The sequence below is a fragment of the Natator depressus genome, chromosome 21, assembly GCF_965152275.1.
Source record: "Natator depressus isolate rNatDep1 chromosome 21, rNatDep2.hap1, whole genome shotgun sequence".
Classification (NCBI taxonomy): Eukaryota; Metazoa; Chordata; order Testudines; family Cheloniidae; genus Natator; species Natator depressus.
This window is the reverse complement of record NC_134254.1, coordinates 11927837-12068588: the sequence shown is the minus strand read 5'-3', so window position 1 is coordinate 12068588 and position 140752 is coordinate 11927837. Positions and strand designations below refer to the sequence as shown.

The 140752-nt window shown below is 51.3% G+C and overlaps 4 protein-coding genes and 2 long non-coding RNA genes across 8 annotated transcripts; 3 read left to right on the top strand and 3 right to left on the bottom strand.

The window, feature by feature from the left end:
• Positions 1-12464: 12464 nt before the first annotated feature.
• On the top strand, positions 12465-18291 carry PIM1 (Pim-1 proto-oncogene, serine/threonine kinase). Its single transcript, XM_074935863.1, has 6 exons — positions 12465-12627; positions 13016-13122; positions 13356-13406; positions 13559-13925; positions 15982-16158; positions 16885-18291. Exons 1-6 carry the CDS (start codon positions 12549-12551, stop codon positions 17040-17042), a joined length of 939 nt encoding a protein of 312 aa, XP_074791964.1. The 5' UTR covers positions 12465-12548; the 3' UTR covers positions 17043-18291.
• A 3338-nt stretch (positions 18292-21629) lies between these two features.
• On the bottom strand, positions 21630-22208 carry TMEM217 (transmembrane protein 217). The gene has a single exon (XM_074936300.1). It carries the CDS (start codon positions 22206-22208, stop codon positions 21630-21632), a length of 579 nt encoding a protein of 192 aa, XP_074792401.1.
• A 14211-nt stretch (positions 22209-36419) lies between these two features.
• On the top strand, positions 36420-72672 carry TBC1D22B (TBC1 domain family member 22B). Of its 3 annotated transcripts, none has more exons than XM_074936410.1 (13): positions 36420-36498; positions 42348-42404; positions 43519-43823; positions 46307-46486; positions 46843-46913; positions 48801-48929; positions 49465-49530; positions 51551-51665; positions 64790-64896; positions 66397-66472; positions 68978-69105; positions 69418-69513; positions 70648-72672. In XM_074936410.1, the coding sequence occupies exons 1-13, from the start codon at positions 36443-36445 to the stop codon at positions 70774-70776; spliced, it is 1515 nt and encodes a 504-aa protein (XP_074792511.1). In that variant the 5' UTR covers positions 36420-36442; the 3' UTR covers positions 70777-72672. The 3 variants fall into 3 exon arrangements, with proteins under 3 accessions (XP_074792511.1, XP_074792512.1, XP_074792513.1); XM_074936412.1 differs by lacking the exon at positions 36420-36498 and adding an exon at positions 37183-37274; XM_074936411.1 differs by lacking the exon at positions 42348-42404 and having other exon boundaries at positions 36468-36498.
• LOC141975774 (uncharacterized) lies at positions 64168-78179 on the bottom strand. The gene is made up of 3 exons (XR_012636006.1): positions 77949-78179; positions 73543-73650; positions 64168-71803 (listed from the first exon to the last, which is right to left on the bottom strand). It is a non-coding gene; the product is annotated as an uncharacterized LOC141975774 (long non-coding RNA).
• A 3894-nt stretch (positions 78180-82073) lies between these two features.
• Positions 82074-115963, bottom strand: LOC141975629 (uncharacterized). The gene is made up of 4 exons (XR_012635960.1): positions 115913-115963; positions 109161-109398; positions 96128-96205; positions 82074-84578 (listed from the first exon to the last, which is right to left on the bottom strand). It is a non-coding gene; the product is annotated as an uncharacterized LOC141975629 (long non-coding RNA).
• Positions 115964-117358: 1395 nt separating this feature from the next.
• LOC141975628 (chemokine-like protein TAFA-5) lies at positions 117359-138541 on the top strand. Its single transcript, XM_074936160.1, has 4 exons — positions 117359-117623; positions 127435-127587; positions 129553-129680; positions 136259-138541. Exons 1-4 carry the CDS (start codon positions 117527-117529, stop codon positions 136265-136267), a joined length of 387 nt encoding a protein of 128 aa, XP_074792261.1. The 5' UTR covers positions 117359-117526; the 3' UTR covers positions 136268-138541.
• The last annotated feature ends 2211 nt before the right edge of the window (positions 138542-140752 follow it).

Sequence of the window (140752 nt, the reverse complement as noted above, 5' to 3'; positions counted from 1 at the left end):
CATCTAGCGCAGGGTGTTTTGGGAAGGGTTTGCAATGCCTCTTGGGGGCAAACGAGTTGCGCAGGAGTGCCTGGGAACATGGTTTCAATGTCCCATGATGCAGTTTTCTCCATCCTATAATTTTATGTGCATCCCATAATATTTTGCACCTCTCATCAAAGGCCCTGCAAACCCACACATCCGCCATCTCTGTGAGAAGCCTGGATCCTAGAATCATAGAATCATAGACTTTAAGGTCAGAAGGGACCATTATGATTGTCTTGTCTGACCTCCTGTACAACGCAGGCCACAGAATGTCACCCACCAACTCCTGTAACAAACCCCTAACTTATGTCTGAGCAACTGAAGTCCTCAAATCGTGGTTTAAAGACTTCAAGGTACAGAGAATCCTTCAGCAAATGACCTGTGCCTCACGCTGCAGAGGAAAGCAAAAAACCCTCAAGGCCTCTGACAATGTGCCCTGGGGGAAAATTTCTTCCTGACCCCAAATATAGTGATCAGCTAAACCCTGAGCATATGGGCAAGACTCACCAGCCAGACACCCAGGAAAGAATTCTCTGTAGTAACTCAGATCCCACCCCATCTAACATCCCATCACAGGCCATTGGGCATATCTACCGCTAGGAGTTGAAGATCAATTAATTGCCAAAATTAGGCTATCCCATCATATCATCTCCACCATAAAATTATCAAGCTTTGTCTTGAGGCCAGAGAAGTCTTCTGCCCCCACTGCTTCCCTTGGAAGGCTGTTCCAGAACTTCACTCCTGTGATGGTTAGAAACCTTCATGTAATTTCAAGTCTAAACTTTCTGATGGCCAGTTTATATCCATTAGTTCTTGTGTCCACATTGGTACTGAGCTTAAATAATTCCTCTCCCTCCATGGTATTTATCCCTCTGATATATTTATAGAGTGCAATCATATCTCCCCTCAACCTTCTTTTAGTTAGGCTAAACAAGCCAAGCTCATTGAGTCTCCTTTCATAAGACAGGTTTTCCATTTCTCGGATCATCCTAGTAGCCCTTCTCTGTAACTGTTCCAGTTTGAATTCATCCTTCTTAAACATGGTAGACCAGAACTGCACACAATATTCCAGATGAGGTCTCACCAGTGTCTTGTATAATGGTACTAACACCTCCTTATCTGTACTGGAAATACCTCGCCTGATGCATCCCAAGACCGCATTAGCTTTTTTCACGGCCATATCACATTGGCGGCTAATAGTCATCCTGTAATCAGCCAATACTCCGAGGTCCTTCTCCTCCTCTGTTACTTCCAAGTAATGCGTCCCCAGTTTATAACAGAAATTCTTGTTATTAATCCCTAAATGCATGACCCTGCACTTTTCACTATTAAATTTCATCCTATTACTATTACGCCAGTTTACAATGTCATCCAGATCTTCCTGTATGATATCCCGGTCCTTCTCTGTATTGGCAGAGATATCCCAGCTTTGTGTCATCCGCACACTTTATTAGCACATTCCCACTTTTTGTGCCAAGGTTGTTTGGCTCGCTCTGCTCCACCCGCCCACCCAGCGCTCCTGCCAGAGAGAGGGGTCAGGGCGCAGGAGCTTGCCCCGCTCCGCCCACCTGGCATTCCAGCCAGGGAGCAGGGTCAGGGAGTGGGAGCTTGCCTTGTTCCACCCACCTGGCATTCTAGCTGGGGAGCAGGGTTGGGGTGCGGGGGCTTATCCCACTCTGCCCACCCGGCATTCCAGCTGGGGAGCAGGCAAGCTCCCAACCCGCCTCCCTGGTAGGAGCACCGGACAGCTGGAGTGGGGCAAGCCCCCACGCCCCAATCCCACTATGCCCTGCCTCAACCAAGCTTCACAATCATCATTGGGGAGTACAGTATTAAATAGTTTGTTTCAAATTATTTAAAACTTATACTGTATATGTATATAATGTCTTTTGTCTGGGGGAAAAAATTTCCCTGGAACCTAACCCTCATATTTACATTAATTCTTATGGGGAAATTGGATTCACTTAACATTGTTTCGCTTAAAGTAGCATTTTTCAGGAACATAACTACAATGTTAAGCAAGCAGTTACTGTACAGGGGAAAGAACCTTGGAATGGGAAAGAAAAGTCATTCTCATTTCAAACACACGTATCCAACCATGTCCCCCACAGGTCAGTGTATGTGCGGCTGTGATTGTGCTCTCTTCTGGGGTGGAGTGGTAGGGGTAGTACAGCAGCCCTGGAAGCCAGGTGGAATCTGGGTGTGTGTTGGGGGGAGGTCCCGAAATGCAGTTTTCTATGGGCTGCAAAGGGAGACCTGTTGAAACTTGAAGGTCAACAAGAGTCTCCAACATGCTAGCATCTTCCACTGCACGTCTCTCTCCTTTTCCTGTGCTTTTCTCCTCTGTGCTCCATCCCTGTCCATTCTGTCCGCGAGGGTGATCCTCTAAGCCCTGTGGTCAGTATCGGAAGCACCAGATTGCAGATCTCTTGCATCATGCCATCTTGTGTCCTCTTTCTTCTCCTCCTTATCTGGCTGGGGCGCCCTGCTGGTGTGAATGGAGAGATCCTCAAGGCCACATTTCCGGCTGCAAAAGATACAATGCATAGAGGTACTATTGTGAGTGTATTCACAAGATAAATGGGAACTTGATATACTGAACTCACTCCCCTTGATCCACACAAGTTACTAGTGCTACGTTCTCTCTTCTCCCTGGGATTCATAGCGCGCAGCAGCAGTCCCAGCTAGGGTGAGTACAGCCTGGCAGGGAGGGGGCACGTTGGGACAATAAGTGAGGCGGGGGCAGCTCACAGGCATGAGTATATGTGGCAAGGACAACTGAACTGAATACTGGCACTGTTTTCCACAGACAATGGTGATATTAGCTGATATCTCACTCCTGAGGGTAACCGAGGTTGAAAGGGGACAGCTCTTACGGGGTCCATATGCTTCTGGCCTGTGTGCTGCAATGGTACCTGCTGAAGTCATTGCAGACTGGCATGGGAAAGTGTCCTCTCACGGTAGAAAGAAGAAGTAAGGCAGGCCTCCCCAGAAACCTTCAGCAGAGGATTGCAGACTACCTTCAGGAAAGTTTCCTCAAGATCTCGATGGAGGAGTCATGGGACATCCCGATGCCCCCTCTGCGTGACTGTACAGGGGAATGAGAAGCAGATAGCAAGTCTACCACTCTTGGTTACTTTGCTACCTCTTATAGCCTGATCAGGCCACTAAATGAACAGATGTGTCCCTGCAATATCAAAGCAAACGGCATATTTACCAGAGGTTCCTTCCCCTGCATCTGTACTGTAGGGACTGGCTCAACTGCTCTGGAGTCAAAAACAGGTCCTGGCTCACTGCACCACTGGATCCTCCAGTCACCTGTCCCCTATACTCCTCCTCCTCCTCTTCCTCGTCCAATACCTGCTCCTCACTGTTCACTCTAGGGGCTTGTGACTCCAGCTCCCCCAGCGTATCCAAGGGCCCTATGGGGGTGAGGGTGGGGTCTCCACCGGATGGTAGGCAGCGCTTTGTAAAAGCAGCGTGTCTGCAGCTCCACGCTATAGCGACCGTTAGCCTTCCTTGCCTACTGGTACGCCTGTTGCAGCTCCTTGGCTTTCACGCGGCACTGCTGTGGGTCCCTCTTGTAGCCTGTTTCCCCCAGGCCCCGAGTGATCTGCTCGTAGATATCAACGTTTCTACGGCTGCTCATACAGCCTCTTCTCTCCACAGGCCCAGGAGATCCACCACCTCCTGTGTAGGCCAGGTGGGAGCACGTCTGCAGCGTGGAGCCTGCGTGGTCAGCTGGGCACTTGCTAGGTGAGCGCTCCATGCCGAGCAAACAGGAAATGGAATTTCAAAAATTCACAGTGTTTTAAAAGGGGAGGGGCATGTACCTGCATACCTGGCCGCTGGGCAGCAGAGTTCAAAACGGTGACCAGAGCGGTCACGGTGCGGCATTGTGGGACACCTCCCGGAGGCCACTAAAGCCAACGTAAGTAACGCAGTGTCTCCACTGACACTGCGTCGCCCTAACTACAGCGACCTAAGCGGTACGCCTCTCACGGAGGTGCAGTTATTAAATCAGCGTTGTCGTACTGGGCAACTTACATCGGTGGGAACAACACTGCAGCGTCGACCTAACTGTAGCGTAGACCCGCCCTCAGTAATGAACCCAGCGATATTCCTTCTGCTGTCCAGAATGTTGCATGGCACGCAAGCCCCTGTCTGACAGCCAATTCCAGATATTTGTGTGCAGTGAATTGAAACTATAAAGCCCAGCTCTGCTACTAACCATTTTCACCTATTTGCTAATTGTAATGACAAAATCTGGAGCCTGGAGGATCTAAAGAGTGGGGTGGGGGAGAGGAAACAAAAATATAAACTGAGAAAGGGACACTGCAGCGCCAAAAGCCCAGCACAACAATCAAGGGATAAAGCGGCAATTAGACCTGATTATCATGCAAGGCAGCCATGGTTCGACTGGAATGCAGCTGAAGAGACTGCAAGCTGGAGGGATTGTTTGCAGGGCTGGGGACTGATCCTTTGATGTCTGCGTGGTGCTTGGCTCAGCCAGTCACCAGACTGTGCACTGTGCAATCCTGTGCCGACAAACCACGCTGCAGACAGAATGGGGCGCGAGCTGACTGCGAGATTCTGGGGAAGCCTGCCGACACGCCCAGCTCTCCTGCTCCCGGCTTTTTGCTTGCTTGCTTTTTTTTTTTCCCCAGACTGTCTAAGATTTACTCTCCCAGTCTGCTCTGCGAGAAATGTGAGCGCCTCTCAGACAGCAGGACCAAATTCAGCCCTGGTGTCACTGCGCGCAAACGCTGCCTTCTTCACTAGAGCGACAGCCGCTTTCTCTAGGGCTGAATTTGGCCTGGAGATGGAGAGAGAGCGAGGAAGAACCAGACAGACACAAGCGGACCACCCTTGATTTAGGGGATTCCCGTTGGCTAGCGCAGTGATTCGAAGCCCAGGGAAGCCTCCCCTATCTGCTGCCATAGCGGGGCCTGCTTGAAATGGGCAGTAAATTGCCCTGGTTGAAGGCCTGGGTGTCCCCGAGAGGCACTAAACTGCACGAACAGATGCTGATGGTGTCGAGAGGCTGACATCCTCTGCAGCTTTTATCCTGACTGCAGATTGCCGGGGGGAGAGGTGGGGCACTTTGGAATCAACCAGAACACTAGGTTACCCTACCAGCCAAGCACACACCAGGTAGTGAGCTGGAGTGTTTGGCTGGTTGTTTATTTATTTATTCATTTATTTATTTCACATCTGACACATCCTAATTGCCTCAAGCAGGGAAGCCTGGACTGGAATCAGGGCCAGGTTAAATGCAAACATGCAAACCTTGGTTTCAGCGGAATGAGGCTTTTCACACACCATTTAGTCCATTTTGGGGGATGGATCTACTCCCTCATGGAACACCCTGAAGAGAGGAAGATAGGCCTGAGCCACCAGCAACAAACGGACACGTAGTAATTGCATGCACCCCCATGCTATCTCGGTCCGGCATGGCTAGCTTAGGCCATTGGTGATGGGAGATGGAGCTTTTCGCCTCTAGATCACCAGTTTAAATCCAGCACAAGTCAGTAGGGATAGAAAGTTGTCACCACGTGACAGCTGTTCAGTGGACCATGGGAAATAAGTTGGTGTGGGACTCAGTCCACTTCCAAAGTCTTGTCTATACTGGGGAGGTTCCCCCAGGTTCAGTCATTGGGGGACCGTTAGGGTAGCTGCAATGGGACAATCCCTTAGCGTAGACAGGCAAAGCTTCTGTGAGACATCATTTACACCAGTGCATGGGCCAGACCCTCTATGGTGTAAATTGCCTTGGTTCTACTGACATCAGTCGAAGTAGACTGATTTAGACCAGCTGAGGATTTGGCCCTAGGAGTCCATGTTACAAGAAACCCTGCTACATTTGGCCCTGATTAGCAGCTTCAACAGAGAAGCTTGCTTGTACATCCTCCTCCACCTTTCTTTAGAGGAAGTCCCTGCAGGTGAGAATCAAGGCACGTTGGCAGGGAAGCTTGCCTGGTTGCTCCGTCCACTCTGTTTGTAAACAGAGAACCTCCATTTCTAGGGCAGTCCGTTTGGGACCTTTCATCATCACTGTAAGGAATTCAGTAATTGGTTAGGGGCAAACTGTGAGCGCTTGCTCCCATGAGTAGTCCCATTGCCTGGCACAAGACTACTTGTTGGCGTGAGCAGTAAGAGACACAGGGCTCTGGGAGGTTTTTTTTTGCAGCCTTGCATCACTCAAGAAAAGACTGAACAGATTTTCCTCAAACTTTCCAGCAACAAATATTTCACCTTTGGCCAGAGACCAAGCCTAGAAAATTTCAGCTGCACAAGAGGATGTTTCAGAAAGTTCTGAGTAAGCCGAAAACAGAAAATTGAAACTCTTTTGCAGCCTTGAATGCTTGGCGAACAGTATAAGGTGGGAAGGCAAAGTGTTTTGTGGATTCATCCTTAATGAATGAAACGTGCGTTTATCACGCTGCTCACTTTTAGCTCGATCCCATCTGAGTATGTGCCACATCTTGTATTTATATCTTCCCAGAATAGCGGGGTGTCTCCTTTGCCGTGATGCCTACAAAAAACTCCACAATGGTTAGCACTCTGAGCTCACTGTCTGCCACGCTGACCAAGAATACCTCATTGTTTCCTTGGGCTCCCCTGTCTGTCTCTATCAGTCGTCACTTGTCTTCTAGGCTTTGGGGGCAGGGATGGTCTTTTTGTTCTGGGTTTGTGCAGCACCTAGCGCAGTAGGGTTCTGGTTCCTGACTGGCACTATAAAAACACAAATAATTATAAGAATCTGCGCTGCAGCTACAGGTGTGGCCCTTTTGTTATGCCTATAATTGCTTGTTGGTCCACTTGTAGAAATGATGTGAACATTTGTTTCCTTTTTGTATATGGTAACATACTTCTCTTGAAAGCAGAGATACCCCGTGCTAGAAAGATATTTAATCTCAACTCTTAGAGTTGCTCCTGCCACGTACCATCTGTCTCTTAGGACAACGACAGGGTCTGAGACTGAAACTCTGTTTTCAACTATCAGAGCCTGTGTACTTTTTGAAAATCAGTTGGGGAGTTTTGTTTTGACTCAGCAAGGAGCCTCAGCAGCTGTGTATTTTTTTAAATAATAAAAGAAAACAAGGCTCACCAGAATTTCCAGTAAAACCCATTAGATTTAAGCAATTCATTCCACAAGTATGTGTGGGTGCTGGGAGCTCCCTGGTCTTCTCAGGAAAAAGAGCCCAGATGGGCTTCATCTGTAATAATTTAGCTCCCAGTGGCTGAAGCTCTTTGCTCTAAATGCTAATAGAGTGAGTAATCAGAGCCCTACATCCAGTAAATTATTTATCTTATCTCTGGAACTCAGCAAAGCATCTCAGCCAGCGACTTCTGTGGAAAGAGGCTGTTGGTCAAGAACTCCCAGCTGGAATCTCCACTTTTACTAGAAAAGGGAAAAGTCTGTGTGTGGATCAGGAAGCAATGACGTAATTACAATAATACCCAAAGCCAATCAAAGCTGACTTCTTCAAGGCGGCAAAAGGGGTCTGGCTTGTGTTGATGATGCCAGCATTGACAGGCACTATGGGTGGGATCCATGAAGGGACTTGTGCGTTGCAACACCGAGCATCATGGGGCCTAGAAAATCCAGGAATGCTACAATCCACATAGCCGAGTTCAGTGTCTAGATTCCCTGTACAATGAATGGGGAGAGAGAGGTGGCTTAGAATGCAATGCACAAAAGCCAGCACACTAGGCTGGGACTTGCCTAAGGAAAATGGCCACAAAACGTGGTGCCCACCTTCTAATTTTTAGCACAGTGGTTACAGCATCCACCTGGGATGTGGAGCAATCCAGGTTCTATTCTCCCCTCTCTGCTAAAGGATTTGAACAGGAGTCTCCCACCTAATCACTGAGCTATGGCATATTCTGGTGGGGTGGCTCTCTGAGTCTCTCCTGTCGAAGGTGTTCCTCTGTGGCTAAATAATAAACGAGTAATTGGAGCAGGGGAACTGGACCCAGGGTCTCCCATGTGGGTGCCCGAACCGCTGGCTTACAGAGTTTTTTCTCTTGCTCTTCCCCACCTCCCCCAGTGACTATTTTAGCATTTACCTGGGGAACTTTTATCCTGAAAAACTTAGGTACCAAGAGAGTTTAGGCACCTAGGGTTCAGAGGGAGTTTTGTGAATCTCAGTGGAGCCAATACTGAGACTTAGGCTCCTAAATCTGGGGTTTAGGCACCTAAATCCTTTCATGAATCCCATCCTATTACCAAATAGTCCTTCAGTGCTGCAAGACAAGTACTTTTGGATTTAGACCAGTAAGAGAGCCATTGTATTCCCACAGAACAGGAGCAGCACCTGACAAAACTGCTCCCACTGTATTTCACCCCTCGCCAACAAAACCAGGGGCTCATCTTTTAACTTCACTGCCATAGTCTGTCTATGGTACTTGTATGGCCCCCCCACATTGCTGCAGTGGCTGAGCGCCTTCTAATCATGTAAGTATTTATCTTCACAACAGCCTGGTGAGGTAGGGAAATGCAACGATTCCTACTTTACGGATGGGGAAGCGAGGCCCAGCTCCTCAAAGGTATATAGGCACCTAACTCCCATTGAGAATCTAGGTGTATGTGACTTGCTTAAGGTCACAGAGGATGTCTACTGGAAAGCAGCAACTTGACCTAAGTGCAAGGCTAGTGCCCTAACTATTGACCCATCCTTCCTCTCTGTACCGGGAGGCTCTATCCGTACCAGACTCTGTCCTGCAGCTACTGCACTGTTTGACACTCTCCCCTTGGAAAGCTTTGAAGAAAACACTGATGTTGCTGGCTTCTTCGTCACATGGTATCACTCCTCCTACCTCTCTGTGTCCCTGGTGGTTGCTCTGCTGACAGTAGATTATTCCTCTGTGCAGAAGCTCAAAGCTCTGTTCTCATTTCTATCTACCACCTACCATTGTTTCAATCTATTCTTTTTATGGGGCTACCATCCCTGTCTCTAACACCTTTCAATTTTACAGTGACTCCTCTATCAAGATCCTCTCCATCCTGATTGCCTTCAGCTGGAAATGGGGAAATTCTAAACGGTGGTTCTTCAGAACAAATGTAACTTGAACACCTTGCATTTATATAGTGTTTTTGAGCTCTGTATACAGTGCCCAAACTATGATCGATAGGGCAGCTGTAGCATTTTGGAATTTCTTGAGTATTTTATGTAAAAACTTCAACCACAAGGTTGTATCATCATTGTTTTTGTTAAAAAAAAAAAAAAGAGAGAGAGAGAGAGACAATGGTAAGAGGATACTGAAGAAGAAGAGGATATCAAGTTAAATGCACTGTGTGAAATGGCTATGGTTTCAAATCAGCCAAACAGAATTCCCCACATGAAATTCACCACGTGACTGAGAAAAATGAGACATTTCAACCAAAAGGAAATTCTGTTATGAAGTCCTGCCCTTTGAGAGATGCTCAAACCTAACTTACACCTGGCTGCTTACTATCCCTACTAGGGCCATTCTAATGCTAAGAATAGCTGGAACAGAGGGTGCTTTCATAGATTCACCAGCAATCTCAAAGTAGGAGGTTTATATCATTATCCCTGATTTACAGCTGGGAAACTGAGGCACAGAGAGGGGATATGATTTGCCCAAAGTCACTCAACAGGCAAGTGGGAGAGTCAAGAATTGAACCTTGGTCTCTTGAAGCTAGCTCAATACTTTGTTAGGCAACACTGAGCCCCCATCCTTTAAGCCACCGCTGTTTTAGCTATACTTTTTTCCCCTATCCACATCTCTGGTACTAGGGATCAAGGGGAAAGGGCAGGCAGGCACAGAGCCACTAGACTGGCCCATCCCATCCAAAGATTCTCTCTGCAAAAGAGAAATTCCCAGATAGGTGGTTAAGATGGCTTCCTAGCTGTTTCAGAGCAAGACAGAGCTAGGGTTGCCAGGCCTCCAGGATTGTCCTGGAGTCTCCAAAAATTAAAGATTATGTCATGTGATGAAACCTTCAGGAATTCGTCTAACCACAACTGGCGACCCTATACAGAGGAGCCAGAATTGTGGGTCAAAATCTGGACCATAATGCTTTGGGTGCTACTACTCTGAAATAGTTATATTGTATAAGAACGGCCCTACTGGGTCAGACCAAAGGTCCACCTAGCCCAGTATCCTGTCTTCCAACAGTGGCCAGTGCCAGGTGCCCCAGAGGGAGTGAACAGAACAGGGAATCATCAAGTGATCCATCCCCTGTCGCTCATTTCCAGCTTCTGGCAAGCAGAGGCTAGGGACACCATTCCTGCCCATCCTGACTAATAGCCATAGATGGACCTGTCCTCCATGAATTTTATCGAGTTCTTTTTTGAACCCTGTTATGGTCTTGGCCTTCACAACATCCTCTGGCAAGGAGTTCCACAGGTTGACTGTGCATTGTGTGAAGAAATACTTCCTTTTATTTGTTTTAAACCTGCTGCCTATTAATTTAATTTGGTGACCCCTAGTTCTCGTGTTATGAGAAGTAGTAAACAACACTTCTTTACCTACTTTCTCTACACCAGCCATGATTTTATAGACCTCTATCATATCTCCCCTTAGCCGTCTCTTTATAAGTTTAGAAGAATAGAAGAACTGAAAGTGTGGACAATAACTTAATGAAAAGAGCCTGCATCTCCACTGACTTGCTTTTGCCATCATTTACACCCATACACAATGAGCATATAGTGGATGAATAGAGAATTCTGGTTTAATAGTGTTTTTACACCCACTGTGCACAGTTGTCAGTAACTACACAAAGCGTAAGGCAAGAAAACATGTTTAACGTCCTATTTATTTTCTACCATTTTTGCTTTGTTCACCTTTTTGCACTTATCTTGCACATGATGGAATTTAGTCAGTTTCACTTGTGTTTATAGTCAGTTTCACTTTCAGGTTGCTGCAACCTTTGGCTTGCAAGCATTGCTGGGAAGTGTTTGTTTGTTTGTTTTAAATATAGCTACTCCTGCCAGAATTTGTTTAAAATACAAATATTGTGAAGAGATTTCTGTTGGCTTTAGGTTTTATAACAGCTTGTTTATCCAAAATAAAAATGATGGGGCCAAATTTGAATTGACCGTATTTAAAGGTTGTATTTGTATTTCTCTAGCTCAATGTACACATAACAGCACACAACACAGCTCTCCTTCAGAGCTAGCTGAGAGGGACAATTTAAGTGAAGGAGTGACATTTTTTAAAAAGCACATTTATTGGAACATGCTGCAAAAATCTTTACTTGCAAGAGCGTGAGATGTTATACACTGCCTTAAAGCAGTCAAAGAGACTGGGTGCCGTGTTGTTTACCGTGTATGGGTCCTATTTTTACATATACGCAAGATAAAGGGCACGAGTCTGAGCTCATTTGCGCCAGTGTAAATCAAGAGAGTAACTCCACTGAAATCGATGGAACCGTGCCAGCGTCAAACTGGTGTGAGGGCAGAATCAGACCCCACCGAGTTAGCTGACCATCTACATCAGGTGAGATCTGAAAATGCCAGCGTTTTTCTGGTCAAGGTGGACATTAAAGAGCCCATGGCCCAGCTGGCAGGAATAGGGGCGTTACCAGAAATCTCCTCCTTTCTCTTTCCTGCCAATGCGCCACCCTCCACCCCAGAGGTGACTGCATGGGTGTGGTTGGATTATGATGTATTTTATGGGTGGGTCATGGGGGCCCCCATTGTGCTAGGCGCTGTACAGGAACCTACTGGAGGTCCCTGCCCTGAAGAGCTTACAAGCCAAACAGAGAGACAGATGGAGGGTGGGAAGGTGCCCCCCCGCCCTCTTGCTTGTAACCACACTGATCCCAGGGAGCCCAGCGGGGGCGGGAGGAGCAAAGGGGGGGTTAGTTTATTTTGGCTTGTATTTTCTGCTGGATTTTAGGGGGGGGTATTCACAGCCCTCCCCCCCCTTTCCCACCCTCTGCCCCTCTCATTTGCCCCTCCCAAACTTTCCACCTGCCCCTGCCCCATCCACCTGCTATCTTCCCTCACTTTTCCTCAGGCTTCCCCTCCCTCTTCCCCCCCTCAGGCCGCCCCCCCCCAGTCTATCCCCCCGCCCCGCTCCTTTATTCTCCCCTTCCCCCGACCCCTCCCCCCTCTTGGCGCCTTTTCCTTCCCGCCACGTCTTTAGTCTCCTCGTCCTATTCTGACGGGGGGGGAGGGGAGGACGGGCCCCGCGGCTGATTGGCTGCAAGCGGCTTTGTGGGCGGGGCGGTCCCCGCACCGAAGCCCCGCCCCCAGGTTGTCCCCGGCCCCGCCCCTGCCCCGGCTCCCTCCCTCCCCTTACTACTGGCGGCTGGAGCGAGGGGAGCCGGCGCCACACGGGAGCCCGGCACCGAGCGCAGCAGCCTCGTCGGCTCTGCTCCCAGTCGCGCCCCCCCCTTCCCCCTCCGGCCTCCGCCCCTCCCGCGCCAGCCCAGACCCCACCCCCTTGGTTCCGACCCGGCGGGGCTGCGAGCCGAGCCACTGGCGCCCGGTTCGGTTCGGGCGGTGCCGGTCCCGGTCCCGGTCCCGGAGCAAGGGGACGGGGCGGGGATGCTGCTCTCCAAGATCAACTCGCTGGCCCACCTGTGCTCCGGGTCCGGCGGGGAGCACCCGGCCAAGCTACAGCCAGGTGAGGCCCGGTTCGGCTCGCCTCGGCTCGGGTCGGATCCGCGGCCGGGGCTGGCTCTGGAGTGGGGCGCCCCAGAGCGGTCCGGGTTCGGTGCGGGAGGAGCCCGGTCCTGCGGGGCATTGGGGAGGCTCACAGAGGAGTCTGATCCGGTTCGGGCCGCAAGGGGGTCTGATCCGGTTCGGGGGGTCTGGTCCGGGTTGGCGGGGTTCGGTCTGAGGCGGCATGGGGGGGTCTGATCCAGTTTGGTCTGGGGAGGGATGATGAGTCTGGTCCAGTTCGGGGTCGTTCCGAGGAGGGATGTGGGTCCGGTCCGGTCTGGAGGGCTGGCCCGGTCTTTTGAGGACAACAGCTGGGTCTGATCCTGGTGTCTGTCTCTCTCTGCCTGCAGGGAAGGACAAGGAGCCCCTGGAGAAGCTGTACCAGGTGGGCCCACTGCTGGGCAGTGGTGGCTTTGGGTCTGTCTACTCGGGCACCCGCCTGTCGGACGGCGCCCCGGTGAGTAGAGCCTGGACCACTCCCCACCCCTGCAGCCAGCTCCCCATACGTGCTGCTCTACAGAGCTCCACCTTTGGTGAGAGACCTGTCCCTGACCCACTTGCATCTCCTTTGCTTTGCCCTGGCATAACCACCATCTTGCATCCCCTTCGCCGGTCCCTTGTTTGCCTCCCCTCTTTCTGGGGTTGCCTGACCTGACTCTGATTGTCTCTGGGGTTCTGTTTGTGTTCTAGGTGGCCATCAAGCACGTGGCCCGGGACCGGATTTCTGACTGGGGAGAGCTGGTAAGTGCCTGGGGCAGGAATAGCTGCTGTGGCTCTGCATTGCATGGTCATGGCTCTGTAGTGAAGGTTGCAGCCGGTGTCATAGGTAGCTCTTGACTTTGTGGGTCGATTTGCCTGCCTCTGATGGAGCTCTCCTTTCTCTCTCTGTGCAGCCTGGCGGGACCAGAGTGCCCATGGAGATCCTGCTCCTGAAGAAAGTGGGCTCAGGCTTCCGGGGGGTCATTCGGCTCTTGGACTGGTTTGAGAGACCGGACAGCTTCATCTTGGTTTTGGAGCGGCCGGATCCCGTGCAGGACCTGTTTGACTTCATCACGGAAAGGGGTGCTCTCCCTGAAGAGCTTGCCCGCAGCTTTTTCCGCCAGGTTCTGGAGGCGGTTCGGCACTGTCATAGCTGTGGGGTATTGCACCGGGATATCAAGGACGAGAACATCCTGATTGATCTGAACAGCGGGGAACTGAAACTGATAGATTTTGGGTCTGGGGCATTACTCAAGGACACAGTGTACACTGATTTTGATGGTGAGTGTCTATTTCCATCCCCTTCTATTTTATCTGCGTAGGGAGGGAAGCCAGGGAAATTCCTCTTTGAAATGGGTTGTTCCCTGCCTGTAAATGTTCAGTAACTTCCCAGCCAAGGAATGTTTTGTTCCCTCCTCCCCCTGCCATTGTCACTTGCTAAATATACTGTTGTATGATCTGCAGCTTTGATACCTTTGGGGTTTTCCTCCCTGCCTTGTATCCAAAAAGCATTTCACAAATGTGTTTGCCCTTTTGTTGGGTGTTAATCGCAGGCACTGGTGGTAGCTGCCCATGTCATGCAGGGGGTGGCGGGGGGCACATGGCAGAAACCGGGTGTGAACTCACAAGAATCAATCTCTGGAGTCCCCGTGAGCAATGAGAGGAGAAAGTTGGGCTTTGGTTCCAGTGGTTTGGTTCTCTCTAAGTCCATCACATCTGTAGCATTTCAGCAGGGATCTGGCTGGTATTCCACCCTCCGGGGGGTGGTGCAAACAAGATCTGCCTCATTTCATAGATGGGGAAAGATTGAGTTAAACCTGTCTGCAGCCATGGCTGCTCAGATGCTGGATTCTAACCTAATCTAGCAGGTAGAATGCAGGGGAGGGGATGTTCCCCCCTAAGGATAAAGAGAAGGGCTCTTGTACAGTTTCTTTCTGTGAGGATGGATGGACATCAATTTGGGGAGGGGATCAAGAAGAGAAGCTGCTGTCTCCGCCATCTCGCTAAATTATTCATTTCATTGGAAAGTTGTGTTTTGTCATGGGATGAATGTTGTGAAATAGGATCTGCAGGAGATCTGCTTACAGCAGGCTCCCTTTCCTCTGCTGCCCAAAGGCACCTGAGTCAGATCTTTGGGGAGGGGGGAGCTATAAACCCAGGGAGGAGTATTTGACCTTGGAGCAGGGGTGCAGGGATCTGCATGGGGGACAAATAAACAGAGCTGCCTTGAGCTGCTGGTGGTAGGCTTTTTTTCTGACCCACTTGAAAGGCATATTCAGGGTAGGGCCGTTGACTTTCAAAAAAAAATCACTGTTTGTTGTTGAGGGTTTGTTTTGCTTCTGCCTTGCCGGATGGCTTGGGCTATGCTGCATTTTTTGTTTTTAGTTTAACGGTTGATGACAAGGGATGGGTTTGCCCCTCCCAGCCACCTTCTCTTCTGCAGAATTTCCCAAGCTAGTGGTGCCCCCTGGTGGGGCATCGGGTCTCTTTTTACAACCCAAAGTTTGTAAACAACAGTCACGTGGCCAGGAACCAGACTAGGAGCTCTGACCTCAGTCTCCTCTTCCTGCCAGAAGGGAAGAGATCAAATACAACAAAGGCAAAGGGCGTAAGCATCTGCAGAGGCCAAAAGCAGGGTGGAATCTGAGTTCCAAGCATAATTATCACATGCACAATTGTACTAACTAAAACCACTCCCTTGATGTTGTACAACAAACCTTTGTCCACAGCTTTGGAGTAGGCTGGCTTTATACCTGACTGACTCAACAGTAATCAATGCCAAAAAAGGAATAAACTCTTCAAGGTATCTGCCCTTCTTTGGGTTCCGCAAGGAAACCCATTTATGAAGAAAGGACTATAAGGTTGTCTGGGCTCCTTGTAGTGCAGTAGACAAGGCCTCAGCCCCGCCCCAAATGCTCCGTCTACACTGGGTCACCATGGACTGAAGCATCTGCAAGCTGCCTCTCTCTTTACCTCAGTGAGAAATGGTTACATCGACAGCGAGAAAGTCAGGACAACAGTGGCCTTAAGAAACCTGTTCTTTATTGTGGCTTGTATTGCAGCTGGAAAACATGTTTATTTCTGCTTCATTTGTAGTCTGTGCTCTAGTGCAACTCTGCAATTGCTAAAACTGCTGGGGGCTTAAATCCCACTCAGACTGGGCTGATAGTTAAACAATATTAAGATACTGCAACCTAAATTTGGGGCTGAAGTACCTGACTTGGTCTCTTAAAACCACCCTGATAACACCTGAAAAAAGAATTAATAACTGGTTGCTCTGCTTAGGGTACAAGATGAAATATTTCTGCTAACCATGATCCTCTAATCTTCTCTACAGGAACCAGAGTGTACAGCCCCCCGGAATGGATCCGCTGTCACCGATATCATGGCAGGTCAGCAGCAGTCTGGTCTCTGGGGGTCCTGCTGTATGACATGGTCTGCGGGGATATCCCCTTTGAACATGATGAGGAGATTATTAAGGGCCAGGTCTACTTCAGACAGAGGGTCTCTCCAGGTGAGCACTCTCCTTTGTTGTGTTAGAGTTGGGCAAACAACTGCTTAGCCTGACAAAGTGATAATATGATGCCACAGAGGTGCATTACCATCACTTCATGCAACCAGTGAGACGTGCAAGGCATGGTTCTGTGATCTAGTGGTCCCTTCTTGTCTTAAACTCAATGAGATGTTTAATGCTAGTGAATCCCAGCAAAGTGCAGGGGACCGCGCTGTCTTCTCTGCCTTAGACAGCTGCTTCAGAGCTCGCTGTTGTAGTTCACTTCAGCACTTGACTCTCCTGCCGCTTGCTGGGGTCTTTAATGTGGCTACTGCAGCTGGCTGCTGAAGCAGTCTTACAGAAAGTGGAAATGACAAAAGATATTGAACCAAGTAGCTCTCCGGTTTAATCATCTCACTGGGGAAGGGAAAGCTGATTTTTGCTATTAGCCTGGGTGTGAATGGCAGGGGAAGACGGGCTGTTCACGGCCTTTCGTTGCCAATTTGCTCCCTTGTGTATTTTCGGAGTCTCCTTCCAAAGATGGGAACTGGTTCACCCACGTACGGGGGCTGGGGGGGCGTAACTCGGAAACCACACCTAGCCACAGCCATGGTAATCTGTCCTGTGAAGCAAGAAAGGCAGATCCCAAAGCAGACTTGCAGATGGCAAAATAGGGAGGCTTGTTGTAGGCTTCACAGACATTACTCAGCAGCAGATTCTCACTGACTGCTTGTTTTCTCTCCGCAGAGTGCCAGCACCTCATTAAATGGTGTCTGGCCTTGAGGCCCTCCGAGAGGCCATCCTTTGAAGACCTTCTAAATCATTCTTGGATGCAAGACGTCCTCTTGCCACAGAAAACGGCAGAGATCCACCTGCACAGTCTAATTCAGGAGTCTGGCAAATAGCAGCTCCTCTCATCCATTGGGTGTAAAAGAGAAAACTCTCACCAGTGACTGTCTGCCTGTTACATGGGAACATTCATATCTCATTCCAGAGCTCAGCTAACTGGAGAATCTTCTGAGAGGCTGGAGGTTACCATCCATCCCAGGTGGACTGGTCTTGAACTCGTTAGGTCCTGCCTTACTTGATGTCTTGCCAGTAGACTTTTTTGATGTCTTATGGGCACATCCATGAGTGTCCCTGACCTGCTGAGTCCTGGAATATGAACTGAGCAAGGACCAGAGAATTAGCAAGAAAGTTTCGCTTGGGGAAACTGGCTGTGGAGAGGGAGGGAAGGTACTGATTTGAATACCTGTCTTATTCACTGTGTCACCGTGTTCTGAGTGCCTTCAGATGCGATCTGGGCTGTGCTGGGGGAAATACTTGAATCTTCCTACACCTCTGCTTCTCCAAGATTCACCTGGGTTTATTTTATATTCCCCTCCTTAAGGAACAGGTCAGAAGCAGCCATGGGTGAAACCAATGCACCCTGGCTAGTTGTTTCTGAGGTATGCTGTCTAGCAGGAACTCTTCTTCCTCAGCTCTTTGCTTTGAGTCTCAAAAGCTGGGGCGTCCTCACAGATGCACAAACAATGCAACCCAATAGAGCTGTAAATGTGTACAGAATTATACAGGAGCAAAGCTTGGTGTACAGAGGACTGTAGTTTATAATAGTAATGTTTTTACTTTTTTTTTGTTTTTAACTTATTTTCAGGGGGTTGGGTTATTTTTTGTTTGTTTGTTTTTAAGGAAAATGTCCGAACCTGTAGGATAACTTATTTATTTATTTATGATTCATGTGGGTTCAGAGCCCATGCCTGGCTTCCATAGCTGCTGATCTGGTTTCCAGTTGGGGTCCCCCCGCCCGACTGCACTCCCTTCTTAGAATGCTCTGTTAACATCTCACCACTGTGTGGAATGGCTGACTGCTTCCCAGCTGTCTGTAAATAGTTCCGGCTGCCGGTGTTCCTCTTCCACGCGTGTGTTCAATTGTTTTAAAGGCATTTCCACGGGTATTTGTCTGGGCTGGGGGACGTCATGTGCGCATGTGTATATAGCACTGGTTTTGCCGAGCTGTCGGGGAAGGTACCCTGGACTCCAACACTGTCAAGCCTGTATATGTCATCAGTGTGTAGTCTGCTGCTTTTGTTAATAGTTAATATTGTACAGGGGAATTCAGAAATCCTATTTTTTTTATACATGCGGTTTTAAATAAAAATGAATCACTTGACTTAACCTGAGACCTCTTCTCTTTCGGGTGGAGTAAAACTGCCAGTTTCACAGCGCAGCGAAGCGGTGCTGTCGAAACTCGGGACCCTTCATAACGTGATCCGAACGCCGAGAGCACCACCAAAGCGCGGGGCTCTCGGAGCAGGAGATGAGTAAGCTACAGCTAGAGATAGCAGCCCAAACCACAAAGTTTGAATTCACATGTCCTCAAAGCTGTGCCACTCAGATGCAGTGTTTTGGTTCAGCCCGTTAAAGGCGTCAGCTATTAGTGTTGGATCTGAACTGGTGCACTCTCCATGCCAAATGTCCTGGTTCTGGCCATCTCTGGCAGCCTTCTTCACTGAACTGTGAGATCAGAGGTGTATGGCTGAGGCATAAAGTATGTACATACCGTTTCCATTCATGCCTAGTCGTGTGTGAACAAAGCAGGTAAATGTCAGTGCTGCATTGATGATGCAGTATGTTACCCATGCACGTGGCACACTGGATGCTGACCATCCATGTCCGGGCACATGGGGTTTCAGTAACCGATCCTGTGTGGCAGGCTCTGGAGGCATCTGATTCGTTACATACTATCACCATCTTCAGCCAGGCTGGGGCTGGCCCAGAGCCACGGGGGCTGTTGACGTCCAGGCTAGGAGAACGCGGTCGTTTTCACACTCTTCAGCACAAATAAGCTGGGCTTCCCCTTGTTAAACTACAGCGACCACATGGTGCAGGCGACAGCCTCTTGGTGTGAACAGTAACTTGTGCAGCACTGAGTTAGCGGCAACCTTTAAAACTCTGCTTTACCCTGGTGGAGGCAGGAGCTATTCTTTACTTGTTACGTTTCAGGGTGTCTGCGGGTTGAATGGAACAGTGTGCTCCACCTGGCTGTAATATTCATGGTGTTGTCTAAAACCTATGCTGTTGGTTCAAGTGTGGGGCTGTGTAACGTTAAGAGATGGAGCAGTGACTGCAAGCATTGTTTGCACAGTGCCCTTCTTTTTAAAACCCTGTTGGTTGTAGCCTCCTGGGGAAATATTTGACCCTCTCGGCACTGCTAATCTCCAGCAAGGTGCCTGCCACCAAGTGAGCACTGGAGTTGCCTAGAGACTTCTAGGTATGGGGCTGGACTACTAGCATGAGCAGCAGGATATAGGAGTTGTACTCCTGCACCGCAACTTCCTTGCTGTGTGCCCCGGGCCAAGTCATTTTCTGCTCTATGCCTCAGTTTCCCCATCTGTAAAGAGCCCTCTGTACAGCCCTTGCAGGTCCCTTTGAGGAAAAGCATTAGTGAGTTAATTTTTTTTTTTTTTTTTGTAGGTAGGCTGAACAAGAAAGCTCAGCTCCACATCTTCAAAGGCTGGGGGCTACTGAGCTCTGTGGTTTTCGTTTAACTGCAGGCTCTTGTGCTAGACCAAAACAAACTTTATAGCTCCTTATTTTGAGAAAGTCCATCTCACACGTTTAGGGCAGCAAATGAGTCTCTTGCAGCGAGTGAAATTTAGCCGGGCGCAGTTACAGTATCACAGCAAACTGCTCCCCACTGAGTGGAGGCTCTCCCTCCTTCCCGTAAACACACTGCTCAACTGCTATTCCACTTCTTAGAAACCTCACCACAGAAAGGCCAAGTCAGATCAGAGTGTCAAGCCCTGCAGGGACCGATGCAATGATAGTCACTATGCTTCCTGCTGCAGCTTATGTCTATTGCCCGGCCAGGCCAGCTCAGTAGGAGGGAAATGCTGTCAGGGAGACATGACATCCAAATGGCGCAGAGTACCAAGGAGCACATAGAGCCTAATTAGGCCCTTCGTCTAGTAGGCATAACTCTCACTGAGGCTGGGAGTTAAATCCATCTAAGATCCTGGTTCAGGAAAACATTTAAATGTGTGCTGAAGCCCTGGGAAGTCAATGGCACCTAACTGGGTATGTTTACACTGCAGCTGGGAACACCCTAGAAAATAGCAGAGTGGACATCTTGGTACCTGTGGAGGCTAGCGTTAGCCACACGATCTCAGACCCCGCGGGTAGAATGGGCTTGAGCTCAGGGGGCTAGCTGGAGCCTCTGACAGCGCCAGGCAAAAAATTCCAAAGTTCTGCCCCAGCATGCACTGGCTTGGCTTTTCTGGAAGCTGCTCTCTTCTTCAGTTGTTCCAAAATCTTGGCAGCTAGGTGGGGGATGTCCCCAACACAGTGTTGATAGCCCTGATGGGCAACAGAGCTGCAACAAAACCTATTGGCACTACTCTCCGCTTTGGCAGGTCCGGAGGTTCCTGTGCTTTATGAGAGAGGTTATTCCGCAAAGCAAGGTGCACCTGCAGTCTGGGCTTGCACCTGTGCTCGCTAACCTCACTCTGCCTGGCTATTGTCCACAATGTGCAACTGCACTGCTAAGCTCCAGTTCCTACACTGTCCCCCAGAAGGTGCTGCTCAAAAGCCAGTGCTTCCTGGGACGTGACGTAAATAGTTTTGTGGCAGCCTACGTCCTATATAGGGGAGCTGCGTAGTTATGTCAGCAGCGTGGTGCTGTATTTGTTTACTCTTACCTGGCAACCATGCAACGATTTGGTTAGGATGGATGCCAAAGATCTGTGCTGCCAATCCTGCTGGAGGCCCCTAATGGCAGAAAGTCCACGGTCGGGAGGGCGTAGCAGGAAAAAGCAGCCACAGCCTCTTCCATCAGATAGGGAGTCAGCCCAGATGAGTGTATAGGCCAAAAAGTCAGCAGTGCGTGGTCTGCTTGAATGCATCCTCTCAGCAGCATCTGCCACAGGGCTCTTACAATACCCTGATCATAGCTTACAGCTGTCCCAAGTGCCTAAATCCCTTTATAAAATGAGAGCTAGGCTCCTAAATCAGTTAGGTCTTGCAACGCTGAGCCCCGCAATGCCTAAATACCTTTCAAAAGCTGGCCTTATGTCAGGCTTTTCATCCCTCGAGCTTCAAGTGCCTTCCCTATATACTATACGTCAAGATCTTTCTCTCCCTTTTACAGATGAGAAAACTGAGGTAGAGGGAGATGACATGACTTGCTCAAGGTCATTTGGTGAGTCGGTCTCAGAGCTGTGGAAAGACCCAGTTCTGCCGACTCCCAGTTCCCATATCCTGTGGCTCCCTGTTGCAAAATAAAAGCCTGGGAAGAACCTAAAACACGAATATAAACAATGGGCTTTGGGGGGTTTATTCAGGACTTGAACGCACAGCCTGGGAAATGCAGCAACAGCAAGAGAAACACTGAATTACACAACAGAGGAAGGAGATTATACAGGTAATAGTCTCTCATCTCCACCAGTAGGAAATATGTGAAAATGGAGCCCAACGCAGTGCTCCGAAACCTCCCCTCACATGCCTTTCCGAGCAGTGGAGCTCAACCTAAACTTGGGCGGTTCTGACACGTTCTTAGAGATCCGCCTCAGCCTGAGCGACAGCCTTCCTTTCCCTTTGCTGTCAATAATCAGCAGGGCATATGTGACAATGAAGGAGAGCCAGAAGCAATCCATGGGGATCCTGGTGGCCAGCCCAAACCACTCCAGGGGGCTGAGGGAAAACCAGGCTTCTTTGGAGACCTGGTAAGCCAGGGCCACGACGAAGCAGTTAGCCAGGTCGTAGAAGGTGATCCATGCGACATAGGCGAACAACCCCCTGTAGTGCCGCTTGTGGACTGAGTAGATGAGGAAGACACACACCGGGTAGGTCATGATGGCCAGCGTGATGGCCGTATAGTAGCAATACGGTAGCATCTTCCCCAGCTTGGTCATGTTAAAGGGCTTGATTTGCGCCATGTCAGTCATTGCTCGTTCAAAGTGGCCAAACTCAAAGATCAGGTACATGTTGGTCACTAGGATCATGTAGACAGCAGCGACAGTGGCCCCGGCCTTGGGGGTCATGCCACAGAACCCCCCCGGGCACAAGATGATCATGTTTTCTCCACAGGCAACTTCGCTGGCCAAGGAAACCGAAGGAGCGTCGCAGAGTAGAAAGGCAAGCGAGGAAAGACGTCGGCAGGGCTTGTGTTAGGTATGGAGCCAGTGAGCCCACGGCTGTGCTGGAAAGGAAAAGGATCAGGCTGAAACATCGTGTGGTGGGAGATCGTCGTTTGGACTCCCAAGGAGAATTGGTTAGCGTGTGCGCGCGCACACACACACACACTGTAACCCCATCTCACACACACACACACACACTGTAACTTCATCTCTCTCTCTCTCTCTCTCTCTCTCTCTCTCTCACACACACACACACACACACACACACTGTAACCCCATCTCACACACACACCCTCTGTAACTCTATCTCTCTCACACACACTCTGTAACTCCATCTCTCTCACACACACACACACACACACACACACTGTAACCCCATCTCACACACACACACTCTGTAACTCCCTCTCTCTCTCTCTCACACACACACACTGTAACCCCATCTCTCACACTGACACACACACACTCTGTAACTCCATCGCACACACACGCACACACGCACACTGTAACCCCATCTCTCACACACAGACACACAACTCTGTAACCCCATCTCTCTCTCTCTCACACACACACACTGTAACCCCATCTCTCTCTCTCTCACACACACACACACTGTAACCCCATCTCTCTCTCTCACACTGTAACCGCATCTCACATGCACACACACACACACACACACACTGTAACCCCATCTCACTCACACACACACACACACACTCTGTAGCCCCATCTCACCAAGATTCCTGCTAAACCAAAACTTGGTTATGTCCCCCATGATCCTATGTGCTCTTGACCGCGTTCCACATCCCCCAACCCTCAAGTGCAGAGAAGGGTTCCCAGCCCCCTTAATCAACGACAAGCCATGCTCCTGAGCTCCTGCATTGAGAGACCTGCCTGCTTTAAAGGGGGCCCACTCTAGTCCCCTTTTAGAAACAGTGAAGGGGACAGGTGGTTGATTGCTCGAGTTCCTGTGGAACTGATTTTAATGCTGGTGAGATTAAATTTAATTGTGTTTACCGAATAATTAATGATGTTAGGTGCCTAAGCCCTTGCATAGGCCTCCTTATTATTTTAATCTCAATAACATAGAGTCTAGCAGTCTCCCAGCTGTTGGCGGCCTGGTGGATAGAGCACTTAGGAGATTTGGGTTTTACCACCTCTACCACTGGCCTGCTGGGTGATCTTGGGCAAGTCACGTCCCTCTCTGTGCCTCAGTTTCCCCACCTGTAAAATGGGGATAATGCTACTGTGCCCTCCCTTGTCAAGCGCTTTGAGAATGATGGATGAAAAGTGCTAGATTAGAGTGAGGTCTTTATTATTATTTCATTAAAATCACCAAATATATGTTGAATCAATTATTTGCTGCAATGTAACTACTTAGCTCTAGATTGCAGGCCCCTTGAGCCAGCTCTATACTGACACAGACATTTTTTTTTTTTAAAAAAGGATTGCAAAATAAAATAAAATAAATTAAAAGAAAAGGCGCAAAGCCAAGCCTGCAGGCTGACTCCTCAGCGGGGCTGAGCGCCCACAGCTCTCCTGGAAATCCACAGACCATGTTTTCCAGATTCACAAGAGCCCAGCAGGACCTGCTCTCTGGGCCAGGTTGACCAAATTAGCTCAGTGCTCAGAAGCTCCCATTGTGGTGCTCTGGCCAGATTTCTAGGCTATGACTGCCAGCAATTCCCACTGAACTCAAAGGGCCAAAGCCTGGAGCTTTAATCAAGCAAACTCCCATCAGTGTCAATGGAAGTTTGTTTGAATGGGGGCATCCGGAAGTAGGCCTTTATATTTCGTCTCCATCCTTCATTCCCACCAACAGGAGGCATTTCCAGCCCCTCAAAGGTTAGACTCAGTGAGCAGGTCAGGGCTAACGTACCTCCTTCTAAGAGAGAAAAGGGAGGAGACCTGGTGGATGGATCGGCTGTGATATCTTTGCACCGGCTGGAAATGATGCCTCGCCACAGTGCCACGGACCTTAGCCGTTAATGGCTGAGAGACCATGTGCTCTTCCCATTGGGACCCTGCTCTGCTAAAGGAATAACTCCTCCAACTACTCAGCTCACCAGGAACCTATAAAGCAAAGGGAACACAGGAATTGCCAGATGGGATCAGAACCAAGGTCCATCTAGTCCAGGATCCTTTCTCCAACAGTGGCCAGTGCCAGATGCTTCAGAGGAAGATGCAAACAAACAAACAAAAACCAGAAGGTAGCAGTGGGCTAATCTAACAGTTAGAAACTAACTATGGCCAAACAGAAGGCACCTGGCCCAGATATTGGCAGAAACCAAATTATCCACCTGCCTAGAGCCAGAAGAAGGTAAGCTGCTTCCCCCTGCTGGAGACCAGCACCTAGGACAGGGGCCTGGGGGAGGACTTGTCTCCATGGCCAAGAAATCAGTAGTGCCTCCTTGGTCTGTTCGGGCAATGAAGAGATTTCTGACCCCACATGGTGCAGGGATGCATTACTGCCAGCCCTAGCTCCTGCACTTTAGGATAGGGAGTGACTCTGTTTGGCTTCCTCCCTTAAAAGAAGCTAAAAAGAATTCAGGCCCCCCATCATGCACACTCTTAAACAGATGCAAAGTTATGCACCTGCTCAAGTGTTTTCAGGATCAGGGCCTTAGATTATAGGTTCACTGGGGCAAGAACGGCAGTATTGTCAACTCCCATCATTTTATTGTGAGACTTGCGATATTTGGTGTTTTTCTTAAAGCCCCAGCTCCTGGAGGCAAGTGATTTGGTGAGAATGTCGACTTCTGTTTAAAAAAAAAAATTCTAGCCCTCATGGTAGTGGAGAAAATCCAGAAAACGTTACCCGAGTTCTGCCTAAAGGCAAGACAAAGAACCCATGTTTATTCATTTTAAAAAACCATGATTTTTAAGCCAATCTCATAATTGTTGGGGCCTGACTCTCAATTACTCTGTACCACTGCGAATGTTTCCAGCTGGGAGAGTGGAACTAGTCTAGTCAGTTTCACTTTCGGCCTCTGTGCCTTACCCCAAAGCTGCAAGGTTTGGGTGGCAAATCCTGCAGAGGAATTGTTAACAGCCACATACAAGTGGCTTTCATTGCAACTTTAAAAAAAAATTTCTATCGAAGTCAGGTTTGAGCAATTCCCATTCCCCCTTTCCACACTTTAAAAATAAAAAAAGTTCGGGGGGCCATCTTAGGTTGGTGTATGTGAATTCCAAAGGGACCCAAATAAATGGAAATCTATTAATTTGTATTACTGTATCCCTTCTGCCAAAGAGCGCCGTCCCAGACCACAGGGTACATTATGAGAGCGCCTGCAGGCCCCAATCAAGATCAGGGCTGTGTGAGTCTGTTTGTGTGGACTCTATTCTTATTTGTGTTGTGTATGTGGGGCTCAGGGCCCCATTGTGCTAGATGCTGCACATATATATACACAATAGACAACGCCTCCCTCAGAGAGCTGACAATCTCAATAGATGGGGCAGCAAAGAGTGGGAGAGAGGAAAGGTACAATTAGCCCCAGGTCACCCGTGAGAAACTGAGGCCCAGACAAACTTGCCCAAAGTCGCTGTTTGACAAGGGCTGTTATTCAGCTCAGGGAGCCTTTTACGGGGCTGCTATCACAGGAGCGATGAGCTCCTTGCGGCACTGACACCATTCCGGCACTGATCGAACATAAGATGGCCTGATAACGTTTTATTCCAGCCTAGTCAACGGCTTCCTGAGGCATTCATGGACAACATAAGTACCAGTGCATCTGAGAGTGTTACGTGAGACGGCTTCCCAAGAGGGGGTGTCAGAGGATGACGGTATGGAGAGGGTAATATCTGGGAACTCTACTGGCAGGAAGTGCTTGATGAGAGAGGCCAGTACATCTGGTGGGAATGAATAAAGTCTCAGTGTTACACTGTCTTGGCTCTTTCTCTCGTTTTATGCTGGAGCCATCAACAGTAAACATCCATTGGAACTGTGTTTGTACAGCGCCTAGCACAGTGGGGCCCTGCTCTCTGGGCGCGCCCCGGCCCACGGTACCAATAATAACTAATCATCATGAGCTGACGTGCGCTCACTCGCCCCCCGCGCTCCCTTAGCTGCCGGACCGTGTCTCGTCAGCTTCGTCTCAGAATCCTTCTCAATGCAAACCCTGGGCCAGCGTGAGCCCGGAGTAACTCTTGACTTCACGGGCGTTGCGTGTAGGCCAGAGCCCCTCTTCGCTTGGAGGCTTATACCGGCGTCACTGAAAGCACATCGGGCCTAGCGTACCCGTCCGTGCCACACTGAGCGAGTGGCACCAGTTCCCCTAAATACTCCCTCCGTTGGCCCTTACACTCACCCCCGCCAGCCGTAAATACCTGACCCCAGTGGGAGCTCCCTAACCGCTCGCACGCTTTTTATTCCGTCCCATCCCTCCCTACCCTGGTTACCCCCAGAACCAGCGTTACCATAAACTTTGTAGTATTCCCTCCCCACTCTGTGCTTACGCGTGACGGACCTGGGCTGGAGACGAGGCTTTCGAGCTGAGGGCTGGAGCGATCTCTAGGACTTCTGATTCTTTTAATGGGGGCTTCCTCCCTTCCCTCTTGCTCTGCTTCGGCCGTGGCCAGCTTCCCCCCCTCCTAATCTGTCAATGAGATTCAGCTGTGGAGGGCCTGATGGGGGAATTTAGTCTCAGTAGGGCCTTGCCTTCTCTGCTGAGGCTGCTGACCAGGTGGCCTGAATCACTGCTGGTTGTGGTATTTGTGTGAAGCGAATGCCTGGCTGCTGGGAATTGGGCTGAGCCCCACCAAACTCATGTCACACAGGAATTGGGAGCTGGCCTCAGACAGCTGGAGCCTGGCTCCCTTTGCTGATCGGTGCCTTTCCTCAGCTTGCAGGTGGTATTTCATCCCCTTAGGTGCCTGAATGAGCTCATTGGAAAACCACGTCCCAGTTGTGGAGGCTGAGCCCTTGACTATCTGTCCGCAAGTTCATTTGCCGGTCTAGCCCCATGCGGGCCCTCTGCCCTGGGGTGCATTTTACCTGTCATGGGAAAACCAGAATTTGGGCAGAATAAAACCTTAAAGTCAAACTTTTCCTCTCCCGCCCAGCTGCGAGATGGCAAGTAAGGGATTAAAATCTGAGCACCACCTTCCTTTGGAAAAAGAAAAGGAGTACTTGTGGCACCTTAGAGACTAACCAATTTATTTGAGCATGAGCTTCCTTTGGGGGGCAGTAATTGGGATGCTGGCTTAGCCCATCAGGGAGGAGGGGAATGTCTTGTAACTAGGGCTGATTTCATTGGAGTCGTTCCCAAACAATTTCCCCAAGGAACAAAGCCTGTGGGGCCAATCTGTGGAGAAACCAGAGGTAAATAATTCCCAGTGAGAGGGAATTTTCTCTATCTCCCTGTCCTGACCTATCCTCTCCATCCTCCTTATCACCCTATCCAGCCTGGATTGCGAAGGACCCAATTCAGTGACCACTGACATGAAAAGGAATCTTTCTACAGACTTCAGTGGGAGTGGGGCAGACGCTGAGCACTTAGACCAGATTGTCAAGCCTGTCCCCTGGTTCAAGGAGGCTACGTTCCCCGGGGCACGGTAAGCAGGCCTGATTTGCAGAGATGCTGAGCACTTACAGCCCCCATTGGCTTCTGCTGCACTTACAGGTGCCTCGTGCTTCTGAAATTCAGGCACCAAGGTGTCCCGAACCTGGAGGTGACCCGAGTCGATGGCCGCTTCAGAAACCATTGACCTTTGGACTCACTGTGCCAGAGTTTCCCCCTCTGCAAACTGGGACTAGTAATACAGATCTGACCGCCCGCTGATTGTGAAGTTGTGAGGTTTCGTGCATTCATGGTTTGCAAAGGGCTATGAGCAAAGCGATGTTGTTTCTCGGTGACGTGATTTGTGTTCACGTTGTTTGCGGTGCATGGTGAGTTTGCTAACCAGATGGAAGGGAAGGCTGAGCTCCAGCTGCAAAAGCTGGTTGCAGATTTTGATCAGCGTCATCTTTGGGGGGGATGCGTTTTGATCTTAAGTCTTTTCCAGCCCATTATAAAGAGAGGGGCCGTTTATGAAAGTGAGATGCCGACTGCCAGATGTTGGGGATTTGGAAGTGGCAGGGGGGCAGTGACTCAGGCTGATCGCTATGTAAGACGTCACGAGGATGATCACTGCTAGTGCCTTGAGCCCCTGTTAGAAACGGGGCATGTTAGAAATAAGACATGCATTTGTCACAATGTGGGCGGCTAACCACTGGCACAAGTGGCCAAGGGAAGGGGTGAATTTTCCATCTCTTGATGTTGTCCAATCAGCCCTGGGTGCCTTTCTGGGAGATATGCTTTAGCCAAACACAAGTTACTAGGCTCACTACAGGAGTAACTGCAGTTCTCTAAGCAGTGATTCGCAACTAGGGATCTGCAGCCCCCTGGGTAGCCGTGAGCAGGTTTCAGGGGATCGGCCAAAATAAACCCGGCTTCAGCCCCAGGCGGTGGGACTCAGGGAGGGAGCGCTACCTCCGCCCCTTTACTCACCTCAGCAGGCCACCTAGCCTGTGGGTCAGCACCAGCAACGAGTTTCACACTGAGTAAGTAAAACAAAAATAATATTCCCTTTTTTTATTTTTGTACCTCTGTGGCACAGGTGGGCCCGGGAGTTTTTATAGCATGTTGCGGGGGCCTCAGAAAGAAAAAAGTTAAGAACTCATGATATAGAGGAGGTCAGACTAGGTCAGAGGTTCTCAAACTGGGGGTCAGGACCCCTCAGGAGGTCGCGAGGTTATTACATGGGGGGTCGTGAGCTGTCAGCCTCCACCCCAAACCCCACTTCGCCTCCAGCATTTATAATGGTGTTAAATATATTAAAAAGTGTTTTTAATTTATAAGGGGGGGGGTCACACTCAGAGTCTTGCTATCTGAAAGGGGTAACCAGTACAAAAGTTTGAGAACCACTGGTCTAGGTGATTTAATGGTCCCCTCGGACCTTAAAGTCTATGGAAGTATGAAACTCTGAAGCTTTCTGTTCTAATAGGACTCAAGAGGAAGCATGCATGCCCCCTACTTTGCCCCTGCCTTGGAGGGGCTGATCTCGCTGCAGCTGGGAGCCACAAAATTAACTTTCAATTTTCTCCTGGCTTTAAGTTCTCTCCCGTGCTTGGCAGGGCGCAGGAGGGGGAACTGATTCTTGTCCCTTCACTTTCAGTCTTGCTCAGAAACGAAAGTTGGCCTTTACCTTTGGCCAACTTCCAGCTGGGAGGCTCCTGCTGGCTGGTTCAGAAAAAAAGAGAAGCCCTGTAAGGTGTATAGCGCAGCGGGGTGTAGGTGGCCTAGCTTCTTATCAGCTGTAGAATTGCACTGCCCTCTGGTGTTAGCGTGTCCCATTTAGGCATTGAAACAAAGAGCCAGATTTTCATGTGCTCAGTGCTTGGGTCGTCTGAAAACCTGACCCCAGTGGTGTCTGCTGAGCCCTAGAAAATCTGGTCCTCAGAATCCTTGTCTAACTTTAAAGAAGACACTTCCTCACTTGAATGTTCAAGAGAAACATGGGGGGCCATTCTCCTTCACCTCACACCGCGTGTAAATCATTCACGCTCACGCACAGGGGGCCAGCGACGCCAGCAAATCAGCCCACCAGCAGTTTATACTTACTTTCTGCTCACTTAGCCCTGGTGTAAGTGACCACGCCTGGGGCAGGGCAATGGAGAATCAGACCCATTCTCTTCTTGAATTGTAACACAAATAATAGTATTTTGCCCACCTAGAACACCTTCCTTCTCGTGTCCTCACAGCACTTTTGAGAGTATCGAAGGAATCCTCTTGACACAGGCCTGCATTATTATCCCCACTTTACAGATGGGGAAACTGAGGCACAAAGCGGGGCAGTGACTTGCCCTCAGTCAGGCGGACAGGTTGACACTTGAGTTTTTACCTTGAATAAATTGATTGCTAATTATCTCAAGGCAATTAATATATGTCTGCACAGGCTAGTTTGAATGCTCCCCAAATACATATTCCAGAATTGCAAATGTTTGTTTACCGCAGAGTTTGTTTTCAGCCTGTAACAAAAGTTTAGGGCAGTGATACTCAGACCTCAGTGGTTCAGGAGCGATCAACATTACTCAAAAGAGACACAGTTGTGTGAATGATGGGGAAATATATATATTATTCTCACAGCAAATAAGTTAATAACTTAGTGCAAGTCAGAAACTTAATTGGTTAATAAGGTAGTAAAAGCATCCTGATTGGTTAATAACTTAGATTGGTTAATAATTCAGTCACACAGTGTTTTAACACTGTGTGCTGCAAAGAGCTGCAGGAGACCCATTAAAGAACCACTCGTGGCTCGCAAGCCTCCGTCTGAGTCTCACTGGTTTAAGGAGGGTCCAGACTGGCCTTCGTAAAGGTCTTAGCTGCCTTGATGGACTCAAAGGAACAAACTTGAGCGTGGGCCAGCGCACAGATGAAGGTTATGACAGACAGTCCAGGAGGCCCAGCGTCCAGCTCTTTGCTTTAGCAGCCAAACCACCCCTCCTCATTGACTTACAAAACAAGGTAGGAGAAATAAACCTGGGTCCAAATTTTCAAAAGTGGCCACCTTGGGAGACTTAGGACCTGATTTTCAGAGGCTCTGAGCTCCCTTGAGGGGATCGTGTCTTTGAACATCATACGACAGGATCCATTTTCAAAGGAGCTCGGCTTCCATTTAGACACTCAAAAGCAGAGGCTGTGGTTCTCAATGGGAGCTGCGAGGGGCTGAGCATGTCTGCAAACTTGGCCCCCTCCTTAGATGTCTGCCCGGGAGCTGCGCTCTCAGGAAACATTGGCACCAAATGTGAGCGCTGAGGGCTTGAAAAAGCTGGCGAATAGTGCAGCCAGGCCAAGGGACAGAGTTAAGGGTGCCTGGGAAATGTTCGCTTTGGAACGCCCTGGCGTGGGGTGCCTGGCTTTGCAGCGTTTGTGTTCTCTTTATGAACACAGCGATTGTAATGCAACGTTTATGGTGTTGGATTTTGTTGTTTTTATTCTGAGAGAGAGAGGAAAAGAAAACTGATACAGAAAAGAAATTCCATAATGTGGAACTAGTTGCTGGGCAATGGTAAAGTGTAGAGTCCTGGACAAAGGTCCTGATCCGAAGTCATCAGAGAAGAAGGATGAGCCGGCGGTTAGGGCATCAGTCTAGGAACTGGCCTCTGCTCAAGTCCCTGTTAGCTGGCTTGGCTGGCAATTGTATCCCTGTGGGAGGCAGCCAGAGACACATAGGAACTGCCAGGGTAAAGTCAGCACTCCAGCAAGTTTCCTGGGGCTGGCAAGCTTTTGCTGCAGGCTCCCACTGACCGCCTCTAACTTCACCCCTCCCGTAGAGCAGAAAGCTTTCTTCCCTTCCCTCAACAGCAGATTCAGCACAGGGCGTAAACCCCCTGGCTGATCAGCTCCTTGGAGAAGCAGCCACAAAACCTACACCCACCTAAAAACTAAAGCCCAGCAGCTCTATAGTCGGTACTTGCACCCCCGCTCCGCAGGACAGGGGCGGGGAGATCAACACGTCACTTGTATCACACATTCACATTCAGAAGAATTTCCCCCCTTTAAAAAAAAGGGGAGTGCATGGGGTGTTGGGGGAGGTATGATCTGCTTGTTTTTTAACCTTGGAAATAGCAACAATGGAAAGTTCCTTCCTGCTCTTGGTGGATAATTCTTTGGAGATCTCAACTGTGCAGTGTGAAGTTTCTCTTCCTTCCCCACTCCTTAATGGAAAGGTGTGGGATCTTTAACAAAGATGCCCCAAGTGTTTCTCCCATGTTTGAGTTCCATAGATCATAGAATATCAGGGTTGGAAGGGACCTCAGGAGGTCATCTAGTCCAACCCCCTGCTCAAAGCAGGACCAATCCCCAATTTTTGCCCCAGATCCCGAATGGCCCCCTCAAGGATTGAACTCACAACCCTGGGTTTAGCAGGCCAATGCTCAAACCACTGAGCTATCCCTCCCCCCCCTACAAGGCTAACAGCCCTCCAATCTCCGAGAGAGTTTCCGGGTTTAAAAAACCCCTGAATGTCTAATGTAAAACAAAAACAAGTAGGGGGGGAAAACCTTCACTGAAACACAAACACATCCATCCCAGATGTTCCAAAAGAAGATCCAGGGACACAGATGAAAAACCAGGACATATGATGTATGTCTACACTGTAATGTAAGCCCAGGGTTAGTAGAACTTGAGTAAGCAGACACTGGGTTTGTTCACCTAGGGCTGGAGCATCTACATTCATTGCTAACCCCATTTTAGGAAGTGTTGAACCCTAGGTCCCAACCTGAGGCTCCAGCATCTACATTGCATTGTGCAGGCTCGACTCCCACCACCCATATCCCAGACTTCCTAGAGCCCTCCCAGAAGGTGGCCACTCTAGCCCTTTGTTCATGATGCATTGTGGAAACGTTAACTGTTCACCAAACTTGACTGTTCAGAGGACAAAGAAAGTCGACCCCTGCGATTGTGGGATACTTTTGGTGGGCTCCAGTCCAGTGGGACTGCATCCGCACTGAAAAGCAATAGGGCTTGAATTCCTGTGTCCTGACTTGACACAGACTCAGACCCTGCACACCTGGAGGGTCCTGGGTCCGAGCCCTGGGTCAGTGCGATTTCTGTGTAGGTGAAAGGGGGGTTAGGCTTGAGCCTGAGTTCAAAATCTGGGTTGACATTGCAGTGTAGACATGCCCATGGTCACTTTAGGTATGTTAGGTGTATGGAGGGTGTCTTCAGATCTGGGGTTTAAGCTCAGGTCCATCTGACTGCCTGCAAAGTTGCATTTGAGATCATTTCTTAGTTAACACATTCCAGCACATTCTTATTTGTTAGTGAACACCATGTCATGGAGTCCCCAGGCGATGCTCTGGAACTGCTCCCTGCAAAGCCAGGGAGGACTCTGGGGGAGTCTCCTCTCTGTGAGCAGACTGTCTTCAGGGCAAGAAGCTCACACACGGCTTCCACCTTCCTGGATCTGACCTCGGAGCATTCAGCCTCCTCTGCCCCTCCGTGCACTTCCCCCAGCGAGTCCGCCCAGGCGGGGTCCTGGGGAAGCCAGAGGGTCCTGCACCCCAACTCCGCAGTCAGACGTGACTCTCAGCCAGCCAGTAAAACAGAGGTTTATTAGATGACAGGAACATGGTCTAAAACAGAGCTTTTCGGTACAGAGAACACGACCCCTCAGCCGGGCCCATTTTGGGGGCAGTGAGCCAGACAACCGCGTCTGCACTTCACTCCACATCCAGAGCCAGTCCCAAACCGAAAACTCTCTCCAGCCCCTCCTCCTCTGGGCTTTGTCCCTTTCCCGGGCCAGGAGGCCACCTGATCTCTTTGTCTTCAACCCTTTAGCTCTCACCTTGCAGTGGGGAAGGGCCAGGCCATCAGTTGCCAGGAAACAGGGTGTTGGCCATTCTCTGTGTCCAGACCCCTGCACACACCTGCCCTCTAGGGCTCTGCAATGATCATACAACCTTATCCCACCACCTAGATACTTAAGAACTGCATAGGGGAAACTGAGGCACCCCCACACTATTCAGAGAAAACATTAAGAACAGTCCCACTTCGTCACACACCAGCCTGAAGGAAAAGGAGCTTCTTTGCCCTACTTCTCCTCTCACGTGCGCCTGTGTAAATCAGGATGCGATTCCACTGGTGGCAAAGCAATTGCCCTGATGTGAAACCAGTATAAGAGAAGGAACATGCAATCAAGCTGGGAATACACCTGCTGCCTGGACCAGGTTTCTACTTAAAGAGAATCTGTGGAATTTTCCTCCCTAAAATAGCACAAGTGACAGTGGATGGCATTAGATGAACTGGGGGGGGGGGGGTGTTCCCAAAGTGGTATCATGGTGAGCAATTGCTGTACTACAAGAGAAAAAGATGGGGTGAAAGCTCAATATGTTTGACAAGGATCAGCCCACGAATGAACGTTAGGGACTTCCCAAACAAAGCAATGATTCAGAATGCTCTGCTCATTATGCACAAAAACATTTTGGACTAAACACAGGTTTCTGTTCAGAATGACTACTGGTAACACCTGCCTGTGTCCCTACATATGGGTTTTATACTGCCGCCCTTCACCGTAATATCTGAGAGCCTTCCACATAAAATCAAGAGTGTTACCGCAGTCCCTAGTCAATTACATGGACAATCTGGCACTTCACCCTTTTCAGTCAAAACTCTGCTTGGGGGAGAGTGGTTGTTTTTGGAGGGTTTTTTTAGATTTTATTAGTTGACTTAGTTCTATGCATCCGATGAAGTGAGCTGTAGCCCACGAAAGCTTATGCTCAAAGAAATTTGTTAGTCTCTAAGGTGCCACAAGTACTCCTGTTCTTTTTAGTTGACTCTGTTAGTTAATTACTGGTTTGGGATGTCTGCTTTGAGTGTCATTCCTATGGAAGGTTTCAGAGTAGCAGCCGTGTTAGTCTGTATTCGCAAACTTCTGTGTGCTCGGACCCTTGTTGTTTTCTAAAATTGAAATTAGGTTTTATTTGGTACTGGGTCTACGTGCCACAGGTGCAGATTGCTTAGCTTGCTTAGTTTCCTGTTTGTCCAGTGCTGGTCATTTTGTTGTAGTAAACCTTCATGAATTGTTATTAAACATATAGGAAATAATCACAACAAATACTCCTGAAAGAGGCTCATTTTTACACTTTTATTCTTCAAATAATCCAAGAGCTTCTGGGGACCGAAACAGCCTCTGGACTCCTGCTGAAAGTTGCCCCCTCCCCATTGAAATCTGAAAGGGCACCGCAGCTTTCTGTGAGTTCCTTTTTTACCATCCTATAGAATTCTATAGAAGAGTTATAATTATTTATCGCATTTGATAGGATGGTTCAAAAACACGATGGAAAAGTTACCAATTTCTATTACATTCTATAACATTTTCACAAGGAGAGAGAAATGTCTGTTTATCTAATTGCCATGCATACCCATCCATCTGACCTATTTTTTGATTTGCCTAGCCGTACGTACTGTGCTCATCACCGGGATAACTGAGCACCTTACAAGTTTTAAAATTTGCATTACCATTTTCCTTGTGTAATCCCACTTGCATGGGCAAAATAAGATTATTTTTTTTAAGGTTGGGCAAATCAAGGTGGATTTCCACCACGATTCCAAGAGGCACACGATCAACCTGGGAGTTGTGTTTTTGATGCAATCCAGGATTCGGCCCCAAACCACTCAGGTCCTAGAACTGAAACATCTAAGACATTTTTATGCTAATGGAGAAAGTGCTTCCCCCCCAGCCCGACCCCCACCCCACTCTCAGCTGAAAGTGTCAGAATTTGGAATGTTTCCTGTCCAATTTAACTTAAAATAAATAAAAACAAACTGCCATTGGGCAGAGGCCAGAGGTGGGAAGTTTCAGGGCTCCCCAAGGCAAAGTTACAAGCACCTGAAAAGGGGGGTGATATGGAAACATTGGTTGGACTTGAATCATAGGGGGCCCAGCAGGTGCCCGCCAGCTTTGTCACCCACTCCTTCCCAGTGCAAACAGTTTGATCCTACATCACCCCCTCCTTCTCAGTGCAGATGGCTTAACCCTCTCCACATATCCTCCCCCAGCGAAGATGGTTTAACCCACTCCTTAGTTTAATCCCACTCCACGCCGCCTCTGGGGCGCATGGCTTAACCCTCTCCTCCCCAGTGCAGAGCGTGTAACTCCCTCCAAACGCAAATAGTTTTAACCCACTCTACCCCTCCTCCTCAAGGCAGAAAATCTACCCTATTCTCCCACTCCTCTCCCAAGCAGAGTAGTTTCTCCCCTTCCCAATCAGTGGAGGTGATTTACCCGACCCGTTCCCCCTCCTCAGTGGAGATGGTTCACTCCACTCCAGCCCTCCAGTGGAGATGGTTTATTCCTCCCTGGCCGCAGATGGTCTCTCCCGCCTCTCGCGGCCCCGCCCCTCTGCCCGGCCCCGGACGCCCTCGCTTCACGACCCGGCCGGATCCCGGCTCAGGATTGGCCGAGCCGGAGGCCGCGGGGCCAGGAAGCCAATGGCCGGGGTGGGCCCTCCCGGATCCAAAATGGCGGCGCCGGAGCCTGGCAGCGGGGCCTCCGGAGGGAGGAGGTGAAGCGGCCTCGGCCCGCGGCTCCGGGACCTGCGGCCCCTGCTCGTCCCGTTCCCCCCCTCCCCCCCCGGAGCCGGCCGGGGCCCGGCCCCGGCCCCAGCCCCAGCCCCAGCGCTCGCCATGGCCGCGGAGAGCAGCAGGCAGTTCTGGAAGCGGAGCGCTAAGCTGCCGGGGAGGTGAGTGCGGCCGCGGGCACCGGACCGCGGGCTCGGTCCCGGTCGGTCGGTGACCCCCCCACCCCCCCTCCCGGGCTCGGTCCCGGTCGGTCGGTGACCCCCCACCCCCCCTCCCGGGCTCGGTCCCGGTCCCGGTCCCGGTCGGTCGGTCGGTGACCACCCCCCCTCTCCCTACACACACTCCTTCCCCCTGCCGCCTGATGGATTATCGATACCGACTAAGTGGTGACCTCCCAGCCCGGGCAGGGGGCACCCCCTTTTTTCATCCATTCTTTGGGAGAGTGGGGGGCAGGATGGTTATTATTGCTTTGTCGGTGCCAAATTCCCTCCCCCCCCCGCCCCAACCAAGCTCATGCATGAGTGGAGTTGGGCAGCTTGCCCAGGGAGGGAGAAAGAAGCCGATCTCTCTAATATTCCTCCTGATTGATCCCGACGTATCGATGAACTGATGTTCCTCTCCAGCCTGGGCCTAAGAGGAGGGGACCTGCTTGAGAACGGGATTCACTTCCCACTTGGATTTGTGGGTACCTGTAATCTGTATCCCTGCCCCCATGAGGCTCCTGCAAGGGATTGGGAGCCAGTGATAAAAGAGGAGTGTAGGAGCCAGTTAACTAAACTCTTGTCCACCTGCTTCTCTCCCTTCCTCCCCCCCCCCCCCCCCCCCCGCCATTCAGTGGGGGAAGCCAAGCAGGAGGAGGAACAATTTGGGCTGGATATTGTGGGGTGAGGAATCAGCAAGTCCTTTCTCCTTCATGCTGCATCCAGGAGTGGGACAGGTAGGAGGCAATGTGGAGAGGGGCTTACTGGACATCCAAAGGGCAACTTCAGAGCTGAGGGGCATACAGTGCCCCCCCCCCCAGGCAAATATTGAAGCAGCAGCCCTTCACCTTCCCCCCCCCCCCCAATACAGTGCCCTGGAGGTTTCTCCTTGAACAGCAAAACCTATCCTTGCCTCCAAGCAGACAGCAGAATGGGTGGCCTTGGATACCCCATGAGACTAATTCATTGGACTCCCCTTAAACTCTGCTTCCATTGAGGGTTTGTCCTCAGGAAGTGTCAAAGACAGTCTATGGGGGTACCTCCCCCACCTCACTTCCTCTGGGGAGCAACAAGGTGTTGCTTCCTTTAGAGCAAGGGACGCTTAATTAGAGGGATTTAGAGTAACAGCCGTGTTAGTGAGAAATGCACAAACCACTGCATTAAAATATATTTATGAGAATTGGGGGCAGGAAACCTGCCCTGGAGAGAGGCTTCTTCTGTGTGGTTTTGAGAAGAAGGTTCCCATAGAAAAACACACAGCAAATCCCCAGGAGAAAGGGAAAAGGCTGGGGAATTTCACTGACCTCCATGTGAGGAGTATTACAAGGTTAGGTTAAAGTCTGAGCAGTTCATGTGGGCTTCATGGTTTCTACACCCCCATTAATCTCATCTTGACCCTGCAATCCCCTCCTGGTGTGCAAATGCATAGCCTTTGAAATGCTTAGCTGGCTTTAAATCCTGCTTGGCCAGTTAATTCTCTTTCCTTCTAATGCGCTGTCACTTTCACTTGCTGTCCCTGCTCAAACTCAGGTTGTTGGGACAATCCAGGTCAGGGAAGGGTGGGTGGGGGGTGAAGCTGCAGACATAACCCGCACCTTCTCCTTTCCTTCTGGAAAATAAATTCCACGATGTGTAAGCACGTGTCTTTAAGTGTAATCTTGCTATCTGGTACATTCTTTATCGGGAGTCCACATCCTTCCTGTGAAGAGGGGTGGTCTCTAAGATAACAAGTCTCTTCCATCTTTAACCACTTTGAGCTCAACTTTTGAGAGCTTAACCAGGCAAACCGGTTTGGGGACAGAACTAGGAGCCAGCCAGCCCAGACAAGAAACCCAAACTTCACAGGGCATTGGATAAACTGTTTCTCTTGCCCAACAGGCCAGCGTGTTAATATTCTATCAATTCCAGCAGTGTAATGTGGGAATCTCTCTGTTCTTAAATTCTTGCTCTGAATCACCCCCATTTGATGCTGTCCCTCTTGGCAGGTCAGTGGATAGTAGAGGAGGGAAGCAGGAGATGCTAGGCTTATGGCCTCAGGAGGTTAAGGTTATTTAAGAGTTGCTTAACCAAACCTTCTGGGGTCTTTTCCTGTGTGTTTGCTGGCTCCTTCCCTCGGTGCTGATCACCCTGGAAGGGACTGGAGATGGAAGCACTCATGCTTTCTTCATCCACCAAATCTCTCAAATATAGTGCTTTTCATCTGTAGATCTTAAAGCGCTTTGTGGATGGTATCATTCCCATTTTAGAAACTGGGGTGTTGAGGAGGGGGGGGGGTATTGAGGCATAAGAAAGGTGAAGTGACTTGCCCATCATCACCCAGCTGGCAACATCCCAGACTGAGTCTGCCAAGCCACATGGCCTCTCAGATTAGACAGGCTGGTTCAATGGCACATCAATATTAAAAGGTCACTGCTGTCAAGATAAAATCAAAATCGGATACAAAGAAAATGTATGGGGGGTTTTCCTGCTAATAAATGATTGCCATAAATTATTACAATGGGAATAATGAATTAAGTTAATTTCTTGGATTTTGTTCAGTGAAACAAGATTGGTCAGTTTCACTTGTTCTCCTGCACATGGCTTGGTGTTCAGGTTTCCGGTGCTACAGGGAGAGGTTCTCTAGGGCACTGGGAAGTTTGGGACCCGTGCTTAGGGTTTTAATAATAAAGAGAATAAAAATGTTAAATATTTTGAGTCACTGACAGCCTTTTTGGTTTTTTACTTTCTGCTGAGGTATTGGCAACCCAAGCAACCTTATATACTTATAGACAGTAGACCCTAGAGGCCTCTGCTGAGGTCAGGTCCCCATTGTGCTAGGCACTATACATGAATGTGGTGAGAGAGGCCCCGCCCCAAGTAGCTTCCAATTTAAATAGACAAAGGTGGGAGAGGGAAGAGAGGCACAGAGAGAGAAAGTGACCTGAGCTGCTTTGTGACCTTGGATGGTGGCAGAGATGGGAACAAAGCATAGGTCTCCTGACCCAGTGCCCTATTCACTGCACGCCTCTGTTGACTCAGAGCCTTTCACTAGTGGAGCAGAGAACAAGCAAGTGAAACTGACTAGATAAAAAAAGTGGAATTGATCACACTAGTTTCACTAGCTAAGTTGATGACATTTCCTTTTTTAATGCAACAAAAGGAAAGGAAATCTGAACATTCCATGAAAACATTTGAGATCCTCCACTGAAGGGGACTTCATAATCGCCAGATCCTCCTCGCTTTTGAAGCCAATGGGAACAGGATCAGACACTAAGGACTGAGTATTATTACTTTTCAGTAGTCCCATGTTGGTTGCTAGGCTATTCCCAGTCTTGTTCTGGATATTTTTATATCTCTGGCTGTCTCAGGCAGAGTATTGATGTGACTGGCTCTTGAAGCTGATTTTTACATAGATTTTTCCTATCCACCTCTACAAAAACTCTAACCACTATAAAATTAGAGCTAACTGGAGTCATTTTCAGCAGTTCTATAAGTAGTCCTGTTAAGGGAAGTCCGCAGTGTCCTCAGCTGGTCCTTATCAGAGTTATGACCTGGTTTACTGGCTGGGGATGGCCACCTAAGGAAACAAGATTTTTTTCTTTAAAGTGGAAGGAAGCTCATGGAATTGCCAACATACCCTAGAAGTCAACCCCATTGTAGCTTTCTCCTTGGGAGTGTTTGTGTTTCTTCCTCACTCTGCCGTTTACATCATCCCATAATAAAAGGACAAAAGGTTCAGCCAGTGAAGTGAACAGCATAACAAACTAAAGGAAATGCTGCTTTTGTGTCATCCTGTGGAACTTGCTGCTGCAGGAAGCCAACATCAGATACTGCCACTAGCTTCCCAAAGGGGGCTGGGAAATACCTGCCCAATGACATTTTTAGCTGTTCATATGAAAATAACCCAGGCTTTTGGGTTATGTTTTCAGAAGTGACTAGTGATCTGGTTTGGGTGTTTGGTGTTGGGTGTCAGACTCCACCCTCCCCTTAAGATGCCTCCCAGAGGGTGCACGCACTCAAAAGTTTAGGTCTGTACTTCTGAGTATTAGCTGCTTGCAACCACAGCCAGCCTGAGGCAGGATCCTAGTTTTGAGAGACCAGTGGTGTGTTCCCAAAGGGGACTCCAATATTCCTGTGTCAGTCTTTTCCCAGTGCCCTTCCTGTGTGTAAATGAGGACCCTCTCCCAGAAGGAGCACGTGGATTCTGTGTTACGCATGACGCTGATCTGCGTACAGAGGGGCAACTTGGTGAGCTTTGTAAAACTCATGTTAAGCTTTAAAACAACTTGTCTGGCTTCTCCTGGCCTCTGAAAGAAACTGGTCTGAGTCATTTGTCAGCAATATCAATCTCATTTTGCCCTGGATAATCTGCTCATCATCTCCACCAACACAGCCACCTATGTTTAATGGCCATCCTGACATCTAGATCTTAATTAGCCAGCAAACTCCTTCTCAGCCTAATTGCTACTGGGGAAATACAGCTAGTCTTTGTAGAGCTTCTGGCTGAAAGATGGGAGTTGCTGATGCAGCAAAGAAAGCCCATGCTAGGTTTCATCACCCATTGCTTTTCCTGGGTTTAGGGCCCATTGTCACCATGTGCCTTTACTGCAGCTCTTCTGTTCGCTCTTCTGTTTGTTTCTCCCTTCTGCCACGTCCTGCCACCTTCCCCCTCCCCTTAGCCAGATAGTTCCCAGCACTGAGCGCATTCTCGAGCTGCAGCCAGACTGCATTCTCCCTCCTGTAGCGCAAGGCCCAGCTCTCTGTGCCGCTGGCTCTGCCTGGAGTCATCAGCTCTATCCGGAGCTGGTGAAAGCGATTGCAATTCCATTGGCTCAGGTGGAGCTCAGTCTGCTTACACCAGCTGAGAATGGGCCCTGCTGTTAAGTAAGGTATGTGACACATGTGCAGAGGGATGGGGTTTGGTTATTGAGAGAACCATCCTCCAGGAATGCTTGTGCTTCTCAGAGCATTGGCGTGGAGGCAGACCGAGCAATAGGCCTGGATGTTGGAAGGGGAGTGGGCTGGGGACATGTATAACTAGCCTGAGTCTTGGCTAAACATTGGACTGAATCCCCTACTGCTCTGTGGAAATTGCCTTGGGGATCTTTAAATTGCCTGTGAAACTAGCGATATCCTCATTTTAACATCTGTGAAGGCTAGGCCTCATTGCATAGCGGTTCAGCGCTTCATAGCATCCTTGCCCCCTTTGAATGAGGGGAGAGTTAGTCTGTTCCACAAGTAGAGAGCCCAAGGCACGGCGGTGAAGTTACTTGCCCAGCATCCCTGACCAAGCTGGGACTTGAGCTCCAATTACACTTCTCGGTGCAGTGTTTTCCTCGTAACTTTCCGCACTGCTGAGCGGCAACTGTGAACCTAGCACCTTGTGGGGAGCTCAGATCCCCATCTTTCTCTCCAAGACACGAGCGTGCTAGTGGGTGTAATACTTTCATCCAAGGCTTTCAAGGCATAACAAACTAGGCCTCTGATGCCCCATTGATGTAGGTAACTGTTGGCCTGAATTTACAGGTGAGGGAAACTGAGGCTCATCCTCATGCAATGAATCGGTGACACAGCCGGGCATAGAACCCCGATGCCCAATACCCCGCTCCCTCCTTCCCAGCTGAGCCAGAGTGCGGCTGATAGTTTACAGTGTCTTTTCTGCTCTCAGAAAGAATAAACCTTCAGCTGACTGTGGCTCTTTGATCAAAGGCTTTGAACTTTGAATCCCATTGAAGTTGCTTGCGGCTCCCAAGAACAGCTGAGGAATGTGACCCTGTTTGAGGCTGAGGCAATTATTCGCAAATCTTCTGTGGCTTTTGTTTCCCCTGCAGTATTCAACCTGTCTATGGAGCCCAGCATCCTCCTCTGGATCCCCGGCTCACCAAAAAGTAAGTGTTGCATCTCCCTGCCCCCCCTCACCCAGCTCTGTTTCCATTGGAGGGCTTGCTTTGCTGGGATGTTCTCTGTCCCTTCTTGGGCGGGGGCTCTCCAGAGTTCCCGTACTCCCTTGTAGCCAGGCACCAGTACGTCATCTGTTTGACTCTGACCCACGTTCCCAGTTGATGGCTGTTTGGCTTGTGTGAAATGAGCCCATGGCCTCACCTTAGTAGTAAGGAATCCGCATCATATAACTACTGTCACAGCCACCCCCTTTGGTGCTGTCAGCAGAAGAGACCAAGGATTCCTTGGGTGATGGTGACTGACCTCCCCATTTGCTCTTAGAGGGGATCCCTCCCAGGCAACAGGGAGGACCTCGGAACCACATCTCTGCTGCTTCCCCTGCTGTCTCTGCCCTGTGAGTGGGCAGCACTTCAGCCCCTAGGACTGTCAAGTCAGCACGTTTCCCCAGCACCGAAAGGGAGACTTTATCACCTGGCTTTGGCTCCTTATCACGGTGGACTTTGACTCTTGGAGCTTGAAGGTAGTGGGAGCGCTCTCCCTGTGTCTGAAATCATCAGCAGGCCAGTCTGGCCTGCAGTTGTATCCTGCGTGTGTGAGCACAGAGCTGCTCCTGTACCTCTCCCAGGGTTAAATTTATCCATTATTTTTCCTGTTCTTGTATGCGGCTGGGGCAGTTACAAGCCTAGGAGCGGCCTCATGCAGCCTGGAGCTCAATCAGTTCCTCTCCTTTGCCCGGCTGGGTAGAGTAGATAGACTTGAACACCTTCCTGATAGGAATGGTTAGCTGGTGCATTGGTCTTCCCTGTGTTGAGACTGTACCAGCTTTGTTCTGCCTTCCAGTGTTGTACTTGCCGTGGGGGTTGCTTGGAGGGATTTCATGCGTTCCTTAGTTCATGCCTAGGAAGGAGGGAGGAGATCGTACCATGGGATGAAGAGGCATTGCGGGGTATACCAAAGGGCAAAGGGAAGGAAGTATTTGGAAGGGGAAGGGATTGTACCATGGGAGGAAGAGAAGAGGGTACATGAATGGGCTTGTGGGAGGAATAAGGAGCTTGGGGTTGGCTCTTTCCGTGGCATTTACTCTCTGTCCCTGACTCCCAGCTTCATTAAGGAACATTCCAAGGGCAATGCGCTGCCCCTGAAGAATAAGAAGGCCTCTAGCTTTCACGAGTTTGCACGCAACACCAGTGATGCCTGGGACATCGGCGATGATGAAGACGAAGACTTCTCCTCCTCTTTCCAAACCCTGAACTCTAAAGTGGCCAAGGCCACGGCAGCCCAGGTGCTGGAGAACCACAGCAAGCTGCGTGTGAAACCCGAGCGGGCCCAGTCTGCTCTCAGCGAGATGCCAGCCAACTGCAAGGTCATCAAGTCCAGCAGCGAGGCCCAGCTGTCCAGATCACCTGGTAAGAGAGCCTCTCTCCAGAGGCGGTCACCAATCTATTGCTCATATGCTATCCTAGCTGTCTGCCTTTGAAGCTAGTGCCCACGTGCTGTATTGGTTGACTGTGGAATTCAGCCTCCAGCTACTAATTTCAAAGCTTTGGTTTGCCCAGGTGATCCTCCATTCTATTCCAGTGCTTCAAATCCAGGCCATCTGATTCAGCCTTGTCAGAGATGCTCTGCCTATGGCTCTTTGGAACCCAGTGTGCTGCTCTTGGAATCTCTGGGCCAAATTCAGACCTTTCCTAAGCGAATACAGCTCTGGTGGAGCTGCGCCCACTTGGAACAGGTCGGAATGGGATCCTTTGAGTCTGATGGGACGCTTTGCCTTGTTCCTAGCCTGATTGCCCAGCCGGAGCGCTGTACTTTGTGCACTAGATTAACTCCTCTGGCTTGAGTGTCTTGCCACATCAGTGCTGCATCCTGGTCTCATCCCAGGCATGTGACTGCTTTATCTGTCAGTGTCTGATCAGAGGCTGCAGGGTGACAGGACACTAGATGGGGAGGGCTCTGAGTTACTATAGAGAATTCTTTCCCAGGTGTCTGCCTTGTGGGTCTTGCCCACATGCTCAGGGTCTAACTGATCACCAGATTTGGGGTCAGGAAGGAATTTTCCTGCAGGTCAGATTGGCAGAAACCCTGTGGGGGTTTTGCCTTCCTCTGCAACATGGGGCATGGGTCACTTGTGGGTTTAAACTAGTGTAAATGGTGGATTCTCTGTAACTTGAAGTCTTTAAACCTTGATTTGAGGACTTCTGTAACTGAGAGGTTGGGGGTCTATTCCAGGAGTGGATTGGTAGGTTCCGTGGCCTGCGATACGCGGGAGGTCAGACTAGATCATGATGGTCCTTTCTGGCCTTAAAGTCTGAGGTTGTAAAAACGTGTCCTTCCGTGCTGCCAGTGGACCTAGAAACGCAGGAGGAGATACTCAGCATGTGAAAAGGAGCCGGCAGATGAGTCCAGCCACTAGGTGGCATCAGAGGCCATGTAATGGCTACATTTCTGTTCAAGCTCTGACTGCTTGGTAGGCTAAAGGAGGCAAGGTGGGGTAAACTTCAAGGTCGGTTTCCCTGGGACTCCCAAGCCCCCTCACGCTCTGAGGTGTGGTGGAGTGCTGGTCGAGCGGCAGGCAGGCATGCTGAATGCAAAAGGGGGGAAGGAAGGAAAGGACGAACATCAGGAGTGAGAGGAAAGGGTCCATCAGGAGGAAGTGATGGAAGAACAGCTGCAGGGAGCTGGCCTTGTTCCATCCTGGCTGATGGGATTGCAGCCAGGCCCTCCTGGCATCCCCTCCCTGCGCTGTGACTTCCTCAGGCTGGATCAGTGGTTCATGGTATGAAAGTGTGAGAGCCGCTACCGGAAAGCGGGGATGCCTGGCTCTCCAACAGTGGAAGTGTGGATGTGGTACAGGGTGGGGGAAAGCCAGTGAGCTGGTCATTGGGAATTATGGGAGACTTAGCAGTTCGGGGGGGGGGGGGGCAAACAATATAATTAGTGAAGAGAGAGCTGGACAAATGTGTGAGTGGGATTGTAGGGCTGGGTTGCTAGTGATGGCAGAGTGCAGGGCTTGGCAGCCCTGGGGTCTCCTTTTGGTTTGTCTTATGTTCCCAAAATCTCATGCTTCAGGGCGTCCATCACCTGCGGGGGTCAGGAAGGGAAGTTTTCCCCCAACGTATTCTGATTATTTTTTTTCTTTTGGTCTCCTTCCTGTGAAATACCAGATTTGGCCACAGCTGAAGATGGGGAGGGCCGGGTCTCTGAGGTGGCACCGATCATTGTCTGTTTTAGGTGCTTGGCTGGCTGGTTCTTAATCAAATGTTCAGGGTCTAACTGATCCTGTTAGGGGTTGAGAAGGGACTTTCCAGCAGGTCAGATCGGCAGTGACTGTGGGGGCGTTTTCACCTTCCTCTGCAGCATGTGAGGGCAAGTCACTTGCCAGGATTATCTGGGTATCTCTTGTGTATTCAATTCCCTGCCATTGCGGGGGCTTCGGGCACTGGTGCACTTCGGTCCCTCCTATTCTCTGCCTGTGGAATATAACAATCCAGTCTCCTGTGGGCTGAGACACTTCTGGCCTGAAACACTCCGCTTCTAAGGGTGGGGATCTCAGCAGGTGCCTGGGTGATTCTTTCTCAATAAACTTTTTTCAAGCATTTTCCAGTGACTAGAGAGCAGCTTGACCCTGGGGGGACTCTCCTTTGTTTGGGAGCTCCTGAGATACTTCCATTCCTTCTGAGGATACCAAAGCACTTGTACAAATGTAAGGGAATGAATTCTGAGGGAGGGATTTATCCCCATTATGCAGGTGGGGAAACTAAGGCATGGATTAGTAGGAGAATGAGGAGTAGAACCTAGATCTCCTGACCCCACTTCTGTGCTTTAGCTGCTACTGCACGCGGCCATCCCCCCCAGCCCCTGCTCACAGCATGTCTGAACCCTCTTCCAGAGGATGCCTGCATGCGGAACGCCCTGCACAAACAGCAGTCCCTCCCACTCAGACCCATCATTCCACTCGTCGCCCGCATCTCTGACCAGAATGCGTCGGGGGCTCCCCCAATGACAGTGCGGGAGAAAACACGCCTGGAGAAGTTCCGGCAGCTCCTCTCCAGCCACAACACGGACCTGGGTGAGTGTGGGGCTAGGTGGAAAGGTGGGTGGGTCACGAGGGCACTTCTGTGCCAGTCAGATGTGGGACAGTGCCACTGGGGTGATGGATGGGATTGCTGAGGGTCTCTGGGTCTATTGGAGGCTGGTTCGGCTGGGCTGGGCTGGTCTCCTGTTGATGATATCAACGAGCATGCTTGTTCTGCATCTGTGTCCCAGGCATCAGAGACATGGAGCCTTCCTGGGGGCTCAGCGTATCCGGAGCCTGCAGGAGCAGACTGGGGTTTCCTCTCCTTTTAGGTGTAGCTCTACCTAGCCGGGGACCTCATTCGGGACGCGCCTGGGATCTAATCCATTGACACCACTGTCCATTTGCAGATGAGCTGAGGAAATGCAGCTGGCCTGGCGTGCCCAGGGAGGTCCGGCCCGTGACATGGCGACTCCTGTCGGTGAGTGCCGACCGCTGTGGTCCGGGGTTCCTGGGGAAAGGCTGAGCAGCCTCGCATGGAGCCGGGTGCAGCAACACCTGGCACGACGCCTTCAAATCTGCCCTGGTGCCACAATCAACGGGCGCATGAGGGTGATGGCAGCCCAGAGGCCCACGGGGGGATGTGTGCACAGAAGGGCGAGCAAACGAACATGCCTCGGGCTTGCTAAACGTGAATGCTCCTGTGTGCATTGAACTAGGTCCGATCAGCTCAGTGCATGGCCCCGGGGCAGATCCATGTATGACCATCTAGACACGGGACTGCCCAGTTCCATGGTGGGACGTGACCTTGAGTATGGAGCCGTTCCTTATGTATAAATTGCCCTTTCCTGTGCAGGCCACACTATATGCTACCCAGCAAAGAATCCAAACTCTGCTTTGCAGGACACCTTAAAGGTGTATGGCAGAACGGAATGGAGAGCCCTGCCCTGAGGAGCCTGCGTTCTCGCCTGGGCAAATAGGATTCCAGGTGCAGAGCTCCTCCGTGCGGGAGGCTCATTGGAATAAATGGGCTTTAGGGAGGGGGGTCACTTACCAGCTGGAGAATGGGAGGCTGATCTGACTGTTAGGAGGAGAAAGCACAAGAACGTGAGGAGGAGACAAAGGCACCTAAGGAGCGAGGGGTCTAGGGTCAGATGACAAGGGGAGAGCCTCAAGGCTTGAACTCCCAGATGGGTGGAGGGCAGGGACCTCAGCAAGGTGACGTGGTCGTACTTAGCTCCAGCTCCAGCAACCAGCAGCAGGGTCTGAGAGCGTCACTAGCATGCCACTGAGGTGTGCACTGGTGCATGTGAATGCAGATGGTGCGCAGAGCGGTGACCCCACCAACCACATCGAATGGCCTTGGGCCAAGCCCGTAAGAGGAATCTGCAAAGATTTTTTTTTTGTTGTTGCCTGTCTCATTCGCTGCTCCTTTGTGATCTAAAATGGCCTAATTTTTCCAGCAGAGAGAGCCTCCCTGCTTGGCGGCTTCCCTCTTTTTAATGGACTCTCTAGCACAGAATAGTTTGTCACACTCGGCACCGCAGTATGTGAGCACCTTCCAGCACTTCCTTGAGCTGCACGGCTAACATCTGTCATGCTTAAAAATTCCTCCCCGCAGTCACACAGGTTTTGGAGTCGGGTGGGATGTCTCAATGCTGCCAGTTCTCCAATCCGCTGCGGAGTCCTGCAGCAAACCCGGGGAAGTGGAGATCTGAAATTCCTGACCTTCAAACCCCCCGCTTTCTGAGGTCACTGATGGACGCCCTGAAATGGGCACACCCGTGCAGTGGGGATCAGCGCAGTCAGTAACAAAAGCCATGTTAAAATACAGTGAAGGCTAGTTTGGCCTCGGTGTTAAAGCTGACAAGTTCTCCCTCAGCGGAGCTCTCATCTTCTGTATGCTACAGGTTTCATTTTCAGCCCCTTTCCTCACCAGACCTCGCAGGCTCTAGCTAACACACTGGTGCTATCCAGCACCTTCATGCACCTCATGATCTGTACGCCCATGTCAGTGTGGTCTTGCCTCCCGCTTGGAGTGGAGTCCTACCTGCCGCTTCGCACACCCGTTCGGTATCTTCCTGTAGCTTTAGAGAGCGCTGTCTTCAGCTATTCGTGTGGAAACAAGCAATCAGATCTCATGCAGCGGGGTGTTGGCAGGTTGCCCTGGGGTCAGGCAGGAAGGATATCAGACATGTGCTGGGAGCACTGAAGCCCTGGAGAATTCCCCTCCTCCAAGCTTTGCATGCAGGCTGGAAGCGCTTCCTGGACAAACTGCTGCTTGGCAGGATTGCAGGGGACTGACCGTGGCTGGGGCAGGAGGGAGAGGGGAAGGGGACCTACTGTGACAGGCTGCTTTCTGCCGCAGGGCTATCTCCCTGCGAACAAGGAGCGGAGGAAGCTGACCTTGCAGCGCAAGCGGGAGGAGTATTTCGGCTTCATCGAGCAGTATTACGATTCCAGGAATGAAGAGCATCATCAGGACACCTACCGGCAGGTACAGGCCTTGCTGCTGCTGCTCCTCCTCCTCCTTTGGGTCCCTGCACCCAAGGGTGAGGCCCTCCTGCCGGCCAGCCTCCCACTCTCCGTCCCCTTCTCCCCACCCCCCACCGTATGACACTTCCCTTCTTCCCCGTTCTGCCTCTTGTGCTTGCCGCTGCTCTCTGGCCTGCATAGGATCACAGCAGCTAAAGCTGGGGCAACCCGTACAAGGTGGAGCCCCATCTCCCCCAGTGAGGGCAGGGTGTTGTGCCCCATCCTGCCTTGTTAGCGGCTGTATCAGATGCATCAGTGGTTCTCATCGGCTGGATTTGCCACCCGTGCACCGATTGCTAGCCCTTCTAGCTGCTCCCCCTTCTTCCCCAGAATTGAGCGGTGGGGGCTAGAGTTTAGACACTTCTCTCAGCAAGGTCTGTCCCTGGGGGTGGCTGAGGGATTCGGCCTCTTCTCTCCATCAGCGCCTCGAATCGTAGCTCCCTCTCCTCCCCACGAGGTCAGTGTGTCTAACCCGCTCTGCCTCTCTCCTTTTTCAGATCCACATCGACATTCCCAGGACAAACCCTCTCATCCCACTCTTCCAGCAGCCGCTAGTCCAGGAGGTGAGGCGGGACAAGTCTCTCTAGCTTCCCTGCAGTGGGGCAGGCCAAGTCCTGCTGGTGACCATGGGCTTCTAGTGGGAGACTCTTCCGTTCCACCCAGGGCACCAGGCCCATCTGGCTTTGGGGCGTGCTCCTAGGGGCACCTATTCTGTGCTGAGAGGGCCATTCCAATGGAGCCCGGTGGAGTTAATCTAGTCATCTGGATTTGGGGACTTGCCTCCACCCAGGGCAGGCCTCCCCCCTTTCTAATATGCGGCTTAGGATCAGCCTTACCTACATCTGTTTGTAGGGGGATGTTGGATGTAAATGTAGCCACCCCACCATTCAGGCACCAGCACCCCATGGGAAGGGGGATCTTGCACAAGGCTGGGTGTTTCCTCTGGGTAGTACTGGGGGGGTGGGGAGGAGGTGTTGGCGTCCCAACCGAGATTGGGACTCCCTTGTGCTTAGTGCTGTACAAGCACACAGTAAATGACGGTGCCTGCCCGAGAGAGCCTACCATGAAAATAGAGAAGACAAAGGGGGAAACTGAGGCAGAGAGGGGAAGTGATTTGCTGGCAGTCTCTTATGTTCCAATCCAGCGCTCTATCCATCTGACCACAAACAGCTGTGCCATACTAACAGCTAGGTGTTCTGGCTGTTGGATGGCACATCCAGTCCCTTTTACCGTGTGGCAAGAGTGTGTTTGGTGTGGGCTCTTCTTTTGAAGGAACAAAACCATGATTGGGCTCTGTCATGCTTTGAAAGAAACCTAGGCTAACCTGAGCCAGGCCCCTGGGATTCTAGAATAAGGGTGTGCTGGTGGAGGGTTATAGGAGTAATACTATATTGGTACAGTTCTGCGGGTAAATGTCCCAGCGTAGACCAGTCCTAACGTGTCCTACAACTTATCGGGGAAGTTCCTTTAGCCTTTAAAATAGGTCTCCAAAAGATTTGCTCTAGGGACTCTGGCCAGGAGCTCCAATTATGAAGGGCACAGATAGATATAGTTGGCTAAAGGTAACTCAGAGTTGGTCAAAAATCTGAAGTGCTCTTTGAAACCAGCCCAAGGCCATCGTGCCAGAGTAGGCTACATTAAAGCCTGGCCATCAAAGTTGGATGTGCAAGCCTTTCCCTGGTGGGAGCAGGCATGAGACACCCAAGGTTTAGCGGGATTGCTAGGATGTACAAGCAGCTTGATAAGATTGAACTGATCTGCACTTAGGGCAGAGTTCTTGGTCTGCCAGTTTCCTGAGAGGACTCACTAGTGTATGTTGTAGGAGGAACTCAAGGACTTAGGAAGAGCTCTGCCAGGGCACTGGGAACCTGACATCTCTCTCCCCACTAGAGACTCAGATCACAGGCTATTGACATGCTAGAAGAGGGCATGGGATTCTGGAGCCTAGGCCAGGGATACTTCGGGAGTCAGTCACAGCATGCTCTGTAACTCTCCAGGAAATCAGAAAAGCCCTTGGGTGCCCGACTTGTAGAACTACTTTGGGGGTCATAACAAGGATGTGCTACTGCAGTAAAGAGACACCCTAGCCTGGCTTCTAACTTGGATGCTCCACAGCTGGGAACTGGCTTAGCTGGGAGCTGTCTAACAGTGGTCAGGCTTGTGTGCAGGCAAATGTCTTGGGTGACCCACTCTGGCAATTTTTAGCAGTCAGACAGCTCTGGTAATACCGTGAAAACTCTCCCTGGCCTTTGGAAGGGCCTGACACCACATCTAGGGCTGCATCTGGATCTTAGAAACTCAGGCGCCATGTTCACTCACCAAGGAAGCCTAATGCTGAGGTTTGGGGAGGTATGGGCTGGGCTGAGAGCGGGAGCTGTGCTTCATATACACCCCAGGGAGTCCTGGTTCTTTAGCTTGCTTACTTTTTATCCTATCAGTGTTGCTGCTAGGAATGGCTCTGCCAAACCATGATCTTCCCCACTGCCCCCTCGCCCGTCCCATCTGTCTATTATGCATGCTTCTCTGCCTCTCCTCTGGGCCTGGCTAACACAGGTGTCTGGCTTTCCTCCTTGCTTTTCATAGATCTTTGAAAGAATCCTGTTTATCTGGGCCATCCGACACCCAGCCAGTGGCTACGTCCAGGGAATTAATGACCTGGTCACTCCATTCTTTGTCGTGTTCCTCTCCGAACATGTTGGTAAGTGACATCTGACGCTCAGAACGTGCAATTGCCTCTTGAGGTGGTGCTGCTGCAGTGGTTCTGAATTGTTAGGCTCAGACAAGCTAATCCTGCTGGAGAGGATCTCTTTGCTATTCAGCTGCTGCACAAAGCTAGAGCTGCACCTTAACCTTCCTGCCACTTTTCTCCTCCTTTTGGATTGGCTTTAGCCACCTAGCATACAGGGCTCGGCAGAGGCGAAAGTGCCAAGGGTGTATTTACATTTGAATGCTCTTAATCCGGCTGTAGTTTTCCACATAGTGGAGCCTTTTATTCGTTTTGAGGCTTTGCTTTAAACCCATAACTGAATTTTTCTTGCTCTTCTGGCTGGAATTCCCGAGCTGGCACTCACTCAGCGCCTGAGCACGTGAGCTATAAAGGGACCCTGTTTAAATTAAAAAATTAAAATTAAAATAAGATTGGTGCTCTGTGTTACTAATGCAGCCACAGCTGATTCAACTGGAGAGCTTTTAAAACATGAATTGACTTCTCCCACTTCTGCTCTTCTGGTTTTGTTTGTTTTTGTGGTTTTTTTGGTGGGGGTTTTTTAAGTTTTCACCTTGTTAGCTGGTCAGTTTCACTACTGTGTCTGGTCTGCGCTTGAAGTGCCAGTTCTCTAGTCTCTGCTGTCTTGTTTGGGTTCACTGCATTGCAGGAGAATGTTTAAAGTCAAACTGCTCCTTGCCCCACAAAAGCTTTTGTGGCTGCTTTTTAAACATAGGGGTTTAGAAAACCTTATTAGAAACGGGATGGCTAGTCTGTCATGAGGTTAAGCGTATCTTCAAACTCACATGAAGGGCCTGATACAAAGTACCCTGAAGTCAATGGAAAGACTCCCTCTGACTTCGCGGGGCTTTGGATCAGTCCCTGCAAGCCTACACTGAGTTGACAGTGTTTGATTCAAAGGGCCTGATCCTGTGAGGGGCTGAGTCCTTTCAAGGCCCTGCTGCGGTCCTACGCCCTCTGAGTATATTGCATGTACCTGCAGCATTGTGTCATGCCTGTGGATAGCATCTGAATCAGAGTGGTAGCGGAGGGGACCTGGCCGGGGTAGTTACTGGAAGATGGCGCTCGACCATCAGAGCAGTAACCTCTCATACTCCCCACTTGCTTTCACACCTCTGCAGACATCTGGAGGGGGGGTGTTCTTTGCAAGTGGATGAGCCAGCAATGGACAGTCTCCTCTAGTGGTGAATCTGGCAGGTGGCTTGAAAGGAAAAGGATTGAGGTAGTCTGTTGTGTTCATTTTGATGGAGTAAATGGTCTCCGGAGCCCTATTGTAAGGAATGCGATTGCTAACTTCTGAGGACTACAGCCATGGGAAGGAAGCAACTAGATGATCTAGTCCTTTGTCAGTCCCCAACCAGTGCAAGATTGTCTCTTCATAGCTAAGTTTGGCAGAATTCGATTAAGTTTGGTGGATAAGATCAATGTTCATTTTAAGCATTTTTTTTCAATTTATTTTAAATGTTCCCAGTTGTGGGAAACTTTGGGGTTGGGAGATCAGGCAGTGGAGAGGGAATTAGACAATAATGTAATGACCATAGATACTGAGATCCAAACAGTTAATGCTTTATAACCATTAAAACATAAATGTCAACATCACGGATCAAAATATACGAAGGAAATGGCCTTAAATCAAACTCTACTAAATTCTCAGCTGCATTTTCCCATCTGTAAACTTTGATTATTGCTGAGAAGATTTTTTCATTGGTTTAGATGTGTACGATGAAATTGACAGATTATTTACTGATAAAAAGCTCATTTTCCAAACCTGTTTGTCCAAGCTGGTGTTCCGTTACGGTGCTCCCATCTCTTACCCTAGGGCCTGTACCTCAGCCGAACAGATCCCCTTGGGAAGAGCTTTCTCTTTCACTTCATCCCATTATTCCTACCCACCATGGACCATCTGAAACCCCCCATTCAGCTCCTTTTCCTACTCAGACAACTGCCTGCCCCACCACATCCCCTGTGTGGCTGGCTCTTAGAAGTCACTCGGTATGTGCAGCCTAAAAGAACCGCTTTTTCTCCTCGCATCCTAGTCTACTGCAAGTTCATGTAGTTGGCTGCCCACCACCCTCTCCAGATCTCTGACTTGCACGCTTTCCAAACGCCTCCCTCCCCTGACAGCAGAGCCTGCAGCCAGCTGAGTCAGCAGGACCAAAGCAGCTCCCCGGGTGGTATCGGGAAATAACTGTTCAGCACAAGTCCAAGCTGACAGCAGAGCCTTTTACTGTTAGACTTACTAGTTTCTCCTTTAGCATCCGCCCCCCCAGTGATAAATGAGCCCAGCTTGGAAGGTCACTGGGACTCGTTAACCTTCCTCATGCCTGGGCAGGTATTGTATTCCAAGCCAACACAGCAGCGCTTTCATACAGGTCAGTTACAACCTCTCCTCTTAACTGATCGGCTGGTCAATACGTGTCTCCGGCTGATCGGCTTCTCGGTCGCAATCAGTAAAAGGGCCAGGCCAAGAGTTAAAACAAGCAGCAGCCAGAACCATCTCTCCAAGAGGCTTGTCTGGGCTCAGACCAACTGGTAGGAAGGAGTGGGAGGGGAGGTCCTGGGAGAAGCCGTGCATGGACGTTATGGTTACGTGACATCATAAAAGACACAGGGAGGGCACTGTCTACTCCCTCAATGGCTTCAGGATCAAAAGTGCTCCGTTCACAAGCTTAAAGCCAGCAGCTTCCCTCCTCTGAGGCTGTCACTAGCAGTAAACGCTCTGCAGTCATAACTTGGCTCACTTCGTTAGTGGTTAGAACAGGGAGTCAGGAGACCCAGTTCCCTGTGTGGCCTTCGCTGGTCACTCACTGCGGGGCTTTCCTCCCATCTATGAAATAGGGAGCTACTGCAGGAACACGGCTTGGGCGAAAGGCTCTGTCAGCGCGCGGTGGGGGGGTCTGCTGCCAGGCTTGACACTTGTCCCGCTGTGGTATGAACAGACCAGGGAGTAAGAAGATGCTGTTTTGACAAGGCACTAGCCAATAGCTACCCTCAAAGTTTTTTACATGTGATCGAAAGAAACCCCTCCACTAGGGGCTCGGGCCTTCTTAGCCCGGGGTTGTTTCGGAAGCCATGCCCTGGTTGGGGGTCCCAGTTCTGTAACACCCGGCGCTGCCTGGGGAATGAGCAGCTGCTGAATGTGGGAGACTCTGGGGGCGAAGCTGTCATGACTGGTAGTGGAATCTGGAGCCTGGCCTCTCTTGATGGCTGGCTCTCCTCCAGGCCAGGCTGGGAATGACCTCAGTTTCTGCTCTCTTCTGGCTGTCACCTTACTAACAGGAGCTGCTGGGTCTCGGTCCAGTTCCCAGCCAACAGGGACTGTTAAAACCTCCCTCCCATGGGCTCTTCTGGCAGTAGGGAGGCTAATGCTTGGATTGGCCGGAGATGGAACTCCGCTCCCTTCCAGCAGCCATCAAGCTTGCTCCAGGGTGATTCGTGCTGACACAGTGCTGTGGCGGATGCTACTGCTGTCTCTGTGGTACAGGACTTGGGTCTCCTTGGGCCGTAGCTCTGGTCCCTTTCATCGGTGCTTAAAGGAAATAGAAGTTGGGGGGGTGGGTTTTCTCATAGTGTAGTCACTCGACGCACTGTCTGCTGAGAGGTATATTTGGCTGCAGTGCTCCGGCCACATGTGCCTGTCCTGGGTGATGGCCTCTCAGGTCAATCGAGGGCAGGTTAGTCTTTTACTTCCTGCCTGGGGAGCTTCTTGGGGGTCAGTTCCCCGATGCCATTTCCTGCTGCCTGTTTCCTTCCCAGTGAGGTGGTGTTGGGTTGGAGAACAGCCCTGTCTCTGCATTTGCTTTCTGCTGAAGGTCATCTTGTCTCCCTTGCCCCACTCCCCCCCTTGCTCACAGCTTTGAGATCTTTAGTACGTGGGTTGCAGCTGAGTCCCTCAGTCCCATCCTTGTCTCCACAGCGGTGAGTCGGTTTGTGTGTTCCCAAGATGTTCTGTGGCAGCCTGCTGCACCAAATGCAACTGCCTCAGCGAGCTGGCAGAGCCCTCGGACGCCTTGGGCCTCCGCCAGCAACAGATCTATCTCTGGAGCGACTGCTGCTCCCATCCGATCAATGGCTGCAGCTGAAGAGTGCTGAGCGCTGCTTGTTTCAGCTGGTGCCTTGAGACAGACGCACTTGTGGGAGGCGTCAAGGCTGCAGAAGCAGCAGCAGCTGTGCCTGCTGTCTTGTGTCCTGTAGGTGGGGCAGGCGTGGGCGGCTGAGTGGTCAATCAGGAGACGCCAGATGGCTCATTCCAGCGCAGGTGGCTGCACATGGCCCAGGAAGGAGGCAAGGATATGGCACATATAATTCCCAGGAATCACTGCTGCTCATCTTGTGCTCGTCGAGCTCCTCTCTCAGCACTTTACACACTGTGCCTTGGCCTCCCTGCAGCCACCTCTGTGTGAAATGCAGCCTCAGTTTACTAGCCCATAGCAAACCGACCTGAGTTAGGGCAGGCAGGGGAGAGTACAGGGGGTCAGGGGCATTGGGGTTGAATGTTCCTGCTCTTACAGAGAACGTCATGGGCTGCTTAACAACCCAAGCACTGTGCTTACCCCACAACGACCTCCTAGGGAAGGACGATTTCTACAGCCGCCAGGGTTGCCTTTCTTTCAGAGAAGCAGCAGGGTAGGGTAATGGGACTAGGGATCCATATGGCTCCTTTAAATCCGAAGGAGGTTGCAAAGGTGACTCTCTCCTTGTTGGCTGGAGCCGGTACTGGCCAGGGCACTGTACCAGCACTGCCTACTGCTCCCACTAGTTTCTGTTGTTAGGTCGATGTTTATATTTAATAACTGTAAGTTTCTAGCTTCTGGCAGTTGCTAAAGGAACCTGTCAGTTCTGTGTATTTTGTTTCTTTTCCAAGTCTTCAAATAAGAACAATCCCTCTGGACTGCCCCTGTACATCCCAGTTAGTGTTAACTCTGAAGCCTACTGATGGTAATTAGGACATTACCTATTTCACAGCAGCTAATAGAGAACTATCCAGCTACTGTGAGTGGTGCTTGTACAGAGTCCTGAGTGGCCCCTGGACCTGACTGTCAGTGTTGGCATTAGACTCAACTAGCCAAATGCTGACATAGCAGCATGCATGTTTCAGGCTGGGCCCTTTTATCCTACGCTTGCCAAGCCAGGAGTCTGCCTTTGACCAAGCCATTAGAAAAGTCATTCTACCATCAGCGTACACATGTCCAATCCCTAGCAGAGCTGTGCACCAAGGAACAGGTGTAAATATCCAGCAAGCTGCTGCCCCCGGCCCATAATACAGAGACAGCAACCTATCCCACAGTTGGGATGCCGCGATTAGAATTGGAATGATCCATCCCTTAATGGGAACGGAGATGGGTCAAAGTTCACAGGAAGGTGCTGGGGCTGGTGGTCTGGAATTCTGGGGTTCGTCAGTTTCATCAGCTACCCAACCAGATCAGAGCCAGGTGTTGACTAGCCAGGTTCTTTATGCGGGGCCTTTTTAATGATCCTGTAGAACAACTGTTTGTGCTGATGGTTTATCCTGGCTTCTGTTTGCCAGGATAGTTGGCTCGTGCCTCCTGTCTGATTGTGCCACTTGCCTCTGAACCAGTCAGCAGGGGATCTGTGCTGTGAGTGGCAGTTCTGAAGGATGGAGCGGGACGTGTGCCGCAGGCTCTCTTCCTCTACCAGCATTGCCCCAAGCTTGGTACGGCACAGCCAGGCGTGGTGCAAGCTTCCCTAGCCCACTTGCGTTTACTGTCCTGGCTTTCCAGAGCTCCTGGCCTTGGAGGTTTCTTGCCCTGCAGGGGGAAGTCCATTGAATAATACTGAGTTCCTGTACAGAGATACTGCCTCCCTGCAAGACCAACACTGATATATGAACTGCGCCCTCAGTCTTGCGCCTTAATTTGCCCCTCCCCTTCTGATCTGTGATCCACCACTTCTCCCCTTTTGTCCTTTGTACGCTAACCTTCCTCCTTCATTTTGATGTTCTTACCAGTCCTTGGTCTGAGCTGAACTGGAAGCACCCCAGGGCAGAGACTTTCTCTTTTTTTTTTTTTTTTTGTCTGCAAAGCATCAGACGCTCCCAGGGTACTGTAGAAATAAAAATACAAACATACAGAGAGCTCACGGCTGAGTCAGTGAGCTGCAGCCACCTCTAGGGGGGGAAGTAGCCGGTGTTGGCGTACAGCAACTCTGCCCGAGTCTAGCTTGGGACAAGAAGCAAAGAATGCTGTACCCGACTGAAATTGAAGGTGGCAGAATCCAGCTGGGCGCTCCAATTGTGAGCAGTGCCATGAGATGTTCCGTGGCCATTGCTGGTCAGGACTGGGTTGGAACCTGGCATCTGAAAGATGGTGTCTTTCAGCAGCCTGATGTTCCCTCCCCTAGTTTCAAGGTGAACCAACTGCCAGCATGCCAGAATTAGGAGCATCACTTCCACAGCTTGTAGGTGTGTGGTGGAGGTCTCCCTCCGGATGTGTAATCATCTGCTCTGGACCGATGTGGGGGAGTCACGAAGGAAAGATGCTAAGTTTTAAAATACTAACACAATCCTTTGGGTCTCTGAATCGCTGGAGAGGGGGAAGGGGGAAGGGGGAAGACATATTAAAACAATCCCAGTGCTTATGAAAACTACCCAGAGCCAGAGAACCTGCTTCCTACTAATCATGTTGTTAGATGATAAGCAGAAATTAACAAAGGATTAAATATGAGTCTGTCAGTTATAAACCTCAGCTTTGGGGTTGGTTCCAGGCCAAACTGCCCCAGGTAGAGACATGAGCCATGGCGGCTGCTGGGTGAACCTGAAACTAACTTCTTAAGCTAGTTAGGGGTCAGGATCCCCTAGGGTGAGTCACCGACAGCTTTTTTAGCACAAGCGAAGCGCCAAGGAAGGGGACAGAACAACCCCCCTTCCCGAAGCTGGGCTGGGCTAAGTGGGGCACAGGCAGTTCTTTCATTCGAATTCTCATTTCCCCTCCTCTTCCACTGATTCCTAAGCAGCAGTAAATAAAGAATTTCAGGGCCAGGGTGGGTTTGAGAAATGAATTTCCTCATCTTCTTGTTATTAATTAGCATTACAGTAGCCTCTATTGGCCGCATTGGGCTAGACACAGGACAGATGCAGGCAGCCTCTGCCCTAAAGAGCTTACAATCTAGATAAGACCGAGTGAGTGGAGAAACTGAGGCACAGAAAGGCACAGCGACTTGCCCAGACCCAGCAATGGGACTCAGGTCTCCTGATGCTGTCTGGTGCCCTATCCACTAGGTCACACTGCCCTTCTCCCAATGTCCTGACTTCAAGCACCAGGTGCTGGGTGAGAGTCCCGTTGTGCTCTTGCCTTGTGCAGGGCAGTCTCTGGATTGTCCCTGGAGCAGCACTGCCTTGTGTGTAAGGCAGCGTCGTCTCGCTGTGCTGCTCACGACTTCTCGTCACGCACTGATCTGAGTTTGAAACTCTCCTCCCGCCCCTTCCCAGTGGCTCACGGACCTGTTAAAAATGACGAGCTGCCTTTCACGCTCTGCATACCCTTCAAGGACTGAACCCACAGCGGCGTTTGCCTGCTGTGATCCTAATTAGCTGGATTTGGAAAAACTAGTCTGTGAAAATCTTGAGTCCCCCCCATGCGTCCCCCCAATGCCCAGAAGAGAATCTTCCATGCTGCCCCTGTAATGCACAAGGCTGGTTGCAGGTACTGGAGCTCTCCTTTCACGTTTTGCACGGGGAGGGGCAGAGGGAAGGGGTGCTTTTGGAGCTGCACAGCAGAGGTGCCGCTGTCAGTTCGTCAGAGCTAATTGCTCCGAGCCAGATTTAACTTTCAGACCTTTGCGGGCCTGATCACGAGCCTCCCCAAAAATCCCCTAGCTGTGCTGACCAAGCGTCTGTCAGAGACTCCAGCAGCCGCCTCTCAGTGCCTCGCTGCCATTCCCTGTCAGCTGGTGTTGTCATGCTTAGGGCCCCGCTGCTCTCTCCATTCCCTTGCTGCTGCGAGGCCAGCGGGCTTCCCGTGCAATCTGCTCTGCTGCGGTGGAGGGCTGTCACAGGCGATTGGAAGGGGAGATGTGAAAGGGAAAGGTGAATCCGGTTCCTCCACTAACTGGAAATGGGCATCAGTGATTTAAGCTCTCAGCCTGCACCCAATTCGCTGCACGTCTCTAGGACTTTCCCTCTGAGGAGCCCGTTAGACAGGAAGGGTGGGAGAATGCAGTGCCCTTTCAGTTTCAAGGGGAGTTGGGCACCTACCATTCATTATGTCTGTTGTGGCGACGTGCAGGACCCCATTGCGCTAGGCGCTGTACAAACCTAGAACAAAAAGACGGCCTTGCCCCAAGGAGCTGATAATCCTCGTCCCTTATTTTCATTGGGGCCTGATTTTCAGAAGTGCTCTGCACCTGCAGCGCCAGTGGTGATCGAGGGGAGACGCAGGTGCTTCTGCATCTCTGGAAGTGGGGCCCCGAGTCTCCTGCCAGCCCTGCGAGGTAGGGAGGTATGAGCCCTGTTTTACAGACAGGGACACTGAGGCAGAGAAGGGTGTGATTGTCTGTGGCAGCCCCAGAAATAGAAGCCAGCTCTCTCTGGCTTTAACCACCAGACCATGCTTCCTGCAGCACCGTTTATTCCAAACATCACTGAACTGCAGCTGTCTCTGGGGTGGAGAGAAGCAGCAGTGGGGGGAGGAGAAAGGTTGCCTACAGCTGCCGGGATAAACCCTGGTCGTGAGATCTTAAAGGATGGAACTGCAATGGGTGGGGAGCTGATGAGCCAACTTCTCAGATGCGTGTTTAAACGTCCCTCATGATGGCCTAACCATTGCGCCATCTGGATCAGGATTCTCTCTTACACGTGCTTTTAGAGGAAGGTTCAAGAAACCGCACCTGAGGCAGCTGTGGGATAATCCCTCTCTTCTCCCCTGCCCTTGTTAGGTTTCCTCCTAGTAACTAGAGATTGGCTTATACCCTGAGCATGAGGTTCATGAAATCTGCATGTCTAGCTCCCAGGCGTTTGGGCAAGTTCCAAGTTCAGGATCTACATTTCTCTAATGTAGCCTAGATCAGCGTCTCTGCTCTTAGACAAGCATCACTTGCCCAGGAAGGGCTGGGGGAGCGATACCAGTGATGTGTAGCATTCCGATTACTCAACCCTCCCTTTCTCACGGGGCCTCCATCTTACCTTGATGCGGAATCAGACCACAGCCTTTTCTGCCCTGAGAACGGCCGGGTCTAAGGCTAGAAATGCAGAGAAGAGAAGCTTATGCAGAGTATAGAAGTCCGCGGGACGTGCTGCTCCCACCCCAGGCCCAAAAGAGATCCGTATTTATGATGCAGCTGGTGCTGGAGCAGCTGATCAGCTGCCTCTCCTGCTGGGAGCAGGGCTTCTCATCCCAGCAGAGCGGCTGGTTTCAGAACGAGCTGGCGTTAGAGATGCTCATGTTAGTTCCAAGGCCAATATTGATTTTTTTATCCAGTAGCCTTTTATACTGGCCTCTCCAAACCCTGGGCTGCGCTCTGGAGGGACTTGTGAATTGCAGCCGGGGTCTCCGCTTCCCGGCAAGGGAGTGGGGGGTGGAACTGGAAGTCCCAAATCACGGATTCTAATGCTGTTTGCGACACGCTGGGTGACTGTGGGCAAGTCACTTAATTTCTCCCTGCCTCCATTTGCCCATTAGTAGCCGGAGGGGTCGTGAGGCTTCCCGGTTTCCTAGGGGCACAGGGTGACTTGTGGGAAAAGCCCCTTGGAGCTGCTCAGATTAAAGGAGCTATAGAGGGGCACAGCACACCATTGTCTTCATCAGTACTTGTGTTGACTGAAGGAGCAACTGGCTTTGGGCACTGCAGGGGGGGAGACTAGGCTGCACAGATGTCATTGACTATTCCCACTCCCCATCTGCCTGGAAGCAGGAGCATGTACCGGGCAAGGGAGTGATCTGAGGGCAGGGCAGTGGACGGAATGACTCGGCTGCTCCCTGGAGTAAGAGCCCATCCCACCCTGCAGGGCATTTTGGGATACTGATGAGGGGAGATGCTAGAAGGGAAAGGGTCACCAGAGGAGGTACCTTGGCAGCATTCAGGTCTCAAGTGGTTCCTGTTACGTATGCCATTTGGGGCCATTGGCAGGCTGGCTCTGTAGCCAAGCATGGTGCATCTCGTTGGGCCTTCTCCATAAAACCATGAACGATAGCTGTGCAGACACAGAACCAAACTGAGCAGAAGTCAGGCCTACAGGAAGTAGACTGTGAGAGCCGGGCATGTCCCTCCTGTAGGAACGACATTGTGCCTGGTGCCTGAATGAATCCTCCATAAATCCAACACGCACTTTCTGCAGGCGAGCAGTGGGGTGGTGGTTGTCAGGCCTAGGCAGAAGACTGGGATCTGCGGGCTGTGGTCGTACACAAGTCCTGCCTCTTGGTGTTCTGTGCAGACTGGAAATGAGGGGGTACATTTTTAACAGTGAGGGTAATTAACCAGGGGAACAGCATACCAAGGGTCGTGGTGAATTCTCCAGCACTGGTGATTTTTAAATCAAGATTGAATATTTTTTTTAAACAGATCTGCTCTAATTCAAACAAATATTTAGGGGCAGTTCTCTGGCCTGTGTTACACAGGGAGGTCCAACTAGATCACAATGATTCCTTCTGGCCCTGGAATCTATGAAACTTCAGCCAAATGGCAGGTTTCCCCTGCGGAGACAGGATAACTTGGGTTGTGATCTCCTCAGACAATCGAAGCAGCATCAGGCTTGACTGCTCCCAGTCAAACCCATGTTCTGCCACGTGGTCGCTGGTGACCCAGTAGATGGCGCTGTTCCCTTTATGGTATGTTACCCTCTTCCAGATACAATCAAGGCCCTGATTGCTTTGCATCATTAAAGACCCGTGTATCTCAGCCAAATTCCAGTTCAGGCAATTAAATTCCATGTACCTGAAATCTCCCCTGCCATGACAGCAGTCTTCTCTCCTTTCTGCCCTGTGGTGCTGCTTCCTGTTAAACAGCTGCTGCCCTCCACCTCAGAGGTGGCTGCATGTCACTGGTGGGTGAACTGATTTGGGGTGTGAAGCTGTTTGGTGTGAAAGGCACTCTAACTTTAACAAAGCTTTTGCTACAAAGAGGCAGAAGCAGCAGTGTCATTGGGTCCCTCCCTTCCTGAATTGCCTCCATAGGGCTTGCTGTCGGTTCTGCATGCCAGAGCTGCTGACTTTCCTCTGGGCTCGAGCTCTCCACCCCTTTAACCTGCCTTCAGAGAACTAGATCAGTTGCTCAGTAGCTGTTAACTCTGCGTGAGGCTCGAGTGGCTTGTCGTTATCTTTCTGGTGGCTGTATGAGGTGGGCAACGTTTAGCCTCCCACTCAGTCCTAACAGCAAAACCAGCCCATCAGGAGCACTTTCTCCACTAGCTGTCAGATCTATTAGCAGGACACTCACCACTGAACACAGAGAGCTGGCATGCTGGTAATTTCTCTGCTGCCTTTAAAGCTCTGGGGTTTCTGCCTTGGCAATCAGTGTAGTAGGAAGGAGCCCAAGGAGAAACTGCTGCAAGCAGCCTCTGGAGGAACCAAGCCCAGATCAAATATGCAATCAAGGGAGCCCCTTCTCTGCCTTTGCAAAGGAACACAAGGCTTTGCATGGCTGGTGGCATTTTCCTCTTCCCTATCTGAATCCCAGGCTTTAGACCTATGCTGTGCGCTTCTCTTGGGGCATCTCTCTCAGCTTGGATTAGGGCATGATCCCCCTGCCTTCACAAAGGGAGTTGCTGTGTGACCATCCTGCCATCCCCATGGCCTCCAGGGATGAATTAAGATTATAAATGGGGCAAACTCCCCCACCCCCCAAAATACCCCATTGGACAGGCTTTTCCTCCCAGCCTGGTCTCCTTGATCTTCCCCACCCAGCTTCCAGATAAACTGTTTCTATGATCCAAGGAGATGGCTGGTCCTCTTGGACCTGCAGGCCTGACTTTAGGGACTTTGCTTTAATACACCACCAACACTCTTAAAGGTGAGCCATAAGTAGGCGTGGATGGATCAGGTTTTTATTGGTAAATATAGAGAAATGTCAATTTCAGTGTACGCAAACCCACAAAAAATATTTCCATCAATAATAATCAAAATGCAGAGCTAGGCAAGTTGCTTAAGAACTTAAGAGTCAAAAATCCAGGGAGTTAGGCTTTTGAATTAGGCTTGTTCCACATGGGCTAGCAAATGGGCAGTCAAAACACGTGATTTGTTGATTAAGGATATTTATTTTGCATATTCCAACATGTGATGTTGACAGTTTGTGTTTTAATGGCTATAGAGCTTTCACTTTGGGAATCTCAGTGCCTACTGTCATTAGATAATTATTGTTGGGCACCGCCCTCCCCCCCCCAATTTCCCACAATGGTGACAGTTGAAACTGATGAAAATGCTTACAAATGAACCTCAATATTCTCAAACATAAAAATCGAATTCTGCCCAGCCTAGTTGTAAGCAAGGAAGCGACTCGTTGGTTGTGGGGACCTTGATGTGGTGCCTGGGGATGGTATGTTGGTACGTATTCTAGCCAGTAGGACCAGAGCTGGTAAGGAACCCCACAGCCATTGGAGCGTCTGTACTGGCTTATCTAGGGAATAGCACTGTAGCTCTGGGCTCCGCTCTCCTGTCACGGTAAGGTGCACTGTTAGATTGTAAGCACTGTTTGTTCTCTGTTTGTGCAGCGCTTGGCACAACGGGGTCCTGGTCTGCGCTTGGGGCTTATAGACACTACCGCCCTACAAAGCATAATTGTGTTACAGGTGATCCACGTGCAGGGGGACTGGACTTTCCAGATTTCCCGGGCTGATGTTTTGCTGTGCTGCACAGCTTCGTTACCCATCTTGTTCATGGCAGCTCTGGCTTCTAGAACCAGTTCTACCCACCCCTTTCCCCCTTGATCCTGGCAGCAGAAGAGTGACTCAAAGCCAAGGGTAGGTTGCACCAGGAACACAGAAATGTGTTTGCAGCAAGGATGGTGGCACTAGTGGGAACTCAGCCTGGCATCCCTCCACATTAAAGGATCCTCTTAAAGATACGAGACACTCATGTGTCCTCTCTCCTCCTCTCCCCACACCCTTGGAGACACGTCCTCTGGATTCTCTTCCCCCTTTTGTTTTACAGAAGAGGATGTGGAGAACTTTGACGTGACGACCCTGTCTCAGGATGTGTTGCGGAGCATTGAAGCCGACAGCTTCTGGTGTATGAGCAAACTACTGGATGGCATACAGGTAAGTGCACCGGGAAATGGGCCTGAGCAGATTTCTCTCTGCTCCTCCCTCTCCCTTAGGTAGCAATCCCAGTGTCCTCCCTCTGTTTTTGGGTAGCCATCTGTTCTACCCTCAGGCCGCACCCCCAATCAGAGTGACATTCCTAGTGATCTCCCTGTACCTAACCCCTCTGGTTACAGGCTGCGTCCTGTCTAGTTTTAGAGGCTGGGGACTCAAAGCTAGGAACTTCCGAGTTCTAATCCTGGCTCAACTACTGATTACTCAGTGGCCTTGTCCAAGTCACTTATCTGTGTCTAGTCCCCTCTCAGTAAAATGAGGGTCGTTCCTCACAGGGCTGTTTTGCCGAGATTATTCTTGACCCCCTTCTAGCCTGGCTTCTGAAACTGCTTGTTCAACAGTTGGCTGGTATCCTACTTCTCCACACACAGACTCCCACATCCACCACCCCTCCTCTCTGATGAGAGCTGTCCCCATGCGTATGCTCTCTGATCTCTCATGCATCTTGTTCCCCAGTCACGTGCGGCTCCTCACGTCTCTGCTTCTCATTGCCCCATATTCCTGCAGACTTCTACCCCCCGCCTTGGCTTGTGGTCCCACACAGGCCTGCGGACCAACTTGATCAGGGTCCCACAAAGACACATGGACTTACAAGTGGCAATAACAGATGTCCTCTGTCTTCTTTATTAAAAACACTCTCCTCTTTTATCAGGATCGACCTTCCTAATAAAGTGAGAATTAAGTACTCTCTCGTTCTCTGCCTATGTATGTCCCCATTAAAAAGGAATTTTTCTCTGTAAGCTCCAAATCGCTTTCCTTGCTCCCTGACACAAATTCACTTATTTAGAGATTTCTCAAGTGTGCTCTCTTGTGATCTGAGCCCCCCGTATGCAGCAAGAAACAAAACACACAATGAGACACACATCAAAGTCGAACACCTTCTGCTTAAAATAGAGTAATTACCACTTAGCACCAATTGGGGGATCTCAAAGCACCTTAAAAAATTGCCCGTGCTTTACAGATGGGGAAACTGAGGCACAGAGGGGTTGAGGGACTCACCTAGAGTCACAACGTGAGTTGGGAATAGAATCCAGGCGGGAAAGCCTGCTCCTATGGAAGTCTACAGCAAAAGGCCCAGTAGGGTCAGGATTTCACCTCAGGTCTCCTGATTCTCAGTCTGTATATCTAACTACTAGACCACCCTGCCTCACTAAGCAAAACCCTAATGCTCATGTTTTCCAGGGAGTCTGGCTTACACTGGGCCTGGAAGGGCAGCAAGCTTCCCCAACAGGGAAGTGAATTCCAGAGCAGAGGATCCCACCACCCCAAACACACTGTCTCCTGGACAATTCACATCCAGGGACTCTTAGCAAAAGTGTGACAGCTGATCTCAGCGATCCCAGGAGTAGGCAGAAGGAGAGCAGGTCTCTTAGCTGGGTTCCAAGCTCCGGGATGCTTTCACTACAGTAGCTGCTGCCTTTGACTCTCACTGTCTTCCTGCAGGATAACTACACTTTTGCACAGCCCGGGATCCAGAAGAAGGTCAAAGCACTGGAGGAGCTCGTCAGCCGGATCGATGGTAGGTGGTGAGGAGATCCAAATGGGAGCAAGGCAGGAGGGGGAGGTCTTGCTGTGCACAGCTCTTGTTCCTCACCCCCTGCAGTTTGCTCATAAGAACGGCCATACTGGGTCAGACCAAAGGTCCATCCAGCCCAGTATCCCGTCTTCCAACAGTGGCCAATGCCAGGTGCCTCAGAGGGAATGAACAGAACAGGGAATCATCAAGTGATCCATCTCCTGTCACCCATTCCCAGCGTCTGGCAAACAGAGGCTAGGGACACCATCCCTGCCCATCCTGGCTAATAGCCATTGATGGACCTATCCTCCAGGAATTTATCTAGTTCTTTTTTGAACCCTGTTATAGTCTTGGCCTTCACAACATCCTCTGGCAAAGTTCCCCAAGTCAACTCTGTGTTGTGTAAAGAAATACTTCCTTTTGTTTGTTTTAAACCTGCTGCCTATTGATTTCATTTGGTGACCCCTAGTTCTTGTGTTCTGAGAAGGAGTAAATAACACTTCCTTATTTACTTTCTCCACGTACTTTCTCCACACCCGTCATGATTTTATAGACCTCTATTATATCCCCCCTTAGTCATCTCTTGTCCAAGCTGAAAGTCCCAGTTTTACTAATCTCTTCTCATATGGAAGCTGTTCCATACCCCAGTCATTTTTGTTGCCCTTTTCTGAACCCTTTCCAATTCCAATATATCTTTTTTGAGATGGGGCGACCACATCTGCATGCAGTATTCAAGATGTGGGCGTACCGTGGATTTATATAGAGGCAACATGATATTTTCTGTCTTATTATCTACCCTTTTCCTAACGATTCCCAACATTCTGTTAGCTCTTTTGATGGCTGCTGCACACTGAGTGGATGTTTTCAGAGAACTAACCACAATGACTCGAAGATCTCTTTCTTGACTGGTAATAGCTAATTTAGACCCCATCATTTTATCAGTATAGTTGAGATTATGTTTTCCAATGTGCATTGAATTTAATCTGCCATTTTGTTGCCCAGCCACCCAGTTTTGTGAGATCTCTTTGTAACTCTTCACAGTCTGCTTTGGACTTAACTAGCTTGAGTAGTTTTGTATCATCTGAAAATTTTGCCACCTCACTATTTACACCTTTTTCCAGATCGTTTAGGAATATGTTGAACAGCATTGGTCCCAGTACAGACCCCTTGGGGACACCACTATTTACCTCTCTCCATTCTGAAAACTGACCATTCATTCCTACCCTTTGTCTCCTATCTTTTAACCAGTTACTGATCCATGAGAAAACCTTCTCTCTTATCTCATGACTCCTTACTTTGCTTAAGAGCCTTTGGTGAGGGACCTTGTCAAAGGCTTTCTGAAAATCTACGTAAACTATATCCACTGGATCACCCTTCTCCACATTCTTGTTGACCCCCTCAAAGAATTCTAGTAGATTGGTGAGGCATGATTTCCCTTTACAAAAACCATGTTGACTCTTCCCCAGCAAATAGTGTTCATCTATGTGTCTGATAATTCTGTTCTTAACTATAGTTTCAACCAGTTTTCCTGGTACTGAAGTTAGGCTTACCGGCCTGTAATTGCTGGGATCACCTCTGGAGCCTTTTTTAATAATTGGCGTCACATTAGCTATCCTCCAGTCATCTGGTACAGAAGCTGATTTAAATGATACGTTACATACCAGTTAGTAGTTCTGCAATTTCACATTTGAGTTCCTTCAGAAGTCTTGGGTGAATAGCATCTGGTCCTGGTGACTTGTTACTGTTTAGTAATCACTGATTGCAGTGATATGATGGGTCTTTATTTGAAGAAGTGGAGTATTCAACAGGGTGAAAGCTGTTGATGGACATGATTTCCCTCTGGAATTCTAGCATACGCCCTGAGGCAGAGAGCAGGCTTGCACTGTAACAGTTCCTCTCCCATTCCCCCACGAGGTTCCCAAAGACCAGTGGTTGTGCCAGATGGTATCCGGATCAGGACAGAGGCTACAAACCATGGGAAGGGGCTGGAAGTGGGGCTTGGTTTGGAGAGGGGAAGTGGGGTGGAATTAGTTGGGATGGATGTGGCTTGACGAGGAAGGGGGCTGGGTTGGCTGGAAGGCATGTGGGAGGCGACATGGTTTTGGTGGGGTGGATTAGGAGGCAGAAGGGACGCAGGTGGAAGACACACAGCTGGGGTCATGGCTTGGCAGGGGAGAGGGCTCGGCTGGAAGGCATGTGGGCGAGGGCATAGTTTGGCACAAATCAGAGTCATTTGGCCAGAGAAAACACGATAGGAGGGACTGAGGTTTAGCAAGGGAGGGGACTTGGTTGAAATGCATGTGGAAGGGGGCATTGTTTAACAGAACAGGGGACTTTAATGCACATGGTAGGAGGAGGCTTGGTTTAATGGGGAGAGGGGATTGGGTTGAAATGCATTTGGACAGGGGAGGGGATTGGTCCTGAAAGTGCTTTGAGGGGCAGGGCATTAGGGCACAGAGCCTTGGGCCCCACGAGGATCCAAATGTGTAATGGAATGTGCTGTTTCAGAGCAGGTACACAATCACTTTAGGAAGTATGAGGTCGAATACCTGCAGTTTGCCTTTCGCTGGATGAACAATCTGCTGATGAGGGAGCTCCCCCTGCGCTGCACTATCCGCCTGTGGGACACCTACCAGGTACATAGGACTAAAACTTCCCAGCCTCCCCGTTTTTTGCCCTCGGGCAGGCTCCCAGCACAGCCTCCCCAGTGGTGGGCGTGGGGCAGCTGCAGTGCTAGGAAGGCTGTTGCGCTCAGAGAGATCAGCAGCAGCAGCAAAGTGACCTGCTCCTTCCTCTTGTCTGCCTTGTTGTGCAGCGCAGCCCTGAGTGCCTGCCACAGGCCTGCTGGGGAGAGCTTGGAGCAAAGGCAGGCTAAGCTGGGCTTGCCGGTGCTATCCTCATGCTGACTCTGCTGCAAGGATTGACCCAGAGTTTTGTGTCCTTTCCAGTCGGAGCCGGAAGGATTCTCCCATTTCCACCTATACGTCTGTGCCGCCTTCCTGATCAAGTGGCGGAAAGAGATCCTGGATGAGGAGGACTTCCAGGTGAATCCCTGGTGGGGAGGAGGGCGGGCGACATAATTGCCGCTGTTGGGTGGTTTACGTGTAAGTGGTTAAACATCAAGCACTGAGATGCATCGCATGCGGCTGTGTGCGTGTTGACTGCACCCAAGTGATAGATCAGATCATAGAATCTACACCCAGGTGTCACCATTCAACTTCTCTGACTGGAGGACCTCCACATGACCGTCCCATAACCACTGAGCACAGGGCAGAGCCAGGAGCTCTGGGATCCTCTGCCGCAGACTCACTGTCTGACCTTGTGTGTCTTTGTGCTGTGGTTCCCATCTGTAAAGCTGGAGTGTTAATGCTGTATTTCACAGTCGGGTTGTGAGGCTCCGTTAGTGCCCCTCTGACAAGTGCTCTGAGACCCTCCGGAAGCAGCCTGGAAGCTGAAGAGGGACATACCAGGGTGTGTATCCAACTCTCACACAGAGCTAGGTAAGCAGGTTTTGCTGCTGCCGGGGTCTGAACACTGCAATCGTTTCAATAGACCAGGGAATGTGAATTCCAGTTGGATAAAGAGGGAGCACTTCATGTGTGCTGAGATCAGGCTTGTTCGCTATAAAGACTTGTGTGCTGCAGACTTGAGGTATGAAGGCTTCAGTGCATCAGGAGAAGGGCAGGGGGATGGGACTCCATTTTCCATGGTTAATAAAGAGTCCACTGTCCACCTTTGGGTGGCCGCCAGCATGCAGGAGTGAGGTGTGTGTCTGAGTATGTGCAGTGCTGATGAAGCTATCTCTATCTCTGCCTTCAGGACCATGTTCAGATCTAGTGTAAACAGGTGCAACTCCATTGACCTCATGGAGGCAGCATGGTAGGCATGAACAGGGCACTTGACTGGGACTCAGGAGACCTGGGTCCTATTCCCAGCTCCGCTGCTGGCCTGCTGAATGACCTTGGGCAAGTCACATCCCCGCTCTGTGCCTCAGTTTCCCCCTCAGACCACCTTTGTAAAGCACTTTGATGGATGGAAAGTGCTCTGTATACTAAAGCTAAAACATATCATGATTCAGTGCTGCTGTGCCTGCTCATACCAGATCTAAATTTGCCCTACGGCTGGAATCCTTGCTCCACTGCCTCCCAAAATAAGAACCCCTTTTTCCCTTGTTTCAGGGTCTTCTAATGTTGTTACAAAACCTACCAACAATACACTGGGGCAACGAAGAGATTGGACTCCTCCTTGCTGAAGCCTACAGACTCAAGTACATGTTTGCGGATGCCCCCAATCACTACCGCCGATAGGTGCCAGGACTTGGTCTCCCCACCCCGGCCTGATCTAATCACTGTGGCATTTCATCGTCGAAGTCCTCGGACACACTGGCCAGGAGCCACTCCTAGCTGTACAAAGCTCACATCGACTTTTGTCTTAACTCTTACGTCTGCCTGCCTGCCACTCCGTGTGTGGATGTGCCACTCAAACGACCATCAGTATTCCATGCCATTGTGGTGGCCCGAGCCTGGGGGGAAAGGAGGCAAAGAGTGGCAGCTTCTGGGGCTTTAAGTATAAACTGAGCCAAGGATTGAGCCTCTGGATGCCTCCGCAGGCCTGGCTGTCACCAGCCATCGGAGCCTTGCTGCCTCCTGTTAGCCCACCCAGGCGCACACGCTCCCCGCTGGGTCCATTTTCTCCTCAGACACAGTTTGATCCAACTCCCAGATGAAAATGCCTTACCAGAGACCTGCCTGGGTGGAACCCTTTCTGAGGGCAGCCGTGCTGTAGGATGCAAAAAGCTTTCAGGGCCTAGCTTCGCTCCAAGTGTCTGAAGAAACGCAGCACTTCAAGGGTAACGGGAGACAGGCTCGCGCACTCTCTCTCTTCCTCTCATGCAGCACATGGGTGCATGCATGTTGTGGGGGGTGCACGTGTGAGGGAGACTGGCCCATCCATGCACTGTCCTGAGTGACACATGTCCACTGGACAAGACTCCTCCTGGGACTGATCTGACCTGCTGTGCGCACAGCCCCTCACCCCACCCCCCAGCAGGGCTGGCAGGGGGGAGCTGTGTCTCTTAAAATCCTCTTTCCATGATGACACTCCTCTTCCTCCAAGGCATATGTGTATATTGTGGTCTTGTGTATATGGGTAAGAGATGTACAATATACGTCTTCTGTTTGTAGCAGATATGATTTTATATTTATAATATGCGTCTCATGCGTGCAAAGGCCGCCTAGGTACAAGTACGGTAGGGCTCCGGTCTCCTCTGGCGTTCGGGGTTGCCGAGCTGTAGACATTTCTGCACTAGCACATTAAGAGACGAGTGTTGAATTCCTATTAGGAAAACTCGATTAGAAACTTACAAATCAGTTTCAAGAGGGGCTGGGTATTTTGCGGAGATGGGGGAGGAGCAGCCCCTGGAAGAGCCGGGATGTGCACTGCGGGGTGTCGGCCAACCTTCTCCACACTTGGCCGTGCCCTTGTGAAGAGTACTCCGGTAATCTCTCCCAAAGCACCATAATGTGGCAGCTTGGGCCATTACTGTACATCACTGCAGTATCCTTGTTAAAGGGGAATGAGCATCAATCTGCTTCTTTTCTCCTGCCTCCCTATCGGATTGTCCCATTGGCTCTTCAGGGCCACGAAGAGAGAGGCCTGGGCACTCTCGTGCGTCTGTCTGCGCTCCTGGGGAGCAGAGAGAACAGAGGAGATGGCTTATGCCCACACGACTCCTCCCTCTCTACCCTCCACACACAGACCTTCCCTCAATGTGCTTTTAAAAACCCAAATTTGAATGTTTTAATGTAACATTTTATTCCTGGCGGAAGGCGCCATTTCAGTGCCAAATGTTGATTTCTTGGGGCCGATTTCTTCACAGGGGGAGTTCCTCCCCCCGCTCCAAGGGGTGATCTCGGCATGTCCCCTGGGAACCAGAGCGCACTGGTTATTATTTGAGTTGTTGTTCTTTTTGGAAAGAGAGTCCCAGTGGCGTTAGTCAAATAACAATTGCTGGCGAGGCCGGAGGATGTGAGAGCGTAAAAGCGAGAGCCATGTTGCCAATATAACTCCAACCAGTGTCTCAAGAGTTGCTTTCCTAAGCTGGAGTTGTTGTCTCAGGCATTCTGACTTTACTTTTTTTGTGTGTGCCTTTTGTTGTTTTCTCAGAGAGCGATCCGATGGTCATTAGTTTAACATGACTAATTAAAAAACAAAAACCCAACTAAAATGTGTGCCAGAAGCTATTTTATTTGTTGGAGGGGGAGAGAAGGGGTGTAAGTGAAGCTCTGCCACTGGACTGTTGGGTGACCTTGGGCAAGTCACTTCACCTCCCTGTACCTCATCTGTCAAATGGGGATGATACTGACCTCCTTTCTAAAGTGCTTTGAGGTCTTTGGACGACAAGCTATATATATATATATATATATATATATAAATAAAGGGCTAAAGATAATGATTATTATTTACTAAGGGACTTCAAATAGATGGACTATTGCTTCCTCTCTTCTCTGAATTAATTTCCAGCTCCACAGCCTCTATTGCTTCCAGTCTTGATTTTAAAAACTCCAGGTCTTTCTAAAAGATATGCTGTAGTTCACAAATGATTGGGTTCGATGCAGGCATTGCTATACTTGAGGTTCTCTGGCCTGTGTTATGCAGGAGGTCAGTCAGGCTACATGATCATAATGGTCCCTTCTGGACTTACCATCTGTGAATCTAGACTCCATAAAACCTACGTCTCTTCTAAATTAAAGATTCCACATGAATCTTACTGCTGGGGAAACGTGCTGCGGTAAACACCACGGAAGCTAAAGTTCCCAGTGCTGAGACAGGTACAGCGTGGGAAATGGTCTGGGGGATATATACCCACTGGCACCTGGACCAATTCATTACGCTACCAAGTGGCTAATACTGTGGCCCCTAGAGGCTCCATTGTGCTAGGCGCTGTACGTGCACATAGAGACAAGACAGGGAGAGTGGGGAGTGACTGCCCCAGGTCTTACTCCCTCGCCAGAGCCCTGTCTACTAGACCAAGCTGCCACCTCAGATGGTGACAGTTTTTGGCCAATACTGACCTGAGTTGGGTTCAAAGCAGGACCTTAAAGATGAAAGATTCCATCTTCTCACCCTTCCCCTGAGCCATCCAGCCTGCTGCTACCTGTGACTTCTCTTCCTGTGCCTGTCTGAAAAAATCATAAAATCACAAAGAGGGCCATAACTTGTAGAAGCATCGTTTTAATTTTTATCAAAATTGGCAGAAAGCTTATAAATACATTTGATAATGCAACTATGTACTCAAAATAGTACTGCTTTGGAACGTCTGGAAACTCTTTAGCCCCAGCTGATATATTTTATGCATTTTCCTATACTTTTTGGCCTGCGGTTAAAGCTAAAGTGTGTAGTCACACAACATCTTGGCATTTATAGAATGGACTGGTTTGAGAAAAGTTTTATCTGTCTGCTATTTTTATGACATTATGCAACTAATTATAAAACATATAGTTTTGATGTTATGTGCTCAGCTGGAGAAAAGTCTAAAACCCACATAATACAATTGTAATTACCTTACTATCATAGAATATCAGGGTTGGAAGGGATCTCAGGAGGTCATCTAGTCCAACCCCCTGCTCAAAGCAGGGCCAATCCCCAACTAAATCATCCCAGCCAGGACTTTGTCAAGCCTGACCTTAAAAACTTCTAAGGAAGGAGATTCCACCACCTCCCTAGGTAACGCATTCCAGTGCTTCACCACCCTCCTCGTGAAAAAGTTTTTCCTAATATCCAACCTAGACCTTCCCCACTGCAACGTGAGACCATTACTCCTCGTTCTGTCATCTGCTACCACTGAGAGCAGTCTAGATCCATCCTCTTTGGACCCCCTTTCAGGTAGTTGAAAGCAGCTATCAAATCCCCCCCCTCATTCTTCTCTTCCCTCAGCCTCTCCTCAGAAGTCATGTGTTTCAATCCCCTAATCATTTTTGTTGCCTTTTGGTGGATGCTTTCCAATTTTTTCACATCCTTCTTGTAGTGTGGGGCCCAAAACTGGACACAGATGAACTGGATACTCCAGATGAAGCCTCATCAATGTCAAATGGGGGGAACGATCACGTCCCTCAATCTGCTGGCAATGCCCCTACTTATACAGCCCAAAATATCCAGCTTCTCGTCCACTGTAACCCCTAGGTCCTTTTCTGCAGAACTGCTGTCTAGCCATTCGGTCCCTAGTCTGTAGTGGTGCATGGGATGCTTCCGTCCTATCACTGAATACAAGGACAGTACATGTAAACTACTTCTACTAAGAGTCATTACTGTTCTATAAGGGCTGTAGACTGTCATGTGTGAATAACAAAGTATAACCACATACTCTTATGTAACCCTACATATCACTATGAGCTGCTGCATGTCTAATGCAACACTCCTTTGAGCTATATTCACTCAGAAAAAGTCTCAGTAAGTGGCAGAGAGTTGAAATGTTTCTAACACACCCCGCAGAATCTGTCTCTGATGTGTTCAATACACGTTTGCTACACTCGTCACTGTCCCAGCTGCGAGCCTCGAAGGCCCCCAAATCTTCCCTGCAGCATTTATATCTCCTCGCTGCACAGCTACTCACACACCTACACTGCAGAAAGGGGAGGATGGCGGCTGGAGCAGGTGGCAGCATCATCACTGTAGAAGCCGGCTGGCCCATGCTATCTCTTGCCCATCCCCTGTTGACAGGGGACACTTGAAGATACTGAACTGTTGCATGATTCCATTATGTATGACTGATACTTTGCACCTTTCAGGTGCTGCCTGAAGGAGGCTATTGTTGGTGACAGTTGCTCACTTGTGTTCGCGCATGGTATCCAGAGTTGCTTGCTTCTCCCCACAGTACAATAAAGATACCAGTGAGTCAGAGGCTGCTGACGCTGAAGAAGTGCAGCTGCCTTGTCTTGCAGTTACCCACCGTCAAATCTTGCTAATGACACTGAGCCAGGGCTACTTGTCAGCTACTGCTTGGTGCTTTATCTGTCTGGCTAGGTCAGGTCTGTCCATGCCACGAATTCAAAGTAATGGTCCTAATTTAGAAAGCCATCAACAGGCAGAGACGTAGCTACTCCCAAGACTGTTGGATCATCTTTGATAGATGACCAGGTCGGAGTGTTTTGCCTCTTTGCCCTCAAAACTGCTCACTCTGTAGATAATGGGAGCAGGCTTATAAATGACAGCATGCAGTTAGGTTACTGACACACCCCAGCTGATTATTTCATGCTTGTTCTTGGGATGGGACGAAATCACTCTTTTGCACAATGCTAGGGGCAAAAATGAGCAGTGTTCATGTGGAACAAGCTCCCTCAATCTTTCCTATTGAAGCTGTTCCACTTTAATTCACTATTAATTGGACCCAAGCAAGTCTCAAACATGAGCAGCCCTCTCTAGCATAGTGGGCAGGGTCTGCTACTGGGATGCTAGCAACCCTAGTTTGATTCCCCCCTCCGCCTGATGAGGAGCTGGGATCTGAACAGGGAGCTCCCTCAGTCTTGCCTATTGAGGCTGTTCCACTTTAATTAAACTATTCATTGGGCCAACTAAAAAGCTAGAATCACTCTATAGTCCCATGGCTAGGACTCTCGCCCAGAATACAGGCAATCCCGGTTTGAGTCCTCCCTCTGCCCCTTAGGAGGGGTTTGAAGAGGGTTCTCCTCTCTCCCAGGTGACTGAGGTGGGGGGTCCTTGTTTAAATCCCCTCTCATTCATAGGAGCCATTGTCTTCCTGAGAAAGGAAGGGGGCTTGAATTAAGAACCACCCACCGGGCAGGGGGGGCGGTCCTTGGGATGTGGGAGATCCATGTTCAAGTCCCCTGGCAGAGGGGGGACTGGATCTCCCATAGCCTGGACAGGGGTCCGGGACAAGAGTGATTCATTTTTAAGTTTTTTCCTCTTGTGCCCACTTAATTAAAACTAAACAAAACAAAACAGCTTAGGTAGCAAATTCCTTCGTGGCAGGAAGAGGTGGGAATTGAACCAAGGCCTCCAACATCACAGCTCAGTGCCATAACCACTGAACTAAGGAAGTCGTCTCAGAGCTACCTCTTGCTTTGGCCCAATTAATAATTAAAGTGGAAATGTTTCAACAAGCGACAAAGAGCAACCCACATGTGTAGCAGACAGCACTGAAGAAAACCCCCCCAGCAAATCTTAATCATGTGAATAAAAAAGACAATAGACAGGGGAGCAGTGGCTGTAGGTAGAGATATAAGAGAAGAGGTGGCTGTAGGGCTAAAAGGGGTGCTTATGGGGTATAGGTGTAAGGGGGTGATTGGGGGTGCCAGAGGAGGAGACTGTGACTGCAGGCAGAGATGTAAGAAGAGGTGGCTGAAGGGCCGTGTATGGGATGCAGGTGTAGGGGGGGGTGGTGAGGGGCCGGGGGGGGGGCAGTGAGTAAGATGAGGTGGCTGAAGGGGCGTGTATGGGGTACAGGTGTAGGGGCCAGGGGGGGCAGTGACTGCAGGCAGAGATGTAAGGCAAGGTGCCTGAAGGAGCGTGTATGGGGTACAGGTGTAAGGGGGTGACGGGGAAGGTGGGGGGGGCTGCAGGGGGTGTAGGTGTCAGGGAGTAGCTGGGGGGGGGGCTGTAAGGGGCCAGGGGAGCAGGGGAGCTGTGGGGCAATGGTTGTGAAGGGGAAATAAGCTGGGGGTGGCTGCACGGGGTGTAGGTGTCCAGGAGTAGCTGGGGGGGCTGTGAGGGGCCAGGGGGGCAGGGGAGCTGTGGGGCAGTGGTTGTGAAGGGGAGAGAAGCCGGGGGTGGCTGGGGGGCTGCAGGGGGTGAAGGTGTCCGGGAGTAGCTGGGGGGGGCTGGGGGGCTGTGAGGGCCGGGGGGGGACGACAGGGGAGCTGTGGGGCAGTGGTTGTGAAGGGGAGAGAAGCCGGGGGTGGCTGGGGGGCTGCAGGGGGTGAAGGTGTCCGGGAGTAGCTGGGGGGAGCTGGGGGGCTGTGAGGGCCGGGGGGGGGGACAGGGGAGCTGTGGGGCAGTGGTTGTGAAGGGGAGAGAAGCCGGGGGTAGCTGGGGGGCTGCAGGGGTGAAGGTGTCCGGGAGTAGCTGGGGTGGGGCTGTGAGGGCCGGGGGGGGGGCAGGGGGGCTGTGGGGCAGTGGTTGTGAAGGGGAGAGAAGCCGGGGGTGGCTGGGGGACTGCAGGGGGTGAAGGTGTCAGGGAGTAGGTGGGGTGGGGCTGGGGGGGCTAGGGGAGCTGTGGGGCAGTGGTTGTGAAGGGGAGAGAAGCCCGGGGTGGCTGGGGGGCTGCAGGGGAGCTGTGGGGCAGTGGTTGTGAAGGGGAGAGACGCCCGGGGGTGGCTGGGGGGCTGCAGGGGGTGAAGGTGTCAGGAAGTAGCTGGGGGGGGGCTGCGAGGCGCGGGCCGTGGCTGTCCCCCCCCCCGGGCCCAAGCCCCGGCCCCCCCGGCCCAGCTGGGGGCGCGGCCGCGCTCCGCCCCGCGGCGCTCACCTGGGTGCTCGCCCCCTCCCGGAAGGCCTGGGCCCCCGCTACCGCGGGAAGGCGCCCATGTCCCGGGCCCGCTTGGTCTCCTCCACCGGCCACTCCTCGCAGAGCTCCGGAAACCGCCGGCAGCGGGTGGCCGCCATCTCGGGACTGGGGCTCCCAGGGCGTCACGCACCCGGCCAGCGACGATTAACAGGTCACGTGACTCGGAGTAGGCCAATAAGCTCGCTAATTGGTCAAAACTACGGGGGCTGAGAGAGACACACCGGCCGAGAGCGGAAGGCGCGTGCGCACTCAGAGCGGCCGTTCGGAGGTCAGGTGGCGCATGCGCAGCATAGTCCAGCGAAGCCATGTGCTTCGGGCAGGAGCTGGGGCTAAGGCGGCGGATACGCATGCGCCGAAGGGGCTAGAGCCTGACATGGACATGTGCCCTGAGAGCCCCCTATGGCTGGGAGCAGGGGACGGTGGGGTGCAGGGGGCAGAGCCTGGTGCATGCTCCTAGCCCTGACCTGCCCCCAGCGTGCTGGGTAGGGGCAGACCAGATTTTACACAGAACATGGAGCCCTGGTCTGGCCCACCCCATGATTATTCTTAGAACCTTTATAAGTGGTGTGAGCAAAATCCATCAGGCGGGCGTCAGCTGTGGGGTGCCCAGTCCCCTGTGGCATGGTGGGTGTTGCAGTCCACGAGTGGAACATGCCCCAGGGTGGTTATCCAAGGTTTCTGTATTCTCCTGCGGTTGTCCATCATAGCTGGAGGATGAGAAGCAAGCTGGAGTAGAACGGATAGGAGCTCTGGTTTTTTTTATGTCCGACAGCAGTCACTAGGCTGAGACACAAAGCGTTCCAACAGGTCTGCTCTGACGTGGTTACCGCTATGAAGGAAGCGGTAGGGCAGTGGTTTTCAACCTTTTTTCATTTGCGGACCCCTAAAAAAAATTTTAATGGGGGTGCAGACCCCTTTGGAAATCTTAGACATAGTCTGCAGAGGTCTGTGGACCACCGGTTGAAAGCAACTATGGTAAAGGGCTTGTTTGAAGCCAGCAGGTGATGGTTTACTTCCCTATTACTTGTCTTGGCAGAGAAATTGGCCAGTATCTACTTGGCAAACCTTGAATAAAAAGAACAATAATCCAGACTATAAAAAGAACAGGAGGACTTGTGGCACCTTAGAGACGAACACATTTATTTGAGCGCAAGCTTTCGTGGGCTACAGCCCACTTCATCGGATGCATAGAATGGAACATAGAGTAAGAAGATAGATATATAGATATAGATATACATACAGAGAACAAGAAAAGGTGGAGGTAGCCGTACCAACTGTAAGAGGCTAATTAATTAAGATGAGCTATTATCAGCGGAAGAAAAAAACTTTTGTAGCTCATCTTAATTAATTAGCCTCTTACAGTTGGTACGGCTACCTCCACCTTTTCTTGTTCTCTGTATGTATATCTATATCTATATATCTATCTTCTTACTCTATGTTCCATTCTGTGCATCCGATGAAGTGGGCTGTAGCCCACGAAAGCTTGCGCTCAAATAAATGTGTTCGTCTCTAAGGTGCCACAAGTCCTCCTGTTCTTTTTGCGGATACCTACTAACACGGCTGCTACTCTGAATCCAGACTATGTGTCTCTCGAATTACTGCACCTTCTAAACATCCTGCATGTAAACAATTCAGCTAGTTTGACAGAAGGAAAAACACGTAGTTTAGCATTAGCCTAAAATGAAGGGGTCCACAATCAAGCTGATACATGAAATGCTTAGTTCCTCTCCAGTCTCAACAGCATATGGCAATTTATGTACCAGGCTTCTAACTGAATCAAAGACCGTGGCTACATGGGAGGTTTAAGCCACTGCTAGACAGCCCCCAGTATAGCTGCACTGGTGCAAACTCCTAGGTAGACAGGCTATAAACTGCAATTTGCACTGGTGCACTTTACCCCTGCTTGAAACCAGTATTAGATGCATGGATGAAAACAGTGATTGATAGCAATTTACCTCATCTACGCTAAGGGTTTGCACTTGTGCAGCAAAAACAGTAGCTGAATTGGGGATTAAACAACCATTGTGGACCAGACCTTAAGAGAGGTGCTGTACCCAGTGATGAGCTGCCAAAATCTTAACAACCGGTCTCTCCTCACCACACAAGGGGGTCGTGGCCCACCCCTGCCCCCCAGGACTCTTGCCCCATCCAACCCACCGCGTTCCTTGATGCCCCCCCCAGACTCCTGCCCCATCCACCCCCCCTCCCCTGTCCCCTGACTGCCCCCAGAACTGGACAGGAGGGTCGCGTGGGCCACCATAATGGGTGCCCACCCCGCCCCTAAGAGCCAGAGGGACTGGCCGGCGGGCGAGGTGGGGAGTCCCAGCGGTGCTTACCTGGGGCAGCTCCCAGAAAGCAGCCGGCAGGTCGCTCTGGCTCCTGGGGCGGGGGATCGTAGCTGGGTGGGAACAGGGGGAGCAGTCGCTCCCCCGACTGATCACATCAAAAGGACTCCGTGGGTGCTCCGGGGCTGGAGCACCCACAGGGAAAATTTGGTGGGTGCAGAGCCCCCACCGGCAGCTCCCTGCTCCGCGCCTGGCCCCAGCTCACCTCCACTCCGCCTCCGCCTCCTCCCCTGAGTTACACTCTGCCCCGCTCTGCTTCTCCGCCCCCGCCCCCCGCGAATCAGCTGTTCGTGCGGGAAGCCGGGGAGGGCTGAGAAGCAGGCGGCGGCTTCGCGCTCAGGCCCAGGGAGGCAGAGGCGACCTGCCGGCTGCGGTTCCCCGGCATGCCGCCCCCCCCCCCGGGTTACCTGCTGCAGTGCGGGTGGCCCTCCTCGCGCCCCCCCGCCCCAGCCCCAGCTCACCTCCGTTCCGCCTCCACCTCCCTGGGCCTGAGCACGAAGCCACCGCCTGCTTCTCAGCCCTCCCCGGCTTCCCGCGAGAACAGCTGATTCACGGGAAGCGGGGGCGGAGAAGCAGAGCGGGGCGGCGCATTCAGGGGCGGAGCGGAGGTGAGCTGGGGCCGGGCACGGGGCGGGCAGGAAGCTGCCAGTGGGGGCTCTGCACCCACCAAATTTTCCCCGTGGGTGCTCCAGCCCCGGAGCACCCATGGAGTCGGCACCTAATGCGCCACTTTTGGCCAGTTAGAAGCCCTTTTAGAACTGGTTCTAAAAGGGCTTCTAAATTTAACAACCGGTTCTAGCAAACCAGTGGGAACCGGCTCCAGCTCACCACTGGCTGTACCCTCCCCTCAGCTGGTAATGCACAGTACTATAGTCTTATTTTCCAAAGCACAGAAATAAAGAATGGCAAGGAAATCTAGACAGGAATATTGACACAATCAAGATCTGGGAGTGGATACAGAATTCGGTTATATACCACATGTAATTTAAAGGATAATCAGTTCGGCATCAGAATGCTGAAGACTGGAGAGGAACCTACTTGATGCTAGCTATTTACAGTGTTATATATGTGTTTTAATCATAATAATTATCCTGCAGACACAGCAGCGCAATGTTCTAAATCTTCTCAGAGGCATAAGTGGAAGAAATTTATGCTTTCAGTATCTAGCAGGAAGGGGTGATCATTTTAATCATGAAAAGCCATAAGAGTTAGCACAAAAAGGGTGTCTGGTGTTTCATCGACTAGACTAAAATGTTCCTAGAAATGAACGAGCATGGAAAGTTTATGTTCTTCTTTCTTCCAGGTTCCAGTTCTGACTAACAGTGAACAGTGTGGGTGGAGAATCAGAGCAATGTTTCTAGGGCCAGATTCTTAGTTGGTGTAAAATGGTGATGCTCGATTGAGGTGAAGAATGAAGCTGCCCCAGTTTATACCAGCTAAGAACGTGGCCCTTAGTAAACTCTACGTGATAATTCCTTGTGCTTGTTTTGAAGAACAGAAATACTGAAGGGGTCAAGAGACCAAGAGTCCTTCCTACCTGCATTCCATAGATGCGAGATCCAGAAATGCTTTGGTCACACCTCTTTATATGGCATGCTTTCTTCTCTTCTGATGCATTGTATCCATGCTGCTTGATTCCCATCGTTTAAGACCAGAATGCAGGGATATTGTGACCTTTTATTTTAGTTAAAGTGGATTTAATAATGTCGTTTTACACTGGCTATGGTCTCAGTCTCAACAGAATGAAAGTTACCTCTGCCACTTGTTTCAGATCTAGAGCCTCTAGGAACAAGGAAAGCAACACAGACAGTCACAAGAACAATGTCTAATAGCCTTTCTAAATTTTATTAAAGTTACCAGCAAAGTTATGACTATCCAAGCACTGATAAATCCTACATATATCCACGCACAAATTATAGCTACAGTCACACTCACATCCTCCTAGATAGTCTTACGGTCTGATGGATCTCTCATTAATTGATCATCAGGAGAGGGATGGTTCCTGCTGGAATTTTCCTGTAGGGAACTCAATTTTCCCAATCTGGGCACCCTCTTTTTCAATGTGATTCTGACTATGCCTGTGCGTGAAAGTGTCAGCCCTCTTTTTCCTCATTCATATTGTGTCTCCAAGAATATTGGGGTACCGCATTTCTCATAGGTTGTATGTAGTTCCTTTTATTCTCGTTAGTACTGACGCGCAACCTGCATCCTGCGGGTAAGGCATGTGTTAGAGAAAAGGTACCTCTCGGGCATTTTGTGATCTAAAATGAATCTTATGGCTAATTTTTCGCAATATCACCCATTGGTACATTTTTCCCCTGTAATCTTATGGCATCGGGTTATTCTTTGGTCACTTACTTATGTCAAGCATTTCTTAATTCCAAGGCCTAGTATGGCTAAGCTAAAATCATACAGGCCTCAGCCTGTAGGCCTCACATTTCAGCCCTATTTACTTAGATACCTAATACATATTTATCCCTTCTAATTACTGATCAATCTTATACGTCTATAATCCTAGCACTTCAGTCTATTCAACATACAATGATTATATATTACATGGTATGTTAGGTAAACTTAACATCACACAACACATAATAAATGAATGATAGAATGAAGTAACTGGCTATAATATTTATACTTTAACACCACGTTTTCAAGTAACAGAAACTGAACACATGAGTTAAGGGAGACTTATTATGAATGTACAGTTAAAGAAGGTCTTACATCAGAGGTGGCTGTGTGCATCCTCTGAAGTTTACTCGAATCATTCTCAATTGTAATGAGACTTTGCAATCCACCTTTACCAGCCGCACCCATCACGGCGACTGGCCCCTTGTTGCCAATTTCAGCCAATTTACCCTAAATGCAATGGTACCAGTCAGATTACCAATGGCTCAGATCTCTAGTGCAGAACGGGCCCAAGGCTGTCAATCCACCACGTTTCATCAACACCAAATTCACTCAAGTCTCTTGGTGGGACGGTTAAGCTGTATTGGTCACATGATGTTTCGTAGGCAGGGGAAGGGATGTTGCTGCTTTGAAGCCTGTATGTTTCATAATTCCTATGTTATTGTGTTTTCAAATATATACGAAGGCCTTCCTTGGCTTGGAAGGATACCCTTTGATGTAGAGTTTCTTTTAAACAGAGACAGAGAGGTTGCTGTCACTCAGTCATAGGGCTGATTGTGGTTTGAGTAATGCACGAGTGAACAAAAGGCCAACTGGCTCCTCAGGCGAGCCTGAAAAATTAATGTAGTTTATAAACATTTCCTCTTGGAGAACAGGTCCAGGGGCACAGACAGCTGCTCTGTGGACTCATGCGACAGGGTCGTAGAAGTTCCTCTACTCAAAGGGATAAATCAGCTGATGGCATTCTCATTAGCAGCACCCTCTGCGGCTTGAGATGCCTCATTTGGCCACATTCAGTGGCAACGAAAGCTGCCGCCCATGTCTCCAAGTAAATTATCCCACGAGGCTTTAGGAAACTTCAGGGATGGTTTGACCGGGCAAAAGAGCATGTTGATGATCTGTGGTAAATCCTCGGGTTCCACGTCCTAGGTGACGCCTATCTGGAAAATGTGACCCAAAAAAGATCTGTTTGGAGCGGCCTCCAGCATATAAAAGTTTCAAGGAGAACAGGGAAAGTCCATAGCTGGAAGAAGACACCCTCCATTTTTCATGCAGACTGGGCTGGTCGCAGCAGGTCATGAAAACCTCCCCTCCCTGCCCCCAGCCGGAGTTAATTACTATTAAAATAAAAAGTTCACTGGAGTGGAACAAACATAATTACTTTTTGGGAGCCTAATTATCTGCATTTATTGCCAGTGCTTTGTTGTAATTGATTGCTAATGGCCTGCTTCGCTCTCACATTATCTAATTAATACCGCCGCAGATATCGGGAGAGCAGACGGCTCTCAGAGATGGGGATTTTTCCGCAGTCCCCAGCATGCGTCTTCGCCACTTTCTGGCCTGTTTGGTCACGTCTGGCCGTGGCTAGGCTGCATTCCCTTCTGCCGTATCTGGCCATGTCCTGGCTGCAGGGGCCCAACCGCCTCTGTTATTGCACTGCTGTTGATACCCTCTGCTCTTCTCCTGGGCCACGTTACCCCCTCGCTGCTTTCCATCCTACAGCTGGGTCTAGTCCCACCTCGCTGCATCCTCTCTGAACGCCCCCGTTAGCGGCTCCAACCTTCTCTGCGGCACTCCGGCTGCCTCTTGCACCTCACTCTTGACCTACGACCGCGAGCTGCAAGGGGATGCAGAGCAGACGCGTTGCTTAACGCATTTGCCTCTGTCGCTTTCAGGGCAGTTCTGTTTTGAAAAGCGACGGTGTAGAAACGGCCCTATGCTACCCAACAGATCTGTTCCCAGTGGGGGTCACTCCTACCCTCTGACCTCAGTGATAAATAAGATCTTTCCTGCCTTTTATGCTCCTTCACCCGGCAGAGCTCAGGCAAGAGCAAGCTGGAGTCTATTCCCGCTTGTGAATCTGCACTGGAATCACTTGCTTACCCCCAGGCGGGTATAGCAGCTGAAATCCATCAGAGGCAGCGCCAGACAGGGGGTCTCGATGGGAGGCATTGAAGGTAGAATTGGTGCCATGGAGCCTTTCTTACTGGTGATGTTCAAGAAGGACATGCTGAGGATGATATCGAGGCCTCAGCTGCAATGGGGATCTGCCCCGATTCCAGCCACTGGTGGCACCTGCATTGAGGCCAGCCCCTCACACAGACAGACAAAGCTGCCGTTTGCACCAGGGGGACTTGATCCCCGTTTCATAGATGCATAGAGCTGACCTCTTGCATAGCACAGGCTAAATCCCTCTGCACTGAGCCCAAATAACTTGAGTTCAACTAAAGCATTTCAGTCCTCGGGAGACAACTACATGTGCCCCAGGCAAAGAACAGGAGAGGCCGAGGGACCGCCAAGGAGACACCTTGCGGTGGCAAGTTTCAAGCAAAAGTGAGCATCGGTGCAAAGAGCTTTGCCTCTCTGCACTAGGGGTTCACACAGGTGCAGCTGCCCGGAATGGAGGCAAATGCCCTGAATTGACAAGGACTTTAAGGTTGTCAAACACACTTGAGAAGTTTCCCCTTTTATGCTTATTGGTTTAAGGATGGTGGAGGGGGGAAGCACTAGCTCGGTGGGTAGAATCCTGGCTCTGTTCCTTCTGTGCACTAGACACCCTTGATGGGGGAAATCAACTGTGCTAAAGTGAACAGCTCCCTTCCTTGAGATGCTAAATTCCCGGCATGAAATCAGGCCAGGCCCGGGGCTGCAAATGGTGACCTGGCTGCAAAGCCATTAACCGTCTGCCTGGCTCAAATGGAGTGAAATTCAGCAAGGAAGAGAACAGCATCAAAAGTGCTGAATCAACTCGTGGTTACGATTCCTTCTGTGTCAATCAGAAGAGGTGAGGGTTAGAACGGCGATCAATTGTTCCCCATGTCCACCAAGAGCAGGACAAGAAGGAAGCAGCTTACTTTGCAAGCAGGGAGATTGAAGCTGGGTATTAGGAAAAACTTTCTAACTCTAAAGATTGCTAAGCACGGGGACAGGTTACCGAGGGGGATGTGGAATCTTTGTGGTTGGTGGTTTTAAAGACGAGGTTAGACAAATACCTGTCAGGGATGGTCTTGGTCAGTGTTTCTCACCCTTTTTGATGCCAGGGACCAGCTTGCTGCCTTCCTAAACTGTGTCAGAAAAATCTCAGGGATCGGTGCCAGTTCATGAACTGGTTGTTGAGAAACACTGGTCCGGGGTTACTTAAACCTGGCTCAGCATGGGGGCATGGGTTAGATGACCTCTCAAGGTCCCTTCCAGCCCCACATTTCTATAATTCTCTAACAGGTAAACGGACCATGGCTATTCTAAAATGACTTTGACCAGGGCACTGGAGTTTCAAAACTAGACAGAGTAGCCTACAAGACAGAGCACTGGCCTAGAACTCAGGACACCTGGGTGCTAGTGCCAGCTCTGCTACTGGGCGACCTTGGGAAAGTCACTTCACCTCCTGGTGCCTCAGTTTCCCCAGTCTGGTTCCTCGGTTCCCCCAGGATCATGATCCTGACCTGCTTTGTAAAGCGCTTCTTTGGGCTCTATGGATGAAAAGCCTTGTGTAAGAGCTAGGTGCAATTATATTGAAGTACCACATGGGAAGTGCACTGAAGCAGGACACCACTCCCTGAGTCAACACAGAGACTCCCAGTGGGCTTCGGATCAGATCCGAACTGGGGCTCCAGGTAGGCAGAGGATGATACAGAAGACTCTGGGGCCTGATCCTGCCATGAGCTCTGAAGTCAATGGGGTGCCATGCAGGCCCATGGGGCTGTAGTCTGGGCGTTGTCAGCTCAGTGGGGCGGCTACAGAGCAGCTGAAGCTAACCTGATGTGCCTACCTGTGAAGATCAACTAGCCAAAAATAACTCCTCGGAATGAGCAGCCCAAGTATTCATTTCCCTCCCTCTAACTCCTTTTGTTTGCAGGAAAGCAAACCAATGCTGCGGCCCCCTCCAGGCAGCTCAAGGGTTTGGGGGGAGCAAACCTTTTAACTCTCAGCCTGGTGCCTGGCCGCAGTAGAAAAGGCTCAGTTTAGCGTTAGATGCAGCCACAGGAGGAGCGAATACAAATCACTAACCGCACCGCCTCCTCCGCCTTTCTCTAGGAGATGCTGAGTTCTTTTGCTCCCCTTTCCAGCGGCAGGATGTTTGGGCATAAAAACAACCCTGGATGATTTCCAAGCTATCAAAGAGCTGTACCCTGGGAGGAAAGGTTGTGTGGGGCATTTGAAGCCGACCCATAGCACCAGAAGGAAGTAAACAAGGGGTTAAGTTGCTGAGAGAGACCATCAAAGCCAATGCCATAAATGTGGTTGAAAAGAGATCAGGCACATGGGGGAAGGACTGAAATATACAGCAGGGAGGTGGGGGCAGGAGAGAACTTGGCTAGCGCCATCCATCTGCTCTTGATGTCCGACCCTTTCTGCTTACTCCTCCTTTGCGGTATGTACAGAGAGACAGAGGGAAGGAGGCTGCTGTGACATGAGTTCCCTCAGAAAGCAGAGATCAGATCCCTGCTCTGACACCTCCCAGATGCATCGGAGACCTTGTGTCATTGTTCAGGAGCTGATGGGCGGAGCTCTGTGGCAAGGGAGAGCAGAAAGTCAAGCTGCAAGGAGACAGGCCAATCCCTTCCCAAGAAACCAACAGGGTTTCCTTTATTCCCCCCACCTCCCAGGAGGCTGCTGTCAGGTACAGCAGAGCCCACTTGCAGGAAGGCCCGTCAGCTCGTGGAGGAATTTCCATTTCAAAAGCGTGAAAGCCTTAATTGAATTGTATTCCCAAGCAAAGCCTCGGATGTGCCAACCAAGTGAGGCTGATTAGAAAAGACTGAGGACGCCTGAAAGGCAACCCTGGCAGCTGTCTGGGGAAGCTGCTGCAGAAGTAAATCAAAGGCTGAGCCAGTTCAACCACACGGCACGCATTGCGGGAAGTTTAAGGCGCCGGGTTAAAATGAGGAATCGAGGCTATTCAGCCCCATTCACGACAGCAGAGCGCCTAGCAGCTGTCTGGGGGGCTCCTGCCACTGTTAGTATTTCATCAGTGCCTAGAGACGCTAACTTACTCGTGTAAGGTGCTGTGCGTGACAGTGGGAACAGCCAGTCCCAGTTCCTGCCCTGAAGAGTTTCTAGTCTAATGAGACAAGGCGGGAGTGGCAGATTGATTTGCTAAAGGACACACACTCAGTTAGTAACACAACTGGGCTAGAACCCAGCTCTCCTGACTCCCAAGCCAGTGCCTTATCCATTGGACCACACTGGTCCAGATAAAGACTGAATTCCTGATACAGAGAGGGGCATGGACACAGATAAGTTTGCTTCACTCTAGCCAGAGCAAGCCTGAGCTGTCAGGGCTATAAATCATCAGCGAGAGAGATGCTGATTCTGTCTGTAAAATAAATCCCACTGCCCTGTTACAGCTCTGTGGCAGCTAGTCTTGCATCTAGATTGCTGTTCCTTCACTGGTTTGTTTACTGTAGGGTTGCCATGAATGCCAGACCATTGTTGTTGTTATTCCAGGTTGGTTTTTTAGTGAATTGGTTGTTTGGCGTGGGAGAGCCCCACACACTTTCCATTCGGAGCGCTGGATAAAATAGCTTAGATGACCCTATTTAAAAATCTCCGGAGTTTCACCATGACATTACTGATCAGCAAGTTATTGGTTTTCAAATTATACCTTACAAGGCATATTTTGTACAAAGATTATTACAAAATAGTGTGCCAGGTGTGAAGGCATTCTGTCACAGTAAGGCAGCGTGCGATCCTCGAAGGAAAGATGTTTGAGAAGTGCAGAGCGTGGCTGTCATTCTAATATATAACTCATGCATAAGGGTTGCTTTGCCCACCACTCAGATGCAGCCACCTCTGGGTGAGACCTGGCAGCTGCTAAACAGCACCCAGCCATTATTATGATTTATTATTATAATTCATTATTTGTAATGCAGTAGTACCCAGGAACCGCAGTCCTAGACCAGGTCCCCACTGGGCTAGGGCTGTATAAACATGGAACAAAAAGACAGTCCCTGCCTCAAAGAGTTTACAATTTAAGTAAAAGGCAAAGGCCAACAGGTGGATACAGGCAGGGAAGCACAAGGAAACAATGAGACAATACTGGTCAACATCACCAACAGTGGCCGCAGCACACTGACTGCCTAAGTGCTGTCAAGATTTCTGTCAGCACTTACGTAGTTATTGTTTCCAAGCGTGTGTGTCACAGTTCCAGAGAGTTTCAGGGCAGAAGGGACTGCCAAATCATCTCGCCCGACCTCCCATCACAACCCCGTCGATTTCACTCTGTTTCTCCTGCACTGACCCTAGTGACTTGGGTTAAACTAAAGCATTTCAGGCCTCAGGAGACTAAACTCTTGTGTGTCACTGAGGTCCCCGCGGTGGGGCTGCAATGTCCTGCCCAGTTTGTAAGTGGTCTCTGATGAGGCAGTGACCAATGGGTTACTTGTGGCCCCTGGAGCTCTTTGTGTTGGACCAGCGGAGGGAAATATCTTAGCAGCCAAGCAGTGGAGACCCTTCTCTTACAAAGTGCTCTGCAGAATGGGAAGGCCAGCAAAGCCCCACGTCACCCATTGCAAAGAGCGATCTACCAGGGGCACCATGACAGCACAGGTGACAGCCCTGGAGAGACTCAAGGGAGGAAATATTCTATCCTTCCTCTCTCAGGGATATCTTTCCTCTGAGGACCTGCTAAGATTCAAGGCTGATTATTACAAAGCTGCCTAAGGGCATTGGATGCTTACGTCCCTCGAAAATTCATTGGGTTCCTAACTCCTTTTGCAAAGCTCAGCCTCAATCAATAAGGATGTTGGTTCTTTCCTCACTACCCCATCCAGGGCCAGGGCTACTTGGAGTGACCAGCGCCTCACCCTGCCAGTTCTCCTGCTGAACTCAATGGGGCTGCTCACAGAGCAAGATGCTGCTCACCGTGATTAAGAGAGGCACAACCTGGCCCATAGGGACGGCCAAAACCCCAGGGCTGGAATTATCCAGTAATACCTGCCTAAAGCAAATGAGATTGATCCCAGTAAAGGGCAGGCCCTGTGTTAATTCCAACATGAGTGATTTCATTCCAGAGGTTTTCCTCCAGCGAAGCAGGGATTGAAAGGGGAAGGCACAGGGGTTAGTGTTCTGGCTGGCAAGGCATCCCGGTATTCGTGGTATGGGAAGAAAGCCTTTGGGGTGAGCCTATGAACTCCAGTGTGAATTCCCCCGGGGCGAGCAGATGAGGCTGGGATGCACAGCCAGTGCTGGGGCATTTGCTCCATCCCAGCGATAGGAAACAGGGAGCAGGGATAATGGAGCAGCATGATCCCACTCTCCCCGGAGGATGTGGCTGCAGAGCTCCGACCCTGCAAAGCACCACCAAGAATCTGGGAGGCTAAGTCCCAGTATAACCTGGGTAGAGGGGACGTAAGTCAGTTAACTTGCCAATTCTGTGCCACAGCATTCTTCTCTTTGACAAAGTATTTGCACAGATCATGAATTCCTATCCTTGCAAGAGGGACAACGGCTGGGTTTTCTAAAAACACCTTTTAAATACTAACAGTGGAAATTATAATCGGATTCACACACACACAGACACTAATTTCTAATTCCTTCTTACGAATAACACTCGACGGATAAGCCACTGCACCACCGTAACTGCAACAGCCCCTGGGTAAACTAACATCACTAACTAGAGATGTGCTGTTTTTCCTTTGACATGAAGGACAGAACACAGGGCCTAAACCCCAGATACAGAGACTACCTTCCCAAATCAATGCAGGGGCTGGGACCTCTGACAACTGGAGATCTGCTTTCACGTAGGCTCGCCCTGCGTATTATGGTGACAATTAAAATAAAACATGTAGCTGTCCTACATACTCAGTTGTTTCAGCATCCATATTACTGGGCAAAGACGCAACTTCCAGTGAGAAAGGGAGAAACCGGACAATGCGCGTAGTTGTCAGGCTCACGCACGGTCTCTGGTTCAGACACACCTCCTGAAGACATCTGGCCTCCCGTCTGCAATTACGCCTTTATGGGGTTTTCCCCGTCTCGATCCCACTGACTTGTGTAAAATTACAGGAACCTGTACGGAGATCCAACCAGGCTTGCCAACATTGTATTTCAAAACAAGGGATTGTTTTCTTAGCACCTCCCCCTCCTGATATTATTATTATCATCACCATTATTCATAATAATACTAAGCAGGACTCACTTACTTTCACCAGGGATATTTCTTGCTGCTTTTGGTAGCACTCAGCAACTCCCGTTCTTGTGGTACAGCGATGAAAAGACAAGAGACGTCCCTTGTAATGAGGCACTGCCCGGAACCCTAGCTCCACCCCACAGATCTGTCTGGGTTACCCCCAGCAGCTCGATCTTCTCCCTGCAGGGCTGGGCTGGACAGCTGCTCTACCAGTCACGGCACAGGGTCATGCTCTGTGCTTCCACAATAGATACAGTCCCACAAACACAACTGCCCCACTTACTTACACGGCTACCACTGAAACCTACTGACTTCTAACACGGGTAAGGCCCCAGCCTTTCAGGCAAGTAGCTAATTTCCCAGTCCCTAATCCACTGCAATATAAAAACCAACTTATTTTCCTTCTTGGGACGAAGGACTGTACAGACACCTTCGCATAGCACTGCCTGCTGCAGACCCGTAACATCCAACTAACCCGTGCAATTAGAGGGACCTGCACTGAGATCCACCCCACAGCTCAGTCTGAGTCACCCCTGGCAGCTCTGCCTCCTCCCTGCAGGTCTAGGCTGCACCTGACCCTGGCAGAGCTCCCAACTTCTAACTAAGGGGAGATGTGGGCACAAGCGGGGATGCTGCCCTTAATGGAGCCTTCCACACCAGCTTCCAAACAGCTACTGGGCATGGGCACAAACTTCCCACGCTCCCTCTAAGGGGCTGAAATGGCAACTGCCCTCCCACCAGGCTCTGTACTGCCCCCTGTGGGAGCACCACTAGCAACAGCAGCTGGAATTACAGCCATAAGGGTTACGGGCTGAACCCCATGAAATAAGAAACAGAAATGGGAGTTACACCAGCATGGGCGGGGGGGGAGAGAGAGGGGGGGAGATGAGTAATTAGTGCTCTCCGGGAAGCACGTTAATCTAGTAATGCCTACCTCTTTTCATCCATAATCTCAAAGTGCTTTACAAAGGGGGTCAGGAACATTCTCTCCATTTTGCATATAGGGAAACTGAGGCACTGAGCGGGGCAGTGACGTGCCCAAGATCACCCAGCAGGCGAGAGGTAGGATTAGAACCCAGGTCTCCTGAGTCCCAGGCTCCCTCCATTAGGCCACACTGCCTCCAATGTGGCATTAAAGCACCCATTACTTTTCTCCTTGATATCAAGGGCTGTTTTGCCATTGGACTTGACTGGGAACAGGACCTCGGTCTAGTGGGTGGGTATGAGGCAAATTAACCCTCCCCCCCCCCCCAAAACGAATCTGTGTGGGGATGGACTGGGAGGAGATTAAAGCCTGGCCGAGTGTCAGGGGGTATATAAGGGACTGATCCTGAGAGGCCCAGATCCTCAAAGGTATTTAGGCCCATGAAATCAATACCACTCCCACCGACACCTGTGGGAGCTGGGGGAGCTCAGTACTGCACAGGATCAGGCTCTGGGTCCTCTGCAGGCTGCACAGGGGTCTCATGGGCCATAAGCACTGGTGCTGGTTGCTGCATTTGTGTGTGGGTTAGCACTCAGCCCCTGGCTGGCGAGAGCCCCAGTTCCCATGGATGCAGGCGTCCAGGGAGCGACACCCCTTGCCAACCCCATCTCCGGTAGCATCACGCTGCCATTTCAACCCCCTCCAATCCCTGTCCCGCTCTGCACTTAGTCAAGCAGGCTTGATTTCTTCTGACATCCTAGAAATGTCAACATTGCTCTGGATTAAAGGTCAAATCCCGACGGGTGGATTTCAAAATGTCATCCCGCGCTGCGCCAGAGCGGCTCCCCTTCCGCCCAATGTTTCCATCTGGGGGAGCGAGTGCTTCGGATGCTGAGCGGGCCCCAGTGGGTGCCGGCCTCACCCAACAAGTATCATAAACCCATTCCCCCCGCCAGCGGGTCCTCAGACTCACTCCTGACAGCATTTCTAGGCTTGAGACACTGTCATGAGTTCAGAAGGCCTCAAGAGGGGGTGGTATAAAGAGTGTTAGAGAATCAATATTGCTCCTGTTCCACCATGCCCCTGGCTGAGTCACTGAGCAGGGACCAAACCCGCGACCGCGGGATCTCAAAGCAGGACCCAAAGGCTTGTAGCAACCCCACCCTCTTGTGTTCGAATCCTAGTCACCACTAGAGGACGACACAGCGTGGCTTACAATCAGCTGATTATGAGCTTCTTCTGCACCACCCTCAGCTATTATCCGCTGAGCAATTTGGTTCCTTTGGCCTAATACATTCAAGGAGAGCCAAAGGGGCAGGACCAGGCAGTGTCACTCCAGAAAGGAGGGTGACCTGTTAGTGAGAGAAAAGGACAGGGCTTCAGGACTTCTGGATTCTAGCCTCGACTCTAACATTTTGTGACCTGGTATAAGTCACTTAGCTTTCCTGTGCCTCAGTTTCCCCATCTGCAATACAGGGCTAACAGAAAGTACCTGCCTCCCGAGGGGCTGGCGGGTGGGGCTAATGTCTGTAAAGCACGTAGAGATTGTCAAATAAACAGGCCTGCAGAGATGCAGAGTGTTGTTGCTGTTATTTTAGTGCTAGTGACTCTGGTTTGAAGACAGCTAACCGCCGACAGCTGGTCCTGCGGCGATGGCCACGTCCAGCTTGTTTTCTCGTCTGAGCACACACTTGGCCCCTGTGCAGACAGCGGGTGCCAGTGACTGATGCCTCTGTGGAGCCGCTCTGGCACTCGTTGGCAACCCAGACTGTCTTGTGTTCCCCCTCCTGAGGACGGACAAGCGTGAGAGCTGCCTGCTAAACTCAGGGTGGGCGGGGGGAGGCGGGAGAGGGATCGCCGGCTCCTTGCTGAATCCAACTGGAAAGGCAGATTGACAGAAGCAATGGCCCTGCTCACTGGTAGCAAAGGCCACCTGGAGTCTCAGCCCCTCACCAAACATCTGCTGTCCACTTACAGTGCTTCAGAATCACCAGGCCATGTGAGCGCTCTCCCCATGGCATGAGGCCTCATCCTGAGAGGTGCTGGAGTGTCCCCAGCTCCCGCTGATGTCCGGTTTCTGAGTGGGAGATGCAAGCCCAGGTGGTGGGGCTCATTCTTCTCCGCTGTGGCACAGAGCCAGGTCTGGGAAGGGGGACAGATCACTAGCCCCCTGGTATTTCCTCCTTAGGCCAGTCCCAGGTGCTGCCTTGGGAGTGTTGCATTTATCCACTCCCGCCTACTCTGGTCAGTTGGCAAGACAGGGTGGGGGAGGTGATAGCTTTTACTGGACACAAGCTTTCGAGCCACCCGGAGCTCTTCATCAGGTCTCAGCTGATGTCTGCGATAACACAACGCACCTCTAAAGTGCACGTCCCTGGAGCGTCTAGGGGATGTATGATGCACAGTGCATTTTCTCAGCACACAGCACCTAGTCCGGTATATACCCTGAGTCTCTTACCCACTCGCCTGCTTTGTCGTCTCCCAGGAACGCTGCGAGTCCATGCACCAGCTGCTCTCAGGGTCTCCCAAGCAGGCAGGCCTTGCACCCGCCAGGGACAGTCGGTGACACTGCATGGGAACCAGCAGGCAGGCCTTGTCCCCAGATTCTCTCTTGCAGCCATCTTGAGGGTGGGGTGGGGGAGCAGATACCTGGTGCACGTCACACAGGCTCTGCTGGAGGGTACATTTCCAGCCCTTTAAAATGTGGTTTCAAGAAACCCAGCTGTAGAATTATGATTATCATTGTTTTCTTTCTTGCCAAAGTAGCATCTCTGGGCTCAGAGCCGAGTGTTTTGTACACACTGCCTGCAATTACTGGTGTATATGCTGGGAAAAATACCCACCACTTTGAGCCATTCACTAGGGGTCACGGGTGTCAGCGGGTCAATTACATAACTCAGGTACGGCTCCCACAGCTGGGCAGGACAGAGGCAAAGGTGGGGTCAGGGAAGAATCTGTGTGGAGCCTGGAGAGACTCAGGGATAGGAAGGGGACTGTGGGGATTCAGGGCCAGAGAAACCTTGGGCCAGCATTTGAACTGAGGTCAGGGATTGCTTGGGTGGCTGGAGAGAAGGATGCAGGGGCCCAGTGCAGCATTGAGGTGCCGTGCCAGAGAGACCATGGGTGGGTCAGCAAAGGAAAGTTTCAGGGAGCTGTAGCTGTCTCAATGGAGCAGCCAGCAGCATCAATGCGAGAGGAGCTTGGGCAGGTGGGTCTGTGATGGGTTGGTGAAATGTAGCGGGTGGCTCCCCAGGGCTGTTTCTGCAGGAGCGTGTTTAGGAAATGAGCTGCCGAGCCAGCGCTGCTTCCAGGGAAAGCCCGGTGGCTCCCCGTGCGACACCCTCCATGGGGCCTAGAGGGGCGGGCTGCTCCCCTGAGCAGGGCCTGGTCCTTGGGAAGCTGTGGCAGTACCCAGCCCCTCCGGGACTGCAGCGCTGCTGAGTGCCGGCGGGGAAGGGCTGGGTGCTGTGAGAGCCAAAGCCAGGCAATTCTTCCTGAAAGAGACAGACTGAGAAAATGACCCTTTGCACCGATTAGTGCCCCCCCACACACACACACACACACACACAGGCCGACCCTGCCAGGCTGCGCCCCAGCTCCCGCCCGGGACCTGTGCCAGTGGCTGTCTTACAGTCACTGTCTCTGAGTCGGGCTGCGTTAAGCTCCCAGTAACAGCGGGTACCGAGCGCCCGGTCACTGCCGCCCGGAGTTCCCAAGCAGCCGCACACGTGTGCCCGGGTAGGGGGCTGCTGCTGTGCCTCCCCCCCCACACACACACACACACTGGCACATTTTCTAGGGCACTATTTCCTCCCTTCACCATGGCCTGGCCGGGAGCCCACCCCTGTTTCCCACCCTTCCCCCACCAGCCTCCCTTCCAGAGCCTCTCCCACTTCCGGCCCTACATTTCTATGATTCTGTGCTTTTGGTTAACCCTGATGCCCAGCCTGGATTTAATCAAGGGTCATTATAGTCTGCCTGCCTAAATTCTCCCCCTTGCAGTTTCCATTGAATGTGGCCTCCTCCTTCCTAAACTGGTGTGCAGTGTTCCCGGCAGAGCAATTTCCCGTGTCTCACCGGCTCAGCGGCATTCAAGGTTGTTGGAACTCACCTCATTCTTTCGGATACCTCTGATGCTGCAAGAGTGTCCCCCCTTTTTGATCTGAGCAGCTAGTCAAATGTTGGAGCCCTGGAAATGAAAGAAGAAAGTGATGGGGTCTTATTTTCTTTGAGGCAATCTTGTTTGCTTACAAGGAACATACTAGGGCCTGCTCCTCTGAATACAGGAGGGACAAAACCCAAAAGCCTACAGCCCCAAGCCTCTTTAACCAGCAGACCCAAAAGCTCTCTCTCTCTAGCTTCTTCCAGCATCACACTGAGCTCTGCTCACAGGCTACTGCTTGGCTTTCTAGCTTTTTGTCTCTGGCTCTCTCTCTGTTCTCAGTTTCTGTGTGTTCTCTCTTCCTACACACACACACACACCTACACAAAACAATACTCAGGGAAAAGCTCCTGGGCACAGTCATACACACCTTTTGTTTTGTGCAGGGGAGCAAAGGGGGTTATGTTTCCAGTTATGTTAATTGAAGGCTGAGTTCACACCTATCAATCTCAATGGGGTTTTAATTCAACCCAGCTCATAACAATTTATATCCCTGACCTACAAGGGTGTTGGGAAGCCCTAGGAGCGGAAACACTCTCTAGGAGGACAAACTATTATCAGAGAGAAGCAAACTAGATACCATTAACTTAGGTTTGAACAGAGACTGGGAATGGCTCGGTCATTACACTTATTGAATCTATTTCCCCATGTTAAGTATCCTCACACCTTCGTGTCAACTGTCCGAAATGGGCCACCTTGATTATCACTTCAAAAAGAACAGGAGGACTTGTGGCACCCTAGAGACTAACACATTTATTAGAGCATAAGCTTTTGTGAGCTACAGGCATCCGATGAAGTGAGCTGTAGCTCATGAAAGCTTATGCTCTAATAAATGTGTTAGTCTCTAAGGTGCCACAAGTCCTCCTGTTCTTTTTGCGGATACAGACTAACATGGCTGCTACTCTGAAACCTATCACTTCAAAAGTTTTTTTTTGTCCCTGCTGATAATAGCTCCTCTTAATTAATTAGCCTCTTACAGTTGGCATGGGTACTTCCACCTTTTCATGTTCTCTCTATGTATAAATATCTTCTTACTCTATGTTCCATTCTATGCATCTGATGAAGTGAGCTGTAGCTCACGAAAGCTTATGCTCTAATAAATGTGTTAGTCTCTAAGGTGCCACAAGTCCTCCTGTTCTTTTTGCGAATACAGACTAACACGGCTGCTACTCTGAAATCTGAAATCTACAGTATCCTCCCACACTGATGGGCTTTCCTCTCCTGCTCTCACTGAAGGAATTCCACTCTCTCTCTCACTCCTCCCTTCTATGTCCAAGCTCGGTAGGTTGCAGTTTTGTCCTATTTTGCTGTCTGAAGTGATCCTTGCCCGAGTTGCCATGGAAACTGGCTTGTTTGCTTTCTTACTCGGGAAGGAAAGCTTAACTAACTCTGACACTCCCGCTGGAGGAGGAATTTCTCTGCCCTCATGAGGAGGTTGGGGTGGGCTGTGCTGCAAAAGCAAGCCGCTGACAACCGGAGGTGGCCATGCAGAGGGGATAGGTGATGGGGGGGGGGGGGAGGGATAGCTCAGTGGTTTGAGCATTGGCCTGCTAAACCCAGGGTTGTGAGTTCATTGTGGGGCCATTTAGGGATCAGAGGCAAAAATTGGGGATTGGTCCTGCTTTGAGCAGGGGGTGGGACTAGGTGACCTCCTGAGGTCCCTTCCAACCCTGATCTTCTGTGATTTTATTGTGTTCATCTTCATCAGCTGATTAGCCTCATTCACATTGGCACCAAGTGAGAGCGAAGCACCAAACTCATTGGCACAGAGGGTCGCAGCAGCATCTGTCCTCCCCTTGCCCCCGCCAGCCTGTGACTGAACAGCCCTATCTCCATAAGTCCGGGAACGGGCGAAGGAGCAGGGATCTGTGCCCAGCAAGGTGGGGGATTTTCCAATTCCCTGGTTCCCTTTTGCAAATCACAGCCCCAGGTAGTTATACGGTCCCCATCAGCAGCGGAGCAGAGCCTCTCCCAAACAGCAACAGACCTTTACCCTCCCAGTAGCCCTGGGAGGCAGGGATAGACCTTCCCGCTGCTGCAGATGGGGAACTGAGGCCCAGAGTGGGCTAAGTCACTCGCCCAACATCACACAGGAAATTTGTAGCTATGTCTCCTGAGCCTCAAGCTACTGTTCTCCCTACTGGTCAGCTGTTTGTCCACCGGAGGGTTCTGCCGCCGGGGGGGCGGAGGGGGCCCCTGAAAGACCAGTCGGGGGCAGTGGGACAGATGTGAGATGTTGATTCATAGATTCTAAGGCCAGAAGGAACCATTGTCATCTCATCTGACCCATAGGCGTGGGAACTAGGGGTTGCTGCAGCACCCCCAAGTTTTACACAGGGCTCCACTTCTGCCCCCCCCCCGCAGGGTCCCAGCTGCCAGCCCTTCTCCTGGGGCTCCCGGTCCCACGCCTGGGGCTCTGCTGCCAGAGGGAGGGGGCGTGGCAAGGGTAGTTGAATTAACAGCAAGGAAATCAAATTAAGCAAGGAAAGACCTAGGCAGATATCAGGGAAAACACTCTCCTGGCAAGGCGTCGCCGGCTTGGGGCGGGGAGGCAGTTCATTTAGACCATCTTAAGCCATAAGCCACGCACCTGATCGCTTTGCATGTCTGTTATATCCCTTCCGTCTGCCTTCGTGGTTCTGGGCTGCCCCCTACTTTGGGGTGGTGACTGTATCTGCTCTTGGGTTTGGCAAACGCCCAGCACGCCCTGGGTGCCACCACAATACAAATAATCATCGGCTCGCCCACTTACCTGGTGTGCCCCGGCAGACATGGGAATGGGGCATGCAAATTAGGTAGGCAATTGTGTGTGCAATTTTCTGCACGTGCTGATTAGGAAAATCAGGCCTTGAGGCCCTGGTGTGTGTCAGAGACAGCAACTGGCCAACGTGTCCTTCCACTGGTGGGGAGTACTGCTGAGTCCTAGCGTAAGCAAACCTCTTGGGAAACCATGGGACTTTGAGCCTCTTCTCCCACAATTCCCCTGGGCCTACTCTGAAAGTATCCCATGAGACCATGGAAAATTACCCAGAATGCCCCATGCTCGGATCCTCCATTGGATTCACGAACAGGTTAATCTTTGCAACACGTTGCAGCATCTGTCTCTCTCTCCCCAGACACCTCTTTCCTAAGCAGCAGCAGCAGCCAGCCCTTGGTGCTTTTGCAAAAAGGCATTTCTCAGAGCTTTTTGCAGCCCGGATTTATTCCTGACAGCAAGCGGCGCCTCTCTAGATTGCAAGCTGATGGGGACAGCACTGGGTCAAGACCTGTAAACCTGCTCCTTCGCTCGCACTCGCAAGTCTCTGAGGCAGGTTGGAAAAGCTCAGCCCGAAAACAGTCCCCTCCCTTTGCCAAGTCCTTTCCGCTGCTAGCATCCCACTGGTGCCTGAAGGCATGTGGATGGAAAGGGTGGTTCTTCTGTGTAGGCAAATATCAGCTTTTCCTGATGAATGAGGAGACCTAGCAGACAGACAGGGAATGGGCCCACAACATCTTGTGGGAAAAAGAAGAAGCCAGCGGCTCTCTCCCGGCAGCCCACCCACCTCTCAACGCCCTCTTGTCCCTCTGACCTGCGAGTTTCCAGCTCAGCAGCTCCTGGGAGGTCACAACTCAGGCTGAGGGGGGGTCTATTCTTCCTCCCTATTATTTTGTTAGCCACATCCGTCCCCCTGCCCCACCCCAAAAGGGGAGTGGAAGTGCCAGAATCTTGTCCACACTCAGGTATTGCCCTGGTTCAGTCATCCGCATAGCTGCCCCAGGACTGAGCCCAGACAAAGGCAAGCTGGGTTTTGCCTTGATTGCAAGTAGGAGCAAGGCTCAGCGTGGCCTTGTCTACACTAAGGTCTGGCTTACACATGACAGTTGCACCAGTAGAATTCCCCTTGTCGCGAGGGAGGCAGGCCTGTGTCCCCACTTGTGTCTGCCACCTCAGGGACTTCCCCTTGTCAGAGCACCACCAGCCCAGGCCGCTGGAGAGAGTTTCCCCTCTCAAAATGCAGAGCAGCGCCTCTGCCTGGAGCAAACCGGCCAGACACCTTTTCCCGCAGACCCCGCTCCTGCTGCATGTCTGCGTGATAAGCGACATCCCATTTCCAGACATCGGCGTGCTCCAGTGTTGAATCCACTGCTAACAGAACAGAGCAGAAGCGAGCAGGGCGGAAGAGAAGAAAGCAAAATGCTGAGCCTGTTCCAGTTGCCCAAAGAAAGGATCCAGTTTAATCCTGAAGTGCAGCCACATAATAAAGTCCAGTACTGTGGGGTGAGGGGGAAAATGAACCGCTGTTAGTTAGAGGAACCTGCTCCTTCCATCTCCCCTCCCAGTGGTTGTGCCTGTGGCCAAAATATAACATGAAGAAATCTAGCACAGCTGTAAGGAAACCCTAAGCCAGGCGCATTTCGCCTTGAACCAGGACCAAACCAAAATCAAGGCTGGGGTCCTGCTACTGCATCATCTGTCCTCCAGGCCAAGCAGAGCCAGCCTGATCTGTGGGAGACACAAACCCAATAGCTGCCCCTGGAAGTGTGGGGTTGTTTGATATGTCTGGTTGTTGGGCGTTGAATTTTGCCAAAAGCTTTGGGCTGAATTTCCGGACGGAGGCCGCAGACCTCCCATTCCATGGGAAACCCCCAGTCGCCACCAAAAAATCTCAACCTTTATCTTTGAAAAGAAATCAGCCCCCCACCTCCGAAAACACACCTCTGGCTTGGAGCCAGCAAAAGCTGGGTCTTCCTTTTGCTGAGCCCATCTCTGCTTCCTGTAAAGCTCTCTCTGCAACCCCAGCTGAACCGGAAAACACACCCCCTGCCCTGAATGAAGACAATCGCGCAAGGAGCAACTGGGCTTTCCGTTCCCTTCTCTGAGCGCCTAAGAACAGACGCGTCAGATTACGAACCTGAAATTACAGGAGGAACTCATAAAAGAAAGCCCAGATCCCCACCAGGAGCCCAGCTTTCCACAGCACTTGGAGCTTGCTGCATGCTTCCCTCTTTGTAATGTCCATCAACCTCCTGGAGTTGTCCTGGGTTTAAAGAGCTGCTGGCACTTCTGGGAGAGAGTGAGAAAACATCACATGCAGAAAGGATTCGGCTTTCCTGAGCCTGGATTTGTATAATGTGAGTCTTTCTATTTCCCCTTCTTTAATTATCCATAGTCATTCAGTGCCATAGATTTGCATGATGATTTACAACCGTATAAGAAGGCAGGTGCCAGCCGCAAAGAGTTTGCAATCTAAATATTCTCCTGGCCGTTTTCCTCTACTCCTGCTTCTCATTCCCTGTTTAGAAACCCTCATCCACTCTTTAAATGTTTCACAACCAGAGTACCGCCCCTTTAAGACTTTGCCCCGTGGTGCTGCTATTGTGGGGAGTAAAAGGAAACAGCTTTGTGACAGTAGGGAGACCCGAGGGGGCTGCTGGCCCAAGCAGAGTCCAGTGTAGTATGGGATGCTAATGCGTAAGCCTGAAGCCTGCATCATCCCTGGCCCTATGGACGTGGCAGGGCCGGGGTATGTGTCGCGCCGAAGCCCTGGGCAATGAATCCAAAGAATGCACTAAATGGTGACTGTGGCAACCAGCTTCCCAACTGGGTTTGTCACCAGGTGGCTCTGCCATTCGCTTTGTTCCCACTGCGGGTTCGGTTAGTGTGCCAGCTTGTGCAGCCCCCAAGCAGCTGCATTTCGGGGGCGCTTTGTTTTGCCAGGCTGTAAAGCGCAGTGGGATGGAAGATGCTCTAGAAAGGGAAGCTTCCAGTAGACAGCTGGGACTGAGCCCACCACCTGGCATCACCACAGCATATTCCAAACCAACGGCAAATAACCCTGCAGGGCAGAAGTGGGGAGATAGATAAAACCTGTGGGAGCTCTCCCCCGAATTGGCGGTTGCAGTGGACAAATGTGTGTTGCATCCATCAGAGAGCAACAGCCTACTAGTCCTACTGCCTAAAGGAATTACTCCTTTTGCTTAAGAGACAGAGGCCTGTGCTGTGCGGCTGCAGATCCTATCTTCAAACTCAGCTGATGACCCATGCAGGGAATCGTTAGTCGGTCCTGATCCTCTGGTTCCCTGCCATTGTCATCCTCCTGGCTGGTAGTTTCCAGGAGTCCATCCTTTGGGAGCCGCATGAACCAGGGTTTTAATTCCTCTCCCTCGCCCCGTTACAAAGGGCTTGAACCTGATCGGTGCTGATGGCGCCACCCAATGACCTCCGCAGGAGCTGCAATTGCTCAGGATCTCCGGAGATCAAGCCGCGAGCTGGTAATGTTCTCCTGTAGCACAGGTCACGGTCATATATCTACATGAAAGTGGAGCTGTTCTGGCTTTAAAGCAAAAAGGGGCCCAGAGGGAGCTTCACATGCTCCTCCCCAACCCTTGATTTGGGGCGGGGGAAATGGGGTCGGATTCAAACACCTGGGCATAAACCAAACTAGATCAAAACCACAAAAGGGCCGATTTTCTTGGTCCGGTTCAGATCCAGCCCAAGGAGGTAGAAATCCTGTACAATTTTGGTGCCCCTCCCCAATCTAATCCAGATACAGTCCCAAACTTCTCCCTAAAAGCCCTCTGCCTGCTGGCTCTGCCCGCTGGCTCTGCCCAAGGAAGCACTGCACCACCATGTAACATGAAGGCCACGGGGCCATCCCTTCCAGACGCCTCACAGGCACTTTGACACAACCAGAGAAGAGCCCAGCCCCCGGAAATCTCCCCCATACCACCTGTGGGGAGAGGACTTTGGGCGTTCAAGCTGGGCCACGCGGGTGCCCACGCAGTGCAGACAGGCGCAACGAGGCTTCTGTGTATGCCCCACCTTCAGCGTCAAGTCCCAGGCTTTGATTTAAGAAGCTCCCCAGTAACCGAAGCCACAACGGCCTTCTCCCCCGCCCACCCCGAAACAGACCAGAAGAGGTGCAACGTGGGACCCACCTACGTTCCCTGAACGAGGAGAGCCAGCCGCCCGGCTAGCCCTTCTGGCCATTTGACAGCTGTTTGCAGCTGCTGATTGGCTCTCTCCCTCCTCCAGCGATGGCTTCTGCCATGGAAACGACTGGAAATTGCCACGAGAGCCAAGCACGCCGTGACGAGCGATAAATCACCCAGGCATTTCACAGCGCAATTTAATCTCCCTTTAGGGACTTAGAAAGCCGTTTGCATCCACGCCACGGTTGATGTGGGCTTTGAGGGCACATGCCCAGTGCTAAGGGCACCTTGTTTGCTTGTTTCGGGTCTTCTGAACCTTCCTTTTCAGCCACGCCGGCCTGTAGCGTTTGGTAACAGTCACACGCGAAGCCCCGGCACAATGCACAGCGGCGTTTCTCTGTGGGCGCCGGTCAGAACGTTCGCTGGGGTGTATGGCCACGTCGCTGCTCAGCGAAAGGTTATATTCGTCAATCAGCTCCACAGCTGGTCAGGAATAGAAAGGGACAGGGGCGGCGATCAGAGCTGAGAGAAGAAAGACAAGACGTGACGGGGGGGCAGAGCATTGACCACCTAACCTCTGCCATGCATCACCTTAACTCTAGGGTCTTTGTGAGCAAAGTACGTGGGGACATGCAGAGCTCTTGACCCCTGGGCTCTGTGGAGTTTTAAATTGTGATTGTCGCAGGGAATGTGGACCAGCTGCTGAAGGACTGTTAGGGTAAGTGCAGGTCGGGCAATGTCTACAGTCGCACTGAGTCAATGTCAGTATGCCGTTCGGGGAGGTGGTTTCACCACATCGCTGTCACAGGGCTCTGACATCAGCCAGAGACAAATCTGAGTGTAGACACATGCACACATCGGGTAACACAAGGCAACTGACGTGGACCTAACTTCATAGTGTAGACCAGGCCAAAACGTCGCAACGCATAACGGCAGTGAAGACATCCCCAACTCCCCGCCGTTCAGAGTCCCCACATTAACAGGGATCAATTTAATCCTTCCCCACAGTACAGGGCTGTAATTGTTGATCTATTAGAATTTTAATTGTACTGGGACAGCACCAGACTGAAGAATGCAATTAACGTGCCAGCCAGATCTGAAAGAAAGAAAGGTCTTCGGGTTTTTATTTCTGTTATCGCTACATCAGCCTGCACAATGGAGGGGAAGGAAGCTGCATGAGATTACATGGCTTCTGGGGATGAGCGGAGGGGAATCAGTGTTCTCAGCTCATCACATTTGAATTCTCTGGCAAAAGGGCTACTTCAGTTTCCTATGTTAAAAAAACAAAAGGCTCCGTGTATAAGTAGACACACAAAAGGCTGCTTATGGCACACCCAGGTCAGCATTCCCCAATTGCCTTTGCGCAGAGCAAGTCTTCATTGTTTCTCTCTCTTCCCCCACCCCCCCAGAAAAAAAGCTAGACAATTTACAGCACATACAAATGCAGTGCCAGGACAGAGAAGTGGCTGTTTGACACCCCCTAACCCATCAACCTCCTGAGGGCCGGATGTGGAACAAAGACCGGGAATGAGGGACCCAAGAAGGAAAGAAGGGAGCATGGAACGACGTGAAATTAATGACGTTATCCTGAGCAGGGTTGCTGATGGTGTCGATTTCCTGACTCAACTGTTTCTGAGAAGTCATTTACCATGGCAAAGCAGAGGTGGATTTGGCCAGAAGGGGCCACTCGTGAGTGAGAGCTGATGTTGTTTAATAGGATATGGTAACACTTCAGATTTAATGGCTGCTGCTATGCGGCACCTGTTCAGGACTTTTCCCAACAGCAGAAGAACTCTGAGCCTCCTGTACCCAAAGCACAGGCCCCTGCCACCGCAGCGAGAATCTCTGCAGGCTCTCGGCCATGCAGGGCCTGTGACACATGGCTGAGCAGATCTCATTCAGGCCAGTAGAGGGCAGGAATGCACACGCACAGTAGCCAGGACATGACACTATTGTGAGCTAGGGAAAATGGACCTGCTCCCTGACAGGTGAGCTGAGTGACCCTCTCCTGTACCAATCTCTAACAATGCATTTCTAGCAGAACAGTAGATCTCAGCCCGTTTACCACTGGGGGCCACATCCAGTACCACCTGTCTGGCCCTGAGGATGTCACATAGGCCGCAGCTCTGTGCTGATTGGGCCGCAAGCGGCTCGCGGGCCGCAGGTTGAGAACCACTGCTATAGAGTCATTCGCATTCTCTCTCTCTGGCCCAATGGCTGTTCAACTATTTTATACGCAGTGGAAATGTTTCAACAGGACAGATGGAGAGCCCCACCCCGGAATACCCGATAGCCCAGTGACTGGGGCACTCACCAGGAATAGGGGAAACCTGTGTTCATGGCTCCGCTCCAGAGCAAGGATTCAAACCGGTCTCTCCGATCCCAGGTGAGTGCCCTAAGCACTGGGCTATTGGGCACCTCCTCCCCCTCTTCCCCTTGGGAATGTCGCCCGAAAAATCGAAACATTAGGAACCATTTCAACACTGCCGATTTCGTTTCCCGCTGCGAGCGAAGCAATTCGCTGAACTCGCCACGAATTTGCCAAACGTTTCGGTCGACCCAAATCTGCCTTTGTTGCTGGAAAAAACGTATCAGCTGAAAAACATCACCCAGCTCTAGTTGTCAACCAAACAAGGCAGGGGGTGAACCCAGGCTGGGTGAATGCTCCAAACAGTCCATACCAAGAAGCTGCATTTTCTCACCAGGAACGAACCTCTCCCCATCCCCAACTCCCCAGCCTTGGCTGTAATCGCACAAGTGTTTCCAAGCCATTTCTTGCAGTGGCGTGGGTTCATCAGTACCAATGGGATATTGACCATTTGCAACGTCCCTTTGAAGCATTGTGTGTATAAACCAGGGAAGGGCTCAGGCATAGATCCTCAAGCATAGTTTGGTGCCTAAGTCCCCACTGAAACCAATAGATCTTTGAAGATCTGGACATCAGTCCTCAAGGCAGACCAGAGGCAGGAAAAGACAACAGAGAGAAAACAGGAAGGTGGGGGGTGGGATTCCAAAGATGGTGGCAACGTCGCCAGGCATGGATTGAGAGGTCCTAGCAGAAGTACCTAATCCTCGGTAACTGGTGCTCAACCAGAAAAGGACTAGGGACCGCTGACCTAGGGAGAATGAAGAGAGAGAGTTAAATTCTCTCATTTACACTGGTGCAGTCCCACTGACTTCAGTGGAGTTGTAGCAACGTAAGAGGAGGAGGATTTAGTCCGTGGGGGCTCCGATTGTCACAGGCGCTGAGCACCCACAACTTCAGTGGACGTCAGTGGGAGCTGTGGGCCTCAGCACCTCTCCCAATCATGCCTGGGGGTCCCAAGCCTGTTTATAGATCAGATGCTGGTTCAAATCCGTTATCTGATCTGCTTTTAATGAATCAGGAGTCACGGGCCCTGGTTTCTGTTCCCAGCTCAGCCACTGGCCTGATGCACGACTTTGGGCAAGACACCTAACTTCTCTATGCCTCAGTTTCCCACCCTTTATCCCTCTTTGAGCAGCAGTTCTTTGGGGCTGGGACTGCCTCTCACTATGAGGGTGTGCAGCGTCTGCACAATGGGACCCTATTCCTGGTCGGGGCCTCATCGTGCTATCATATAAGACGTATAATAAATAATAATAATTTTAAAATATTCCCACTTCCCCATCTTTTATTTTTCTAAAGACATACTTCAAGAGGCTCTCAGTGAAACTGAATAACAAGAAAGTAAATTTCAGGGTTGATCCTGGATCCTGAACGAAGCAGTTATGGAATTAACATGGGAAAATTGTATTACTCCTCTCTTGTCCCGCATTCGTTACAATAAACAGCTCGCTAAATGCAACCATATTTGCAGCCCTCTTCTGCAGATAAGATCAGGACTTTATTAAAGCATTAAGCCTGAAAGGCTGTAATAACAGAGACCTAAATGATTCCTTCCATTAAAAGGAAATGGGCTGAGATAAATCTTTGGAGGAAAAATGGGGGTGAGGGAAGAGATGCTATTGAAAGGAAACCAGAAAACGTTCCTTTTTTAGACGATAAGCCACATTTTGTCCTAAGAGATGGGCATAAAATGCAACCACACCAAAACCATCATCTGTCTGCTGGAAAATGCCGCCTTGCCAGAGCCCACAAAGCATGTTACTGCTCACCCCCAGCCAGAAGCCCCCAGATACACTAAGCCAGTGAGAATCGCTCTTTGGTGGCATTAGCCTTCTAGCCTGCAATGCTCTCCGAGAGGGCAGACCCCTGCCTACTGGGGCTCCAGCCCGGCACAGGGGTCTGCTAGCATGGAGCTGATGGCAGGATCGGGGCCCTAGTGAAGGCGCTCTGTGGCGATGGTTGACAGTTCCACTGGGAATCACTGTAGGCACTGCCAGCCAATCAATTAGGGCTGGTCAAAAAGAAAAAAAAAACCCAAACCCCTGGGTATTTTTCCCATGAAAAATCTTGAGTGAAATGAAAAATGTTCGTTTCGTTTGGAAATTTTTCCAGATTTTTCAACAAAAGGATTTCAACCATTTTTTTAAATTATTGTTATGTTGATTCACATCACACAGAATTGAAATGGGCAAACAGTTGGTGTAGGGCTTCCCCTCCATTTTCTGCCACCCCCTTCCCTTCAGTTCTCTACTGGAGAGAAAGGCGCGTAATGCCCCCAGACTGGTTCTTAATCAGAATCAAACATTTTCATTTCAAATCCTTTGGTCGAAGGGAAAAAAAAACAGAATATTTCAAACACGAAACTGTTTCACAAAACTGTTTGGATTTGTCCAAAAAGCCATTTGTCCTCCAAACCAGCCGGCATCCAGCACCCTTTTGATCTATCTTCATGGCACACGTCAGCTGACAGCAGAGTACTCCACAGCTCACAGTCCTAGCGTCAGCTGGCCTGAAATGGTGATCATTCCCCAGAGCCCTTGTCCCAATGGAAATGGGATCGCATGTATTCCACCCGCCCACGCTAGACACATCAATCTTCCCACGCCGAAGGCTGAGGCTCCTTCAAATGAGGACACTTCACCCCATATGGGGTGACCTTCATAAGAAGGTTAGGAGGAGTCACTAAATTAGTTCAGAGCGTACCATAACATCACATCCAAATATAGTCAGGCACTTTGTACAATTTATCTCTTTTCAGTCTCCTTTCCTTCTCCACCAGCAACACACAGTTAACCAACATTATAATGGGCACAAAGTTTCTGCCTGAGAGAGGGTCAGGTAGTGGAGAGCTTTGATTAAAGGTCACAAATTCACGCCTGAGGTGACTGCTGATGTAATAAAGACTAAAAAAATGCATTCAAATAATGTTAAAGGCCTGACTGCAGCCTGGGAAATTCAGTTCCCACGCCCCATTGCATCCAGGTGCTGCTGCTCAGCCGGCATGGGGGAGAAGAAACACACGGCATCAAGGCTGGCTTGCACGCATGGCCACTGACCCTTCAGTCTTCATGCTGCCCCAGAGCAAGCCTCCTAGCGTGAATTTCTTTACCTGGAAGGGGCCTTCTCCAATGCTTTGCGTTGATGTCAGTGGACCTTGGACTCTAAGGCCTTAGGCCCTAATTCCGCCAAATACTTAAGCACATGCTTAACTTTAAGCATGTGAATCATCCCACTGGCCTCGGTGGGACTGGCATGCCTCGGGTGGAGTACGCGCTGATGTGGGAGAGTGCTAAAGGCACATCTGGGAGGGAGGCACCCATCTCTCATTATCTTCCAATGGGAGTTGGGACCCCGCTGCCTACGACAAATCTCCCCCCAGGAACCTTAATGAGGTTATTTCTCATCTCACAGAACAACCAGCGGAGCTAGAACTGGGATTACTGGGACCCACCCCTATGCATAACGATAGGGGGTCTGATCCAAAATCCACTGGAGTCGCTATGAATCTTTCCATTGACTTCAATGATCAGGGCCAAGGGGCAGGGACGCTACCAAGGATGTAATAAAGCCATGACACACGGTAGTGCTACTCAGAGATTGGACTTTTCATTCCTAGCCTCGATCACCTGACATGGGTAATAAAAAGTCACCGGTCACATAACTGAGTTAATAAGTCTCCACTGACCCAATGGTTACCATTACCTCTTCTTTCTCTCACTCTCCTCCTGCACTCTCAGGCCATCAGGTGTCCACCAATTTCCGCCCTTTATTTCAGCCTTGTGCTGGTCTGTGTCAGCTTCTGAGTATCAGGCTGATGGAGGTGGCGTCTTTCTCGACGGTTCTGCGTAATGTTTCTCTAGGCTACCCTCTTGTTTCCTCTCCCCAGGAGGTCTCCACGTTATCACTTGACATGAAAGTCTCTTTGGTGGCCTCTTGAAAGCTGCAAAGATCAGGTAGGTAATGTTCAAAAAGGATCATAGCTACTTTTCTTCTATGATGCTGTGGGCTACGACACCGCAAAGCCCCTGCGTGTTTTGGAAGCTGCTACAGAAATCAAATCATTGTCTATCACGCGTGTAAGGACTCAAACCATTTTAAAACTGCAGCTGCTGGTCTGACGGATCAGCTCACACACCCTGGAAGCTTGAGGCTGAATTAAACATCTAATTACATATTATTAGAGCTGCAAAGGCTATTGATTAGTGGCCACAAAGGGCATTATCCAGTGCCCACTGAAGTCAGTGGGAGTCTTTCCACCTAGCAGGCACTGGATCCAGACCCAACTTATCCAGTTCCAATTAGGAGAAAAGAGGAGCTGATAGAGGAAGGCTTGTCCAGGAGTGTAGAGCACTAGATTATGACTCAGGAGACCCTTGTTCAACTCCCTCCTCTGCCACAGACTTCTTGGGTGAGCTTGGGCAAGGGTGGCAGTATGGCCTAGTGGACAGAGCACTGGGCTGAGACTCAGGTGATCTGGCTTCTATTCTCTGCTTTGCTGCTGTGTGACCTCAGCTAAGTCCCTGTGCCTCATTTTTCCCACCTCTAAAATGGGGACAATGAGGCTTCCTTCCTTTGTAAAGCCACTTTCTAAGAGCTACTTATTATTGTTTAATCTCTCTGGGCCTGATCCTGAAAGGTATTTAGGTTCCTAACTCACCTGGGATCCTAAATCCCTTTGAGGATCTAGGCCTCAGGTCCCCATCTGAAAAATGAGGATAAAAGTACTGCCCTGCTGCCCAGGTTGTGAAGTGCTCACACACTCTGACCGTGGGAGCCCTACAGGTACTGGCGATAAACAGATAGTGGCCCACTTACTTCCTGAATGATAGAAGCATGAAACCTCCTACCGCCCTATGAGAGGGCACAGCCTAGTTAATTGCATTATGACCAGCTCCCCAACAGCCAGGCTTAGTCACTAGCCTAGATAAGTCACCAGTCTGTTCCAACCTGGCGTTTCCTTTCCAAGCCGCTCAGGTTGAAACTCAAATAAATGAAAGCTCCGGGGGTCTGAACGCTTGAGAGTGTTTCAGAATAATTTAAAATTAAATTAAAAGAGCTGCTATTCCTTGGTGCCCTTTCCCTGGGTCAGAACTCACCTGCGGGAGGCAAATTTGATAATGAGTTTTCCCACTGAACTGTTGGCTATTATACTCCAGCATCAAAATACTTGTCAGTCTAGCAGGTCAGGCACGTTTTTTCCCCTCCTGCCTAATTGATATGATACGAAATAACGTACGATACATTTGCAGGTGCCGTCTTAGACTTTTCTGGGAGATGGAGCAACTGCTTTCAGTGAGCCACAAAGTCTGGAGCTCAGATTTCTCCCCCCACCCTACCCCACACTTTGGGCCTTTCCCTAGGTTCACTATTAGCTGGTTTCACAATCACATTTCCCCAGACGCTCGCAAGCTGCACTGTTTGGCCCCGGGTGACAACAGACACGTGCTTCGAAGGTTCTGGGGTTGTTCAGCGCTACATCGTTTCAGCCCACAATAAAAACAGGTGCCAGCTGCATCTAGATTCTGAACCCACCGATGTCTGAAGTTCCCATCCTGTGTTTCGCTTAATGGCCTCTGTGCGCTATGGAACCAAGCCAGCCAAACACTTAAGCGCCTGCTTAACAGTAAGCCTGTGAGTAATCCAACTGAAGGCATGAGGATGAGTCACACGCTTAAATTAAGCATGTGCTTAAGTGCTTTGCTGGGCCCAGGCCCAAGCCAATAGCAGAGCCAAGAGCTGGCCTAGGAAGAACGGCCATGGGGTTAGAGCACTGACTGGGGATTTGGGTTCTGTTCCAAAGAGGCATTAAGGGATTTGCTCAAGAAAGGTTAAGTAAAAGGGTGCCCACAATTGCCAACGCACAGTGCAGGTGTGATTGTAGCAAACCCGGGCTAGCTTTTAGCTAGCTAGCGGAGCTGACCACAGTGGTGAAGACCTAGCAGCCCGGGCTTCAGTGTACGCTAGCAACCTGAGTATGTACCCAGAACCCCTGGCGTGCCATCACATTTTCACTACTGTTGTGACCCGTGCTAGCTAGGTTACCACCCGTGCTACAGTCACACCTTCACTTTGCAGCGTAGACTAGGGTGACCAGATGTCCCGATTTTATAGGGACAGTCCTGATATTTGGAGCTTTTTCTTATATAGGCTCCTATTACCCCCCATCCCCTGTCCTGATTTTTCACACTTGCTATCTGGTCATCCTAGTGTAGACGTAGCCTGAATGTGAGGCTGCAGCTAGTTATCTGGGGATTGGTTTGTCACTGCCTGATTGGGGCTTCTTTCCCAGGAGGTGTATTTTACAGGGCCTGGGGCTGTGTGACACTCCTGGAATGCTAACCCGCTGTCATCAAATACCCATGCGGCTTCTCACAGAGACCTCCTGCGCCTCCTGCCCCTCTGTGCCTTCGAGGCAACAACAGCAATAAATAACCACCATCACGGGGTGACATTTAAAAAATAAAAAATACAGATTGTCAGACTGGATGCACTATTTAGCCCGGGATCCAGTGGCCAGCACCGGATGCTTCCGAGGAAGGTGCAGGAAACCACATAGTTGGCAGATGTGGGACAATCAGCCCCACAGGGAAATCTCCTCCTGATCCCTTTGTAGTTACAGCTTGTTTGATGCCCTGAAGCAGTCTAGGGTTTTAAGGGGTGTGTGGGCCTGTGCTGGCTCTCTGCCCAGGGTGAATTTCCCCCAGTGAAAGTGGAGATCTCCTGCATCCCAATGGGTTTCTGAACAGAAAGGGGAATTGAGTTGATGCTGGTGCATCCTAGCTCCCATGAGTTTGGAGGGCTGGCAGTTAGGGAGGGAAAAAACCCTTTTCTTTGCTAGTAAGCTGAGCAAGCTTGATCAGAAATCCATGCAGAGATGACAGTCAGGGAACCCCGTGGTGCCATTTTCACAGTCACGTCTCAGAGCAGAACCACACTTTAAGCCCCAGAGGCAACACGAGCTTTGAGGGAGCGATGAAGGTGGGGCCACTAAGGGGCTGCCTCTGCTCCACCGGGAGGGGCGGATTTTCAGACATACTCAGCACTGGCCTAGCTTTGCTTTGGAGTCCAACTCCCAGGGACCGAGATGGGAGCAAAGTGACACCTCGCTGGTATGTCGGCAGACGCCACGAATGAGACCGGGTGACGGACTGAGAGTGGCTCAAGCCCTGATCTTGCCATAGGGAAGGATGAGCTCAAGGGAAACCCCGTCGATATCGATTGTGGGCGCTCCCATGGATAACTAGTGTCTACAAAGGGAAACGCTTCTGTGCCAGAGACGGCCAGCTGCATGCCTGCCTCGGCAGGACCTGCCTCCATGCCAGATGCTGGGGACGGGTGGGCATACCTCAGGGAGAAGAAACTCTAAGCACAATTAGGAAACATGTTTTCCTTTCGTTCCCCGGCTCTCCTTTGATCTCCTCTCCTCTGTTTTTTAGAGGAGGGTGTTTTTCCCTTTGTGTCTCTGCTGCCCTAATTCTTCCCCCCTCTTAATTTCTCCCCACTGACTTTAATTAGGGCCTCATTAGTCCTCTCTACAAGCACTTTATAAAAGAAACCCTCTCCTTCTGCCCACTTAGTTTGCTTCCCAAGGTTCGCCCACCACGACTGCTCACACAAGCTCCTCCAGTTCCAAGTGCTTCGGACAACAAGGACAGGTCTCTGCAGCTAGCACCAGCAGCCACTGCACAGACAAGAACCCTTCGTGATGGGGCTAAGAAGGGGTCTTGCTCCTGGAGATGCAGCAACTCACTGTAAAGCCTATTCTTTTCTTGCTGGTACCCACACTCTGAGCTTGAACGAGCGTAGGGTTGGGCCCTCAATGCAAATGAAAGTGTTATCCCTTTCTGATCCGAGCAGTTAGTCCAACTGGGGTGCTGAGGGTTGTTTCCGGTAGCAGGAGAAATTGATGAGGGAGTCAGCTTTCTTTGATCCAATGCTGATTATTTACAGAGAATGTACAAAGTCCTATTTCCCTGAATGCAGGAGGAATCACACAACAGGAGACAGTTTCTGTGCTTGCAGCTCCAAGACAGGGTGACTGTATTTCCCCCAAGGGAAAACGGGACACCCCCAGCCGCTCACCTGAGGCCCCCACCACAGAGGCTGTTGCCGGAACCCTGTCAGCCCCTCGCATGCTGGACCGTTGCCCTCCCACCCAGCCTTGCCCTCCCACACAGGGCTGGCATCTCCGCTCACCCCCCCACATTTCTCCACACCCCACTTTTTTGACAAAAGTGGGCACTTGTCCCATTTGCCCTTGCCAACTGATCAAAAGTGGGACAAATGCAGAAAAGTTCGGGGCAGCCAGGACAGGGCTTAAAAAGGGGACCGTCTCAGCCAAAACGGGATGTATGGTCACCCGATTCGAAGACCCTCTCTAGCCAGCACCTAGCCCAAAAGCTTTTCTCAGGGTCACACTCACAGGACTTGTACAGGGGCTTTTTGGCCCCTGCTGTCTTGTGTTATCGCCTGCTTCTTTCTCTGCTCTTCTGGCCTTTCCGTCTCTCTTTCACAAACACACAAACCCGCACAGAACAATAGGCAGCGAAACCCCTCCATGCACCTGTGTTTTGGGTGAGAGCTGCTGTTGTTTCAGCTATCTGATTCCATAAAAGTAAGAAACAATTAAGCTCCAACTATCTTAAATGAAGGGCAGCAGTTACACCCCCGCCCCCTTTTCCAATTCAATAAGGTCTAGTCCAACCCATAACAGAGCCGCTCTAGTGGAGACAGCTGTCCAGATCCTGCCAGCTTAAGGCATCTGCCAGTCCATGTCCTCCCCGTGCTCATCTACCCAACAATCTCGGCAGTGCTATTTGGGGAAGGGCTGCCACATTTCTTTTCCCCACTGAGAGCTGCAAGGAATGCGATCAGCGCGACGGGTTATGTATGCAGCAAGCACATCTCTGAGCAAGGATCAGGTGGCCTGGCCTAGCAGGGTGGTGAAGCACTGGAATGGGCTGCCAAGGGAGGTGGTGAAATCTCCATCCTTAGAGGTTTTTAAGGCCCGGCTTGACACAGCCCTGACTGGGTTGATTTACTTGGTGTTGGTCCTGCTTTGAGCAGGGGGTGTGACTAGATGGCCTCCTGAGGTCTCTTCCAACCCTCATCGTCTAGGATTCTAGTTCAGTGCTGCTGGTGGCCCGTCCTAGTAGCACTAAGGGCTGCTCTCTGAGCAAAACTAATAACACTGACTCGTGCCCCGGCTCCTTTTCAACTCTGTTCCAGCTCCCTTCCCGATTAATGGGATCAGGGGCTTTATGAAGATGGTCTCTCCCTGCTTTGTGGCTCCCCTGGACAAGAGTCAATAATTGTAAGCTGGAGAACTTATCAGAGGCGCCCTCCCCTGCATACAAATCTCATTAAAAGAAGGCCCGGTGTCAGTAAACAGTTTTATTACTGACTATTTATATTGGTTTCCCTTTATCCCCTCTCAGATCTGCTGGTAAATTACCTGCCTGAGAGCTATTCATTCAGGAGTCCCCATAGTTAACAAACTAGTCACAGGCGCTGCTGTGGTGGAAAACATGTATCAAATTTCCCCCAAATCAAAGGAGAGGGCTGAGAAGGGGGGGGGGGGAAGGAGGTCAGCGGGGGTTAAAACTGGAGCTGCCCGAGGTAATGAACTAGCTCCCGTCCCTGTGTTTGAATGGGGAGAGCACAGAATCTGGGGCACTAGACAGAGGGCGGGAGGCTGGTGCCGGTTCTCCATCGGTGCCAGGGATGAGATGGACTCCCTGTCACCTTCCCCGCCCAGATCCAGGTCCCAATTTGGGGGGTGTTCAGACCTGGAGGATTGGTCCAGCCCATTATAAAGATAGGAGTCCATTCGGATTCAGATCCAGGTTTGGGGGCTAGGGACTGGGCCAGGAGTTTTGTTCAAGCCCATCTCCAGTTTTGTACCTTTCTCTCTCTTGCCTTGTTTTCTGGGAACTGGGGCCTTACATCCCATCAAGACCGAAGTCAGGCAGCTGTGGTGAGCGTGTGGGGTCTCAGCCAAGAGGCCCTGCCATTCGGGATCCTAGCATACCCCGCCTCCCTCTGCACCGTGACCAAGTAGTCTGGAGCTCTCGGACACAAAAAACCCCACAGGTGCCCCAGAAGCGGTCACACAGCAGCCATGCCCCCACAGCCAGAGAGCTGGACTAGACGGGTATCGCTGCCGGCTTGCAGCGTCTCCACCGGCGCGAAGCCTGGGCACCACAACAGCAGCCCCAGCAGAGGGCTGGGGTGTCCCAACCCCCTTCCCCCCCCAGTGCTGGGCGTCCCAGCACCTCCCCCCCCGCAACGCTGGGCGTCCCAACACCTCCCCCCCCCCAGCGCTTGGCATCCCAGCCCCTCCCCCTGGGCATCCCACGATCTCCTCCCTCCCAGCGCTGGGCATCCCAGCCCCTCCCCCGGGCATCCCGCGCCCCCGCCCCCAGCGCTGGGCGTCCCAGCCCCAAGCCGCTCACCCCTGCGAGGCTGCATCCCAGCCGCGGGCTCCCTCTCTGGCCGGGCTGGAGCGGAGAAATGCTGCCGGGGGGGGGCGCGCCCCCCCACCGCAGCCGGACCCGGCGAGGCTGCGGCAGCTCGGGCCGGGCGGCTGCAGGGGGCGCTGCAGCGCGGGCCCTTCCCGGGGCCGGGGGGGGAGCTCGGGCTCCCGGGAGCCGCCGCCGCCGCCGCGCGCCGAGAAACTTTCCCCTGCGCCGGGAGCCGCCGGCCACGGCTCCGCAGGGGGAGGGGAGGCAGCCCCCGGGGGGGCTCCTTGCACGGCCGGGGGGGGAGACGGAGGCTCTGCCGGAGCCGCGGGGGATGCTCGGAGGAGGGAGGAGCGGCCGCGGGTCCCCCCCAGCCGCAGCTGGCTGCAGAGACGCCACCGCTCCTAGCCGTGGGGCGCGGGGTTGCAGCAGCACCGGGGGCGGGGGGTGCAATCCACAGGCTGCAGCGAGCTGACACCCCAAGGGAGGGGGATCGTGGGGGGGGGCTTTGTGGCAAGTCTCAGCTTGCAGGGCCGGGGGGGGACCTACCGGGGCTGATTCCCCCCCCCCCCCAGCTGCGCTTCCCGGGATTCCCCTGCCGCTTGCTGAGCCGAGCCGGGGTGGCGGGGGCTGCTGGCTCCTGGGTACCCGCCACAGGTTCGCGAGCCTAGTCCCGGGCAGCGAGCTTGGCGCCCCCCGGCCGGGAAGGACCCCCCCGCCCCGCAGAGCTAGTCACATTGCCACGGTGCAGCCGGGGGGAAGGGGGTGGGGGGATCTGCTAGCCCTCCCCATCCCTGCCATGAACCCTCCTGCTGCCCGCCTCGCTCCCTGCCCAGCTGCAGGAGGGAAGCGCACAGTCGCTGCGTGCGGTGCCGGAGAGGGAATTGCCGCTCGGCTTTTGCCTGGCAAACTGCACCCAGCCGGGGGGAGATACTAGCCGCCGCTCTGCGGGCTGAATGCAAAGGAGCTGCCCAGGGATCCGGGCTCCCTCCGGCCGCCGCCGGGCAGCAGAGGCGTTTGGCCCCCAGAGAGAAGCCGGGTGGACGGGCTGCATCTTCTGGCTACTTTCACCAGCTGGAAGACACTGAGCTTTGGAAAAAACCCAGCCCGCTGTGGGTGAGAGTCTGACCCTGCCTGGACCAGGAGCACAGGACGCTGTGACAAGGAGCCACCCTCGAGAGGGGCAGATCCCCTCCCTCCCGCACGTGGGGTCCCCCTGCAAGGCTGGGATGTGGTGACCCGGGTACTAAAGGAACCAGCCTGTGCCCCCCTGGAGCTGCAGCTCTCCTGCGTGGCTGGAGCTGTGGGCTCCCTGGCTGCAGCTTTTCTCCTGCTCAGAGGGGCTGGGACTAGGGGGGCTGCCGCCCCCCCTTGCTTGACGTGGTTTCCATCATATCCAGGGTTGACAGTTTGGTTCTACAGCTCTCAGCCCCCCCCCCCCAATGGCTCCAGCCCTCCTGCTCTGAAGGGAATGCAGCTACTCCCCAGCCATGCTGGGCTGCCCTGTGCCAGGTGGAAACGTCCCTGGTAGTTGGATTTAGAGGGGACCCTGCAGCGTGAGAGGGGGGTCCAGCCCTGCCTCCCCGCCCCCCTCCCAGCCCACTCAGGATGCTGGCCGGCTGGAGAGAGCTCTCTGCAGGGATTGGTGCCACGCTTTGCTTCCTCCTCTTCTTCTGGCTCTTGTATTCTCAGCCGCCTAAGGAAGGTAAGTCTCCGCTGTATCATACTCCTGCCAAGGCTGCTGGCTTGTGCCAGGCGGGGCAGGGGGGGAGGGTTTAAAGGGGTTGTGTCCCCTTCTGCCACATGCCACCCCAGAGAGCCTGCGTCAGAGCCATCTGGTGCCATGCAACCAGCAGGGATCCCCCTCCTCTCTGGGATTTTGCATCGCAGAGTTAGCATCGCCTGCTGGAGGGGGTGGGGGAAAACTTTTCAGCAAGGGCTCCCCAGAGGAGAAGAGGTTCAGTCTTCCACTGGACTCAGTCTTTGGCTGCCAGGTGCCTGGACTGGTTTTCAAATTGAGAGGAGCTGGCCTGCGGTAGGGGGAGGATTCACCTCTGTGAACTGGGAGTCTGGGGGACTGATAAGCCTTGCGAGCTGAGCCGTTCAGTAAGGAAACTGGGGCTGCCCTTCCTTCCCGAGGCTGCTGGGCCTGCGTGGTGCACTGGGTCAAATGGAGGTAGGTCAGAGCTGGCCCAAGAGATGGGGCTGCCTCTCCTCCCTGTTACCAGCTGCTAAATCACATTAGAAAGAGCATGAGATACAGTCAGTACTTCCCTAATGAGTCCTCTCCATGCAAGGCAATTGCAATGTCCTCCAGTGGGAAGGGAAGTGGTTTGCGCCATCATGAGTGGGGATCTGCCCATAGGACAGTCTCTCCCTTAAGATGCGAGGATACCCTGGGGAAAAGTTTGCTCTAGGGTCTGAAGCATAGGACTGGGAGTTAGAAGTCTGGGTTCAACCCTTGGCTCTGCCACAGACTTTCTGTGGGATCTTGGGCAAGTCACTTAGTCCCTCTCTGCCTTGGTTTCCCATCTGTGAACTGGAGATCATTGTACCTCTGTTTACTGAGGATTCTTTATTAACAGGGGTAAAGCACTTAGGTGAAAGGTGCTACAAAGTGCAAAATATTATTTCCACGGGGGGCTGGTGCTGTTATATTTACATGGGATAAATTAAAATAAGCTGCCTGGAGAATGAACTCTCTTTAATTGTACAGAGTCCCATATAGTGTGGATTGCAGCTTGGGTGCCCAGGGTGACTCTTCTCCCAGACAAGGGGGATGGAGGGAGAGAAGTGAAAGTAGAACAGAGAAAGGAAAACTGCCAGGTTAAAAAACCAACCAACCAACCCTGAAGAGCACTGTCAGTTTCCCTTTTTCTTCAGACTGGGGGGCGCTGTATGTTTCACAGTGACTGAACTTTGTCTAGTTCAGTGTCCCACTTTCCAATGTTGTCCCAGCTGGTTTCCAGAAGGCTCTTGGGGATGGCCAGGCATGTATATTGGATGAGAGCTGGAATCTCTCTCTCCATTGTCTTTTGATGGTATCTCATGCAGTACGGATCCTTTTTATAGCTGAATGAAATTCACTTCTAGCACTGCTTGGTCTGTACCCAAATTGCTGCCAACATGGGGGAGGAGGGTTTCACACATGACCCAAGGAAAGACAGTGGGAAATTGGAAGAGAAGCTGTTAAAATGGCATGGGAATTGGGGTGAAAAATTGCTGAGAACACCCCCCCTTTTGTGGGGCTCAATCCTGCGGGAGTGCTGCATCCCTTGACCTAGGGACGTGGTGGAATTTCCATCCTTAGAGGTTTTTAAGACCTGGCTTGACAAAGCCCTGCCTGGGATGATTTAGTTGGGGATTGGTCCTGCTCTGAGCAGGGGGTTGGACTAGATGACCTCCTGGGGTCTCTTCCAACCCTAATCTTCTATGATTCTGCATGAATTGAGGTTGCTTGGCACCTCAAAGGACAGGCCCCGTGCTACATAACTGATTTGCTGTTCAATCTTCTCCTCCGCTTTCTTGCTGCTAATTTGCCGCGTGACTACCGGGGCTGGCAGAAACCTGCATAAACCATGCCAAGACGCTTGCTCGCCCCCTGAATCGACACCGTTACGCTGAGCGCTTCAGCAAGCCTGCCGCGTCTCCCTCCCCTCCAGAGGCTGCGCTTGCAAATGAGGACGTGAGAGGAGCGCTGCTGAGCCATGTGGATCCTTAAATAATGCCACAATTACCAACTGTAACTAAACATTTATGCAATAATTCAAATGATGCAGCATTACTCAGCCAAGCAAGAGACAAGTTCAAGCCTGGCCTTGGGCATGGAAGAGGCTAGAACTGCTAAAGCATCAGCTGGGGCTGGCAGAGCTGTAAGATGGAACAGCTAGAGGGTGCAATGCTCCTGACACCACAGCACCCCCTGCTGGGCAATTTGTAAAGCAGCTGGGAACTTACTAGTCATTATTCATCCTTGTTAGAGGTAAGGGGCCGCCCCAGATTGCAAATGTCAGAGGAAAGGAACCCCAGTTTCCTTCTGGTTTAAGATATTAAACCAGAAAGCCCTGCTTAACAAATGGGTAGAGAGAAGGCCTAGTGAGAGAGCCAGCACAATCTAGCGGATTGAACCAGGAAATCCTAAATTCAAACCTCAGCTCTGCCATTAACTCACTGGGTGGGTTTGAGGAAATCATGTGACCTCTCTGGGCCAAATTTATGCTCTGAGTTACACAGGTGTAAATCCAGAGTAACTTCAGTGGAGTCACTTCTGATTCACAGTGGAGTAAGTGAGAATTTGGCCCTCTCTCAATTTGACATGCATGTGTTTTAGTTGCTCCCGTCTGTACAGTGGGGACAGGTGCACTTAACTACATCAGATGTGGTTTGGGAGGATCAGTCAGTTAATGTTCTCTAGGCAAGTGCTAAGTATAATGCTCAGATGTGTGTGCGTGTGGCTGGGTGCATGCCTGTGCCCTGGTGGAGGGGGAAGTAGTTTCCAGTCATTTCAAGGGGGAGTTCTGATTTAAAAACCAGTGGCACAAAAAGACACCCCCCTGCCCCAGCTGGGTAACTGGAGGGCATAGAATTTGAATGGCTCTGAGCAAATTTTGAAATGAACACCCCCTTGAGCAGAAAAATTTCAGAGAGACCCTAACATGTTCAGAGCCGTGATTCTCAGTGCCCTTGCCCTGCTTGAGAGTTTCTTCTCACGCTGCTTCTGATGGAATAAAACAACTCAGAGCAGTTCTCTTGCATTCCTTGTGGCGTGCAGTTGTGTATGAGTGCAGAGGCAGCAGCGCCTGCTCCTTTAGAAGGAGGATTTAGTTTAGATTCATATTAGCTGCTTTCCAAGCTGCCCTCATTCTTGTGCTAGAGCATTTTGCAACGTGTGACTCATAAAATCTCCTCCAGACATTATTGAAATCGCCCATTGTCCAAATGGCCACAGCTAATTGGCAGTGTATGTGTGGGCAGGGGGAATGGTGCATCCCCCTGGTGCAGATCCCAGAGACTCCCAAGGCATATCCCAAGCCAAACCATAATCCCTGCTGAATCAATGGCAAATCTCCCACTGATTTCATTGGAACCAGCATTTGGCCCAGAGGATGCCTGGCTGTGGACAGCAAACAGCAGTGGCTTCAAAGCTACCAAGCACTAGGCCAAACATGGCTCACACTGGAGCTGCCTATAAAAACACTTGTGACGGCCTGTAGGGTTGCATCTTCAGCAGTGACCCTGCCTGCACCCAGCAGAGGCTGGGAATGATGGCTGAAGCCCCTAATACTCATCCACACACTCCCTTTCTGACAGATTCTCCCCGGTGACTGGTCCATGCATTTTTAAAAATTTGGTAATGACGAGGGATGGTCAGTGTTATTGACCCATCACTTAGGAATGGTCCATGGGGTGCACATCTCAGCCCAGTGAATTTTTCCTGCTCCTGTCTCTCTCCACGTGGTGCTTTTCTCTGTCTAATACAGGCTGAGGCTCCTGAAGATGTCTCGCTCTTGTCACCCGAGGAGAGGAGAGGAGAAGAAAACGCCCCGTCTCTTCAGTGCTATTTTCAAGGGTCTGATTGAGATAGGAGCTAGAAGCAGGAGCCTGGCTGTTTTAAATCTAGGAACACTGAATGCCAGGCACACAATTCATCTCAATGTAATGAGAGGGATAGCGGTGTGTTAAATAATTGCCCCAAGGAATGGAGGCTTTGGATTCATAACCAAGTGCAAACTGCAGCTGTCCATTGGCATTTGTCAGTGTTGCCTTTGATGGGCATTTAAAACCAATGTTGACTCAGTTACCCAGACCTTCCAGGGGATGAACTCCCCTGCTCTTCCACTTTAAATGCCAAGTTTAATAGCCTGGGTCCATTGAACTCAGCGGGTGTTTTGCCACTGACTTTCCTCTGGAGCACCATTTCACCCCACAGCTGTACTGAAAGCCTTTTGCAGCACTGGGAACTGCATGTACATAGCTCCCAGGGCTGGGTAGAAGGCTGGGTGTCCATCCAGACCTCAGAAGCACAGATGGCAGGGGAAGCATCCACGAGACGGTCTCTCTGTTAAACGGAACTGGGAGTAAACTTGGCTTGAATAATGGTTCCAGCTAAACTGGTTCCTAAGCTGATTTAGCTGAGGGGAGTGGATGGAGTCAATGTGTGTTTGAAAGCCATGCTAGCTAGTTATCTATCCATCCATGGCAATTGCTCTAACACTTGAGCATCCAGGCAGTGGACAGACAGACAGTCTGAGCTGGATGGCTTATTCCCTTGAGCAGGAGGCTCGTCCAAAGAGACACTGCTTCATGTCTTCAAGGCTCATCCTGAGCTCCAAGCAGAGTGAATTCCACAGTGCCCGACCCTGGCACGTTTCAAACTGGGCCCAGCATTGAAACCAAGCAGCCTGCAGTTCAGGGGAGAGGCAGGTGGAGCAGAGCATGGGCCCACAGGGGTTTCTGGCCAGCTGGAGCATTTAAGAGAGTCAGGCCTGATCACATCAATCTAGAGTCTGCCCTGAGGGGCAGGGCCCTCGCTCTGTGGAAATGTGGCTGCGCTGGTGAGACAGGCTGTCCAGGAATCCGGAAACTCACCCTTGTGCAGAGAGCCTGGCACAGGTATAGCACTGTAGGTTTTCGGCTGGCTTTCATCCGGAAGAAGCGCTGGGTGGGGCTGGAAGAGACCAGATAGTGAGTCCAATCAAGCTCTCCAGGCCTTCCTCACTTGTCTTCAATGGAGTCCCTCCTGTTTTACTCCCGTTAGTGGGAGCAGGAGCCACCTCAGTATTCGTCAGGACAACAGGGAAGCTCCAGCCGGCGGGCCACACAAGACTAACAAAGCAGTCGTATCCCAGTTACTCAGCAGGACTGCAGGCCAAAGCTGTTGCTGAAGAAAGAAGTGGCTATATTTTCAGATCAATTAAAAAAAGAAAAGACTAAGGATAAATACATTAAAAGGCTGTGAGACGCTCAGACACTATTGTTATGTGAGGCCAGATGGGGACCATAGATTTAAGAATCAAAGAAGTTCTGAAAGCTTTGTAACGTTTTGCCCTCCGTTTACTATGAATTAAGGGCCTGATTCTGTGACGTGGCAAGTGCCCAACTCCTGTTCACTTGAGCAGGAGCTGAAGATGCTCAGCACTTTGTAGGATAGGTCCCCAAATCGCTGAAGGTTATTATTGAAGTGTAAACATACTTAGAAAATATTTTCAATGGGTTTTTTTTGTATTTGCTGATGACCCCGCACCACCAAATGCAGATCTGCTTTTGGGGCTAGAATTCAGCTCCAGTGTTTGGAGGTGTTAAGATTTGACAGAGTTCACTGGTTCGGTCCATTCCACGGACAGCCCATTTGGATCAGACTTTAGCTCTTGCTTTCTACACAGTCGCCCTGAACGCTTGGGAATTGAATCATAGAATCTTAGGATTGGAAGGGACCTCAGGAGGTCATCTAGTCCAACCCCCTGCTCAAAGCAGGACCAACCCCCAACTAAATCATCCCAGGCAGGGCTTTGTCAAGCCTGACCTTAAAAACTTCTAAGGAAGGAGATTCCTCCACCTCCCTAGGTAACGCATTCCGGTGCTTCACCACCCTCCTAGTGAAAAAGTTTTTCCTAATATGCAACTAAACCTCCCCCACTGCAACTTGAGACCATTGCTCCTCGTTCTGTCATCTGCTACCACTGAGAACAGCCTAGATCCATCCTCTTTGGAACCCCCTTTCAGGTTGTTGAAAGCAGCTATCAAATCCCCCCTCATTCTTCTCTTCTGCAGACTAAATAATCCCAGTTGAGACCCATCTCTAGCTATTGTAGGTACTTACATGGCCCGCATCACCATAACATCCAACTGCCTCACACTCTTTGAATAATCATATCTTGCTCTTCCGTAGCACTTGTGACAGGGTTGGGCCAGATGGCTATAGGAGAGTAACAGAAGTCAGATATATTAGCCCCAGGCTAAGTAGGTCCCTTTTCCCTGGGTAAGGTAACAGGGAAGGTTCCAGAACAATCAGGAACCTTCTGAAGACAAGACAGGCTGATTAGAACACCTGAAGCCAATCAAGAAGCTGCTAGAATCAATTAAGGCAGGCTAATCAGGGCACCTGGGTTTTAAAAAGGAGCTCACTTCAGTTTGCGGTGTGCGTGTGAGGAGCTGGGAGCAAGAGGCACTAGGAGCTGAGAGTGAGAACGCGGACTGTTGGAGGACTGAGGTGTACAAGTATTATCAGACACCAGGAGGAAGGTCCTATGATGAGGATAAAGAAGGTGTTGGGAGGAGGCCATGGGGAAGTAGCCCAGGGAGTTGTCGCTGTCGCACAGCTGTTCCAGGAGGCACTCTAGACAGCTGCATTCCACAGGGCCCTGGGCTGGAACCCAGAGTAGAGGGCGGGCCCGGGTTCCTCCCAAATCCTCCCAACTCCTGGTCAGACACAGGAGGAGTTGACCTGGACTGTGGGTTCAGAAAAACGGCCAAGCTGAGGGCTGCCGTGAAGCTCCAAGGCAAGCAAATCCGCCAATAAGCTCAAGACCCACCAAGGTAGAGCAGGAACTTTGTCACACACTTTTCAACAGTAGATCTCAAAGTGCGTCACCATCTTTAATGTGTTTATCCTCACGCCCCTGGGAGGTAGGGCACTGCTACTATCCCCATTGTACAGATGGCGAACCGAGGCACAGAGAAACTAAGACACGTAAGGATCAGAGCCTAACTCCCATTGAAGTCAGTGGGAATTAGGTGCCTAAATACCTTTGAGGATCTGGGCCTAAGTGACTTGCCCACGGTCCCAGGTGTCCTGGGTCCCTGGACAAAGCCCTGACCACTGCACCTCCTCATTCCTCCTGATAGCTAGCTTCCCAAAGTTTAAAAAGTCAACCAGAAAACCCCACAACACCCTCCCCCGCAAACAAACCATCTACTCATAGCAAAAAATAAACCCACCGAGTCTCAGAGCCCAGATCAACAGACTCGGGCTCACGCTGCAGGGCTAAAAATAGCCATGTAGATGGTCAGGCTGGAGCCCTGGCTCCAAGACCCTCCCTGCTCACCAGGTTTCACAGCCGCAACTCCAGTCTGAGCCCAGATGTCTACACGGCTATTTTTAGCCCCGCAGTGCCAGCCTCGGGAGCCTGAGTCATTTGATCCGTGCTCTGAGACTCCTTGCCGCAGGGTTGGTTGGTATTTTGTGTGCTGTGTAGACGTGCCCAAATGAAGGGCCTGATCCTGGAATCCTTCCTCATCAGGCCGTTCCCCACTGACTTCAGTGCTGCGACTGTCATGAGGAATAAAGGACCGGGTCCTAATTAATCAAAACAAAGGCATAAAACAACACACTCGGAGGCAAGTCATACTTAACGAATGGCATTCTAATTGAAACATCTTACCCACCCACATCTACTTACTCAGATAACAAATCGCTTACTCTGGGAGAGTCCAGATTGAATTTATATATTACAGGCCAAATAAATAGGAAAAGGCTGCCAAATCCTTCCGTATAAATCCCAGTGACCTCATCTCTTTTCATCTGTGCAATTTGGAAAAAAATACGATGGGAAGCAAAAAATGTTTTTATTCAGCTAATAGGGCAAACGGCAAACAGGTGGGGTTTTCCCCCCTCATTTGAAGGAGCAGGACTGTCAGAAATAGAGAGATGCCGCAGCTGCAAACTGTGCTTGCGAGGAGTTAAAGGGGCCTTGGCAGAATCAGTCACATTGCTGTGTAAGAGGTCTTGCCATGTTCTCCTGTTTGTAACCATCCATCCATTTAAAGGGAAGGGGTTTCCTAACCCCGCGTTAGTCAGAACAGCTTAGATCACTGGACCGGAAAGAGTTTTGGGAACCCTGTTATGCCTGTTGGATACCAGGGGCCAGATTCTGATCTCAGGTACAGCAGTGTAAATCCACTGAAGGCCGGATGCTGCTCTCACATCCACTGGTGGAAATCTGGAGTAACACCACTGCAGTTTGTGGGCTTCCAGCAGCGTAAAAGTGGCAGGAGGGAAGGATCAGGCCCAGTGAATGTACACTGGATCTCTGAGCCCCGATCCAAAGCCCACTGAAGCCAGTGGCTGTTTAGGTCACAGGGCTTTGAATTGAGCCCTATGAGAGAGCAGAATCCTGCCCCAGGTTTACAGTGGACTTGATTCTCTTCTTGCTTACACCAGTGTAAACCAGGAGTAACCTCCTTGAAGTCAGAGTTACACCAGTGCAATGGGGGGGGAAAACAGACCCAAGGTGCCTTGTGCGTATGCCGTGTACAGTACATTTCCAATCCACCTCCAGCAACAGGCCCTGAAAGTGTGACCTTAATGGTAAAGAACGGGGGGTTGTGTTGGGCTAAAGAGCAAGGAGTTGAGGGTTTCAGCTCCCGCCATGCGCTGTGGGTGGCAGCGTGCTGCAGAATTACCCGAACCCTTTAAACACCCTGCGTTGGGCCATGTTGGACTGCCTGCCTGCCCCTGCCCCTTGTCACAGGCTGCAGAGGGAGAGCGCAAGGGGAGCCAGATGGAGTATTTAAAAGGCTCTGAGATGATGCCGCTCACGTGCGGCTGCCTCTCACCCACCTGCCTGGCGGCATTCATGGGTTGACATCTGTTTCCCCGGGACCAAAATGTTAACAAGGACAGGCGCAGACCCTGTGCTCAGCGACAGGGGAACGCTCCGGGCTGAGCACGAGGAGGCGTGCTCCGGCTGAGTGCAGCCTTCCCCTTAGAGCAAGGAAGCCCAGACTGTCTTGCATGCAGCCCACCTTCTTGTCTGTGGGATTCACTCACGCTCCCTTTACAGATCAAAGGGCGGAGGAAGGGCGGCTTTAGGTGCCGAGGAGTCTCCTCAGGCCAGGCAGACTGGGCCTTGCCCTATGCTGGGCTGGATTGGAGACCTTCTGAGCCTTGCCGGCTGCTGCAGTTTGGCTCAGTGTGCACCCAGCCTGCTGGCTTTGCCTTCCCGTCCCCATGTTACCAGCCCTCCCCCTGCACAGAGGTGCTAAGGGATCACCGTAGAGCTGTTCGAAGGACTCCCCCTCCTCCCCTTGGGAGAAGGACCCTGCTTATGTTGTAAGCCACTCCCAGGCCCCACAGGACAGGAAAGGAGCTAAGGGAAGGTGCTCAGTGCCTGGCCGGGGGGAGGTGAAAAGCTAGTTTTCTCTAGATTGGGCCATCTCCAGAGTTGTCCTGACTCAGGCTCCAGTCCCATGGAGGAACCGCTTCCACTGAACTCAACAGGGACTGCTGGAGTTGTACTTCTGTGGGGTTTAGTTCCTTTCACCATGGGAGCATCAGGCTGTTAGCCCCTCTGAAAACCAGGCCCTAGCTGGCTCTGGTTGGGCTCCCAAGAAATAGAGGCATCCAAAAATCAGTGGCTTCTTTTGATTCTGTTGGCCCAGAATACACAGCAAGTCAGTGACAGAGTAGGGCACAGGACCCAGCCGCCCTGACTCCCACCTCCCTGTTCTTGCTACTAGGGCTGCCCCGACACTCTGACTGCGCAGCGGTTGCTGGATGTCCCCTTGTCTCGTTGCAGGCAAGGAGCTGGAGGTGGGGATGTGTGAGATTACGGCGCTGAACAGAGACCTCAGCCACCCCAGGAGGATGATCGCCCGGCAGACAGCACGCTGTGCCTGCAGGAGAGGCCAAGTCGCGGGCACAATGAGGGCAAAACCTGCCTGCGTGGATGGTAAGAGAGCTCTGACTGCTCCAGAGAGCTACGGGCCAGGGCCCTGGGGCCGCCTGTGGCTTCTTGGTTCACCATGGTCACTTGGGACTTTATGGTGACAGCAGCCACAGAACTCAGATCCTCCTGCTCCCAGAGGTGCTGAAACTAGGGGCAGGGCCGCACCCCCTGGCTTGAAGTGGTTTCCATCACATGCAGGGTTTACTGTTTAGTTCAATGACTCTCAGCCCCCCCCCCACTCTATAAATCATTCCAGCCTCCCTGCCTGCCCCGGAAACACAGGCCCCTATCATCACTGGGAGCAGCTAACCGTACAGGTGACATGACACACAGTCAAACTGTCCTGGGTGGGGTCCATGGTGACACACACGCGCCTGCTCATTGAGAACACTCATGGTCCAGCAACGTCCAGCTGTATCAGGGTTTATATCTGTTGGTAGCAAGGTGGGGGGCAAGGGAGGAGAACAACCCCCTCAGCATGGGGAAGTGCAAAGCTCTTTGGAAAATCTCACCTGTTTGTGGGTGCTGAGCCCTTGAAAATCTGGCTCTGAACTCTGGGAAGTCCAGCTTCACAAGCGAACTCCTCTCCACCCCCAGGCACTGCACGAGTGCAGGGAGGCAGGAGCCGTGCTGGGGCCCTGCTGGGCAGAGTTCTGCAGAGAAAGCCCCACTGATCCTTTCGGTGCCTGCCGGAAGCCTTGCCAGGCGGGAGCGTTGCTATGCCCTGCAGCTGCCAGGGGCCACGTGGCGCCCTGGTGAGGGAGGGACACGTCACCTCAGGTTGCTATGTGTAGGGAATGTGTCCCTCACAGGTGGCAGGTGTCCCTACGTGTGGGGAACACGAGAGGCTGCTCCAAGCCTCCGGCTTGCAGACGGCTGTTATCTACTGTTGGTAGGTGCTACAATGATACAGATTGTAACTTTCTGCATAAACTGTCCCTGATGGCCTCAATTCTCTCTCCCTTTCTCCTCTGCCCCTTTGACACATTTTATTTTACTCTTATTTTATCTCCTGGTCTCCTTGTTTTGGATAACTCAACCCTTCTTTCTACTCCCTTTGATTTTACTTTCCTTATTTGTTCCTGTTCTTGTTTGATCTTGTGCCCTCTCTCTCGCCATTCATATCTACCTATCCATCCATATATACATCCATCCCTCCTTATATATACCCATCTTTCTTTCCCTATACACACCCATCTATCCATCCATCCCCGTACATATCTGTCTCTCCACATCTATATACACACACCTATCCATCCATCCCTCTCTCTATATACACATCTATCTATCCATCCATCCCCATACATGTCTGTCTCTCCACATCTATATACACACCCATCTATCCATCCATCCATCTCTCTATATACACATCTATCTATCCTCATACATATCTGTCTCTCCATGTCTGTATACACACACCTATCCATCCCCATACATATCTGTCTCTCCACATTTATATACACACACCTCTATCTATCCATCCATCTCTATATACATTTGTCTGTCTATCTCTATATACACCTTTCTGTCCATCCATCCCTATATACACCCATTTATGTATCCATCCATCGCTATATATACACCCATCTATCCATCCCCATACATATCTGTCTCTCCATTTCTATATACACCCATCTCTCCATCCATCTCTCTATATACACGTCTATTCATCCATCCCCATACACATCTGTCTCTCTATCCCAATATTATATCCATCCCTATATACACCTTTCTATCCATCCATCTCAATATAAACCCATCTGTTTATCCATCCATCCCCATATACATCTCTCTCCATCCCTATATATACACACACACACACACACACACACACCTTTCTATCCATCCCTATATACATCCATCTTTTTCCCCTTTGTACCCTACCTCTCTCTCTCCCTCTTTTCATAACCCTTCGAATTTCTCCCTCCCCTCCCCATGCTCCATGACCTCCCCCGCTCTATGTGGCAGCTCAGCTCATTGCCAGTAAGCAGTGGTGCGGGATGGAGCCCTGTGCCGAAGGGGAGCAGTGCACTTTGTTAATAAATCGTTCAGGCTGGAGCTGCACTCGACGATTGGGCCGAATAAAAACTGTCACAGTAAGTAACTCCTGCCTCCTGGCAACCAGCCCGACTGAGATGGGAGAAGGAACCAGCCGGGGGTGGAGGGTGACCTGGTTTGAAGGTATCTGGAGGGGGGGATTGGTGTTAGACCAGTGATTCACTTTCTTTCCCAGCTGTCTCCATGGATGAGTGAGGACACCCCCCCCCCCATCAGCTCATGCATTTGGGAGCACTCCCAGTAAAACCTGAGCTGCTCTGCCCAGAGAGCTATTCCAGGAACCAATCAGGACAAGCTATAAACATGTTTCCGTAGGGCTGGATGCTCCTTTGCTGGAGAAACTGGTTTCACTGCCATTTCTTTACACCTCCCGTCACTCCCATTGCCTGATCTTAGCTTCAGTGGCAATGGGCATTTCCAGGCCTCTCCCCGCACAGTCAGCCCCAAGCATTCAAAGATCCTGAGGCAGGTGCCTGAAAATCATGAGATTGGCTTAAAAAGCACCATATTATCGACGGTCTGGATCCTCAAAAGTATTTAGGAGCCCAACTCCCAGTGATTCCAATGGGAGTTAAAGCTATTTAGGAGCCTAAAGATCTGGGCCTAGGCGCCTCACAAATGAGCCTGTGAGGGGTGGGACAGGTCTGCATAATTGTTATCTCATCTTAGAGTGATGGGGAAACTGAGGCACAGAGCGGGGAAGTGACCTGCGCACACGGATTCAGTGGCAGAGTCAGAATGAGAGCCGAGATCTCCAGCCTCCTAGGCCTGAATACTAACCACAAGACCATCCCTCTCCTAGTATGCGTGTGTGTATGGGGAAGGTCAAGTCTTTAGATATAGGGCGGGAAGAGGGAATATTTGCATGGCGGGAAAGGGAGCTTGCTGTCTCTTACTCTAGACAGGCGGGCAGAGCACTGTGGTTGCTCCACGCAACGTGCACAGACCCCGACGGGAGAAACAGCCCCAAGAAACACAGACCTCTGGGCTGTGGGGTTTGTGGGCTTTGATGGAAATTGCAATGAAATCCCAACCCGTGGTACTTTCCTTCCACTTGCCCTGAGAGCACAGGGAGGCAGCTGCTGGCACCTAAGGGAATCAGCTTTGCTAACCCAGGGAGAGAATAATAGATCCTGCAGGCCCTGCTCTCGAACCCAGCTCCATCCCCCAGGGAGAGGAGAAGGTCTAGTACCCGCTCACAGACTCCACTCAGCACTATCTCTGCCCCAGGGACGGGATAAACGGGAGGTGTCCCTTTGGTACAAGCCCTGGCCCTGCATTATCATAGAATGGACCCAGCTCGGTTCTGCCTTGTCCAATTATAAATGCATCACGGTTTTGTTTCTAGTGCAGGGAACACACGCAGCTGGCTCTGGCACCTGCTCCCTTCTGACTTCCCAAAGGAGAGGCCCTCTTCTCCACTGGGGCTGCCTGCCAGGCTGCCCCACCATGCCACAGGCTGCCTCCTGGAATAGGCCTGTACACATGCTGTCATTTTAAACGTCTGAAACCTGCAGACTTGTTCACAGCTGGTTTAGTGCCAGCCTCTCCCAGCATGGGAACTGTAAAGGAGGAGGCGAGAGCACTGGCTATGGGGGAGCGCCCAACTACCCCAGTCCCTGCCATTCCCAGCAGGGGGCGCTGTAGGGCATGGGACAGCAGCAGTGCCGTGGAGGAGGGGAAGGGGGCATGCTTTTCCTAACGCCCACTGGAACTTTGGGGGTATTTTATAGGCTGATGGGGAGTGGACAAGCCCGAGCTGCAAAACCTGGATCCAGATTTGGAACCCTTTCTGACCGCACACGTTGGGGGTGTTGAGATCGGTGGTTCTGTTCTGGCCTCTTCTAGATATGGGGGCCAGCTGTGAGGTTCAGACCTGGATCCAAGTTCAGGCACCTCCCAAGAATCTGGGGATGTCTGGATCCAGGGTTTGAGCTGGGGCCCATTCTGTCAGGCTGCTCGGCCTTTCCCTTCACAGACAGCCGAGAAAGACTGGAGCCCTGGTCTCTGCTGTGGGGAGGTCTGAGGGGACGCAGGTGGAGGAAGGTCTGTGTATCTTGCATCTGGAGGCTGTCAAAGTGACACACTCCTGTAGCCGCATCCCCCAAACGAGCCCTCGGCTCCAGAAGCAGCTGCGTAGCTTCCCTCCGCGCGAGGCCCGGGAGTCTGCTCTGCAGTCAGCTCAGCCAGTGAATGACAATGAACGGGGAGCTGGATGCTGCTGTTGGGAGCCTCAGAAGTGCAGCGGGATATTTTATTAATGTCAGAGACATTAAGGTTTGGAGAAGAGCAAATTATGCTCCCCGCAGCACAGGGGAGACAGGCATGGCCAGGCCACGGCTGTTCATCTGGCAGGCAGGCAGCTGTGTGAGCACGGCTGTCCTGGCCTCTAGCCATCTCCACGTTATCAAGTTTGTCTCATGGCCCGGTGGGAGGGACCCTCTGTTGCACAGGGAGGAATGAGGGCTGGACAGAGCCTTTGCAGAAACCACGGCTCTCAGGCTGGTTTAGAATGAGGTGCCCATGCGAAGGGCTGACCTCTGGGCTCTGAAGTACAGTTTAGTTTCCTGTTTAGTTTCATAGGCACGGCTGCACTGGGTCAGACCAGGGGCCCATCTAGCCCAGTATCCTGTTGCCAACAGTGACCAGCACCTGCTGCTTCAAAGGAAGGTGCAAGAACCCTGTAGTGGGCAGCTATGGGTAACCTGCATTATGACTCCTCCTGAGATCAGTTTAAGCCATGAAGCATGAGGTTAGCCCTTCCAAAACGTTTGTGAGCAATAACTACGGTACACTAAATCTGGATATTCGTGGTATCTCTGTCAATGTCCAATCCTTTTGTTAATCCTGCTAAATTCTTAGCCTCAGTGACCTCATGTGGTAGTGAGTTCCACCATCAAATGATGTGCAAAATCATGAATCTAATTAGGTCTACCGGTGCATGGTCAGGACCAGATGTGCAGCCTCAGGACTCTGTATCCATGGCTGGTGTCCCATCTAGGTCTGTGTGTGCTATCAGGGCTTTGCCTTGCAGGGTTGGGTTGCCAGCCCCAGCCCTGGTGATAGCAGGGGACTTGACCTAGGAGATCCCTTCCAGCCCCATCCCCCTATGACCATAAAGTCCTGCCTAAAAAGGATGGGACCCTTTGTATTGTCAGGGCATTATCTGCATGGTCGGGACGGAGTCTCTGTACAAGGCTGAGCTCTGAGTCTGGATCAGGGTCTTTTTTGCAGTTGTCACTGGGTTTGGTTTTAGGATTGAAGCTGGTTCTGAGAGACTGGGGACCGGTGGAGAAGTCTGGGTATGGATGGTGCCCTGTCTGTAATGTCAGGACTCTTGTTCATGGGGGGTGGGTTCACTTCTGGGGAGTCCAGGCCTAGTCTAGAATATTGGGGCTCTGCTGGGCTGGGATCCCATCCTTCCATCCCTCTGACTCAGCCTGCAGTTCCCTGCGTGTCTCTCTCTGGTGTGAAAGCCTGGCGTGCAGCGTAAAAGGGTCCCGACTGTTCCAGAGAACAGCCAACTGCGTGCTATTTCCAGGCAGCGAAGGAAATATAAATCCACCCTGGGACGCTGGGAGTGGGAGCCAGGGGAGAGGAGCGGCACATTCGTACTGATCAGACACCGTCTCAGAACTGTCCTCCTGTCCCATTTGCACAGCCCTGTTTTGCATAATTAAATATTCAAATACACTGGGCAGCGGTGTGGAATCTGCACATTTCTCCCCAGGAGTTGGGGGAAACGCAGAATCCTACTTGCTTTCTGGAGCAGAGAAACCTCCCCACCAGAGCAAATGGATCACAATAAACAGAAACACCTGCAACCTCTCTCCGGGAGGTCTGAAAGGGGCAGCACACCCCACCGCTCTTCCTCCAAACTCTGTGCCTCTTGGCCTGGGCCTTTCTTATTGACCCCCTTGAGATTCAGAGTTCGTTCCTGTGGAGGAGCCCCTAATTCCTTCGGTAAGCCCAACCAGAAGTAGATCGGTACAGGAAAGATACTGGCTAGACAAGGCACTAACCATCCGGCTTAGGGAAGAGGTTCTTGATTGGAGGTCATGACCAGGTGTCAGGGGGATCATGACCACCTTGCCCTGCCCCATTGATAAATCTCAGGGCTAGATTATTGAAAAGGGGGTTGCAATATGGAAAAGGTCGAGAACTACTGTGGCACAAGCCTGTGGACTGTGTGATGAGTTGGCTGGGTCTCAGTTCAGCAAGACGATCAGGGCCTTGAAATACAAGTTTCTCAGAGGACAACCAGGGTAAAGCACCGGCCAGCTCTTGGGGACCTGAGATAGATTGCCACTTTGTTCCCTGTGAAACTGATTTGCTGCTCCCAGCTTAATCTGCGGGAGACATTTGTGTGCAATACCTCCATGCCGAGAGGGCCAGCTGGCAGCCCCAGCTCAGGGGAGGCCCCGACCTAGATAGCAGGTCAGGAGAGAGCTACATTGGCAGGTCTGTCTGGGCGACTCTGCCTAGAGCTGATTGTATAGCACAGCCAGACTCCTCGCTAGACCTTTGCTTCCAAGAGCATGACGTTGTCTACAACCGTTTAAGAAATGGGGAGCTAAGATGATGGCTCGGGGGGCTGGTATTCATTTCCAGTCCAGATAGTGCATCACCAAGAGCCGTTGCCATCAGAAGATTATGTGCAATAAGTGGGTGGGTCTCACTCTAGTTCCTAGTGGACACACACTGTCATAACTGCCACCAAATGACAGGTCTCGGCAGAGATGCCGGCGACTGACTGGATGGAGACTGAACTCCCATCTCTGGAGGTGGGGTCGCCATGCCAGGGTTTAGGCCATGCTTGTACCTGTTCTAAAGATGTGGGACTTTGGCCCCACCCTAGATATGTTAATGGGGTGAAACCCGTGGGGGTTTTTAGAAATGTAATAGGATTCTCTAGAAATTGCTGTAAAGCCCCATTGAAATGGGCCCAGAATGGCACTTCCTATAGCTTTTGGCATCATCCCTTTGAAGGGACAGAACCTTGTATTAGATTCTCCAGGATGGGTCAAGAAACTCTATAGAAAAGTGATCATTTCGTATTCTACCCTATGGGACTGCTCAATAAAGGGCACCTCTCACCCCAATCATGTCTCCTCTGGGAGCTGCTCCCATGGGGAGAGCTGGACACAAAATTCCCAGTGTGTACGTACATGTAAACGTATGCCTCTCTCCCCCCAGCTCCCATCTTCCTTCCTGTGTACAAAGAATCATAGAATGGTAGGACTGGAAGGGACCTCGAGAGGTCATCTAGTCCAGTCCCCTGCACTCGTGGCAGGACTAAGTATTATCTAGACCATCCCTGGCAGGTGCTTGTCTCACCTGTTCTTAAAAACCTCCAATAACTGAGAAAGAGCTAAAGCCAAACTCATCCTGAGCCAGATTCACCACCAAAAACACGCAAGCAGCTGCCATTGGCTGAAAGGGCAGGGCTGGAATGAGCCCTACAGTCCCCTTCTGCGGCTTCGACGCTAGCACACCACCATCCCATTGCCCTCCATCACCACCCTACCCCGGGAACCCCGGGATACCTGCCAGTGCCCACACAGTGACGGGGATGGGCCGCTCTGTGCCTCCCAGAACCACCTGGCTCCATGGAGCCCGCAGTGCTCAGTCCAAGTCATAAAGCACCTCAGAAATTCAGCCCGAAGGAGGGGGCTGGTAGGCCCATGGCGCTGGGAATGAGACAGAATCGCTCATCTCTTGGCTTCCCGTTCACATCTGGCCTGGTGCCTGGGCTTTGCGCACCTAACACCCTGAGGCAGCGGCTCCTTCGACAGTCCCAGCCTCAGAGCGGTGGCCAGCCAAGGGCTGTTGTGTGGTGGCCTGGCTGCACTCAGGCCAGTGTGAAGTGCATGACCCAGGAGCTGCCCTCAGTGAGGCCAAGGACTGACCGGGGCAGGGAGGCCAACCTCCCCTCTCACCCCGCCGGGCTGGGGTGGAGAGCTTGCCTCGTGGCACCTGCCCTGTGGCTAGACACAGGCATTCAAACTCCACACACACACACACACACACACACACACACACACACACACACACACACACACACACACACACACACACACACACACACACACACACACACACACACACACACACACACACACACTCTCTCTCTCTCTCTCTCTCTCTCTCTCTCTCTCTCTCTCTCTCTCTCTCTCTCTCTCTCACTCTCTGTCCAGGGCTCTCTGCTCAGTGTCCCCTGCTGGATCCCCTGTTCGGACCCTGCAGCCTGCACCCCTGTCCCTGTAGGCTGACACCCCCCCCCCACTCCGTACTCTGCTGATATCCAGGTTTGGGGTGTCTTTCTTCTCAGAGAGGGCAGAGGTTTTGTTATGCACTGGGCTCTCCCCACCATCACAGGGTTGATAAAGACCCTTCCACAGTGTCAAGCTCACAGCACAGAGACGATGCTCCGGGGGGAGGGGGGGGAAAGGGGCTAACTGAAGAGTGGGGACGCCCCAGGCAGGAGGCAACAGATGGGCCTCTGGGTGCACAAACCCCTGTCCAGGGCCCTGACCTGCCCCAAAGCACCCAGGGCTGTTGGAGGCAGAGAAGGATGGGGGGATTCACAGGCTCCCTGTGTGCTTTGTTTCCCCAGGTCTCCTGACAGCAGCAGCTGACGGCCCGAGCCTGGTGCCTCCACTCCTGGCTGCTGCAGCAGTATACCACCTTCCTGGGGCAAGGGGCCAGCCCCTCTGTCCACATCCCCGTGGGTTGGTCTCCTTGCAGCAGGGCCTGGCAAGTCTCTGCTCTGCACCACCTGGGCCGGGCGGCCTCGCTCTGTTGCCGGCTGGGATGATGCCAAACAGCTGGAAAGATGTGTCGGGTTTATCCCGATGGAATGGATTTCCGTTGTCCGGAGGGGTTTTAACTGAAATGCACCTTTCTGCAAACCTTTTAATTGTGAACAGAGGGAGCAGCCCCTTGGCACCCATAAAGCGTGGGCACATTTGCTGCGGCTGGCTCACTAGGCTGTGAGACCCAAGGAGAGACGGACGCCGGCTGATGTATAACCACAGCGGAGCTGAGAGGTGGCAAGCAAACTCTCTCTTGTATTTCTCCTCCCCTCCCAATCTCCAGAGAGCGAGAGGGTGCAGCGGGGACAGCTCCGGAGAGAAGGTGCTAAGGTCATCTCATCTTTACCCCACTGGGTCACCTTCAGCCCTTTGGAAAGTCCGCTGAGGTGGTGTGGGGCTGTCTGAGCCAAGCCCCCACCCCACAATCAGCAGCACAGGTTCCCCACCGGCTGCTGTGATTTGTTCCGTAGGGAAACATTGATTTGATGAGTTTCTCTTCCCTTTCCATTTGCAACTTGTCCATCAGCAGCTCACAATTTCCCCAGGTTCATTCAGCGGCTCAGAACAAATGGCCAAATTATTCCTACGAATAAATTCTCAGCCTGTCACCCAATTGCAGTCAATTCATCATTGGGTGGGGGTGGGGGGGAAGAATCTTTAAATTGAGTCATGTTCATTTGTTTTGATTGGTCCCATGGTGGTGTTTTGGGGCCCTGACTGGCCAAGCATCACTCTTGGTATGGGGTTACATGTTCTGAATTGGGTTCCCATGAGTGCCTGCCAGCCTTCCCACTGATGTCCCTCAGTTGTTGTCGGCGGAGGGTAGCCTGGGGAGGTATTTGCCATGTGCATGGGCAGGAGGGAGAGAGAGGGTGGAGTGAGGACGTGCTGAGAGCCTGAGCTGTTGGGTTGGAAAGGCTTGTTTGCCTCACACTGGTCTGATCCCACAGTGGAAGTAAGAGGAAGGTCGGGTGCTGGGGAAGCACTCAGGGCTTGACGTTGCAGCCTTGTCTAGACCAGGATTTGGGAGGTGTTGGCTAACTTGTGTTCACGGCCTGGTGCAGACAAGGCAGGGTGCCTTTAACACATGTTGCATGGCTCATGTTAAAGCCTAGGTCAAGGCACCAGTGTAACATGTATTAAAAGCACACTGCCTTGACCACACTAGACTGTTAACACCTTCCAAATCCTCATCTGGACAAGGCCTGAGAGGTGCTGAGTGCCTACAACCCACTCTGAAGCCAGTGGGAGCTGAAATTGCTTGTCACCTCTCAGGATCAGGCCCTTTCTGCTCTATAGGAGAGTGCTTTACGGTGGTCAGAACTATACAGCTGGAGAAGAGATGGTCCATGCCCCGGAGAGCTTATCCTTAGAGTGGAGACTGAGACAAAGCTGTGGGTGCAGACATCCCTGAGCTTTGGGCAAGTTTGGATCTCAGGGCTTGCATGTCCTTCTCCAAGGTACCAACAGGTACAGAGCCATCAACACACATGAAATGCATCTGGACAATAGTGCAGACAGGCCTCGCAGAACAGCCCGGTCTGCCTGGGAGGAAGGAAGCCCATAGGAAAGGTCACTTGCAATGCAAGGGGACAGCAAGGCAGAAGGCAGAGAGCAGGCCCAGGGGAGGCTGAGCAAGACCAACATGGATCAAAGTTTGCAGGAGTCCTTGAGACACTGATTTAAACTAGGAGAGGCTTTATCCCTGCTGCCAGGGCATCTCTGAATGCTAGACAGTGTCCAAGAGGGGTCTCACTCATGTCTCCAATACTGAGAGCCAACAGGCAGCTGGCTGGTGATTTACAGCATTTTCCTACCCCAGTTCCCAGAGTGGCTTTGTAGTTGGGGATTGCAGGGTGGGTCATGGGCTGGTTCCACTTTTCATTCCCTGCAGCTCAGCAGTATACTGGGGTGACCTGGCCCAGTCCTCTCTCACGTGGCATAAAGAGCTGGCTGCTGCTAGGGGGAAGATCCCCGTCCCTAACAAGCCCTGCTCCATCATCTTGTAAATATTAACGGGGGTCCTTCTCCTCCCCATCTCGTTGTGAGTAGGACTCTGATCCATGGGATTTTTTCCACTGTAATAAGTTTCCAAAAAACTTGTGATGTCAACAGTGTAAGGAAATAAAATTCTAACTTTATTAATCCGGTCAGACTCTTGTTTCCCTGGTGATGGTTTGCCCCCATCCCCACTGCGGCAGTGAGGGCAGGCTGGGGGGGAACAGGGGGATTACCTCCTGGGAGTTCTTGGCAATGGCTTGGCAGGCTGCTAGGTAACGGGCACGTCTCAAAAGGAATCAGCGGCGCGAGAGGGCCTGGCCCTGAGCCTGCAGTCCCTCCACAAGCCGGCAGAGTGAATGGGAAGCCCTACAGGGAACCTCTTGCTTCAGGATTCACGGCCCGCTGACACGCGGCAACCACCACCTCCTAGTTCAGTGGCTTGCTCCGGTTTTCCGGACTTCGGGGGCAGAGCGCACCAACCCGAACGGAAGGCACTGGCCAGAAAACTGCAGCAGCTGCTCTGAGGTGCAAAAGCCAGCTGCCGTCTCCTCCCCTTCACCTCACGTAGGTAGAGGGCTGTGTTTTCCGGAGGTCAAGCTTGAGGGAGTGGGATAGGCTTTTCTACAGCCCCACTTCCACTGCAGTATCCGAGCATCCTCCCCCATTAATTCCTTTATCCCTCTAAGTCCCCCACAAGATAGGTAGGAAGTTATACTCCCCGTGTACAGAGTGGGGAGGACAGGCCCAGAGAGACAAAGGGCCAGGTTTGCAGAGGAGCCCGGTGTGCTGGGTGCACAGCTGTGAGGAAAATCCAGCCACAAGCCTCACAATGGAAGCTGAGCTCTTTGGAAAAAAATCCAGGGTCAACTGTGGCAGCTGAGCTCTTGAGAACCTGCCCCTATTATACACAGCCAAGGTCCCCCCCCTCCCCCCATGAAGACGGGCAGGACTGGGAGTAAAGCCTCGAGTCCCCTTACAAAGCCATAAACACCTCCTCTTCCTTCTGTGCTAGGCTGCTGAACAGGTGTGGCTGGGGGTGGGTAGCAGCAAGCATGGTCCTTCAACAGCTCCCAGGGAGCAGGCCAGCGGTTAACGGAAGCTTCCTCCTTCTCTTTGTGGTGTGCTTCAGGTACACAGTGAACTCTCCTCTGACTGGGCAAGCCACCAAGGGAGCTGGGCGGGCAGCTAGCCAGTGGCATTTAAATACCTGCCTTGTTCTACAGGGCTTCGTCATCCTCCCCCCAACCTCCACTGCAATCAGAGTTCAGAGAGTCAGTCTCCAAGGCACTAATTCGTGTCTCCACCTAATTACCATTGATTGGATTTCCACGTACAACAGTCTCGGTCATTATCAGGGCACCATTCGGAGCAGTTCTACGTGAGGGTCTGTTAGAGAAGCAGCTTCAAACCAAGAGAGGCGATTTGCAGCCCAGCACAGAGCAGTTCAGACAAAGAGCCTTTAATTATCCATAAAACACAGGATCGCAGGATAACAGTATACCTCATCTGGAAAAGCAATCTCTAGTGGTGTCTAGGCCCATGCCAGGCCTGATCCACAGCCCAAAGTCACTGGGACTCTCCCCCTTGGCTTCAAGCTCTGGATCAGGCCCTCTCCTCTTTCCTCAGCTTCTCTGCTGAGACTGCTTCACAATTATTTGTATCATAGACTTGGAGTCCCACTCATGGACCAGGAGCCCCATTGTTCTAGGTGCTGTCCCTGCCCCCAAGGAGTTCACAGTCTAAGAGGATGTCCAGATGCTGTGGCCACCACGGTATTGCCCAGACAGCACCACTATGGTCCTGCTACCCCAATTAGTACCAGCCCGGAGTTGGTTTGGTCAACGTACACATTTGTTCACTAGGAACTGGGCTGCCACCCCAATTTTTGACTGCCAACTGGTCCTCCCCAATGGGGTTATTTGAGTTACAAGGACATTCCTAGTTTAAGAGTAGCAGCCGGCTCACGAAAGCTTATGCTTAAATAAATTTTTTAGTCTCTAAGGTGCCACAAGTACTCCTTTTCTTATTCCTAGTTTAGTAGTGCTTCTCTCCTTTGTAAAGCATTTTGAAGAGTATCTTTACGCTCGTTTCGCAGATGGGAAAAACTAAGACACAGCAGTAACTAGCTTGTTAGAGGCTACACAACAGAACCAGAACCCAGCTCTCTGGAGAGCTAGGTAGGTGCTCTACCCACTGGGTTACAGTTTCCTATCTTGCCTTTCCTGATGAGGTGCTGTTATTGTTACGGATGCCTTTTAGCCGTGGAGTAACTTGATAAGTTGTAATTTCATTAC

Coding starts and splice junctions, on each gene's coding strand:
- LOC141975628 (XM_074936160.1), top strand. CDS start 117,527: ATGCTGGCCGGCTGGAGAGAGCTCTCTGCAGGGATTGGTGCCACGCTT. Junction 117,624..127,434: donor TTCTCAGCCGCCTAAGGAAG/GTAAGTCTCCGC, acceptor GTCTCGTTGCAG/GCAAGGAGCTGGAGGTGGGG. Junction 127,588..129,552: donor AAAACCTGCCTGCGTGGATG/GTAAGAGAGCTC, acceptor TCTATGTGGCAG/CTCAGCTCATTGCCAGTAAG.
- PIM1 (XM_074935863.1), top strand. CDS start 12,549: ATGCTGCTCTCCAAGATCAACTCGCTGGCCCACCTGTGCTCCGGGTCC. Junction 13,407..13,558: donor TTTCTGACTGGGGAGAGCTG/GTAAGTGCCTGG, acceptor CTCTCTGTGCAG/CCTGGCGGGACCAGAGTGCC. Junction 16,159..16,884: donor CAGACAGAGGGTCTCTCCAG/GTGAGCACTCTC, acceptor TTCTCTCCGCAG/AGTGCCAGCACCTCATTAAA.
- TMEM217 (XM_074936300.1), bottom strand. CDS start 22,208: ATGATCATCTTGTGCCCGGGGGGGTTCTGTGGCATGACCCCCAAGGCC.
- TBC1D22B (XM_074936410.1), top strand. CDS start 36,443: ATGGCCGCGGAGAGCAGCAGGCAGTTCTGGAAGCGGAGCGCTAAGCTG. Junction 46,487..46,842: donor CAGCCACAACACGGACCTGG/GTGAGTGTGGGG, acceptor GTCCATTTGCAG/ATGAGCTGAGGAAATGCAGC. Junction 64,897..66,396: donor AACTACTGGATGGCATACAG/GTAAGTGCACCG, acceptor GTCTTCCTGCAG/GATAACTACACTTTTGCACA.